Source organism: Cherax quadricarinatus, chromosome 13, assembly GCF_038502225.1.
Source record: "Cherax quadricarinatus isolate ZL_2023a chromosome 13, ASM3850222v1, whole genome shotgun sequence".
Taxonomy (NCBI): domain Eukaryota; kingdom Metazoa; phylum Arthropoda; class Malacostraca; order Decapoda; family Parastacidae; genus Cherax; species Cherax quadricarinatus.
The window spans coordinates 8,786,954-8,888,737 of NC_091304.1; the positions used below are offsets into that span (position 1 = coordinate 8,786,954).

A 101,784-nucleotide genomic window follows, 5' to 3' on the forward strand; every position below is an offset into this window, starting at 1 on the left:
GGTTTTTACAAAGCAGAAGTGTTATAAGAAGAGCAGAGTATATGGAGAGTAAAAGAAAGGTGAAGAGAGTGGTGAGAGTGCAAAAGGAGAGCAGATGAAAGAGTGGGAGAGGCACTGTCAAGAAATTTTAATGAAAATAAGAAAAAATTTTGGAGCAAGTTAAACAAGTTAAGAAAGCCTAGGGAAAGTATGGATTTGTCAGTTAAAAACAGAGTAGGGGAGTTAGTAGATGGGGAGAGGGAGGAAGAAAGGGAGGCGGTAATTTCATGCACTGGCCAGGGAGGTATACCATCTTTTAGGAGTGAAGAAGAACAGAATGTAAGTGTGGGGGAGGTACGTGAGGCATTACGTAGAATGAACGGGGGTAAAGCAGCTGGAACTGATGGGATCATGACAGAAATGTTAAAAGCAGGAGGGGATATAGTGTTGGAGTGGTTGGTACTTTTGTTTAATAAATGTATGAAAGAGGGGAAGGTACCTAGGGATTGGCGGAGAGCATGTATAGTCCCTTTATATAAAGGGAAAGGGGACAAAAGAGATTGTAAAAATTATAGAGGAATAAGTTTACTGAGTATACCAGGAAAAGTATACGGTAGGGTTATAATTGAAAGAATTAGAGGTAAGACAGAATGTAGGATTGTGGATGAGCAAGGAGGCTTCAGAGTGGGTAGGGGATGTGTAGATCAAGTGTTTACATTGAAGCATATATGTGAATAGTATTTAGATAAAGGTAGGGAAGTTTTTATTGCATTTATGGATTTAGAAAAGGCATATGATAGAGTGGATAGAGGAGCAATGTGGCAGATGTTGCAAGTATATGGAATAGGTGGTAAGTTACTAAATGCTGTAAAGAGTTTTTATGAGGATAGTGAGGCTCAGGTTAGGGTATGTAGAAGAGAGGGAGAATACTTCCCGGTAAAAGTAGGTCTTAGACAGGGATGTGTAATGTCACCATGGTTGTTTAATATATTTATAAATGGGGTTGTAAAAGAAGTAAATGCTAGGGTGTTCGGGAGAGGGGTGGGATTAAATTATGGGGAATCAAATTCAAAATGGGAACTGACACAGTTACTTTTTGCTGATGATACTGTGCTTATGGGAGATTCTAAAGAAAAATTGCAAAGGTTAGTGGATGAGTTTGAGAATGTGTGTAAAGGTAGAAAGTTGAAAGTGAACATAGAAAAGAGTAAGGTGATGAGGGTATCAAATGATTTAGATAAAGAAAAAATTGGATATCAAATTGGGGAGGAGGAGTATGGAAGAAGTGAATGTTTTCAGATACTTGGGAGTTGACGTGTTAGCAGATGGGTTTATGAAGGATGAGGTTAATCATAGAATTGATGAGGGAAAAAAGGTGAGTGGTGCGTTGAGGTATATGTGGAATCAAAAAACGTTATCTATGGAGGCAAAGAAGGGAATGTATGAAAGTATAGTAGTACCAACACTCTTATATGGATGTGAAGCTTGGGTGGTAAATGCAGCAGCGAGGAGATGGTTGGAGGCAGTGGAGATGTCCTGTCTAAGGGCAATGTGTGGTGTAAATATTATGCAGAAAATTCGGAGTGTGGAAATTAGGAGAAGGTGTGGAGTTAATAAAAGCATTAATCAGAGGGCAGAAGAGGGGTTGTTGAGGTGGTTTGGTCATTTAGAGAGAATGGATCAAAGTAGAATGACATGGAAAGCATATAAATCTATAGGGAAAGGAAGGAGGGGTAGGGGTCATCCTTGAAAGGGTTGGAAAGGGGGGGTAAAGGAGGTTTTGTGGGCAAGGGGCTTGGACTTCCAGCAAGCTTGCATGAGCGTGTTAGATAGGAGTGAATGGAGACGAATGATACTTGGGACCTGACGATCTGTTGGAGTGTGAGCAGGGTAATATTTAGTGAAGGGATTCAGGGAAACCGGTTATTTTCATATAGTCGGACTTGAGTCCTGGAAATGGGAAGTACAGTGCCTGCACTTTAAAGGAGGGGTTTGGGATATTGGCAGTTTGGAGGGATATGTTGTGTATCTTTATACATATATGCTTCTAAACTGTTGTATTCTGAGCACCTCTGCAAAAACAGTGATAATGTGTGAGTGTGGTGAAAGTGTTGAATGATGATGAAAGTATTTTCTTTTTTGGGGATTTTCTTTCTTTTTTGGGTCACCCTGCCTCGGTGGGAGACGGCCTACTTGTTGAAAAAAAAAAAACTGAAGGGAAGACAAGAGTGAATGTAGGCGAAGAGAAAAGGGACGGAGCAAACAGGGGCGGCGAACGAATAAAGAATGTCTACTAATATCGGTGACCATTCTATAAATGGAAGGATTGTGGAGATCGTGAGAGCGTACATAGTAGCGAAGGCAATGGGCATCACGGCGATCAGACAAGGATGGAACATTCACTTCTGCATAGAGGCTCTCAACAGGGGAAGAGCGAAAAGCACCAAGGCACAAACGTAATCCTTGGTGATGGATAGAGTTACAGCTAGAGAGAGTAGCAGGAGAGGCCGTGGAATAAATCTGGTCACCATAATCGAGTTTCGATAAAACGAGGGCTGAATGTAGGCGAAGCAGAGTTCGACGATCAGCTCCCCAGGAAAGATGAGCAAGGGTTTTAAGAAGGCTTAGCCGGCTGTGACAAGTTGCCTTCAGAGAGGTAATGCGAGGTTTCCAGGATAACCTACGGTCAAAGAGAAGGCCTAGAAACCTGACTGTATCACGTTCGGGGATACGGGAGCCATAGAGATACAAAGGATGATCGGAGATGACAGAGCGTCTAGTGAAAGTAATTTGGTGAGTTTTGGTACTTGAAAATTTAAACCCATGCGTGGTGGCCCAAGTGGAAACGGTCGACCGCATGCTGGAGAGAAACTGCAATGAGATGACAGTCAGCGCCAGCACAAGCAATAGCGAAGTCATCAATATAGAGTGATGACCAAATATTGGGTGGAAGAACAGAGGCTAAATCATTTATAGCAAGGAGAAAAAGTGTTGTGCTTAGAACACATCCCTGAGGGACACCTTCAGCTTAAACGAAATCCGGGGAAAGAACATTATTGACTCGAACACGGAAATGTCTGTCAGTTAATATGTACTCCAAATGCCATCCACTTTAAAGGTTCCTACCAGGATAATGTGACTTGAGGTGAACATAGGAATGAATTTCTTTAATGTGACTCCATAGTGGTCATACACCTTAAATCTATTATTATTATAATCAAAAAGAAGCACTAAGCCACAAGGGCTATACAGCACCTTAAATCTAGAGCCCTTCACTAGCAGTAAGGCATCCTCCTTTGAAGGGAGCAAGTTATAGAACAGTACAAATAGTGTTGAGACTGAAGACTAACCCACTGTCTTAGTACTGTGTAGCATTTATTCACAATTTAAAATCTTGCCTGTAACCTTTACGTGCTTGCTAGGGTAGTCGTGGCTCCTGGCCTTGCCTCTAAATCTGCTGCTTACTAGATTCTCTCCCTTCTAGCCCTATGCCTCCACTTCTCATTGAGGTCATTCCACCTCGAGACTCAAGAAATACTTCCTGACGTACCTAACTTCATCTGTGCCTGAATACCATTTCCTGCCTTTCAAATAGCTTATCTCTACTTTATGAATTCCTCAAGCATTTTGTAAAATGTTACATCTTCCTTGAACATCAGTGCTAATAAAAACCTTAAGAAACGGTTAACTATTTTGAGGTTATATACAATAAATGCAGATTTTCTCCATGTCTAAGGGTGTGCAGTGCTGTATGACCCTTATGGATTTAGCACTTTATTTGATAATGATTTATATAGTCAATCAGAAGTACAATTTTTTTTTTCACAGAGAATGATATATTTGTAGAAGTCATACAATCTGGGCAATCTGTTATTACACAATTCAATTACTGTTTGCAATGACCATTCATTACCAATTATAGTTTTGTGAAACAAGTAATGAACAAATATTAATGGGGTTAGTAATAAACCTGTAGGGGCCATTAACCCTTGTGGTTTAGTGCTGAACGATGGAGTGAATGATGGTGAAAGTTTTTCTTTTTTGGGCCACCCTGCCTTGGTGGGAATTGGCTAGTGTGATAATAAAATAATAAAAATTTAGGGGTCATTACAGAACATGGAAGCGAGAGGAAATCTGGTTCAATCCAAGGAGAGGAAGAATAGACGAAATTCCTTGCCAGCATCAAGGCACTTCCCTTGAGTGGGTAAAACAGATATATATTATACATATAATTAATGTTTTGCAATATATACAGTATAATAGCATATAACTACCAAAAACAACTATCAATTATAATTCCTTTATAATTTTAAAACTACGTCTATAAGCGCTTCTTTAGCTTTAATTAATAAACTACGTCTATGAAGTCTTCATAGTCAAGCTTGGTGCTCTTCTAGCTCGTCTACAACCCTGATCACTATTGTAGAGATAAAGCAAGGTTGCATCCATGAGATATAACACCAAGGCCACATTAGTGGGATAGCAATAAGTTTGGCCTGTACAACATATTGCATTATCTCTCCTATTAGGTAAAATGTGGGGAGGGGAGTCTTAAATTATAGAAAATTTAACTGAAATCAAACACATTTTATAGTAAATATTTGTGCTTCTGTGTCAAAATGGTAAAAAAAAAGAAAAAGAAATGCTGCTAAGTTATTTAACCCAAAATAATAATAGCAGCAAGATTAGGGTCACCAGTATTGCTTTCCTATAAAATATACACAAGTATATTATGTTAGTGCTATCCCATCCAATGTTATTTATTCTAGTAGGATGAGCAATGACAGTATGGAGGGTAGGGGCAAAGTTCTATGCTTTCCTATACAGACAGGATCATAGCTTTTCCAGGATATGAAGTTTTAGTCCTTTTCAAATAAATACCTTCAGTACACCCTGTAAACTCAAACAAGCAATCTCATGAACACACACACACACACACACACAGCTACATACGTACACAGTTTTCCATTAAAAATCTTATGTAAGGTTTTAGCATGTGCATGCAAAACTAAACAGACACAAGCACAACATTATATCTACATGAATGTAAACAACATACTGTATATGAACACACTAGATTTAATTTTTTACTTCCATACATACACAGATGCACACCATTCTCAAAACTAGATGAACAAGTCACTGCAATAATACTTTTTTTTTAATTTTTTTATTAAAGTTTCAAATATCTATGGGGAGCATTAAACCCATATTTAGTTACAGAGCACCTGGGAAGATAGGAAACAATGAAGTCTGATCCAAAGAAGGTGGTATGTTCAATTCCTTAGATCAAAAGTCTCTTACTGGCATCAAGGAGCCTCTCTTCAGAGGTAAAAAAAAATTAATACTATATATTTGAATCATGTTACAAAAGAGATAAGATATGGTCTATACTGACATTACATTTTTAATAAGAGAATCTTGGAAAGCAAATAGTGATGAATGAGTTATATAGTAGTAAAGGATATTTTATCACATCTGTTTACAAACCATGTGAATCTTTCGTCGACATGCTGGACACCGTGATCCCCTTTCCAGAAGATGGTGGGCGCACTGATAACATGCAACTAAGTGAGCAACTCGGCCATGAATTATTAAGGCATTCTTTGGGCGCACATGACACACTGAGCATAAAACAGAAACCAAGTTTGTAGACTGGGATACTTCTGAAGCTGCTGAAGAATGCCTCAGTCTTCTCCTTATTACTTCCTTGACCTCTGGAGAGGCTAGAAAGCATCTCCCAGCTGCAGAATTAAGCCACTCCTTTCCAGCTTTTGATAACAAAAATTTAAAAAAATTATTTATTTCATTTTCCTGATCCTTAGATTCACCATCAAAAGCTTGTGGTGCAGCACTGCTCTCTCTTGTTACCATAAAACAAGCTGACTTCTTGTTTAATATCTCATGTATGTCTTGATGTGATACTGATCCTAAATTTTCAGGCAGGAAATCTGTCAAATTATTGCCGAGATTTGAGCTTTGGGAATCTTCACGTTTTAGTTTCTGACTAAAATCAGTCAAATTGTCCTGAGAGAGGAAAATACCTGAATCTTGTGATCTACAACAATCCATGGAAAAACTTGTTGAAGGTATGGTGTTCTCCTTTAACAAATCAGAATATGCTGAGGGATCTAATGGACTCTGAATCGGATAATTTTCCCATTTTGGTATAGCATTTGTTTGATGTTTCTTGTGCTTGTTCTTAGGTCTTGGTTTTCTCCTCTTCCGCCTCTTAGGTCGTTCTGGTAGCCAGTTTTTCCTTAGCTGTAAATGGGAAAAATCCTTTTAAATGATGGCAAAATGAATGATTAGTTGATAATTATTCCTTAGGTAACTCAATAAATAAGAATTGCAGGCAATGAATCTATAACAGTTTGGAGGGATATGTTGTGTATCTTTATACGTATATGCTTCTAAACTGTTATATTCTGAGCATCTCTGCAAAAACAGTGATAATGTGTGAGTGTGGTGAAAGTGTTGAATGATGATGAAAGTATTTTCTTTTTGGGGATTTTCTTTCTTTTTTTTGGGTCACCCTGCCTCGGTGGGAGACTGCCGACTTGTTGAAGAAGAAGAAGAATCTATAACAAATATGACCATTTAAAGGGCAACAATTACAATATATTAAAGTGAAGATTATTTCAAGTTTTAGAGAATTTTAAAGAGAAGAAATGTAAGAAGAAAACTGGGAAATATTGAAAACTCACTTTTGTTTTATGGCATTTCTAAGTTTCACAAATATGACCTTATGCCAGAGCTGGTCATAATGTAAGGTACAATGTTCTTGCCTCTAACTTCCTCTGATGCTTTCATTATAACTTCAGGATGCCTTATCCAATCAGCTTCAAGCCTGGTGAACTATAACTAGAGAAAGGTTTGTGGAACAACTGCTAAGTGCAAGTGGCCTCTGCTCAATTTTAGAGGGATCATTCCAGATACATGTATTGGTTTCAGTGTGTTAACTATAGAAAACATCTGATTGGCTTCAAAATTTGAACACTTGTGTATTATAATTAGAAAGTGGAGTGTGTAGGTGCCATTATGCACTTTAATCTTGAAATGGTATAGTATTATTTTGAATTAAATAAGTGGAGTATGCCTTCTCAACTGAAGAGGGGAGCTGGACTAATTCTCTCCTTCCTGGGAACAAACCTGAATGCCACCCATTCCCCAGGCACTTTGACCCCTATGAGTTTAGTGCATCCCCATGATTAAAATAAGTATGAAATGGGTGACATGTTTTGGGTTTAGACTATGTAGGGAAAATTTTGTTGGATTTTGAGGAATACCTGTAATGGTGAGTGAAAGGACATAAGTTGCTCTTTTGAACAGCAGTGGTGTGAAGCATGGGTTGTGAATGTTGTGGTAAGGAGGCTGGAGGCAGTGGAAATGTAATGTGTGAGGGCAATATGTGGTGTGATTATGCAGAAAATCCGTAGCTTGGAGATTAAAAGGAGGTGCAAGGTTATTAAAAGTATTAATCAGAGGCTGAGGAGGGATTGTTGAGATGGTTTGGACATTTAGAGAGGGTGGAACAAAATTGATGACTTGGAGGGGATGTAAATCTGTAGTGGAGGGAGGATAGGGTAGTCATCCTAGGAAAGGTTGGAGGGAGGAGGTCAAGGAAGATTTGTGTGCAAGGAGCTTGGATATCCAGCAAGTATGTGTGAGCATGTTAGATAGGAGTCACTGGAGGCAAGTGGTTTTATGACTTGACATGCTGTTGGAGTGTGAGCAAAGTAACATTTATGAAGACATTCAGGGAAACCAGTTAGCCAGACTTAAGTCATGGAGGTGGAAAGTATAGTGCCTGCACTCTGAAAGAGGGGTGGAGATATGCTGCAGTTTTTGAACTGTAATACATATTGGCACGCCTCTAGCAAAACGGTGATGGAGTGAGTGATGATGACAGTGTTTCTTCTTTTTTGGGTCACCCTGCCTTGGTGGGAGATAGCTGATGTGTTAAAAAAGAATCTGAGTATCGCATCCGACTGGTTTCAACCATTCAATAAAAATAACTTTACAATGCAATTTCTGAGTGGCATCAAGGTTAATGAGTGGTGTGTGTATTTTAGGATACTGATCTCTCAGAGATAACCAAGAAAATACTTCCTCAAGTTAGCTGTAAACTTTCAAAGTTGGTGATTTACTTAGTGGAAGGTTTGGGCTGTGTATATTCTAATTTGCCATTTTTATTGAAGAAATTGGGAGATTATTTTCAAGGTGATAACTCGTGAATGGTCCTTCTGATTCACTAAATCTTTAACTGAATTTGTAACTTATACTGCACTTTTCATTATTCCTACTGTGTACACTGAGGTACTGCATAGGAGGCTGGGGTTACGCAAGATGGGGATATCTTTCTCGAATTTCACAGTGGTTAAAATACATCTAGTTATTATATTCATGGCGGAAGTGAAGTGCTAAACTCATAGGGGTCACACAGCTCCTGGGGAAGTGGGAGGCAATAAGGTGTGATCCAAAGAAAGGATGTTTAATTTTTTTGGATCAAGACCCTCTCTCAAAATTATAGTTTCCAAATTACATCTTTCTTGGCACTTTCCAGTCTCCCACATCTATTTTCTTATTTCTTAATCTCATATTCATGTTCCTTGGCACAATGACCCATTTCCTTCATGAAAAATTCCAGCACATTCACTGAATGTATCCGACATAACACCACCAATTTAAAGACCACTGAGGACACAATGAATACTGCACTGTATACCTTGGGATCCTAAAATCAGCCAATGATACCTTAATGCCAACATGGTAGAAGTACAACTCACCTGCCAGCATTTATTGCAGTATCCTACAAAGTACAACTCACCTGCCAGCATTTACTGCAGTATCTTACAAAGGGTTTGTTTTTCTCATCACAGGTGAGACACTTCCAGTGGTCAGCCACTAACTCTGGGTCTTCATCGGTTGATTCATCGGTGTCATTATCATCAGGCCAGAATTCTCTCTCAGAACCACAGAGGGCATGTAAAGCTAAAACTGCAGCCCCAACATTCTGAAATATTTTTTTTATAAATGTACCACTTAAAGGTAGTAGGTTGGTAGACAGCAACCACCCAGGGAGGTACTACCGTCCTGCCAAGTGAGTGTAAAACGAAAGCCTGTAATTATTTTACATGGTAGGATTGCTGGTGTCTTTTGTCTGTCTCATAAATATGCAAGATTACAGGTACGTCTTGCTACTTCTACTTACACTTAGGTCACACTACACATACGTGTACAAGCATATATATATATATACACACCCCTCTGGGTTTTTTGCTATTTTCTTTCTAGTTCTTGTTCTTGTTTATTTCCTCTTATCTCCATGGGAAAGTGGAACAGAATTCTTCCTCCATAAGCCATGCGTGTTGTAAGAGGCGACTAAAATGCCAGGAGCAAGGGGCTTGTAACCAAATCTCCTGTATATATTACTAAATGTACAAGGAGAAACTTTCATTTCTCCTTTTGGGCCACCCCGCCTCGGTGGGATACGGCCGGTGTGTTGAAAGAAAGAAAAATGTACCACTATTTATGTAGTCTTAATTGTGTTTAAAAAGGGATTTCTATGAAAATCATATCTGCCACTCCTAACATTAAAGGCAAGTCACACCAGAACTGTCTTCAGTGTTGATGTTTTAGAAGAATTGTGTTAAAATATAATAATGAACATTAAACAGATGCAGTATCAAATGCTTGTGATGTGGTGAATGATGGTGAAAGTATTGAATGATGATGAAAGTTTTTTTTTTCTTTCTTTTTGGGTCACCTTGCCTTGGTGAAAAATGGCCGTGTTAAAAAAATCTCAATCTCTCTCTCTCTCGGGTTCCACACTCTTTACGATTGTGGCAGCTGTTGTTCACTCAAAAATACTCTAAAAATTTTGTCAAAAATAATTGTGCAATCAACCTCTGACCATAATTAAATTGAATTCTAGACATGCATTAACACCAAAACTGAAGAGCCTGACACACACCATTAAATGGACAACTAGATTTCTACAATAAACATAAACTAGGAATATCAAGATCTCCCTGAAACATACTGGTAAGATTATATAGCATAAATATAAGCCAATGCCTTGAAAGGAGTGTATTGGTCATAGAAACATGCTCTGAATTCATACCATTGAAAATGAGAGTACAATATGCATAAGAAATGACACTTCCTCTACAGATGGAGATAAAAATAGATGGAAGTTATAAGAGGAACCAGACTCTCAAGATAAGACATATATTACTGATTCTAATAACAGAAAATATTGCGGTTAAAACTGAAGGCATCTTACAATGCCCAGAAAAGAGAGAAAAATACTAAAGTAAAATTAAATGGAAAACAAAATTTTTTTCATGCAAAATCAATCTTCATTATTAGGCCCTTTGCTGACAACAAAGACATGAGCAAAATATTGAGGATACGATATGACTCAGTGTTTGGTGAGCCATTAATCTGCCTAAAGAATGGCAGAACAGAGAAATGTGAACTAATAGTGAATGTCATATATCTTTTATTGCACTTTTTAAACATGACAACTATGTAAATAACAATAAAGATCACAACACAGTCTATGTTTTTATGCATATTGCAGAAAGTGTGCATAACAGGAACTGTATGTAAAATGCTAACTTTCTTTTAGTAATCACAACTTACAAACCTCCATCACTGAGGAAGCATCATCATCTAAATGCTTTAGGTCCTTTCCTGACTCTGAAGCATCTTCAATATCCTCCCCACATTCTTCTTCATTCTCCACATACTCACTGTTGAGACACAATGCTGCCAAGGAAAATTACATTAGAAGTACTGTACATTAATAATAAAATTACAATATTTTCAATGACACACTTTTCTCTGAATGGGTGAAAGAGAAAAGGGAACATTGCATTAATTTCTTCCAGTACAGAAAAGCTACACAGCATGAGTAATAATAAGCAATCTCTCCTAGAATTCCAAGTTTGAAAGTGTGCCCAACCTGTTAGTATAAAAGGAACAAATATCCAGAAAAATGAAATGTGAAAAAAGCTGCCAAAGACCTGGGCAGAACAAGCTGTTGAGGATCTAGACAAACAACTTTATTTCTTTCTGCAGTATACAAAATGTAGTTTACTTGTAATAAAATACTGTTAAGCACAAAAGAAAGCCACTAACATGCAGTGCATTCCGGGAACACTAAGTACCTTTAACTTGCAATGAAGTTTTTCTTGGTCAAGCTTTTGTGTATGTAGCTCTAGAGGTCACCAAACATCTCCCCTTCTAGTGAAAAAGCCATTGTGTAATTAAGATTCACAAAGCGATAAACCCATACAAGTCCTCCATTACACTGCTACTGTATGACATTATTTAGCCTAGCAGCAATTCCAGAATTCTTATGCAAAGCACTTTGTCACTGTAAATTTTGGCAACTGCTCTTTTCTGCCACTTATGGCCTTCTAGAATTCACATTGGCTGGGATAGAACATAGAGAGTGATGAAGCAAGGACAAGAGAATCAGTTGTACTGTATCACAAAAACCAATAACAAGAACTGCAATTATGGACCTGTACACATATATGGATGAAAGGTTGAGTCTTAGCTCCTAACTTCAACTTTCTACTTGTCAGAATCATTCTCTTTCCTGCCATGATCACTTCCTCATCAAGATCATTCCACTTCCCAGCTACTCTGAGACTAAAGACATACTTTTTTTTTTACATCCCTTTGGTTCATCTGTGTCCTTCAATTCCAGCTCTGCCCCTGAGTACCCATTTCCCACCTCCATCTACCCTATCAATTCCTTTGAGTATTTCCTATATTGTTACCATTTCTCTCCTGGTTATTCCATCCATCAGTGTTGTTAGACTCAATACCGATAGTTTTTCCACAGTGCTCATACCCCTTAGTTCTGGAACTAGTTTTGTCGCATATCTCTTCACTTTCTCTTACTTTCTTAACACAGTTTTTCAGGTGCGGGTTCCATGCCAGAGCTGCATACTCCACGATGGGTCTGACACAGATAGTAAAAAGAGCCCAGCATGACTCTGTTGAGATTTCTAAGGCTGTCGAAAGGCCCAATCCTGAAGTCTCCTGGTGTTGTAAAATATTCGAAAAAAAAAACAAAAAAAAATTTCTTATGAAAATGTTAAGATTATTTTTCTGATTGTTTTAGTAAAAAAAAAAGAAAAATCCCCATCAGTACTTACCGAGATACAGAGGCGTGAAGTTTGCAGAAAATGAGCCACGTATGGCAACAGCGGAGACTGCCGCTCACCTGGTAAACTTTGGTTTACTTTTATTCGACGGTTTCTTTTTTTTTCACTACTTTATTTTTTCACATAACTTTTGTGGGCTGTGAGACCAAAGTATGGTGCAATGTTCATATATACACTCGTTGAATGTAACACAATTATAGCAAAAACACTAGTATTATCATAATGTTTATAAAACGTTTACACAAACAATATAAAAAATTGTTTATTACGATTGTTTAATACAGTGGACCCCCACCTTACGAACGCATCACGTTACGTTAAATCCGCCATACGAAGCATGTGACTGCAAAAATTTTGCCTCGTCTCATGATAAAAAACTCGCCTTACGTGATTCGTCCGGGACGCGTCCCACGTGTGGCCTCAGCATCAGTGTTTACAAGCCAACCAGTGCGGTCGCATCTACGCATACATTTGGTACATTTCACATTATCCCAGTGTTTTTAGTGCTTGTAACTGCAAAATAAGTCACCATGGACCTCAAGAAAGCTTCTAGTGCCATCCCTGTTGTAAAAAGGGCGAGAATTAGTATGGAATTGAAAAAAAAAGATTAAGGAAATGTGTGCAAAGTGGGTTGAACTGCAAACCTTTATGGATGAAAATCACCCTGACACAGCTACTGCAAGCCATGTTGGCAACCTGTAGAATGACAATGTTATGGCCCATTTTAGGAAAGTCTTAAAGGAACGGGAGGTACATAGCTCTATGGACAGATTTGTGTGACAGAGGTCCAGTGATTCTCAAGCTGGTCCTAGTGGCATTAAAAGAAGAAGGGAACCCCGGAAACGGACTTGCTACCTCAAGTCCTAATGGAAGAGGATTCCCCTTCTAAACAATAACTTCCACACTCTCCCCTCCTCCCATCCCATCAATCATCACCAGATCTTCAATAAAGGTAAGTGTCAAGTATTCTATTCTTAGTAGAGTAGTAATGGTGCATGCCTTCTTCAGTTTGTGTGTACAGTGGACCCTCGCCTAATGATGGCATCGCATAACGTTAAATCCGCCTAGTGATACACTTTAACGCAAAAAATTTGCCTCGCCTAGCGCTAAAAAACTCGCTCAACACGATTCGTCCGAGACGCATCCACGTGCGGCCTGAGCCAGCCTCACTTGTTCCGTGGGTGGCAGTGTTTACATGCCAGCCTCCGCGGTCACATCCAAGCATACAATCGGAACATTTCATATTATCACAGCGTTTTTAGTGATTTCACCCGTAAAATAAGTAACCATGGGCCCCAAGAAAGCTTCTAGTGTCAACCCTGTGGTAAAAAGGGTGAGAAATACTATTGTACCACAGTCAGCTGCTGCTGCACCACTGTCAGCTGTTGCTGGACCAGTCAGCTGTTGCTGCACCACAGCTGCTGCTGCACCACAGTCAGCTGCTGCTGCACCTCGGTCAGCTGTTGCTGCACTACAGTCAGCTGCTGCTGCACCACAGCTGCTGCTGCACCACAGTCAGCTGCTGCTGCACCTCGGTCAGCTGTTGCTGCATTACAGTCAGCTGCTGCTGCACCACAGCTGCTGCTGCTGCACCACAGTTAGCTGCTGCTGCACCTCGGTCAGCTGCTGCTGCACCACAGTCAGCTGCTGCTGCTGCACCACAGTCAGCTGCTGCTGCACCTCGGTCAGCTGTTGCTGCACTACAGTCAGCTGCTGCTGCACCACAGTCAGCTGCTGCTGCACCTCGGTCAGCTGTTGCTGCACTACAGTCAGCTGCTGCTGCACCACAGCTGTTGCTGCACCACCATCAGCTGTATTACTCGAAGATGTGGAGAGTGTGTTGTTGGTATGGCTTAACACGAAACAATTACCGAGAAACGATTAACCCCAGAGGGTTAGCCACCCAGGATAACCCAAGAAAGTCAGTGCATCATCGAGGACTGTCTAACTTATTTCCACTGGGGTCCTTAATCTTGTCCCCCAGGATGCGACCCACAACAGTTGACTAACACCCAGGTGAACAGGAAAAAATGCCTGGAACTAGTGCTCATATTGGTCAGGTTAGTGGGGAGGATGTGGAAGAGTTGGTGGAGGAGGACAATGACGAACTAACCACTGATGAGCTGCTAGATCACCTTCAACAGCAAGAGGCCAGACCTGAGGAAACTGCTTCGGAGGAGGGGAGAGAGAAATTGAAGAAGTTGCCTACTTCAAAGATTAAGGAAATGTGTGCAATGTGGCTTGAAGTGCAAACCTTTTTTGATAAAAATCATCCTGACACAGCTATTGCAAGCCGTGCTGGTGACTATTACACTAACAATGTTGTGAACCACTTTAGGAAAGTCATAAAGGAACGAGAGGTACAGGCCTCTATGGACAGATATATTGTGCGACAGAGGTCCAGTGACTCTCAAGCTGGTCCTAGTGGCATTAAAAGAAGAAGGGAAGTAATCCCGGAAAAGAACTTGACACCTCAAGTCCTAATGAAAGGGGATTCCCCTTCTAAACACTAAGACCATCCACTCTCTCCCCTCCTCCCATCCCATCAGTCATCACCAGATCTTCAATAAAGGCAAGTGTCATGTATTGTACATCTCTTCTTCAGTTTGTGTGTATTAAAATTAATATTTCATGTGGTAAAAAAATTTTTTTTTCATACTTTGGGGTGTCTTGCACAGGTTAATTTGATTTCCATTATTTCTTATGGGGAAAATTAATTCGCCTAACGATAATTTCGCCTAACGTTGAGCTCTCAGGAATGGATTAATATTGTTAGGTGAGGGTCCACTGTATTAAAATTAATATTTCATGTGGTAAAATTTTTTTTTTTTTAGACTTTGGGGTGTCAGGAACGGATTAATTTGATTTCCATTATTTCTTATGGGGAAAATTAATTCGGCTAACGATAATTTCAACTTACGATGAGCTCTCAGGAACGGATTAATATCGTATGGCGGGGGGTCCACTGTATATATACATATGTACAATCACTGGACACTTTTCTAGAACTGCTGCAGCTTGTGGAATTCTTTGAAACATGGTGTTTTACACTCCTCACACATAAAACGACTGTCTCTGCATTTTCGTGGGCGTTTTCTGGTATGTCCACAGACAAAACACCTCTTCTGAGCATTTTTCTTGAGAGCAGTAGCAGATAGCGGTATGGGGTAGTGATCACCAGGCCTCGGACGAGAGGACATGTGTTGATAATTTCGTGGGTGCTGGTCTATTGCAAGTGTTGTTCCTTGGTACTTGAATATTATTTGTCTGATGACTGACACACAAAATTCACCATATTTGGGCTTGTTGTTGGTCTTCAACTTATACATATTATAAGCATTCAGCATGGAAATGTCAAGAAGATGGAAAAAGAGTTATATGTACCACTTATAACTCTTGCAAACACAATCAGCAAACCCAATCTGCATGTCACATTCGTCCACTAAGCACATATTGAGGTTGTAATCCATCACAGCTGAAGGTTTTACAATGGGTTCATTGGTCTCTCTATTCTGCTTGCCACTATCATTTCGTGTTGGTGAACTGATGTCAACAGTGTGACATCACGTTTGTCATGCCACCAAAATGCCATGATGTCATTGGCAGCAAACACCTGCACCTCACCTCTATGACTGCCAGCGTCGAACCTAGGCATATGCTTAAGATTTCCATGCACTGTGCCACACACATCTGTCATGTTCACTCGCAAGAAATCACTTGAGTAAAGGGCTTGTGTACCACCTGTCAGTATATAAAATATGCCCCTTACCAAGATATGGTTCTATCATTGTTCTAACCACATCACCAGAGATACCCAGTAACTTCCTGGTATCTTGCAATGTTTTACTGCCAGTGTATTCAATTATATCCAAAACCAGACTAGTTTTGCAATCACACAGTACAAATAACTTTATAACAAAGCATTTCCTCTTGCTTGGTATATACTGCTTGAATTAGTCTTCCTTTGAACAAAATCAAAGACTCATCAATAACAAGCTTCCTGAAGGGATAAAAATACATACAGCACTTTTGTTTCAAGTACATAAACACATTTCTGATCTTATATAACCTGTCGCTTCTGTCAGGCCTTGTTTTGTCTGAAAAGTGTAGCATACGTAACAGCAGCACAAATCTATTCACTGGTGTATAATGTCACTGAAAGCTGGGGTTGAAATCAGGCAGTCTGTTGACCAGTATGTGTTGACAGTGTGTTTATACACATGTGGCATAAGCATTATTGTGGCAAAGAACAGATACATCTCTGCCACAGTTGTGTCCACAGGCGTGATCTTGGTGAAAGAATTGTGTTTGCCAAAGTATGTATTGCTTTCCCTGACAATAATATCCATCAGGGGTTCATCGAAGAACAACTGAAAGCATTCCAGTTCAGTGGCATTGTTCGCAAGTGTACATGATGGCCGTATTCCACTTTGTGTTTCATCAAAGTCATGGGGACTGGGAACAAACTCGTCACCTTGCTGCCAATCCCAGATGCGGTCAGCTGGTGGGTTCTGGATATTGAAACGTGGTTGTGGTTGTGCAGGTTGTGGGAGTGTGGGGTTGGGTGAGGCTGGCTGTAGTTGTGCAGAGTCAGCAGTGTCGGTAGTAGCGTGGCCCGCTGCTGGTGCCACATGACTCATGCCACCATCACTATCACCACCACCGCCTGCTGCCTCACTCACATCATTCATACCCATCATAACAATATCGTCATCTTCACTATCAGGTCGTGGTGTAGGGCCACAGGATGTGCTCCGAGATTTACTCCTTCCCCTTGGAACAGCATATGGCACACTACCAGACCGCAAGCGACGTTGTATATACTGCTGCTTCACTGGGGAATATTCACCCTCACTGTCGCAACTAGAATTGCTTTCAATAGCTTTGAAATCACTATCACTATCACTTTCACTGCTCACATCTGAGTCTTGTACATGGGCAAATAGTTTCCTCTTTCGTCCTGGTACAGGTGAACATGAACGAGCCGACCCAGCACCAGAGGTGGAAGGTTGTGGGTCATCTGGGTTTTCATCACTAATTATGTTATCCTGTGCACTGTTTTCGGTCACACCCGCTTGAAAACCAAGGAATTCACTTTCACTGACACTTTCATCGCTGTTAGAGCTATCACTTGGGAACAAAAGACCTCCAATCTGCTGAGGAGTGAGGTACTTCTTACCGCAAGGCATGGTGAAAATGGACTATGAAGATGGTGTTCCCACAATGCACCGCTGAGTCCCAGACTTTTTTCACAGGGTGCACACCCACCACTCAGACCCATTCTCTCTCATGTAGGTCTACCAGCCCTCTCCTGCTTGATTTGAAGCCTCTAGAATTTATGCGTATAGATACGTCAAACACGGTATCTCATAAGACATATATATACGATCGAAACAGCCAAGGGGTTAATCTACCATACTCTTAACTTCCAGTTTTTGTGGCATTTACTACATATGCTTGTTGCCGATTCCCCTATTCTACCATTCTGTGAAGAAGAATCTTTTTTTCTTAGCATTCTACTAACATCTTTTCTTCTTTGGTTAACCTTTTCAGGGTCCAAGGCCAAAATCTGAAGGGGTGCCCCAGTGTCCAAGAAATTTTGAGAGAAAAAAAAAAAAAAAAAAAAAAAAAAATCTTACAGATTTAAAGAATATATTTGTGTGAAGGTAATAAAACAAGAAAAAAATTTTCTGATCAGTACTTACCAAGATACAGAAGTGAGAAGTTGACCCAAAATGACCGGGTGGCGGCAACATCGGCGATTTCCACAAACTCGCATTCCTTTATTTTATGTTTTTTATACTTTTTTCTTTTCTTTTCTAATTTTTTTCTTTTCCTAGTAACATTTGTGGCCTGTGAGATCAATACTGTATATAATGTATATATATATATGTAGGTAGTAGGTTGGTAGACAGCAACCACCCAGGGAGGTACTACCGTCCTGCCAAGTGAGTGTAAAACGAAAGCCTGTAATTGTTTTACATGATGGTAGGATTGCTGGTGTCTTTTGTCTGTCTCATAAATATGCAAGATTACAGGTACGTCTTGCTACTTCTACTTCTACTTACACTTAGGTCACACTACACATACATGTACATGTTTATTTATACACACTCATCTGAGTTTTCTTTGATTTTATCTTAATAGTTCTTGGTCTTATTACTTTTCCTTTTATATCCATGGGGAAGTGGAATAAGAATCTTTCCTCCGTAAGCCATGCGTGTTGTAAAAGTCAACTAAAATGCCGGGAACAATGGGCTAGTAACCCCTTTTCCTGTAAAGATTACTAAAAAGAATAAGAAGAAGAAAATTGTCAAAGTGGGAAGTCTGAATGTGCGTGGATGTTGTGCAAATGATAAGAAAGAGATGATTGTGGATGTTATGAATGAGAAGAAACTGGATGTCCTGGCTTTAAGTGAAACAAAGCTGAAGGGGGTGGGAGAGTTTCAATGGAGAGGAATAAATGGGATTAGGTCAGGGGTTTCAAATAGAGTTAGAGCTAAAGAAGGAGTAGCAATAATGTTGAAAGATAAGCTATGGCAGGAAAAGAGGGACTACAAATGCATAAATTCAAGGATTATGTGGAGTAAAATAAAGATTGGATGTGAAAAGTGGGTTATAGTAAGCGTATATGCACCTGGAGAAGAGAGAAGTGTAGAGGAGAGAGAGAGATTCTGGGAAATGTTGAGTGAATGCGTGGGGAGTGTTGAATCAAGTGTGAGAGTAATGGTGGTTGGGGATTTCAATGCTAAAGTGGGTAAAAATGTTATGGAGGGAGTAGTAGGTAAATTTGGGGTGCCAGGGGTAAATGTAAATGGGGAGCCTTTAATTGAGCTATGTGTAGAAAGAAATTTGGTAATAAGTAATACATATTTTATGAAAAAGAGGATAAATAAATATACAAGGTATGATGTAGCACGTAATGAAAGTAGTTTGTTAGATTATGTATTGGTGGATAAAAGGTTGATGGGTAGGCTCCAGGATGTACATGTTTATAGAGGGGCAACTGATATATCAGATCATTATTTAGTTGTAGCTACAGTTAGAGTAAGAGGTAGATGGGAAAAGAGGAAGGTGGCAACAACAAGTAAGAGGGAGGTGAAAGTGTATAATCTAAGGGAGGAGGAAGTTCGGGCGAGATATAAGCGACTATTGGCAGAAAGGTGGGCTAGTGCAAAGATGAGTAGTGGGGGGGTTGAAGAGGGTTGGAATAGTTTTAAAAATGCAGTATTAGAATGTGGGGCAGAAGTTTGTGGTTATAGGAGGGTGGGGGCAGGAGGAAAGAGGAGTGATTGGTGGAATGATGAAGTAAAGGGTGTGATAAAAGAGAAAAAGGTAGCTTACGAGAGGTTTTTACAAAGCAGAAGTGTTATAAGAAGAGCAGAGTATATGGAGAGTAAAAGAAAGGTGAAGAGAGTGGTGAGAGAGTGCAAAAGGAGAGCAGATGAAAGAGTGGGAGAGGCACTGTCAAGAAATTTTAATGAAAATAAGAAAAAAATTTGGAGTGAGTTAAACAAGTTAAGAAAGCCTAGGGAAAGTATGGATTTTGTCAGTTAAAACCAGAGTAGGGGAGTTAGTAGATGGGGAGAGGGAGGTATTAGGTAGATGGCGAGAATATTTTGAGGAACTTTTAAATGTTGAGGAAGAAAGGGAGGCGGTAATTTCATGCACTGGCCAGGGAGGTATACCATCATTTAGGAGTGAAGAAGAGCAGAATGTAAGTGTGGTGGAGGTACGTGAGGCATTACGTAGAATGAAACGGGGTAAAGCAGCTGGAACTGATGGGATCATGACAGAAATGTTAAAAGCAGGGGGGGATATAGTGTTGGAGTGGTTGGTACATTTGTTTAATAAATGTATGAAAGAGGGGAAGGTACCTAGGGATTGGCGGAGAGCATGTATAGTCCCTTTATATAAAGGGAAAGGGGACAAAAGAGATTGTAAAAATTATAGAGGAATAAGTTTACTGAGTATACCAGGAAAAGTATACGGTAGAGTTATAATTGAAAGAATTAGAGGTAAGACAGAATGTAGAATTGCGGATGAGCAAGGAGGCTTCAGAGTGGGTAGGGGATGTGTAGATCAAGTGTTTACATTGAAGCATATATGTGAACAGTATTTAGATAAAGGTAGGGAAGTTTTTATTGCATTTATGGATTTAGAAAAGTCATATGATAGAGTGGATAGAGGAGCAATGTGGCAGATGTTGCAAGTTTATGGAATAGGTGGTAAGTTACTAAATGCTGTAAAGAGCTTTTATGAGGATAGTGAGGCTCAGGTTAGGGTGTGTAGAAGAGAGGGAGAATACTTCCCGGTAAAAGTAGGTCTTAGACAGGGATGTGTAATGTCACCATGGTTGTTTAATATATTTATAGATGGGGTTGTAAAAGAAGTAAATGCTAGGGTGTTCGGGAGAGGGGTGGGATTAAATTATGGGGAATCAAATTCAAAATGGGAATTGACACAGTTACTTTTTGCTGATGATACTGTGCTTATGGGAGATTCTAAAGAAAAATTGCAAAGGTTAGTGGATGAGTTTGAGAATGTGTGTAAAGGTAGAAAGTTGAAAGTGAACATAGAAAAGAGTAAGGTGATGAGGGTATCAAATGATTTAGATAAAGAAAAATTGGATATCAAATTGGGGAGGAGGAGTATGGAAGAAGTGAATGTTTTCAGATACTTGGGAGTTGACGTGTCGGCGGATGGATTTATGAAGGATGAGGTTAATCATAGAATTGATGAGGGAAAAAAGGTGAGTGGTGCGTTGAGGTATATGTGGAGTCAAAAAACGTTATCTATGGAGGCAAAGAAGGGAATGTATGAAAGTATAGTAGTACCAACACTCTTATATGGATGTGAAGCTTGGGTGGTAAATGCAGCAGCGAGGAGACGGTTGGAGGCAGTGGAGATGTCCTGTCTAAGGGCAATGTGTGGTGTAAATATTATGCAGAAAATTCGGAGTGTGGAAATTAGGAGAAGGTGTGGAGTTAATAAAAGCATTAGTCAGAGGGCAGAAGAGGGGTTGTTAAGGTGGTTTGGTCATTTAGAGAGAATGGATCAAAGTAGAATGACATGGAAAGCATATAAATCTATAGGGGAAGGAAAGAGGGGTAGGGGTCGTCCTCGAAAGGGTTGGAAAGAGGGGGTAAAGGAGGTTTTGTGGGCGAGGGGCTTGGACTTCCAGCAAGCGTGCATGAGCGTGTTAGATAGGAGTGAATGGAGACGAATGATACTTGGGACCTGACGATCTGTTGGAGTGTGAGCAGGGTAATATTTAGTGAAGGGATTCAGGGAAACCGGTTATTTTCTTATAGTCGGACTTGAGTCCTGGAAATGGGAAGTACAATGCCTGCACTTTAAAGGAGGGGTTTGGGATATTGGCAGTTTGGAGGGATATGTTGTGTATCTTTATACGTATATGCTTCTAAACTGTTGTATTCTGAGCACCTCTGCAAAAGCAGTGATAATGTGTGAGTGTGGTGAAAGTGTTGAATGATGATGAAAGTATTTTCTTTTTGGGGATTTTCTTTCTTTTTTGGGTCACCCTGCCTCGGTGGGAGACGACCAACTTGTTGAAAAAAAAAAAAAAAAAAATATATGCTCACTGTATTGAACACAATAACTGCACTAAAGTTATTATAATATTACAATAAACATGCACAAATCTTGTATAATACTAAAGTTCTATCATATATTTACATATGTACAATCACTGGACATGTTTTCAGAACTGCTGCAGCCTGTGAAACTCCTTGTAACAAGGCACCGTGCACAGAGGTACCTTACATTCCTCACACATAAACCGAGTGTCTTTGCATCTTTGTTGCCGTCGTTTTGTTTGTGCACAGACAACACATCTCTTCTGAGCAAATTTCTTCTTCGTTGCAGAAAGCTGTATTATGAAGTAATCACCTTCCCTCCTCAAACGCTTGGGTATATTCTGAGGAGTTCAAGGACAGTTTTATATAGCAGGTGTTGTTACCTGGTACTTCATTATGAGTTGTCTGACAACAGACAAACAAAATTCACCATATGGTGGTCTGTTGCCAGTCTTCACTTGGTACATATTATATGCATTGAACATTGAAATGTCCACGAGATGGAAGAAAAGTTTCATGTACCACTTGTAACTCTTACGAACACAATCAACAAAGCCAATCTGCATGTCACATTTGTCAACCAAACGCACGTTTTGTGTATAATCAAGCACTGTCACTGGTTTTCGAATATGTTCATTAGTCACTATCAACTTTGCCACTGTCTTGCATTTTGTTAGGATGAATGGTTGTCAACAATGTGACATCTCGTTTGTCATGCCACCATAATGCCATGTTGTCAGTGGCAGTAAACACCTGCTCCCCATCACCACGAGTGCCTGTGTTGAACCTGGGCATATGTTTACGATTAGAACGCACTGTGCCACACACATTTGTCATGTTTACTCGCAAGAAATCACTGAGTAAAGGGCTTGTGTACCAGTTATCAGTATATAATGTATGCCCCTTACCAAGATAAGGTGCCATCATGCTTCTCACTACGTCACCTGAGATACCCAATAACATCCTGGTATCTTTCAATGTTTTACTTCCCGTGTATACAACAATATCCAATACCAGGCCACTGTCACAGTCACAGAGCGTTTCCTCTTGCTAGGTATACGTATAATGTTTGAACGACAGTCTACCTTTGAACAAAATCAAAGACTCGTCAAGTACAAGATTCTTGAATGGATAAAAGTACATGTTGAACTTTTGTTTCAGATACATAAACCCATTTCTAATCTTGTATAACCTGTCACTTTTGTCAGGCCTGGTTTTCTCAGAAAAGTGAAGCATACGTACCAGTAAGATAAACCTGTTCAATGGGATGATTTCACTGAAGGCCGAGGTAGAAATTAGCGGATCTGTGGACCAGTATGATTTTATATTATGCTTATAGACATGACGCATAAGCATTATTATTGCAAAAACCAAATACATTTCTGCAACAGTTGTCTCTTTCCACCGGTGTAGTCTTGACTGTGGTGATATCATCGTATTTGCCATGGTGTACTCAAAATACTTGTTACTTTCCCTGATAATAGTTTCCATGAAGGGCTGGTCAAAGAATAGTTCAAAGAATTCCAGTTCATTTGCAGTGTTTCTAAGGGGACAAGTAGGTAGAATTCCACTTTGAGAGTCATCAAACTGGTGGGGCTTGGGAACAAAATTGGGATTTTGCTGCCAATCCCACATACGGTTTGCTGTTGGATACTGGACATCATAAGCTGGCTGTGCTGGTAGTTGTGGTTGTGGTGGGCTGGTGGCTGATGCTCCGTTTTGTCCTTGAACTGTGGAGTCAGCAGTGCGGGTCCCAGCCTGGGCTGGTGAGTCAAGCATTGCCATGGCACTACCATTACCACTATCACCACCTACTGATGCCTGTGGTCTATCCATGCCAAGTGCAGCCACATCATCCTCACTTTCACTGTCTATTCCTGGTGTAGGGCCACGGGATGTACTCCGTCCCCTGCATAGAGAACACTACCCGAGCACATGCGGTGGCGTATATACCGACGCTTCACTGGTGAATATGTTTCCTCACTATCACTACTTGAATGATCGTCAAGAGCAATAAAATCACAATCCACATCACTAACATCATCATTACTGAAGTCAGAGGCCTGGCCATGCAAAAATAATAGTTTTCTCTTGCGATGAGGTACAACTGAACATGACTGAGGCGTGCCCACACCAGAGGTAGAAGGTTGAGGATCGTCAGGGTTTTCTGCACTATTATCGATAACCTGGTCAGTCCTTTCGGTCACTAACTGATCAGTCATAGAATTCATCTTCATTTCCACTTCCATCAGTCAGAACTATCAGATAGGAAGAGGAGAGTCCCAATTTTCCTTGGAGTGAGAGCTGCCTTGCAACGAGGCATGGTGAACAAAGGTAACTGAGCCGGAGTTCCCACAATGCTATGCGGGCGCCTAGAATTTTTTTTACGGCGCACACACACCACGCAGACCCCTTCTCTCACAAGAATTTTGGCATAGATCTACGGTTTGGACCCTGAATGTAAAGTCGTAGATCTACGGCATGGACCCTGAAAGAGTTAATAGTTATAGCATATTCTTGCTAATGATAATGTATGTAAATCTTCCTTGTCAATTGTTTTATTGTATCCTTTTAGATGTGGTAATCACATTTTCCTTTTCTTCCTGTTAGCCAGTATTAAATGCTTTCATCATTACTTCATAACTTTTTTTTTTTTAATACTGGGAGCACATTTTTCTCAAAGCTACGCATGTGCATGACCACACAAACAGCCAATTAAGTAACGTGAACTAAATATTCCGTCCACACATACTTAGTGAATGATTTTAGTTGTCAATGACTTGCTTATTCAATATTTTAGTAATGACTTAGAAAAGCTTGTAAACCAAGCAAAATATTGCCATTTTTAAAGTGATTCACAGTGCATTAAAGGGTCCTATTTTTTACTTATATTCTAGTGCAGTAGCTTAATTTTTTGTTGCAAATGTATTCTACCTCTTACATAGCTGTAAGCTATAGTAAATTTAAAAACTACATTAATACTACTGTATGTAGATTATTTCCCTGCAGCACACATTCTCTCACTACTTTCACACTTAATGAATATAAAGCTAATTTAAATCTAAATCCAAGAAAAAAAAAACTGGTACAGCTATATGCTGTTTATCTTTGAACTTTTTTCTAGTTTGTTCATATTTCTTTTAGTTACACAAATAACCCGCACATAAAAGAGAGAAGCTTACGACGACGTTTCGGTCCGACTTGGACCATTGACAAAGTCACACTAACAGAGGTGGAGCAGGACGGCTATATATAGGCAGGAAGAGGTGGAGGTAGTAGTAGTAGTAGTAGTACAAGAATTGTATATAATACCGACAGGATGAAATTAAGACACATGCACAACACCCGGGCATCCCCATCGTAGACGTTTTGCCATCCAGCCAGCCACTGGATGGCGAAACGTCCACAACAAAGACAACCAGACGCCGCACATGTGTCTCAATTTCATCAGTAGTTGTAGTAGAAGAAGAAGAGGTAGTAGTAGTGGTAGTGGTAGAAGTGGGAAATAAGGATGACGGCCAGTCAAATACAAAGGAAGGGGAGCACTGCAAGAGAGCTAGATACCCACAGAGGGAGAGCAAGCGCACAGAGGAGACACATGTGCGGCGTCTGGTTGTCTTTGTTGTGGACGTTTCGCCATCCAGTGGCTGGCTGGATGGCGAAACGTCTACGATGGGGATGCCCGGGTGTTGTGCATGTGTCTTAATTTCATCCTGTCGGTATTATATACAATTCTTGTACTACTACTACTACTACTACTACTACCTCCACCTCTTCCTGCCTATATATAGCCGTCCTGCTCCACCTCTGTTAGTGTGACTTTGTCAATGGTCCAAGTCGGACCGAAACGTCGTCGTAAGCTTCTCTCTTTTATGTGCGGGTTATTTGTGTATCGTTTCAGTCACGGTATTGTGCCTTTTTGTTAATTATTCTTTTAGTTGTGGACACCATACTACCAATGCTAAAATAAAATGGTATTTTACAAATCCTAATCTTTTTTTTTTTTTTTTAGCATTTTTCCTTTCATATGACTAAAGGCTATTTTAACCCCTTGACTGTCGCAACCCCAAACCCTGAGGTGTCTCCTGGTGTTGCAAAATTTCTGAAAAAAAAATTTCTTATGAAATGATAGAGAATCTTTTCCCGATTGTAATGACACCAAAAGAACAAAATTTGATGGAAAACTGATGGAATTACACTCTTGCAAAGTTAGCGACCTTGGTGATATTTACAAATTGGCGATTTTGCCCACATTGAGCCCTATTTTCGGCTGATTCCATTGTTCCAGTCGACCAAACTCATACCTATTTCTTTAGAACTCCATTTTTTCTATCGATTGAGTACAAGAAACTGCCCATTTACCGATTTCAACTACCCAATAACGTGGTCAGAATTTTGCAATTTAGCCAATTTCACAAAAATTAAAAAATATGACAATTTCAAAATAGGGTCCAGAACAAACAATGCAGACATTCCTGGCTCTAAAATAACATTTTCTTTGTTCATCAGTCATGTCTCCAGGCCCCTCTGATATTACTCTTGCTTTTTATTTTGAATTTTTATTCAAACAAAAAATAGAAGATTTACTGTTATGCAGACTACTGCAATATTGTAATAATTGTATAAATAATGTCAACCAATTCATGACTGCATATCAGAATGGCTACTTGGACACTTATTGGAAAAAGACATCATTTGTTTACTTTTGAACATCGGCAAAAATCAAACATTACCCCTATTTTAACCCTTTCAGGGTCCAAGGCCAAAATCTGAAGTCACGCACCAGTGTCCACGAAATTTTGAAAAAAAAAAAATTATTTTTTCTTACAGAATTAAAGAGCATATTTTTGTGAAGGTAATAAAACAAAAAAAAATAGAATCTGATCATTACTTACCGAGATACAGTGCCAAGAAGTTTATAGAAAATGATGTGGTGGCGGCAACATCGACGAATTCCACATACGCGTATTATATTATTTTGTTGTTTTAGTTGTTTTTTCTTTTCTTTTCCAATTTTTTTCTATTCCTACTAACATTTGGGGCCTGAGAGACCAATACTGTATATAATTGATATATATATACTCACTGTATTGAACACAATAACCGCACTAAAGTTATTATCATATTATTGTTTACCACTGTTGTTCATTACAATAAACATGCACAAATATTGTATAATACTAATGTTCTATCATATATTTACATATTTACAATCACTGGACATGGTATTAGAACTGCTGGAGCTTGTGGAACTCCTTGAAACAAGGCACCATGCACAGAGGCACCTTACATTCCTCACACATAAACCGAGTGTCTTTGCGTCTTTGTTGCCGTCGTTTTGTTTGTGCACAGACAATGCATCTCTTCTGAGCAAATTTCTTTTGAGTTGAAGGAAGCTGTATTATGAAATGATCACCTTCTCTCCTCAAACGCTTGGGTATATTGTGATGAATTCGAGGACCATGTTGTATTGCAGGTGTTGTTACCTGGTACTTCATTATGAGTTGTCTGACAACAGACAAACAAAATTCACAATACGGTGGTCTGTTACCAGTCTTTATTTGGTACATATTATATGCATTCAGCATTGAAATGTCCATGAGATGGAAGAAAAGTTTCATGTACCACTTGTAACTCTTACGAACACAGTCAACAAAACCAATCTGCATGTCACACTTGTCAACCAAGCGCATGTTTTGTGTATAATCAATCACTGACACTGGTTTTCGAATACGTTCATTAGTCACTCGATCAACTTTGCCACTGTCTTGCATTTCATTACGGTGAATGGTTGTCAACAATGTGACATCTCGTTTGTCATGCCACCGTAATGCCATGATGTCATTGGCAGTAAACACCTGCACGTCATCACCACGAACACCTGCGTTGAGCCTGGGCATATGTTTACGATTAGAACACACTGTGCCACACACATCTGTCTTGTTCACTCGCATGAAATCACTGAGTAATGGGCTTGTGTACCAGTTATCGGTATATAATGTATGGCCCTTACCAAGATAAGGTGCCATCATGTTTCTCACTACGTCACCTGAGATACCCAATAACATCTTGGTATCTTTCAATGTTTTACTACCTGTGTATACAACAATATCCAACACCAGGCCACTGTCACAATCACAGAGTACAAACAATTTTATACCAAAGCGGTTCCTCTTGCTCGGTATATACTGCTTGAATGACAGTCTACCTTTGAACAAAATCAAAGACTCGTCAATTACAAGATTCTTGAATGGATAAAAGTATATCCTGAACTTTTGTTTGAGATACATGAAAACATTTCTAATCTTGTATAACCTGTCACTTCTGTCAGGCCTGGTTTTGTCAGAGAAGTGCAACATACGTAACAGTAAGATAAACCTGTTCACTGGTATTATTTCACTGAAGGATGGGGTACAAATTAGCCGATCTGTGGACCAGTATGCTTTTATATTATGCTTATAGACGTGAGGCATAAGCATTATTGTTGCAAAAAGCAAATACATTTCTGCAACAGTCGTCTCTTTCCACCTGTGTAGTCTTGACTGTGGTGATAAGATCGTATTTGCCATGGTGTACTGAAAATTCTTATTACTTTCCCTGGCAATAATTTCCATCAATGGCTGGTCAAAGAATAATTCAAAGAATTCCAGTTCATTGGCCGTGGTTCCAAGGGGACAGGTAGGTAGAATTCCACTTTGAGAGTCATCAAAGTGGTGAGGGCTGGGAACAAAATTGGGATTTTGCTGCCAATCCCAGATACGGTTTGCTGGTGGATACTGGACATCATAGGCTGGTTGTACAGGTGGTTGTGGTTGTGGCGGGCTGGTGGGTGACGCTCCGCTTTGTCCTTGAACTGACGAGTCAGCAGCGTGGGTCCCCGCGTGGCACAGTGAGTCACGCATGGCGGTGCCACTACCACCACCAGCACCACTAACACCATCCACTGATGCCTGTGGCCCATCCATGCCAAGTGTAGCCACATCATCCTCACTATCACTACCTAAAACGGGTGTAGGGCCACGGGATGTACTCCGAGATGTACTCCGGGATGTACTCCGGGATGTACTCCGTCCCCTGGGCACAGCATAGGGTACACTACCCGAGCGCATGCGGCGGCGAACATACCGACGCTTCACTGGTGAATGTTTCCTCACTATCACTACTCGAATGATCGTCGAGCGCAATAAAATCACAATCCACGTCAGAATCATCGTCATTACTGAAGTCAGAGGCCTGGCCACGGGAAAATATTAGTTTTCTCTTACGTTTAGGAACACCCGACCGTGAGTCACGAGTGCCCACACCAGAGGTAGAAGGTCGAGGATCGTCGGGGTTTTCTGCACTATTATCGATATCCTGGTCATTATTTTTGGTCACTAACTTATCAAAGCCGTAGAATTCGTCTTCATTTCCACTTCCATCAGTGTCAGAACTATCAGACAGGAAGAGGAGAGTCCCAATTTTCCGGGGAGTGAGAGATGACTTGTGACGAGGCATGGTGAACAAGGGTGAATGAGCCGGCGTTCCCACAATGCTATGCAGGCGCCTAGATTTTTTGTTTATGGCGCACACCCACGGCGCAGACCCATTCTCTCACATGTAGGCCTATGAGCGCTTTTGCTCTAAATTTGACGGCACTAGAATTTTGGCATAGATCTACGGTTTGGACACTCACCGAAAAGCCGTAGATCTACGGGACGGACCCTGAAAGGGTTAAGCTCCATTTCAAGGTTCTTTTTATAGTAAAACCAATCAAAATCACCTCTATTTCTATAATATGTTTTCCATTCTATCAAATGAGACCAAGAAAACAAAAATACAACCATAATTCCTATATGAAAATAGACCACAAAGTCGGCATTTTAATTAACCCTTTGAGGGTTTCGGCCATACTAGTACAGCTTACGACCCAGGGTTTTTGACGTACTAATACGCCTAAATTCTAGCGCCCTCAAATCTAGTGGGAGAAAGCTGGTAGGCCTACATATGAAAGAATGGGTCTATGTGGTCAGTGTGCACAGTATAAAAAAAAATCCTGCAGCACACAGTGCATAATGAGAAAAAAAAAGCTTTTACCGTTTTTTTGGAATAAAACAGCGACTTTGCACTGTATTTTCGTATGGTATTTATTGTTGTATTCTAGTTTTCTTGGTCTCATTTTATAGAATGGATGACATATTACAGAAATTGAGATGATTTTGACTGGTTTTACAATGAAAAGTACCTTGAAATTGAGCTCCGAGTATCAGAAATGTTCGATTTTTACCAAAGTTTAAAAGTAAACAAATCATGCCAAACGTCCAATACACATCAACTGGTGAGTGTAATATTCTTTCGCAAGTGCGCCAATATTATTTATACCATTTTTTACACTAATGCAGTAGTCTGCATAACAGTAAATCTTCTATTTTTTGTGAGAATAAAAATTCAAAGTGGAAAGCAAAAGAATATAAGAGGGGCCTTGAGACGTGACTTATGAACAGAGGAAATGTCATTATAGTGCCAGGAATGTCTTTCTTGTTTATTCTGGACCCTATTCGGAAATTGGCATCTTTTGAAATTTGTGTGAAATTGGCAAAATTGCTAAATTCTGACCACTGTACTGGATAGTTGAAATTGATAAATGGGTCGTTTCTTGCACTCATTCGATGGAAAAAATGGAGTTCTAGTGAAATATTCATGTTTTCTGTCGACTAGTACAGTGGAATTGGCCGAAAATGGGGCTCAAAGTGGGCAAAATCGCCGATGTGTAAACATCGCCGAGACCGCTAACTTCGCGAGAGCATAATCCCGTAAGTTTTCCATCAAATTTCAAACTTTTGGTGTCATTATGATCGGGAAAAGATTCTCTATCTTTTCATAAGAGAAAGTTATTTTTTTTTTAACCCTTTCAGGGTTCAAGGCCAAAATCTGAAGTGGTGCCCCAGTGTCCAAAAATTTAAAAAAAAAAAATTGTTATTTTTTCTTATGAAATGGTAGAGAATCTTTTTGTGAATGTAATAAAACAAAAAGTATGAAATTTGATGGAAAATTGACGAAATTATGCTCTCGTGAATTTTGATGTGTCAGCGATATTTACGAATCGGCGATTTTGCTGACTTTGACTCCCATTTTAGGCCAATTACGTTATTCCAGTCGACCAAATTCTCAGCTATTTCACTAGTATTACTTCTATTCTATCGATTGAGCACAAGAAATCACCAAGTCAACTGTTTCAACTACAAAATAAAGTGACCGGAAATTGGTAATTTGGCCAATTTAACACAAAGTTCAAAATATTCCAATTTCAAAATAGGGTCCAGAATAAACAATGTAGGTATTCCTGGCACTAAACTAACATTTCCTCTGTTCATTAGTTATGTTTTGAGGCTTTACAAATAAATTCCATCTTGATTTTTTATTCACATAATGAATTTTTATTCACACCAAAAAATAGAAGATTTACTGTTATGCAATATTGTAATAATTGTATAAATATCATCACCACATTTGTGAATGTATATTAGACCCACCAGCTGGCGTGTATTAGACGTGTGAGGTCGTTTGTTTACTCTTGAACATCGGCAAAAATTTAACATTTCCGCCACTTTGAGCTCAATTTCAAGCCATTTCCAGTGCTAACACCAATCAAAATTATCTCTATTTCTGTAATATGTCTTCCATTCTATCAAATGAGACCAAGAAATCACAAATACAACTATAAAAAACATACGAAAAAACACTGCAAAGTCGTTGTTTTAATCGAAAATCATGGTCTCAGTTTTTTTTCTCTCATTATACACAGTGTGGTGCAGGATTTGTTTTATGTGGTGCACACATACCACATAGATGTATTCTCTCATATCTAGGCCCAAATTTACCACTCACAGTTTATCAGAGTGAGCTGAGCTCATGACGTAGATCTACGGTTTGGACCCTGAACGTAAAGCCGTAGATCTACGGGACGGACCCTGAAAGGGTTAAATTTGGCCGACCCTGAGAACGAGTCTCGGAGAGGGCCGGTCGACCCTCAAAGGGTTAAAAAAAAAAGGTCGGAGTGTTTTTTCTCATGCACTGCGTGCTGCAGGATTTTTTTTATATGGTGCACACTGACCACACAGACCCATTCTCTCACATGTGGGCCTACCAGCTTTCTCCTGCTTGATTTGAAGCCGCTAGAATTTATGAGTACAGTGGTCCCTCAATAATCGTCTGTAATCCGTTCCTGGAAGTGGGACTATTATCGAAATGGACGATTTACGAATCAATTTTCCCCATAAGAAATAATGTAAATTCAATTAATCCGTTCCTGACACCCAGAAGTATTAAAACAAAAAATTTTGTTACATGAAATATAGATGTAGTACATAAACAATACAGTGGCACATGATGAATTAAACACTTACCTTTATTGGCGATTCTTCTTTGTGTATGGAAGACTGGAGAAGGAGACTGATTGGATGAATTACTGTTTGGAAGGGGAATCCCCTTCCATCAACACCTTGGGTACCAATTGCTTTTCTGGGGTTACTTCTCTTCTCTGTTTCTTAATGCCACTAGGACCACCTTGAGAGTCACTGGAGTCCTGTCTCGCAAAAAAACTGTCCAGAGAGCTCTGTTTCTGGCGTCTCTTTAAAACTTCCCTAAAATGGGCCAAGACTCTGTCACTGTACAAGTTGCCGATATGGCTTGCAACATCCTTCTCTGGGTGATGTTTCTCCATAAATCTTTCCATCCTACCCCACATTTCAAAAATCTCCTTAATTTCTGAAGAAGGCACTTTCTTCCATCTCTCTTCCTCCTCCTCTGCAGCAAGATTCAGAGCTGCCATCTGTTGCTGTTCCTGCTGAAACTCTTGCAGCTCCTCAGTGGTTAGCTCTTTGTTGTGGTCCTCCACCAACTCTTCCACATCCTCCAAACTCACATCCAACCCCATGGAAGCCCCCAGTGCCACAATGGATTTAACAACTGACATAGGCTCATCAGGGTCAACCCCAAACCCTTCAAAATCCCTCTTGTGGACACAATCTGGCCACAATTTTCTCCAAGCAGAGTTCAAAGTCCTGGTAGTCACTCCCTCCCAAGCCTTACCTATAAGGCTTACACAATGGAGAATACTGAAATGTTCTTTCCAAAAATCTCGTAGGGTCAAGTGAGTATCTGAGGTCACATTCAAGCACCTTTCAAACACTGCTTTGGTGTAGAATTTTTTAAAGTTTGCAATGACCTGCTGGTCCATGGGTTGGAGGAGAGGAGTGGTATTCGGGGGCAAGAACTTTACTGTGATGAACCCAAACTCCTTCAGAATTAGGTCATCCAAGTTTGGAGGATGAGCAGGTGCATTGTCCATTACTAGGAGGCACTTGAGATCCAATTTCTTTTCCAGGAGGTAATTCTTCACACTAGGGCCAAACACTTCGTTGAACCACTCTACAAAAATTTCCCTCGTGACCCATGCCTTACTATTAGATTTCCAAAACACACACAATTTACTCTTCATAACATTGTTTTTCCTGAACACACTGGGATTTTCAGAATGGTACACTAGTAACGGCTTCACTTTGAAATCCCCACTAGCATTAGCACAGAACATTAGCGTCAGCCTGTCTTTCATAGGCTTGTGTCCTGGCATTGCCTTTTCCTCTTGTGTAATGAAGGTCCTCTTTGGCATTTTCTTCCAAAAGAGGCCTGTTTCGTCACAATTGAACACTTGTTCAGGTTTCAGTCCTTCACTGTTTATGTACTCCTGGAATTCATGCACATATTTTTCAGCCGCCTTGTGGTCCGAACTGGCAGCCTCACCATGCCTTACCACACTGTGTATGCCAGTACGCTTCTTAAATCTCTCAAACCAGCCTTTGCTAGCCTTAAATTCACTCACATCATCACTAGTTGCAGGCAATTTCTTTACCAAATCGTCATGCAACTGCCTAGCCTTTTCACAAATAAGCGACGTCATAAGACTGTCTCCTGCTAATTGTTTCTCATTTATCCACACCAATAATAACTTCTCAACATCTTCGAGTACTGGTGATCTCATTTTTGTCAGCATATTTACCCCCTTTGCAACAACAGCGTCCTTGATTTCCTTTTTCTTGGCTATGATGGAAGATATGGTTGTACGGGATTTGTTATACGTACATCCTGGCCAGTTCGCCCACACGTACGCCACTATCATATTGTTCAATGATGTTTTTCTTAAATTCAATCGTATTTCTCACCTTCTTTACCAAAGGCTTGGCATTAGGAGCTTTCTTTGGAGCCATGGTAGCTTATTTAGCACTTAAATAACTTGCAAGCACTAAAATAAATGAAATATTATGAAATATTTCACTGGAGCACATGAGGGGACCGTCGCTCACTGGTAAACAATGGCACACTGGCTGGGAAGGAAAGGCCGAGGCGGCTCGAGGCCGCTCAGACCGTGCATACGCGTCCGGAACGAAGGACTATTAGTGAGTTACCGGACCATTTCCGAGCCAATATTTTGACGAAAAAACAGGACTATTTCCGAAATGGATGACTTTCAGGCCGGACGATTATTGAGGGACCACTGTATATATAAGTCAAACATGGTGGCTCGTAAGACGTATATATATGACCGAAACAGTCAAAGGGTTAAAAATGGCTACGGATACATAGGAGTTTCTCACAATTTCATTACTAAGACTTTCTAGTGACTAATAAACTTGGCCTGAATACTGATAAAACCTATTTCATTCAGTTTGGAAACAAAACTGCAAATGATCCACCTAACATAACACTAAACGGATCATCAGTCACAAGACTTGCAGAGGGAGAGGGAAAATTCCTAGGTATCCACCTTGACAGCAGCTGTAAGTTCCAGACACATATACAACAAATCACCAAGAAAATTTCTAAGACTGTAGGCATACTATCAAAGATAAGGTACTACGTTCCACAATCAGCTCTCCTGGCACTGTACCATTCACTCATATACCCTTGTCTCACATATGGTATTTGTGCATGGGGATCAACAACATTAAATCACCTAAGACCTCTAATAACCCAGCAAAAGGCAGCAGTCAGAATGATAACAAATTCCCACTCCCACCAGCATACTCCACCAATTTTCAAAAGTCTAAATCTGCTCACCATTAAGAACATCCATACTTATTCAAGTGCCTACTATACACACAGAACAATACACACAAATATAAACCATCCACTCAAACTTCTCCTCACCAACCTTAACAGGACACATGACCATAACACAAGACACAGATCTCTTTTTGATGTACCTCGTGTCCATATCACACTGTGTAAAAACTCTATGCACATAAAGGGCCCCAAAATATGGAATTCATTACCAGAAGATACTAAAGTAACCCGGTCTGAAAATCAATTTAAGACTCTTCTCAGAAGCCACTTAATCACCCTAGACTAAATGCTAAATACTCAGTACTCACATACTCAATTCTGTATTCCCATATCATAATTTCAACAATTACTTTTGAACCTTTTATCCATTGTTGACAGGAATATAATTGAATCATTGTTTTCACAAAAAGCATTTTTGAATACGTGACTATCTTTTGTCTTATATAAATTAGATTCACTTATAATTAATATTCTACTGTACAACTATGATATAATTCTTAGTGTTAAGTAGTCAGTAAGCCAATAATGTTAAGTTGGCCCATAATGCCTAGGCATAATAGAGGCTCTCTTTGCATTGCAACCCATTATTGTAAATACATAATCTAAATGTACTATTTGCAAAGACATAAATAAATAAATAAATAAAAATTTTAACATTTTATTTCTCTGTATTCTTTCTCTTCCAATTATAATGCATGGCATGTGTCCACAGTTTTTTTTTCAACCATGTATCATTTTACTTTCTCAATGCATGCAGGTTTATTTAGATAGTTGTATTGTTGAACACATGCTGTTGAGCCTCTGGATGACAATCTAACAACCTAAGTGGTATTTCATACTGTCTCAGGCAGGAATGTATTTTTTTTTTCAAGCATTACAATATTTTAAAAAAGTGTCAGTGACAAACACATAAAATACTCTACAGATCTAAAAAAAACTCAAAGGTACAAATCCACCATTAAGCTCACTGATAAAATACCAAAAAGCAGATTTATGATTACTGTAAGAGATGGAAATATTGTACTACAACAGGTTACTGTATTATGTAGGATAAAAATATCTTTCATACTTTAAAAAAAAAGGAGGTTAAATAATGACTTAAGTCTTCATACCTGTTTCATATCCTTGACAACTGTAGACAGACTCTGACTCAGATCCAGTGCTAGGATGAGACGGAAGCAGGACCCTGGAGAAAGAGATAGGAGGAACTACTTGTTCATGATTCTTCCTACAAGGCAACGATTCTTCAGGCTTCTGTCTAGATGATCCAGGACCTGGGGAGGTGGTTAAACATCCCTGGACATGTTCAGAATTCAAAGTTGTAGAAGCACTTCCTAATTCTGATGGTTTACTATTTGTAGCTAAGCAGTCATCAGCTGGAAGTGCTGTTTTGCCATTAGTTTCACTTATGTTATTTACACTTATTTATTGTCAGTCTTCACAGCAGTAGACTGACTATTTGGATAATTTACTGAATCTGGATCAATTATTCTCTCTTGTCTGCTTGATACACTTACAAAAAGAGGCAGTGATTTCATATAAGTTACTTCATGTGCTGGTATGATGTTTCTTGACACCAATAGCCTGAAATATTTACAAGTGTTATGGGAACCAGGTAGTTGGATTTATATTATGAATTATAAAAATGCTTGATTTTTTTTAACTAAAAAAAGTGCAAATTTTGTTAACACATCTATGACCCAAATAAGAAGGCACATGTACCATTATCTGGACATTACAAAAGACCCTCCACACCACCTGATGGGAGATGATCAATGTAAAAAAAAAAGTAACACCCAAAATATATACACAGTGGTACCTCGAGTTTCGGCCATAATTCGTTCCAGAAGGCTGCTCAAGTGCCATTACCGAACAAATCTGTTCCCACAAGGAATAATGTAAATTAGATTAGTCCATTTCAAACCCCCAAAAATACACTTACAAAATTGTTCAAGTTGAGAGCTGTTCAAAACTCAAGGTACCACTGTACATTTAGCTAGATAAAGAAACACGCAAGTCTTTCTAAATCAGTTCTTGCAATGGACAATCACAGAACTGCAAATAATTATAACATTAATCACACCTACACAGGATGAATTCCTAATAAGTTGCCAATCTATTAATCTTGAGCAACAATAATCTTCTTTCAACAAACCAGCTGTATCCCATCAAGGCAGGGTGGCCCAAAAGGAAAAATGAAAGCTTCTCCTTTTAACCCTTTGACTGTCGCGGCCGTATATATATGTCTTACGAGGTACCGTGTTTGATGTATATTATTTTATTATTATTATCACACTGGCCGATTCCCACCAAGGCAGGGTGGCCCGAAAAAGAAAAACTTTCACCATCCGGCCTGCCGGTTTCCCTGAACCCCTTCATAAATGTTACTTTGCTCACACTCCAACAGCACGTCAAGTATTAAAAACCATTTGTCTCCATTCACTCATATCAAACACGCTCACGCATGCCTGCTGGAAGTCCAAGCCCCTCGCACACAAAACCTCCTTTACCCCCTCCCTCCAACCTTTCCTAGGGTGACCCCTACCCCGCCTTCCTTCCACTACAGACTGATACACTGTTGAAGTAACTTTGACGTATATATACTCATAAATTCTAGCGGCTTCAAATCAAGCAGGAGAAAGCTGGTAGGCCCACATGTGAGAGAATGGGTCTGTGTGGTCAGTGTGCACCATATAAAAAAAATCCTGGAGCACACAGTGCATAATGAGAAAAAAAAAACTCTGACCGTATTTATGGTTGTATTCTCATTTTCTTGGTCTCATTTGATAGAATGGAAAACATATTATAGAAATAGAGGTGATTTTGATTGATTTTACTATAAAAAGAATCTAGAAATGGAGCTCAAAGTAGGGGAAATGTTTGATTTTTGCCAATGTTCAAAAGTAAACAAATGATGCCATTGTCGAATAAATGTCCAACTAGCCATTCTAATATGCAGTCATGAATGGGTTGATGTTATTTATACAATTATTACAGTATTGCAGTAGTCTGCATAATAGTAAGTCTTCTATTTTTTGTTTGAATAAAAATTCAAAATAGAAAGCAAGAGTAATATCAGAGGGGCCTGGAGACATGACTGATGAGCAAAGAAAATGTTATTTTAGAGCCAGGAATGTCTGCATTGTTCATTCTGGACCTTATTTTGAAATTGTCATATTTTTTAGTTTTTGTGAAATTGGCCAAATTGCAAATTTCTGACCACATTATTAGGTAGTTGAAATCGGTAAATGGGCAGTTTCTTGTACTCAATCGATAGAAAAAATGGAGTTCTAAAGAAATAGCTATGAGTTTGGTCGACTGCAACAATGGAATTAGCCAAAAATAGGGCTCAAAGTGGGCGAAATCGCCGATTTGTAAACAGCACCGAGGTCGCTAACTTCGCGAGAGCATAATTCCGTCAGTTTTCCATCAAATTTCGTTTTTTTGGTGTCATTACAATCGGGAAAAGATTCTCTATCATTTCATGAGAAAATTTTTTTTTTTTTTTAAATTTTGCGACACCAGGAGACACCTCAGGATTGGGGGTTGCGACAGTCAAAGGGTTAAATTTAGTAATACACCTACCATCTGACTTATGACCATGTTTTTTATGCCAAATTTCTGGGAAATAAACAACTATTTGTGTTGTACACAGTGTTATCCTAAACCTTACTGTATAAAATACAGTACTAACAACATAAAAAGTAAAGTAAAACATGAAATACCAAAATAAAACAATAAAATAAAGTCATTACAAAAATGTTTTGTTGATATTCAGTAGTAAAGTTCGACTTACGACCATTTCAACTTTCGACCAGTTTCTCGGAACCGAACTCGGTCGTAAATCGAATGGTAGGTGTATTTACAGTAAGGCCCCACTTATACAGCGGGTTAGGTTCCAGGCTACTGCCGGAGAGCGGACATTACCGGAAAGGAGAATGCCATTTTTTTTACTTATAAATACATATAAATGCCAGATAACAAGTTTACTCTAACAGATATTAAGTTAGCAATAGAACTAGGAATTAAAAACAATAAAAAGTAAAATTCACACACAGTACACTCATTACTTACCTTAAAATATTTGTAGTCTTAATGTAAGGTGAGAGACAAGTAGCATTTATTTTTAGGAAGTCAGGTGTGGGAGGTATGGTAGCCAGCCAGGCCACCCAACCCACACGTAATAGTATATTACGACATTTAAAGCACCCTAGAGTGATAAAATGCATATACAGTACACTCATTACTTACCTTAAAATATTTATAGTCTTAATGTGAGGTGAGAGGTGAGTAAACGAGGTAAAACGAAAAAATGAGAGAGAGAACAAGTAAATAAGAGAAGAGAGAGACACAGAGTATGTAAACAAGCAGACAATTGCATCTGGTTTTGTTCATACACGTTCATCTACACCTAACATCTCATATTTATGTTAATCTATTCAACTGTGGGGTGTATTTAACATGTTTATATGTTACATAGCATGTTTATTATATAATTTCGAAAAAAAGTCATGGATTAATGAAAATGTTCATTTTTTTTTTTTCAACAAGTCGGCCGTCTCCCACGGAGGCAGGGTGACCCAAAAAAGAAAGAAAATCCCTAAAAAGAAAATACTTTCATCATCATTCAACACTTTCACCACACGCATCATCACTGCTTTTGCAGAGGTGCTCAGAATACAACAGTTTAGAACCATATACGTATAAAGATACACAACATATCCCTCCAAACTGCCAATATCCCAAACCCCTCCTTTAAAGGTCAAGGTTAATATTGGAATTTAAGGTCCTGTAGATGTAGACTGCACAGTAGTAAGTGTGGATGCACTGAACAGGGAGTAAGTTTAGATCTATGAAGAGGGGGGGGGGGGTGTTGCCAGGGATGGGATTTAGTGATTATTCTTACTGCGGCTTTTTGTTGGGTTATTATTGGCTTTAGGTGTGTTGCTGCAGTTGAACCCCAAGCACAGATAGCATAGGTGAGGTAGGGATATATAAGTGAATGGTATAGTGTGAGAAGGGCAGTTTGCGGCACGTAGTATCGTATCTTGGAGAGGATCCCAACCGTTTTGGATACTTTTTTGGTTATGTGTTGGATATGGGTGCTGAAGTTCAGGTTGTTGTCAAGGTATAGGCCTAGGAATTTGCCCTCATTATGCCTGGCAATTAGAGTGTTGTCGATCTTAATGTTAATTTGCGCATCTCCTGCTCTGCTACCAAACATAATGTAGTAGGTTTTGTCAGTGTTAAGCGTAAGTTTATTGGCTGTCATCCAAGTCGATATTTTGATCAGCTCCTCATTAACAAGGGTGTTGAGGGTGGCAAGATTAGGGTGAGAGATGACATAAGTCGTGTCGTCAGCAAAGAGAATGGGGTTCAGGTGTTGAGATACATTTGGAAGATCATTGATGTATATGAGGAAGAGCAGGGGACCAAGGACACTTCCCTGCAGAACTCCAGCATCAAGTGGCTGTGTTGTTGATGCTGTGTCTTTAATGGTGACATACTGATACCTATTAGTAAGGTAAGATTTGAAATATGCAAGCGCATGGCCTCTTATACCATAATGGTCAAGTTTTTTTTTTTTTTTTTGTGCATGTGTGTGTGTGTCAGCGTGCCTCGTTGTGCTCCGGGTTTTCTCGTGTTTTCACGGTCGCTCTTACGTGCTAGAACTTTAATTTGTGTCATCAATCCTATACGATACATCCCTCTAGCGCCTGGAACCAATCTTGGGCGGAAAACATTATATACTGAGTCAAAAAAGGAGAATTAGTGTGCACTACCTAGCAGAGTTTACTACCAGAGGGGAATCATAGGCCTGGGTGCCGTGTGAAAAAATAATAATAATTGAACTTTTCTTGTCAGAGGAAAGAAAGTCTCCCTGATAGCATTGTGTATACATAGTGTTATAGTGTATACTACAGTGGCTCCCTAGTATATAGATGATAAAGGCTAAAGTATCATTTGAAAACAGGTGAATTTGTAAATGAAGTGATAAGCCTATAGAGGCAGGTGCCAGAAGTCGCCAGAAACTTACCACAGGTCAGCTGTTTTTAATAATCTTCCTGGCCTGCTAGTGTACTCGCATATAATCTAGTGATACCAGTGAGTAGCAGAATACAGTGTTGTAGTAGCAACTAACCAGTATTATAATGGTACTTAGTGGAGAGGAGTGACTTTCATTAGTTTCTTTTTTCTTGAAATACCAGACGTTACTGTGAATTTCATATAACCTGTAGTTACCAGCGGTCGCAATATACACAACGAGAAGCAATTATTACTACAGAAAAAGCGTCCCTCCTCCAAAATTTCCACCAGTCAACTATAGTGATAATTTTTTTATTATTTTTTTTATTATCACACCGGCCGATTCCCACCAAGGCAGGGTGGCCCGAAAAAGAAAAACTTTCACCATCATTCACTCCATCACTGTCTTGCCAGAAGGGTGCTTTACACTACAGTTTTTAAACTGCAACATTAACACCCCTCCTTCAGAGTGCAGGCACTGTACTTCCCATCTCCAGGACTCAAGTCCGGCCTGCCGGTTTCCCTGAATCCCTTCATAAATGTTACTTTGCTCACACTCCAACAGCACGTCAAGTATTAAAAACCATTTGTCTCCATTCACTCCTATCAAACACGCTCAAGCATGCCTGCTGGAAGTCCAAGCCCCTCGCACACAAAACCTCCTTTACCCCCTCCCTCCAACCCTTCCTAGGCCGACCCCTACCCCGCCTTCCTTCCACTACAGACTGATACACTCTTGAAGTCATTCTGTTTCGCTCCATTCTCTCTACATGTCCGAACCACCTCAACAACCCTTCCTCAGCCCTCTGGACAACAGTTTTGGTAATCCCGCACCTCCTCCTAACTTCCAAACTACGAATTCTCTGCATTATATTCACACCACACATTGCCCTCAGACATGACATCTCCACTGCCTCCAGCCTTCTCCTCGCTGCAACATTCATCACCCACGCTTCACACCCATATAAGAGCGTTGGTAAAACTATACTCTCATACATTCCCCTCTTTGCCTCCAAGGACAAAGTTCTTTGTCTCCACAGACTCCTAAGTGCACCACTCACTCTTTTTCCCTCATCAATTCTATGATTCACCTCATCTTTCATAGACCCATCCGCTGACACGTCCACTCCCAAATATCTGAATACGTTCACCTCCTCCATACTCTCTCCCTCCAATCTGATATTCAATCTTTCATCACCTAATCTTTTTGTTATCCTCATAACCTTACTCTTTCCTGTATTCACCTTTAATTTTCTTCTTTTGCACACCCTACCAAATTCATCCACCAATCTCTGCAACTTCTCTTCAGAATCTCCCAAGAGCACAGTGTCATCAGCAAAGAGCAGCTGTGACAACTCCCACTTTGTGTGTGATTCTTTATCTTTTAACTCCACGCCTCTTGCCAAGACCCTCGCATTTACTTCTCTTACAACCCCATCTATAAATATATTAAACAACCACGGTGACATCACACATCCTTGTCTAAGTCCTACTTTTACTGGGAAAAAATTTCCCTCTTTCCTACATACTCTAACTTGAGCCTCACTATCCTCGTAAAAACTCTTCACTGCTTTCAGTAACCTACCTCCTACACCATACACTTGCAACATCTGCCACATTGCCCCCCTATCCACCCTGTCATACGCCTTTTCCAAATCCATAAATGCCACAAAGACCTCTTTAGCCTTATCTAAATACTGTTCACTTATATGTTTCACTGTAAACACCTGGTCCACACACCCCCTACCTAAGCATTTATTGTGGTGGAGGCCAAAAAGAAAAACTAGAAAAGCTAGATACAGCGATTGATAAACAAGGGTTGAGGCTCGACCGTTCGTCACTGTAGGAGTTGCCAGCAGTCACCGGTTTCTTCAACACGCAAGTTATACTTTTGTATCAATCAAATAACATATTACTCGGGTAGAATTTTCCAGTAGATCCTTCATGTGTTAGCCCAAATCACCGACCAGTATGTTTTAAATAAGTGACCCACTGATCAGATCAGACTGGCTCCGAACCCTCGACTGGACCGAACCCTCGACTGGTCCGAACCCTTGGCCGGTTTCAAACGGATTCGTTGGACAATAAAGCAGACTGTAAACAGATGGGGTTGTAGGCACCCTTATAAACACAAACAATAAATATAAAAGTTAAGACACATGTGCAACATCTGGATATCTTTATTGTAGTAGACGTTTCGCCATCCAGTGGCTTTATCAATACAGATTCTAGGACATAATAGGAAGACAGTAGAACTATATACAAAAGATGAGGTAATCAGTCCCTCGGCCTTGGAGTTATGTCCTAGGATCTGTATTGATAAAGCCACTGGATGGCGAAACGTCTACAATAAAGATATCCAGATGTTGCACATGTGTCTTAACTTTCATATTGTCGGTATTTTATACCTTTCTTGCACAATAAATATAAAACAAACTCCAGGAGCATACTCAGGTAAGCTGTCCTGATATAAAAGTAGTTAAAAATAGAAATACAGATAGCTAGAGCTTTACTTAAGGAGGTTATTAATAGAGTATTCAAGAGGTTGCTAGTAGAATTACAGTAAATCAACCATTCAAATCATTATGAAGCTGTGTGTAGTCTGCAATAAATCAAACAAACGGGCTTCCACATGGATAAATTGTCATTTTTGTGGAAATTGGTGTCACGCCCCTTGTGCAGATATCCAAGAACTAGCTACAAGCAGTATTAAAACAGGGAAGTGTTTTTGGGTATGCCCAGAGGAGATAAATCTGTGGACTAAAATCACAAGGGTATTAAAAGAGGATAACATCAAAGCTGCTTTCATAGACAACCTGGAAGCTTTCTACAACAGATGGGGACATAAAAAGTCTGGGCTGAATGGTACTGCCCTTGATACTGGCCATGTAGTCAGAAACTGTAAGGCTGGAGGTGATGTCCTGGTAGTCAGTAAATGTGGGGCTGATAGTGCTGTCCTGGGAGACAGTAACAGTGAAGCTGGAGGTGCTGTCCTGGGAGACAGAAATGGTGAAGCTGGAGATGCTGTCCTGGGAGACAGTAATGGTGAAGTTGGAGATGCTGTCCTGGGAGACAGTAATGGTGAAGCTGGAGGTGCTGTCCTGGGAGACAGTAATGGTGAAGCTGGAGATTTTGTCCAGGTAGTCGGGAATTATACGCAGGAAGGAATGCATATAAATGACCTCATAGGGGACAGGAGCCGTAGTGGGGAAACAAGTGTAGTCAAAGATAAGATAAAACCAATATTGCAAACAAGAAATACAACAGGAAATAGCAAACAAGAGGACTCCACTAGCAATAGTGAGGATATATTACCAAAAACAACTGGTGGGAGCTCCATTGTTGGTGCTAGGGAAGATAGGAATAAGACAGGTAAACATGCACCAACAGGGAATACAGTCACAGAAACCCAAGGCAAACGAAAACCAAGCCTGTGCACATACTATGCACTTGGTATCTGCAGACATGGGAAATCTGGAAAAACAGATGGGACGTGCAACTATGACCACCCTAGAAAATGCCGTTCCCATATGACAACAGGAAAATGCAAACTCCCTTCCTGTAAGCTTTTTCACCCTGAAATGTGTACCTCTTCAGTACAGGAAAGACTGTGCTATAACTTAAATTGCCAGGCACACCATCTAAAGGGGACAAAAAGATACAAAACATCCAGGCCATGGGAAAACCTGGGTAGCCACAGCCACTCAAGAGGGAGAGGTTTTTTAGTGCCAGGAAGGAAAAAAAACTGGCAGGAATTGGCAGAAATTGTACACCAAATCCAGTCATTCCTGGAGTGGAACCACAGTCGATGGCCTCCACTCCAAACCAACAGATACAGATACTAATGCCGGAAAAAAAATCCCCCCCAGTACCAACGATACCACCAGTCCGATGACATTCTTCTTTGCAAATATACAGGGTCTAAAGCCAGCAACAAACAACAAAATACCTTTCATCCGTGGACTGCTTGCAGAGGCAAAGGCAATGTTCGCGGCTTTCACTGAGACCCACATAAAGGATTACTTCGACAATGAAATATGGATCCCAGGTTACAACCTATACAGATGTGACAGAGTGAACAGGCAAAAAGGGGGGGGGGGTTGGCCTGTACATTGCAGAGTCACTTGTTTGCACAGAACTGCTTAATGCCTCAAATGATGTAGTGGAAGTTTTAGCAGTAAAGGTCGAGAACCAAAACCTAGTCATTGTTGTAGTCTACAAGCCTCTGGATGCAACATCCCAGCAATTCCAGGAACAGCTGTTAAAAATTGACCACTGTCTGGAAAATCTTCCAGCTCCTGCACCCAACATATTGCTCCTGGGGGATTTCAACTTAAGGCACCTAAAATGGAGGAATATAGCAAATAATATTGTTGCAGTAATAACACCAGGAGGCAGCTCTGATGAAAACTCACACTCACACGAGCTTTCAAATCTCTGCACAAAATTCAATTTAAACCAGCAAATAATAGAGCCTACTAGAATGGAGAATACACTAGACCTCATCTTCACTAACAATGATGATCTGATAAGAAATGTCACCATATCAAAAACAATATACTCAGATCACAACATAATTGAGGTTCAGACATGTATGCGCGGAGCCCCAGACCGACAAAATGAGATTAGTCACGAGGGAGCATTCACCAAATTCAACTTCAATAACAGAAACATAAAGTGGGACTAAGTACACCAAGTCCTAACCGATATAAGCTGGGAAGATATACTAAGCAACACAGACCCCAACTTATGCCTAGAACAGATTAACTTGGTGGCACTCGATGTATGCACAAGACTTATTCCTCTAAGAAAAAGGAGGAGTAGATGTAAAATAGAAAGAGACAGGCGCTCTCTTTACAGGCGACGGAAAAGAATAACAGAGCGGCTAAAAGAGGTCAATCTATCTGAAATGCGTAGGGAGACACTGGTCAGAGAAATAGCAAACGTCGAACTTAAGCTAAAGGAATCTTATAGGAGTCAGGAATCGCGGGAAGAACTAAAAGCCATAAATGAAATCGAAAGAAACCCAAAGTATTTCTTCTCCTATGCCAAATCAAAGTCGAGAACAACGTCCAGTATTGGGCCCTTACTTAAACAAGATGGGTCCTACACAGATGACAGCAAGGAAATGAGTGAGCTACTCAAGTCCCAATATGACTCAGTTTTTAGCAAGCCACTAACCAGACTGAGAGTCGAAGATCAAAATGAATTTTTTATGAGAGAGCCACAGAATTTGGTTAACACAAGCCTATCTGATGTTATCCTGACGCCAAATGACTTCGAACAGGCGATAAATGACATGCCCATGCACTCTGCCCCAGGGCCAGACTCATGGAACTCCGTGTTCATCAAGAACTGCAAGAAGCCCCTATCACGAGCCTTTACCATCCTATGGAGAGGGAGCATGGACACGGGGGTCGTCCCACAGTTACTAAAAACAACAGACATAGCCCCACTCCACAAAGGGGGCAGTAAAGCAACAGCAAAGAACTACAGACCGATAGCACTAACATCCCATATCACAAAAATCTTTGAAAGAGTCCTAAGAAGCAAGATCACCACCCATCTAGAAACCCATCAGTTACACAACCCAGGGCAACATGGGTTTAGAACAGGTCGCTCCTGTCTGTCTCAACTATTGGATCACTACGACAAGGTCCTAGATGCACTAGAAGACAAAAAGAATGCAGATGAAATATATACAGACTTTGCAAAAGCCTTCGACAAGTGTGACCATGACGTAATAGTGCACAAAATGCATGCTAAAGGAATAACAGGAAAAGTCGGTCGATGGATCTATAATTTCCTCACTAACAGAACACAGAGAGTAGTAGTCAACAGAGTAAAGTCCGAGGCAGGCACGGTGAAAAGCTCTGTTCCACAAGGCACAGTACTCGCTCCCATCTTGTTCCTCATCCTCATATCTGACATAGACAAGGATGTCAGCCACAGCACCGTGTCTTCCTTTGCAGATGACACCCGAATCTGCATGACAGTGTCTTCCATTGCAGACACTGCAAGGCTCAAGGCGGACATCAACCAAATCTTTCAGTGGGCTGCAGAAAACAATATGAAGTTCAACGATGAGAAATTTCAATTACTCAGATATGGTAAACACGAGGAAATTAAATCTTCATCAGAGTACAAAACAAATTCTGGCTACAAAATAGAGCGAAACACCAACGTCAAAGACCTGGGAGTGATCATGTCAGAGGATCTCACCTTCAAGGACTATAACATTGTATCAATCGCATCTGCTAGAAAAATGACAGGATGGATAATGAGAACCTTCAAAACGAGGGATGCCAAGCCCATGATGACACTCTTCAGGTCACTTGTTCTATCTAGGCTGGAATATTGCTGCACACTAACAGCACCTTTCAAGGCAGGTGAAATTGCTGACCTAGAAAATGTACAGAGAACCTTCACGGCACGCATAACGGAGATAAAACACCTCAATTACTGGGAGCGCTTGAGGTTCCTGAACCTGTATTTCCTGGAACGCAGGCGGGAGAGATACATGATTATATACACCTGGAAAATCCTAGAGGGACTAGTACCGAACTTGCACACGAAAATCACTCACTACGAAAGCAAAAGACTTGGCAGACGATGCAACATCCCCCCAATGAAAAGCAGGGGTGTCACTAGCACATAAAGAGACCATACAATAAGTGTCAGGGGTCCGAGACTGTTCAACTGCCTCCCAGCATACATAAGGGGGATTACCAACAGACCCCTGGCAGTCTTTCAGCTGGCACTGGACAAGCACCTAAAGTCGGTTCCTGATCGCTGTGGCTCGTACGTTGGTTTGCGTGCAGCCAGCAGTAACAGCCTGGTTGATCAGGCTCTGATCCACCAGGAGGCCTGGTCACAGACTGGGCCGTGGGGGCGTTGACCCCCGGAACTCTCTCCAGGTAAACTCCAGGTCTACTGTGTCAAAAGCTTTTCTTAGGTCAATAAAAATTCCTAGTGGATATTCCTTATTTTCCAATGCTGTGTAAAGCAGATCTAGCATTTTTATGATTGCATCATTAGTGCTTTTATTTTTCCTGAATCCAAATTGGCAGGGGTTGAGTATGTTTTGTGCCGTTATAAATGAATATAGTCTCCTGTGCACGAGTTTCTCAAAGATTTTGGATAGCAATGGTAAGTTTGATATTGGCCTATACTGTAGTTGTTTAAATCTGTAGGGTCACCACCTTTATGTATTGGTGTAACCCTTGCCGTCTTGAGTAGTTTCGGGAAGGTGCTAGTTTCTAGTGACTTGTTAAAAAGTAATGAGATAGCATGCGAGAGGACATGGGCCGCTCTCTTGTACAATAATGGTGGGACATGAGACAGATTCCCTGAGTTATTTTTAAGTGACTTTATAATCTTGTCATGATAGTTTCCTTGGAGTTTTGTATTGTAGATTTGACGATGTCTCCTGTGTTTCCCTCTCGTTAACACTGGTACAGGTGATATGATGGTGGTACAGGTGATATGATGCTACTGTCAATACAGATGAACATCAGTATAGATGAGAATTTCACTTTGCTAGTTGTACATCTGGCAGTAGCTGGTGTTTGGATGCTAGTCAGCCATGTTTAAATGATCAATTCTTTGCCTCATTTGGCACTGAGGAAAAAAAGTCCTACAGACCTGTCATTTCCTTGGAGTTTTGTTGTTAGGTTTTCTGCCATGTTGTCTTCCCATTGAACACTGGTGCAGTTGATATGGAGGTCAGTTATTTCAATGTAGTGGAAAAGTCTCATGTCTGGTTCACATCTGGCAGCAGGTCTGGTACTTGAATGCCGGTCCCTCTTTTGTCATATTTAGTCCATTTCGTTGTCATCATTAAGAGTCTCTCTACTCATGACGCCATAGTAATATGTACTTATGTAATAATAATCTCTCTTGGGCACATTAAATTTCTTATTTTACGTTAATATAGACATTTTCATTAATCCATCTATGATATTTTCTTCAAAATTATATAAGAAACACGTTACATTGCATATAAACATTATACATACACAAAGAGAACAAAAATTGACATAAATGAGATTTGTTTACAAAGAGGCTTTGTAGGTGTGTCAGAAGAATTACGTTTTCTCTAGTCAAACACTGGGGATAACTGTAGATAAATATTCCTTTCGTATGCCTTCACTTTATATATAGCAATTCACGACCCTTGTGGGTTTAGTGCTTCTTTTTTATGATTATAATAACAACTTGTAATAATAATAACTTATAATAAACCATACCCCGGCCGGGATTGAACCCGCGGTCAGAGAGTCTCAAAACTCCAGCCCGTCGCGTTAGCCACTAGATCAGCTAGCCACAATAAGATTCGTCCAACTAGGCATATTTCTACACCATAGGAAGGTTACCACAGGCACCACTGTGACCACAAATGCACAGTGGTGCCTGTGCTAACCTTCCTATGGTGTAGAAATATACCTAGTTGGACGAATCTTATTGTGGCTAGCTGGTCTAGTGGCTAACGCGACGGGCTGGAGTTTTGAGACACTCTGACCGTGGGTTCAATCCCGGCCGGGGTATGGTTTGTTTGCAATCGTGTCATTACGATTTTGTGAGTCATAACTTATAATAATTTGTAATAATAATAATAATAATAATATTAACTTGTCAGAGCATCATTCCTTCTAAAAATTACATGAGAATGGAAGTGTTAGTCTTTATTTATTCTACTGTACCACTGTGGACACAACTTGTACACAATGTAAGGTGTCTGTATGAATGCTATGAACCATAACCAGATGCATCATCTGTTTATTTGCATAGTGGGTGGGGTGGCCAGGCTGGCTTCCCTACACTACCCTACCTACCACCCCACTTTCTACAAATAAATACTTTCCACCTTTCACCCTACATTAAGACTACAAATATTTTAAGATAAGTAATGAGTATACTGTATGTGTATTTTATCACTCTATGGAGCTTTAAGCATCATCGTAGTATATTATATGTGGGTGGGGTGGCCAGGAGGGCTACCACACCTAACTTCTTAGGGTAAGTACTACTCACCTTTTGCCCTACATTAAGACTACGAATATTTTGAGGTAAATAATGAGTGTACTGTGTGTGTATCTTACTTGTTAATTGTTTTAATGCCTAATTCTATTGCTAACTTAATATTTGTTAGTATAAACTTGCTATCTGGCATTTATACGCATTTGTAAGTGGAAAAAATGGCGTTCTGCTTTCCGGCGATGTCTGCTTTCCGACAGTAGCCTGGAACCTAACCTGCCGTATAAGTGGGGCCCTACTGTATATATAAAAACGTGAAATAACTTTAAAATACAGCCTCTCCTCACTTAACGACAGAGTTCTGTTCCCGAGACCATGTCGTTAAATGAATTCTTCGCTCAGTGAGGAGCATACTATGATGGTAGTGAGTTTGTGTCAACCATCTCTGATGTTGTTTTAATGTCACCTTTGCACCATTTATAACATTTCTGGTATATTTTTAAATGTTTATACAGTAGTGTACTGTATGTATACTGAAATAAACAGAATAGAGGAAATCAGCTCTAATATATATTATTTAGGTACGAATACTTGTCAGTGAGCCTGTCGTAAGTCCGAGGCGTCAGTAAACGAGTATGTTGCTAAGTGAGGAGAAGCTGTATTTGAAATTCTGGAAAATTTCCAAACATAATGGAGAGACATGGTGATCACAGAGCTCACGGAGAATATAAACAAATCAGGTGGGGCACGGTGACTGTATTAGAAAGTCGGGAGGGGATGGGGGGAGCTGTAGAGCGAGTTTTGGTCATAATTTGAATTATCCGTATTAGCGGAACGCTGTAAAGAGGGGCTCTACGGTACAGGAAAAGAGGTTAGTAGCCCCTTGCTCCTGGCATTTTAATTGCCTCTTATGAAACACATGGCTTATGGAGGAAGAATTCTATTCCACTTCCCCATGGAGGTAAGAGGAAATAAACAAGAACAAGAACTAGCAAGAAAATAGAAGAAAACCCAGAGGGGTGTGTATATATATGCTTGTACATGAAAGTGTTAAGTGACCTAAGTGTAAGTAGAAGTAGCAAGACATACCTGAAATCTTGCATGTTTATGAGACAGAAAAAAGACACCAGAAATCCTACCATCCATTTTACACTCACTTGGCAGTATGGTAGTACCTCCTTGGGCAGCTGCTGTCTACCAACCTACTACCTAAAACAATAATCTTATGATATACAAATATACACTTCAAACCTGGGTGAAGCTGGTACAGTAAAACTGACAAACTGAAGATAAAAGATATGAATGCCCTGATCAAGACATTTATAAGTGTCTTGACCAGTACATGTATGTCTTACTTGATTCGTACTTACTTAACATCTTTAAAATGGAAACGTTCAACCCCTAAGGCTTGGCCAAGAGAATCGTCCCCACAGTTTACGTAGAGGACATTGTTGGGATCACACAGACTTGGTTTACTCAGTAAATATTTCTTCAGCAATTGCAATATCTGAAATTTATTTACAAATTAAATTTTTACACTAATAAATATTATCTATTGACTTTAAATAATGTATATAAATCATCTTTCAAAGATAAAATAATGGACAAGTGTTCACTAGAAACTATTGAACCTCCCCTCTGCTGTATGTACTCTGGCACTTTTCAACTATATTTGCTTCCAAATAAGGGATTACAAACAAAAACAAAACTGTGCAGAACATTTTAGTCAGAGTAAAACTACGACTTAAAACTACTTAACATTACACAAGTTGCACGGTACAGTTGATGTGAAATTACTTGAACGATAAATTTAATAAAATTAACTTATCTGAAGATTACATTATTAAATGTAATGATAATTTTAAATAACAAAACTCTATATATTAAAACAGCAATGTCAGTATGAAGAAACAGTATTACAAAACTGTACTGCCAATTTTAGCTATAGCAATCACTGGAGGGTAGGTGTGGGGTCACCGCAAGTATTATAGAGGGCAGAAGGGGGGTTGTAGAGGTGCTTTGTATATTTAGAGAGGAAAGAGCAAAATAGGATGACTAGGAATGCATATACATTCAGCTTGGAGGAAGGGGGTGGTAAAGGTCATCTCAGGAAGGATTGGAGGGAGGAGGGGGGGTAAAGGTCATCTTAGGAAGGGTTGGAAAGGAGTGGTTAAGGTCATCTCAGGAAGGGTTGAAAGGGGGGGGTAAAGGTTATCTCAGGAAGAGTTGGGGAAAGGAGTGGTATAGGTCATCTCAGGAAGGGTTGGAGGGAGGGGGGTTAAGGAGGGTTTTGAGTGCTAGATGCTTTGAGCAAGTCAGACTGGAGTGAGCAGAGGCAAGCGAATTTTGTAACTTGACAAGCTCTTGGAGTGTGAGAAAGGTAAGATTTATAAAGATTCAGGGAAACCAGTTAGCCAGACTTAGGTCCTGTAGGTGGGAAGTACAGGAGGGCCCCATTTTACAACACCTTTATGGTGTTTCATTATACAGTGGTTTTCAATTATATCCATTCTTCATTTACTCAGATCTTATCCATAAGATAAGGACAAAAATATTTTAAGGTGAGTAATGTGTGTACTGTATATGCATTTTTTTTTAGGTCTAACTCTATTACTCATTTAATATATGATAATGTAAACATGTTATCAGACTTTAATTTGTATTTGAAAGTGAAAAAAGGCTAAACTTCACTTTACAGCAATTTCTGTTTTACAGCAGCAGCCCAGAACCTAACCTGTTGTACAAGTTTCTGTTCAGGTTGAGTCAAACATGTGGAATACTAAAGATACTGTATTAGTATCTTGTACTGTATGCATGCATTCTGCTGAAGACCTGAGAGGAGAGTGTTAGCAATGGGTAAATATTTGCAATGAGTGTCCTGTATAGAGTAGTAAATGTAGATATTTTGTGTTGAGCAAATTTTAGCTTTTGAATATGGGCAATGTTGCTGAAAACCCTGATTGAGTGAGGAGTCTAATAGATTCCTGCTTTGGGAAATTTACTGTTGTAGATTCCTGTGTATGTATACCAAATGTGAGGTAAGGGTAGATTAAAGAGCAGTACAGAGTGAGTTCTATGACAAGGACTTCAAACTGACTACATGTCCATGTACTATCGAATACTTTTGACATTTTTTTACTGATGATTATTAATAACTATGATATCTACTATTATCCTGCATTGTAAATATTAACCCTTTCACCATTCGTCATGTAGAACCATGTCATTAAGGCCAAGGTCCCTGACGTAGTTCTACGTCATGAGCTCAGCTCACTCATGTAAGCTGTGAGAGGTAAATTTTGGCCTAGATATGAGAGAATAAGTCTGTGCAGTGAGTGTGCACCACATATAAAAAATCTTGTCCTGCAGGGTGCATGATGGGAAAACAAAACTATGACCAGGTGTATGGTTTTTTAAAATAGCGACTTTGAGGCATTTTCTGACTTAGTTTTTAAGGTTTTATTGGCTGTTTCTTGGCATCAATTGATAGAATGATTTTGATTGGTTTCAACTGGAAGTAACTTAGAACTGAACTAAAAGTAGCAGAACTATTAAATTTTTGCTGATATTCCAAAGGACGGGTAAGGGCTCCCTAAAACCCCCAGTCTGTTTTATGGGTTTTTAATAGGTCTGATTCAATTATTAAGATGCTGTAAACCATGACCAATCTTTCCTGGCTATATTTTATTATACAAGAAGTGGAGTAAATTTTCTGTTTATGTGCATACCTAGAGTATACCTGGTTTGTTGACTTTGTATTGGTGGATGAAATGTTGATGGGAAGACTTCTGGGTGTGCATGTTTTTAGAAGGGCAACTGATATATCAGATCACTAATCAATTGTAGCTACAGTAAAAGTAAGATGTAAATGGGGTACAAGGAGAATAGCATTAGTGAGTAAATTTATAAATTAAAGGAGGAAGTAGCTTGGGTAAGATATAAACAACTGTTGGGAGAAAGATGAGATAGTGAGAGTATAGGTAATGAGGTTGAAGAGGTGGGAGGTAGATTTACACATGTAGTGTCAGAAAGTGCAGCAGAAGTTTACTGATATAGGAGGGTGGGCATGAAAAGGAAGAAGAGCAACTGGTGGAACGAAAAGGTAAAGAGGGTGGTAAGAGAGAAAAAATTTGCACATGAGAGGATGTATGAAGCATAAGTGATAGAAAGAGGGTGGAGGATATGCAGATGAAGAGAGAGGTTAAGAGAGTGGTGAGTGAGTGTAAAAGGAGAGCAAATGAGAGAATGGGTGAGGTTCTGTCAAAAATTTTTGCTGAGAACAAGAAAAAGTTTTGAAGTGAGACCAATAAGCTGAGAAAGCCTAGAGAACAAAGGGATTTAATTTTAAAAACAGAAGAGGGGAATTGGAGTATTGGGAAGATTGAGGGAATATTTTCAGGAGCTGTTACTGCTGATGAAGAGAGGGAGGCAGTGATTTCATGTACTGGCATGGGAGGTACATTTTAGGAGTGAGGAAGAGCCTGATGTGAGTGTGGGGGAGGTGTGTAAGGCTGAGTAAAATGAAAGGAGGTAAAGCAACTGGGATTGATGGGATCAAGACAGAAATGTTAAAAGCAGGTAGGGATACAGTTTTGGAGTGGTTGATGCTTTTGTTCAATAAATTATGAAATTCCAGAAGGTACCTAGGGACTGGCAGTGTGCATAGTTTCTTTGTATACAAGAAAAGGGAACAAGAGAGAGTGCACTAATTATAGGGGAATAAGCCTGTTGAAAGTACCAGGTATAGTGCATTGTAGAGTTATTAAAAGAATTAAGGGAAAGAAGGAAAGCAGGGGGGGTAGGGGGTGTGTAGATCAAGTGTTTAAATAACAAAAAAAGGCACAATACCATGACTGGAACGATACACAAATAACTCGCACATAAAAGAGAGAAGCTTACGATGACGTTTCGGTCTGACTTGGACCATTTACAAAGTCACACTTTGTAAATGGTCCAAGTCGGTCCAAAACGTTGTCATAAGCTTCTCTCTTTTATGTGCGGGTTATTTGTGTATCAAGTGTTTACATTGAAGCATTGAAGTGAACAACATTTAGCATTTTTATAGATGTAGTTGCTAATGAAGTGAATGCTAGGGGTGTTGGATTAAAAGATATAGGTCTAATACAAAGTAGGAGTAGTCACAGATGCTTTTTGCTAATGACACTGTGCCTGTATGACTCGGCCACTCATTTCCCGGAATCGAGTGCCCACACAAAGCATCCCCTGCGTTCATGATTTTGAAGGGTTTGAGGCTGACCCTAATGACCCTACACCTGTTGTGGAATCTACTGTGTCTTTGGGGAAGTCCAAGGAGTTGGATGTGAGTGGCCAGGATGTGGAAGAGTTGGTGGACGACCACAGGGAAGAGCTAACCACTGAAGAGCTGCAAGACCTTCAAATGGAACAGCAACAGACTGCAGCTGAGGAAATTGCTTCAGAGGAGGAAGAGAGAGGGGAGAATGTGCCTTCTTCAGTGATTAAGGACATGTGTGCAAAGTGGAATGAGTTGCAAAGTTTTGTGGAGAAATATCACCCTAACAAAGCTATTGCAAGCCATGTCTGCAACATGTTCAATGACAATGCCTTTTCCCATTTTAGGCAGATCTTAAAGAGATGCCAGAAATAGACCTCTCTGGACAGATTTTTTGTGCGACAGAGGTCCAGTGACTCTCAAGCTGGACCTAGTGCCAGTAAAAGACAAAGAAGGGAAGTAACCCTGGATAGGGCCTTGATACCTGAATTCCTTATGGTCAGGGATTTCCCTTCCAAACAATAACCTCTCCTCCTCTTCCCTCTCCCCTCCTAGCAGTCTCCCATATGCCAACAAGAGTCGTCAATAATGGTAAAAGTGATGTTAAATGTTGATTTATCCATTTCATTAGTTATTTATATTTATTCTCTATAAAATGTATTTTTTGTTAATAGTCTTGTGTATCTGGAACAGATTAATTGGATTTACATTATTTCTTATGGGAATATTACTTTAGTTTTCATACGATTCGGTTTTCATCAGACTTTTTTGAACAGATTAATTACGAAAACCAAGGTGTGATGGAATAAACAGAAACATAAGTAAGTTTACTGATGACACCAAAAACAAGCCATCAAATAATTTATGATGAGGATACTAGAGTTATAAGATGGAATAGATAGTCTGATGTGGTTGGAGAAGTGGCAGATACAGTTTAATGTGGACAAATTTCAAGTTCTAATCTTGGTTGAAGAAAATAACCACGGGGGACTTATAAACTAAATAATAAAGATTATAAATAAAACTGAATGCAAAAAAGACTTGGGAGTTCCAGTTAACAGAAATCGGGAGCAATAAAAACCAATAAAATTTTTAGTTTCAAATAAAAAATATAAATAAGAAAATCCTAAGGTTTCATTTCAGCTATGTGCAGTAGGTCCCATTCTATTGTGCCTCCAACTACTACATGCCCAACTGATCAATTGAGTTTTTGCTACCTCTTCCCACCTTTTTCACTGAGGTGGCCAGCTACTGTGTCAGCACAAGCAAGATAGCTGGCCAGGACAGAACACACATTGGTCCTCCTTAGTTTTATGGTGGATTCATACCATATGATTAATTCATACCATATGATTAATCTCTCCCATGTCATTTTATTTCTGATCTTTTCATTGCTCCGTGTTGTGTCTGGATACTAATAATGGCATTAAAGGATATCTAGTGTTGGTACAGGTACTGTATCAAGAATTTTCAGCGTGGAAAATAAAGGCAACGAATACAGTAGGGCCCCACTTATACAGCAGGTTAGGTTCCAGGCTACCGCCGTAAAGCGGAAATCGCTGTAAAGTGGAACACCCTTTTTTTCCCCCTTATAAATGCATATAAATACTAGATAACAAGTTTACACTAAAATATATTAAGTTAGCAATAGAACTAGGCATCAATAAACAATAAAAAAGTACAATGCACACATAGTGCACTCATTACTTACCTTAAAATATTTAGTGTTAATCTAGGGTGAGACAAGTACGTACTGTAGTACTGTATTTATTGTAAGAAATCAAGTGTGGTATGTATGGTAGTCAGCCGGGCTACCATACCAGGCCACCCCACCTACACATAATATTCTATCACATTTAAGCATCCCAGAGCGATAAAATGTATATACAGTTTACTCATTACTTACCTTAAAATATTTGTAGTCTTAATCTAGGGTGAGATAAGTAGTATTTATTGTAAGAAATCAAGTGTGGTATGTATGGTAGTCAGCTGGGCTACCATACCAAGCCACCCCACCTACACATAATAGTCTATGATATTTAAGCAGAGCGATAAAATGCATATACAGTTCACTCATTACTTACCTTAAAATATTTGTAGTCTTAATGCAGGGTCAGGAGTGAGTAAACGAGATAAAACGAATAAATGAGAGAGAGAGAATGAGTACATGAGGGAAGACAGGCGCAGAGTTATATAAACAAGCCAGGCGAACGTAAGTTTTGTAAACAAACGAAGTGTACATGTCTGGTTTGTGTCCAAGTTACACTGTGTACAAGTTGTCTCTACATTGATACGGTAGAATAAATAAAGAAGAACACTCCCATTCTCATGTAACACCATTTTTAGAAGAAATGACGCTCTGAGTGAAGGCAATGGCAATAAGTCACTCTGTCTGACTTTTTTGGGTTATCCCAGGTTCTCTACACATATGCTGTTATGTATGATAATCTATGTAAATGTATTTGTGTATACCTGAATAAACTTACTTACATACATACGAAAGGAATAATTTTCTACAGTTACCCCCAGTAACACATTTTCTCTTATGATCATTAGAGAAAATGTTATTCTTGCCGTCACTTGTACAAGTTATCTGGCTACCACATCTCATATTTATGTTTATTTATTCTATTGTGGGGTGTATTTATCATCTTTATACGTTATGTATCGTGTTTATTATATAATTTTGAAAAAAAAAATCATGGATGGATTAATGAAAATGTGTATATTAACGTAATATACGACATTTAATGAGACTCGGTGACTATTATTATTATTATTTCTAATATGGTGTCACTTGTGCAAGTCGTCTGCTACCACATCTCATATTTATGTTTATTCTACTGTGATTCTTTATCTTTTAACTCCACGTCTCTTGCCAAGACCCTCGCATTTACTTCTCTTACAACCCCATCTATAAATATATTAAACAACCACGGTGACATCACACATCCTTGTCTAAGGCCTACTTTTACTGGGAAATAATTTCCCTCTTTCCTACATACTCTAACTTGAACCTCACTATCCTCGTAAAAACTCTTCACTGCTTTCAGTAACCTACCTCCTACACCATACACCTGCAACATCTGCCACATTGCCCCCCTATCCACCCTGTCATACGCCTTTTCCAAATCCATAAATGTCACAAAGCCCTCTTTAGCCTTATCTAAATACTGTTGTCACAGCTGCTCTTTGCTGATGACACTGCTCTTGGGAGATTCTGAAGAGAAGTTGCAGAGATTGGTGGATGAATTTGGTAGGGTGTGCAAAAGAAGAAAATTAAAGGTGAATACAGGAAAGAGTAAGGTTATGAGGATAACAAAAAGATTAGGTGATGAAAGATTGAATATCAGATTGGAGGGAGAGAGTATGGAGGAGGTGAATGTATTCAGATATTTGGGAGTGGACGTGTCAGCGGATGGGTCTATGAAAGATGAGGTGAATCATAGAATTGATGAGGGAAAAAGAGTGAGTGGTGCACTTAGGAGTCTGTGGAGACAAAGAACTTTGTCCTTGGAGGCAAAGAGGGGAATGTATGAGAGTATAGTTTTACCAATGCTCTTATATGGGTGTGAAGCATGGGTGATGAATGTTGCAGCAAGGAGAAGGCTGGAGGCAGTGGAGATGTCAAGTCTGAGGGCAATGTGTGGTGTGAATATAATGCAGAGAATTCATAGTTTGGAAGTTAGGAGGAGGTGCGGGATTACCAAAACTGTTGTCCAGAGGGCTGAGGAAGGGTTGTTGAGGTGGTTCGGACATGTAGAGAGAATGGAGCGAAACAGAATGACTTCAAGTGTGTATCAGTCTGTAGTGGAAGGAAGGTGGGGTAGGGGTCGGCCTAGGAAAGGTTGGAGAGAGGGGGTAAAGGAGGTTTTGTGTGCGAGGGGCTTGGACTTCCAGCAGGTATGCGTGAGCGTGTTTGATAGGAGTGAATGGAGACAAATGGTTTTTAATACTTGACGTGCTGTTGGAGTGTGAGCAAAGTAACATTTATGAAGGGGTTCAGGGAAACTGGCAGGCTGGACTTGAGTCCTGGAGATGGGAAGTACAGTGCCTGCACTCTGAAGGAGGGGTGTTAATGTTGCAGTTTAAAAACTGTAGTGTAAAGCACCCTTCTGGCAAGACAGTGATGGAGTGAATGATGGTGAAAGTTTTTTTTTTTCGGGCCACCCTGCCTTTGTGGGAATCGGCCAGTGTGATAATAAAATAAAATAAAATAAAATTATTCTACTGTGGGGTGTATTTATCATATTTATACATTATGCATCGTGTTTATTATATAATTTTGAAAAAATATCATAGATGGATTAATGAAAATGTGTATATTAACGTAATATACGACATTTAAATGAAACTCGGTGATCATTATTATCATTACTAATATGACATCTCGAGACATAAGACACTCTTACTGATTTTAATGTGTACCTGCATGCAAGCACAGTATGTAAATGTATTTAGGTACAGGTATACATTTATTTATTTATTTTATTTATTTATTATAAATTTGAGCACACATACAGAGGTACAAAAAAAAAATACAGATAAGAGCAGCATGCCAAAGCCACTTATACTATGCATAGTATTACGGGCTGGCTTAAAATTAACTTAAGATTAACTAAGCAATGATGAAGTCAGTGATAAAACATTAATGTAAACAGATTACTATAAAGCACAAGTGAGTATTACAAAGACAGGTCATATGGTTGCATTCAGTCATATGAAGGATTCTGTTAGGTAGTGTATTTAAAAAATAATAAAGTTAGATTCGGTTTTAGGTTTAACATTTATGTGATATAATTGTGAGAAACATTTAAGATATACAATTTATAAGGTTCAGTTATTCAGTATTTATTTGGTTTTGGGTGAGTAAGTGATCTTTGAGTAGAGACTTGAATTTATAAACAGGTAGTGTTTCTTTTATATTTACAGGTAATGAATTCCAGATTTTAGGGCCTTTTATGTGCATTGAGTTTTTGCATAGTGTGAGATGAACACGAGGAACATCAAAGAGTGATCTGTGCCTTGTGTTATGGTCATGTGTTCTGTTGAGGTTGGCAAGGAGATGTTTGAGGGGAGGGTTAATATCAGAGTTAAGTGTTCTATGTATGTAATAGGTGCAGTAATAAGTATGGATGTTTTGTATGGTGAGTAGGTTTAGTGTATTGAATATTGGTGGAGTGTGCTGCCTGTAGTGAGAATTTGTTATCATTCTAACTGCAGCCTTTTGTTGGGTAATTAGTGGTCTGAGATGGTTAATTGTTGTTGAGCCCCATGCACAAATTCCATAGGTGAGATAGGGGTAAATAAGAGAGTGATATAGGGCCAGGAGGGCTGACTGTGGAACATAGTACCGTATCTTCGATAGTATGCCTACAGTCTTGGAAATTTTCTTAGAAATTTGTTGTATATGTGTATGAAATTTGAGTCTATTATCAAGGTGGATTCCTAAGAATTTTCCCTCTGTTAGCTTTGTGATAGGTGATCCGTTTATCATTATGTTAAGAGGGACATCTGTAGCTCTGTTACCAAACTGAATGAAGTAGGTTTTGTCAATGTTTAGTGTAAGTTTGTTAGTCCTCATCCAGGTAGATATTTTCTGTAATTCGGTATTTACAGTATTGGCTAGTGTGACTGGGCTTGGGTGAGAGAAGACGTATGTAGTGTCATCTGCAAATAGTGTGGGTTTGAGTAATTGCGAAGCATTTGGAAGGTCATTTATGTATAGGAGAAAGAGAAGAGGGCCAAGGACACTTCCCTGTGGGACACCAACTGTAATTGGTTGCGCAGAAGAGTTTGCCCCATTTGCGTACACATATTGGCTTCTGTTGCTGAGGTATGACTTGAGGTAGTTGAGGGAGTGCCCTCTTATACCATAGTGTGACAATTTTACGTGGAGCAAGTCATGGTCAACTGTATCAAAAGCTTTACGTAAGTCAATGAAGATCCCCAGTGGGACTTCTTTTTTCTCTACTGCAGTGTATATATGTTCTAGCATGTGTATAATAGCATCATTAGTATTTTTATTAGGCCTGAATCCAAATTGGCAGGGGTTGAGTATGTTTTGGGAGATAAGGTAGGAGTAGATTCGTTTATGAATTAATTTTTCAAAGATTTTTGAGAGAGGGTGTAAGTTGGATATTAGCCTATAGTTATTCAACTCTGTTTGGTCTCCTCCTTTGTGGATCGGGGTGACCCTTGCTATTTTGAGTACTGTAGGGAAGGTGGAGGATTCAATGGATTTGTTAAAGAGTGTTGCAATGATTGGAGATAGCACTTGTGACACTTTTTTGTATATAAAGGGTGGTAAGGTACTTAAATCTCCTGCCTTGTTTTTTAGTGCATTGATAATAAGCGAGACTTCGTATGGGTTAGTCGGAGCTAGGAACAGTGTGTTCGGGTAGTTGCCGGTGAGGTAGTCATTTGGTGGGGTATCTGAGCTTGGGATTTTATTGGCAAGGTTTTGTCCTATAGTGGAGAAGAAATCATTGAGTCTGTTTGCTGTTTCTGTTGGTGGGAGTTGGGGTTCATCTGATTTTGCTAATTTTATTTCGCTATTTCGTGATATCTTTTTTGTTCCCAGAATTTCTGATAGGGTTTTCCAGGTCTTTTTTATATCACCTCGTAAGTTGGATAATCTGTTCTCATAATACAATTTTTTTGCCCTTCTTATCAGGCTGGTTAGGATTGACGAGTAACGTTTTGTTTGGTCTCTGGTTATGTGACCCATTCTGTACTGTTTTTCATATTGGTGTTTTGTATTTATGGATTTGAGAATGCTGGGTGTTAGCCAGGGACTGTTCAGTCTCTTTGCTGTCATCTGTTTAGTTTTTTTAGGGCAGTGCTTGTTATAGAGGTATTGGGTCTTTTTTAGAAAATTATTAATACATTCGTCAATATCTGTATAGATTTCTAGCTCAGTGTGCCAATCAATGTTTGCTAATGCTGTTGTGAAGTTATTAATGGCTGCCTCATTGTGAAGTCTGAAGGTGACTTTAGTAGTGTCTTGGGGTAGTTTACCAAGAGTTGTTATGAGGAAAGTAGGGTAGTGGTCTGTGGTATTATCTGTAATTATGCCTGATTTTAAAGGGGATATGGTGTTGGTCCAGATGTGGTCAAGTAGGGAAACACTAGTCTCTGTAACTCTTGTAGGTTTTGTTACTGTTGGTAGTAACATACAGTTACTCATTGTGTTTGTGAATTCAGTAACATGGGGGTCCTGGTCTTGCAGGAGATTTATATTGAAGTCACCTGAGAGTAGTAAGTGATCTTTGTTCATGCGTGCATCAGTTATCATACTTCCTAGATTTTGACTAAATTGGCTGTTTGACTGTGGAACTCTGTAGATGTTTATCAATGTGAGAGGTTTTTGTAGGTATTTGGATTTGAATTTAGCTATTATATATTCCCCATGTTCATCCCTTGTGCAAGTATTAGTGATACATTCTAGTTGGTCTGAGTAGTATATGGCTGTGCCACCCCCTTGTTGGTCTGGCCTACAGTTGTGTATGGCTGTGTAACCAGGAATGGCATAGACATCTGTACTATCAGGCTTTAGCCAGGTTTCAGTTAGTGTAATGATAGACATATTGGCATGTAAGGAATTTAGTAATGCTATGAGGTCATCGTAATGCTTGCTTAAAGATCTGATATTGTAGTTAAAGATAGTTATGTTGTTGTTGGCACTGAGAAGTGCCTTTGATTGTTCTGCAGTGTAGTAATTACAGTAACTGTTTGATTCATTTAAGTCATTAAATAAGAGGTTGGTATCAGGATCAATGCTTGTAATCATAAGATTTGTAGTGAATCTATAGTTAGAATTAAGTATAAAACAAAGTAAATAGTCTTAAGCTAAAAAAGAGCACCTGAATTATTTAACAAATGTAAAATAATGAGCTAAGGGACTAATACAAATAAAGTGATGATCATATAATAGAGCTTGGGAATATGATAGTAGGTAGTACTATAAAGGTAATTTTTTAAAGTTAGAATTATAGTTTAAAATTATAATAAAAAGGGACTAATATAGGTTGTGGTGAACAAGTATAATTATCAGAGTATATATAAAATATGAAATAATTTTTAAAAACACTTGAAATTTTGGAGTTTCCAGACATAATGGAGAGACTTAGTGCTTACGGATCTCATGGAGAATGTAAACAAACCGAGTGGGGCACAGTGACCGTATTAGAAAGTCAGGTGGGGGGAGCCGTATAGCGAGTTTTGGTCATAATTTGAAATGACCATATTAGTGGAACGCCGAAAGCAAAATGCCATAAAGCGGGGCCCTGCTGTATACTCAAAGGTGGTGCACATATGATGGATGCAGCCTGAGCCTATTGTGTGAGAAAATCATCAATACGTTTTATCTGAGACGTAAGGAGAAGAGCTTGTGTGAAGAATAACAAACTGTGACCTGTTGAAAAAATGGGAAAAGCAGTCAATACAGCTAAATAAAACTAATAAAATGCTAAATAACAGGATTAAGCAGAAAACATGAAAAATGCCACTTAATTATCTTATTATTCATGAGAAAGCCTTATCGTACTATCAAACAGCGTGGGAGCACAACAGAAAGTCATGGATGGTTCAGTAATTCTAAAGAGCACAGTAGGCTTTATAACAAAGATTAGTGGTAAGAGTACATCTGCTGACCCATACAGCTGTAGGGACTCTTCCTTCCAAGATACAGGAAATTATTTTTAAGGGTGGCTATGCCCCAAATCAAGTGTTTAATGCTAATAAGCTATGATTATTTTGGAAGATGCCTAGAACTTCCATCGGCATGCAAAAGAAAAATTGCACCTGAACTCAAGACAGGGTCATTTTTAGCTTGCTGCTGTGCACCAATCCATCAGGTGAATTTAAAGTGCAGACCCATGCTTATGTATTGCCCTAAGAATCCCTGTCCTTTGAAGTGGAAAGATAAAAATGCTTTGATTTTCATTTGGTTGTCTAACTAGTCACCATGGGTGACTGAAGCCTTGTTATTGACGGGTTCAAGCATCAATATTTCTGAAGTCTGGTAATATATGCACAGCTTATATGCATTCTTGATAATTCCTGTACTCATCTTGAATTCTTGCGAGTTGTACAGAAACTAACTTACTGACTGGACTGACTTACTGGACTGATTTGACTGACCTGACTTACTGACTTGACTCATTAAACTTACCGACTTGGCTGACACCTTACTGACTAAACTGACTTGACTTTCTGAATGACTTGTCTGATTGACTTGAATTACTGACAAAGTTAGACTCTTTCATTGAAGAGGACCCTGACAAATCTAGAAGCAATGCTCTGAAACAGGGTCTAGAGCAGCTGACGTCTTATTGTCAGGTGTATAATGTACTGCTGGGTAAAAGAGCCCAGAGATCCATTACAGAATTTATGCACACTCCAGTATAACTATCAACTTTAGTACCAGAACCTTTACCATCCACCTTAGCCCAGTAGGGCCATAGCATAACTCTCCATTCTCTTCACAATCATCAACAAACACCAGCACCCACAATTTAAGGTGAGAAATACTATTATTTCTGTTGTATTTGTAGCCTTAAGCACTAGAAAAGACATAATACACCACGACAATGAACAACAATTACGTAATCATTTCTAGTTTATAAGATCTGAAGACCTAAAAAAGTTGTTTGTCATTTTTGGGGGGTCCTAGGAACATAACCTTATTTTTCCCCAAATTCTAAAGTTTATCAAGCATGACGTTTCTGGAACATAACTACCACGTAAAATCACTCACTCACACTCACTCACTCACTCACACTCACACTCACACTCACACACACACACACACACACACACACACACACACACACACACACACACACACACACACACACTGAGCAGACAGAGTACAGTCTAGGGGGCCAGAGACTACAAACCTCACTCAAGGAAAAAGATCTTGGGGTGAGTATAACACCAGGCACATCTCCTGAAGTGCACATCAACCAAATAACTGCTGCAGCATATAGGCGCCTAGCAAACCTCAGAACAGCATTCCGACATCTTAATAAGGAATTGTTCAGGACCCTGTACACCGTGTACGTTAGGCCCATATCGGAGTATGCGGCACCAGTTTGGAACCCACATCTAGCCAAGCACGTAAAGAAACTAGAGAAAGTGCAAAGGTTTGCAACAAGACTAGTCCCAGAGCTAAGAGGTATGTCCTACGAGGAGAGGTTAAGGGAAATCAACCTGACGACACTGGAGGACAGGAAAGGTAGGGGGACATGATAACGACATACAAAATACTGAGAGGAATTGACAAGGTGAACAAAGACAGGATGTTCCAGAGATGGGACACAGCAACAAGGGGACACAGTTGGAAGCTGAAGACACAGATGAATCACAGGAATGTTAGGAAGTATTTCTTCAGCCACAGAGTAGTCAGGAAGTGGAATAGTTTGGGAAGCGATGTAGTGGGGGCAGGATCGATACATAGCTTTAAGCAGAGGTATGATAAAGCTCACGGTTCAGGGAGAGTGACCTAGTGGCGACCAGTGAAGAGGCAGGGCCAGGAGCTTGGATTCGACCCCTGCAACCTCAACTAGGTCAGTACAACGAGGTGAGTAGACACACACACACAATGAATCGACCCCTGCAACCACAAATAGGTGAGTAGACACACACACACACACACACACACACACACACACACACACACACACACACACACAGACACACACACACACACCCACACACACACCCACACACCCACACACACACCCACACACACACCCACACACACCCACACACACACCCACTCACCCACCCACTCACCCACCCACTCACCCACCCACCCACCCACTCACCCACCCACCCACATACCCACCCACCCACATACCCACCCACCCACATACCCACCCACCCACATACCCACCCACCCACATACCCACCCTCTCCTCACTTAACGACAGAGTTCCGTTCCTAAGACAACATTGGTAAATGAATTCGTCACCAAGTGAGGAGCATACTGTAATGGTAATGGGTTTGTGTCAACCATCTTTAATATTATTTTAATGCCACCTTTGCATCATTTATAGCATTTCTGGTGTAATTTTAAATGTTTATACAGAAATGTACTGTATAGTGTAATAAACAGAATAGAGGAAATCAACTCTAATGTACATTAACCCTTTCAGGGTCCAAGGCCCAAATCTGGAGTCACGCACCAGTGTCCAAGAATTTAAAAAAAAAAAATTTGTTATTTTTTCTTATGAAATCGTAGAGAATCTTTTTGTGAAGGTAATAAAACAAAAAGTACGAAATTTGGTGGAAAATTGACGAAATTATGCTCTCGCGAATTTTGATGTGTCAGTGATATTTACGAATCGGCGATTTTGCCGACTTTGACTCCCATTTTAGGCCAATTACATTATTCCAATCAACCAAATTCTTAGCTATTTCACTAGTATTACTTCTATTCTATCGATTGAGCACAAGAAATTGCCAAGTCAACTATTTCAACTACAAAATAAAGTGATCGGAAATTGTTAATTTGGCCAATTTAATACAAAGTTCAAAATATTCCAATTTCAAAATAGGGTCCAGAATGAACAATGTAGGCATTCCTGGCACTAAACTAACATTTCCTCTGTTCATTAGTTATGTTTTGAGGCTTTACAAATAAATTCCATTTTGATTTTTTATTCACATAATGAATTTTTATTCACACCAAAAAATAGAAGATTTACTGTTATGCAATACTGTAATAATTGTATAAATATCATCACCATATTTGTGAATGTATATTAGACCCACCAGCTGGCGTGTATTAGACGTGTGAGGTCGTTTGTTTACTCTTGAATATCGGCAAAAATTTAACATTTCTACTACTTTGAGCTCAGTTTCAAGCCATTTCCAGTGCTAAAACCAATCAAAATCATCTCTATTTCTGTAATATGTCTTCCATTCTATCAAATGAGACCAAGAAATCGCAAATACAACTATAAAAAACATACGAAAAAACACTGCAAAGTTGCTGTTTTAATCGAAAAATCATGATTTCATTTTTTTCTCTCATTATACACAGTGTGCTGCAGGATCTGTTTTATGTGGTGCACACATACCACATAGATGTATTCTCTCATATCTAGGCCCAAATGTACCACTCACAGTTTATCAGAGTGAGCTGAGCTCATGGCATAGATCTACGGTTTGGACCCTGAACGTAAAGCCGTAGATCTACGGGACGGACCCTGAAAGGGTTAAGTATGCTTACTGGTCACAGAGCCCGTTTTAACTCCAAGTCATTGGTAAACAAGTATATCGCTAAGTGAAGAGAGGCTGTATGTATAAAATGAGATTGCTCAGGTGTGAGAAGCATGTGTGTGCCTGCAGGATGCTGGTATGAACAGGTTGGTTGACCAGGTAGTCAAGAGGAAAACCTGGCCCAGGGCCAGGATGCAATACCCAGTAACTGGTAGCATATATGTTACTACTCAAAAGATTTTTATAAAGCTTATAGTGTTATAATGTATATGTAGTTATTATCTTGACCGTATATATCACAAGTAGATAATACAGTAAATGATGAATAGCCAGAGAATAGATTATAGAGAGTATACAGTAATTATTACCTCATTAAATGTATAAGCCTTGCTTGTACCTCCTAAGGCAGCAAATGTCTCTATCAGAGATGGACTGAGGTAAAACAAGCTTGAAAAACGAGCCACTGATGCTTCATCTTTATTGCCGTCTCCATCCTCTTTACGTCCCCTCATATGACTACGAAGCTCTGCAGACCTTTCAAAATTAACGGTACACTGAGATGAGGAATCACTGGAGGCATTTTCCTCATGGTCATTATGTTGCACATTTGCTGACTGTGTTCTTGTTAAGATGCTAGTTGAGCTCTCATTCTTCTGCATCCTTACCTGTTGAAACATATCACATCACTTCATTATTAAGCTGTTCATTAATGCCAATTTTTTATAAATGATGTACTGTCAAAGTCTTACTAAGTAGTACACAGTGGTGTACTTACAAAACTTTTGGACATGGCTCTGCATGTTGTAATCAAGATTACATAAATTATACTCAGATAATCTAGTCTCTCTGCAAAAGAAAAAACTGCAATAGGGGTGAATAAAACAACTACTGTTTAATGAACAAACAAACAAACTTTATTTCCATAAGGTGGAATACAGTATACAGGCATACCTCACTAATACGGCAGGTTAGGTTCCAGACCACCACTGTAAAGTGAATATCACTTTAAAGCAAATCACAGCCTTTTTTCAATTGCCAGTGCATATAAAAGCCTAAAAACATACATTATAATTAAGTGTGCAATAGCACACTATCATTAACCCTTTCAGGGTCCACAGGCCCTCTCAGAGACTTGTTCTCAGGGTCCCCCAAATTTAAAAAAAAAAAAAAATATTATTTTTTCTTATGAAAAGATAAAGTTTTTTTTCTAAACATTATAGGCTAAACAAAAATTTTTTACCATCAATACTTACCTTGATATGGAGGCATGAAGTTGACAGAAAATGCCCGGTATATGGTAACATCGCTGACTGCCGTCACCCGGTATTATTTTTTTTTGTTTTTTTAGGTACTATTTTCTATTATTTTTTAATTTTTTTTCCAAGTAACTTTTATGGCCTGTGAGACCAATATTAGCACTATTTTGTAAGTTTTTTCTCTTTATTTACTACACAATAACTCCACAAACACTGTTGTCCTTATATTGTTTATAATTGTTTTCACACACAAATGATATAAAATGTTGTTTATTACTATTTTTCTATATTTTATATACACATATACAGTCAAAGGGAATGTTTCTAGAAGTTCTGCAGCCTGTAGAAGTCTCTGAAACATGGTGTCATGCACAGTAGTGTTTTACACTCCTCACACATAAAGCGAGTGTCTCTGCATTGTTATGGGCGCTTTTTTGTATGTGCACAGACATAACACCTCTTCTGAGCCTTTTTCTTGAAAGCAGTAGCAGGCAGTTTTACTAGGAGGTGATCACCATGCTTCAGATGAGAAGGTAGTTGTTGATAATTTAGTGGACAGTCTATTGCAGGTGTTGTTCCTTGGTACTTGAATACTATTTGTCTGATGACAGACAAACAGAATTCGCCATATGATGGTTTGTTTCTGGTCCTCATCTTATTTTTATTTTTTTATTATCACACTGGCCGATTCCCACCAAGGCAGGGTGGCCCGAAAAAGAAAAACTTTCACCATCATTCACTCCATCACTGTCTTGCCAGAAGGGTGCTTTACACTACAGTTTTTAAACTGCAACATTAACACCCCTCCTTCAGAGTGCAGGCACTGTACTTCCCATCTCCAGGACTCAAGTCCGGCCTGCCGGTTTCCCTGAACCCCTTCATAAATGTTACTTTGCTCACACTCCAACAGCACGTCAAGTATTAAAAACAATTTGTCTCCATTCACTCCTATCAAACACGCTCATGCATACCTGCTGGAAGTCCAAGCCCCTCGCACACAAAACCTCCTTTACCCCCTCTCTCCAACCTTTCCTAGGCCGACCCCTACCCCGCCTTCCTTCCACTACAGACTGATACACTCTTGAAGTCATTCTGTTTCGCTCCATTCTCTCTACATGTCCGAACCACCTCAACAACCCTTCCTCAGCCCTCTGGACAACAGTTTTGGTAATCCCGCACCTCCTCCTAACTTCCAAACTACGAATTCTCTGCATTATATTCACACCACACATTGCCCTCAGACATGACATCTCCACTGCCTCCAGCCTTCTCCTCGCTGCAACATTCATCACCCATGCTTCACACCCATATAAGAGCGTTGGTAAAACTATACTCTCATACATTCCCCTCTTTGCCTCCAAGGACAAAGTTCTTTGTCTCCACAGACTCCTAAGTGCACCACTCACTCTTTTTCCCTCATCAATTCTATGATTCACCTCATCTTTCATAGACCCATCCGCTGACACGTCCACTCCCAAATATCTGAATACATTCACCTCCTCCATACTCTCTCCCTCCAATCTGATATTCAATCTTTCATCACCTAATCTTTTTGTTAACCTCATAACCTTACTCTTTCCTGTATTCACCTTTAATTTTCTTCTTTTGCACACCCTACCAAATTCATCCACCAATCTCTGCAACTTCTCTTCAGAATCTCCCAAGAGCACAGTGTCATCAGCAAAGAGCAGCTGTGACAACTCCCACTTTGTGTGTGATTCTTTATCTTTTATTATATTATAAGCATTGAGCATGGAAATGTCCAGAAGATGGAAAAAGAGTTTTATGTGCCACTTATAGCTCTTGCAAACACAATCAGCAAACCCAATCTGCATGTCATATTTGTCCACTGAGCTAGAAATGCTAAAAATGCTAGATCTGCTTTACACAGCATTGGAAAATAAGGAATATCCACTAGGAATTTTTATTGACCTAAGAAAAGCTTTTGACACAGTAGACCACGGCATCCTACTCCACAAACTTGACCATTATGGTATAAGAGGCCATGCGCTTGCATATTTCAAATCTTACCTTACTAATAGGTATCAGTATGTCACCATTAAAGACACAGCATCAACAACACAGCCACTTGATACTGGAGTTCCGCAGGGAAGTGTCCTTGGTCCCCTGCTCTTCCTCATATACATCAATGATCTTCCAAACGTATCTCGACACCTGAACCCCATTCTCTTTGCTGACGACACGACTTATGTCATCTCTCACCCTAATCTTGCAACCCTCAACACCATTGTTAATGAGGAACTGATCAAAATATCGACTTGGATGACAGCCAATAAACTTACGCTTAACGTTGACAAAACCTACTACATTATGTTTGGTAGCAGAGCAGGAGATGCGCAAATTAACATTAAGATTGACAACACTCTAATTGCCAGGCATAATGAGGGCAAATTCCTAGGCCTATACCTTGACAACAACCTGAACTTCAGCACCCATATCCAACACATAACCAAAAAAGTATCCAAAACGGTTGGGATCCTCTCCAAGATACGATACTACGTGCCGCAAACTGCCCTTCTCACACTATACCATTCACTTATATATCCATACCTCACCTATGCTATCTGTGCTTGGGGTTCAACTGCAGCAACACACCTAAAGCCAATAATAACCCAACAAAAGCCGCAGTAAGAATAATCACTAAATCCCATCCCTGGCAACACACCCCCCCACTCTTCATAGATCTAAACTTACTCCCTGTTCAGTACATCCACACTTACTACTGTGCAATCTACATATACAGGACCTTAAATTCCAATATTAACCTTGACCTAAAATGCTTTCTTGATAGTTGTGACAGAACCCACAGGCACAACACCAGACACAAACATCTCTATGACATTCCCCGTGTCCGACTAAACCTTTACAAAAATTCAATGTATGTCAAAGGCCCTAAAATCTGGAACACCCTACCTGAAAATTCCAAAACTGCAGACACAGTCATCAACTTCAAAACTACCATCAGAAAACATCTTATCTCCCTGATACACCCTGTCAACTAATAATACGAATACCACCTGGTGGTTCACACTTGCACTCACTCACCCATTTGTCCATAAACAGAAATATCAATCTCAATCTCAAAATAATGAATCTTAACTAGTCATAAGTTGGCCTGTGATACTCCAATACTGAAACTATGTATAGTGCCAAAACAAAAGCATTCACATTGCTAAACTCACAACTAGTATTTAGTCACTTAGCCATAATACCAACTTACCTCATAATTTTGTAACATTTTAAACCTAAGATTTAATATAAGTCTGCCCAAAATGCCTAGCCATGCTAGGCATTCTAGTGGTACACTCTGTAATTATTATTTTACTACATGTAAACCACACAATAACCAAATTCCGTATACTCAGCATTGTAATACTTATAGAGAATAAACTTTGAATTTGAATATTGAGGGTGTAATCAATCACAGCTGCAGGTTTTAAAATGGGTTCATTGTTCTCTCTATGCTGCCTGCCAGCGTTTGTCATTTCGTTAGGGTGAACTGATGACAACAGTGACATCTTGTTTGTCATGCCACCGAAAGGCCATGATGTCACTGGCAGCAAACGCCTGAACCTCACCTTTACAAGTGCCAGCGTCAAACCTGGGCATATATTTACGATTTGCACGCACTGTGCCACACACATCTGTCATGTTCACTAGCAAAAAATCACTGATTGAGGGGCTTGTGTACCAGTTATCAGTATATAATATATGCCCCTTACCAAGGTATGGTTCTATCATTGTTCTAACCACATCACCAGAGATGCCCAATAACTTCCTGGTATTTTGCAAAGTATTACTTCCAGTGTATACAATAATATCTAATACCAGACCACTGTAACAATCACAAAGCACAAACAACTTTATACCAAAGCATTTCCTCTTGCCTGGTATGTACTGCTTGAAAGAGTCTTCCTTTGAACAGAATCAAAGACTCGTCAATTACAAGCTTCCTGAAGGGATAAAAATACATATTGAATTTCTCTTTCAGATACACAAACACATTCCTAATCTTATATAACCTGTCGTTTCTGTCAGGCCTGGTTTTGTCTGAGAAGTGAAGCATACGTAATAGTAGCACAAATCGATTCACTCCCATTATATCACTGAAACCTGGGGTTGCAATCAGGCGGTCTGTTGACCAGTATGATTTCACACTGTACAGTGGACCCCCGCATAACGATGGCATCACATAGCGATTTTTCCACATACCGATTACTTTTATCGCAAAATTTTTGCCGCGCATACCGATTAAAAACCCGCTTACCGATTTTCGTCCGAGACGCGTCCAATGTGCCCTCAGCCAGCCTCACATGTGCCGGCCGTCCCATTGTTTACCAGCCAGCCTCCGCGGTAACATCCAAGCATACACTCGGAATATTTCGTATTATTACAGTGTTTTCGGTGCTGTTTCTGGAAAATAAGTGACCATGGGCCCCAAGAAAGCTTCTAGTGCCAACCCTGTGGTAAAAAGGGTGAGAATTAGTATGGAAATTAAGAAAGATTTTGAAGGGTTTGGGGCTAACCCTGAGAAGCCTATGCCAGTTGTGGAATCCATTGTGCCTACTTCAAAGATTAAGGAAATGTGTGCACAGTGGGTTGAACTGCAAACCTTTATAGATGAAAATCACCCTGACACAGCTGTTGCAAGCCATGCTGGTGACTATTTCAATGACAATGTTGTGGCCCATTTTAGACAAATCGTAAAGGAACGGGAGGTACAGAGCTCTATGGACAGATTTGTTGTGCGACAGAGGTCCAGTGACTCTCAAGCTGGTCCTAGTGGCATTAAAAGAAGAAGGGAAGTAACCCCGGAAAAGGACTTGCTACCTCAAGTCGTAATGGAAGGGGATTCCCCTTCTAAACAGTAAGAAGATAATGCTCTCCCCTCCTCCCATCCCATCAATCATCACCAGATCTTCAATAAAAGTAAGTGTCATGTAATTGTGCATGCCTTTTTCAGTTTGTGTGTATTAAAATTAACATTTCATGTGGTAAAAAAAAATTTTTTTCATACTTTTGGGCGTCTTGCACGGATTAATTTTATTTCCATTATTTCTTATGGGGAAAATTCATTCGCATAACGATTATTTCGCATAACAATTATCCCTCTTGCACGGATTAAAATCGTTAACCGGGGGTCCACTGTACTTATACACATGTGGCATAAGCATTATTGTGGCAAAGAAAAGATACATCTCAGCCACAGTTGTCTCCTTCCACCTGTGTAGCCGTGAGCTTGGTGAAAGCATTGTGTTTGCCATGGTGTACTCGTAGTATCTGTTACTTTCCCCTGACAATAATTTCCATCAGGGGTTCGTCAAAGAATAACTCGAAACATTCCAGTTCAGCGGCATTGTTCCCCAGTGTACAACATGGCCGTATTCCATTGGCTTTCATCAAACTGGTGGGGATTTGGAACAAAATTGATAGCTTCCTGACAATCCCAGGTGTGGTCTGCTGGTGGGTATTGGACAATGACAGGTGGTTGTGGAGGCTGGTGTGGTGGGTGGGTGGGGGATGGTGGCCTTTGTTGTAGATCAGCTGAGGCAGCGGTGTGGGTGGCAGCATGGCCCACTGCTGGTGCCTCACCACCGGCACCACCACTACCACCACCATGCACATTTTCCATCCCAAATGCAACACTATCATCGTCATTGTCACTGTCTGTTCCTGTTGTACAGCCACGGGATGTACTCCAAGATGTACTCCTTCCCCTTGGAATAGCATATGGCACACTACCAGAGTACATATATCGTCGTATATACCGACGCTTCACTGGAGAATAATGGACTTCACTATCACTACTGGAACTGGTTTCAAGAGCTTGTAGTTCATATTCGCTATCACTATCATCTCCAATGCTCACATCTTAGTCCGGGATTTGGGAAAATAGGAGTTTCCACTTTGATTCTGGTACGACTGAACGTGAACAAGACAGCCCAGCAGCAGAGGAGGAAGGCTGAGGGTCGTCTGGGTTTTCCTCACTATTACCGATATTATGGTCATTAGTTTCGGTCAAAACCTCACCAAAACCTTGAAACTCATCTTCACTGGTACTTCCATCTGTTCCAGTGTCCCAATTCGCCGAGGAGTGAGGAGCTTCTTACTGCGAGGCATGGCGAACAAAGTCTACTAAAATGGCGTTCCCACAATGCGCCACTGGGTCACAGATTTTTTTTCTACCGCGCACACTGACCACACACACCCATTCTCTCACATCTAGGCCTACCAGCCTTTTCCCGCAAGATTTGAAGGTGCTAGAATTTATGCGTACTAGTACGTCAAGGACCCGGTGCGTAAACCATACTAGTACGGCTGAAACCCTGAAAGGGTTAAGTGTGCAATAGCACACTGAATGACAGTTATTGAATGGTAGGGCTAGTTGCTGCTGAAGGATGGGGTGGCTGTGTCACTTTCTAATACGAAACAACAAAGAAGTTCGCCTCATGACTGAAGCTTCATTTTGTAGCGTACTATACTGTTTGATAGTATTTTATCCACTACAGAACTTCTTTCAAAATTGAGGTCAATCCTCTTTAATTAAGCCTCCCACTACTATTAAGTAAGCCAACGTAGTGTTCCAAATCCTTCATTGTCATTTCTGCAATGTTCATTGGATCTTTGTCACAAGTGCACAAATGCTCTAAACAGACTGAGCTCAGGTAACAAAACGGCACTGGTCAGCTGATGTGCGCATCACAGCCCAAAATAATAAACATGAATATAAATGAAAAGCGCTGTTTTAGCGAAGTACTGCATTAGTGAGGCATGTCTGTTTTATACAAATAGGGTGACTGACATATATAAACTATTTTATAGAAAGCTTATTATGCAAGGCATTTTGGGCAGCCTTAAAGCTAAATTATGATTACTAGTACAGTGGAACCTCTACTTACGAGTACTACTCACCTAATTGTGGCTGCAGGGGTCAAGACTAAGCTCCTGGCCCCACCTCTTCACTGATCGCTACTAGGTCCTCTCTCTCTCTCTGCTTCCTGAGCTTTGTCATACCTCGTCTTAAAGCTATGTGCGAGTTTTTCGAGATACGAGCAGTCACTCGGTCGATTTTTTGCTTCCAGACGCGAGAGAAATTTCCAGATATGAGCGGGCCTCAAGGGAGGTTCCTTGATGCTGGTGAGGGGCTCTTGCTCTAGGGAATTTGATCCCAGTTGTTTGTTGGGCTATCTTATTGAAACCTGGGCAATGTACGTTGGAAAAATGCTTCTTAACGTACACCAATAATGAAAGAATTTGGATCATAAATAATGGATTTTACTTCTCAGCCATTAGCCTCCCCTTAGTGGTATATTTTCATATGGTTATGTTTGTATTCTCGTTTTCTTGGCCTCATTTCATAGAATGGAAAATATACTAAAGAAACAGATATGATTTTGATTGGTTTCATGACGAAAAATACCTTGAAATTGAGATCAAAGCAGCAGAAATGTTTGATTCTTCGGTGATGTTCAAGAGCAAACAAATGACGTCACCTTCCAATACCCGTCCGACTGGCACTGCCCCTCAACCTTCACATACTGGAAATCTCTTCAACACGCTAGGAAAAGTGGGAGCAGATATTTTGAGGTAGCAGTGGCAGACCTTGTACCTTGAAAACAACCTTGTACCCTGGTAACAACAACAATGGCCACTGTCACCACCACTAGCCACAGAATAATTAAAATGGTTATAACTGACCATAATTTTTAACCCTTAAACGGTCCAAATAGTTTTTTACACATTTTCAGCTGTAAAAAAAAAAAGATGATGTACATTTTTTTACATACTTTCAAATGTTGAAAAAACGTATATGTAAGTTTGGACTGTTTAAGGGTTAAAGGGGTGGACCGGTAAGCCAGCGAAAGGCCTTGGTCAGATGACCAAAAATCCCAAAGGCGGGTCATCATCTCCACAAAAGTCATTATATTAGACCTTAGTCACTAAGGTCTAATATAATTGCACTAAGGCTTAGTGCAATTACAAGTGAGAGTCTTGTTCTATTTTAAATTTGTATTTTTATATTACTAGTTTATACCTAGTTGTACTTTAGTTCATTCCAGCACAACACATAGACAACATCAACTTCATTATGTGTAGTAGTGACTATACTCTATATGACCAAAATACTCTAGCTATATACTTATCCAAGCTTCCCACCACTACAGATATCAGTACTAGAACTCAACACATAACTCAGGATATAAATAACCATAATTTAAACCTAGAAGATGATTGATCACGTTGACCCTGATCTAAACCTCCATAATCTGACACACAATCAAAACCTATTGGAAAGTAACTGCCTTTATTACACAGCATCACAAGCCAGCACTATCCTAAACAATGCTAAAAGTCTATCAGTACTTAACTACAACATCAGATCCTTAAGCAAACACTATGATGACCTCCTGGCACTCCTTGAATCACTAAAGACACCCTTCTCCTGCATTATTCTTACTGAGACCTGGCTTAAGCAGGACACAATAGATATCTACCCTCTACCAGGATACACAGCAATTCACAACTGCAGACCAAACCAAGTTGGGGGTGGTATTGCAATCTATTACTCTAACCAACTATCTTGTACTAGCACCACTTGCTTTAGTGATGAATAAGGGGAATACATTTTTGCTAATTTTACTGTAAAAAACCTTAAGACACCTATAACAATCGGTGCCATTTACCAGATACCTCACACAAACATCCCAAATTTCAGTGAGAAATTAAAGTCACTAATAACAAACAGACAAATGAATAAGCACCACCTTCTCTTAGCTGGAGACTTCAACATCAACCTTGGCTTACTAGATGATCAGCCTGTAACTGATTTCATCAACAATATGAACAACACACTTCTCATACCATTACCTGTAAATATAAAAGAAACACTACCTGTTTATAAATTCAAGTCTCTTCTCAAAGATCACTTACTCACCCAAAACCAAATAAATACTGAATAACTGAACCTTATAAATTGTATATCTTAAATGTTTCTCACAATTATATCACATAAATGTTAAACCTAAAACCCAATCTAACTTTATTATTTTTTAAATACACTACCTAACAGAATACTCCATTCTACTGAATTTACAACAATGCATGCAACCATATGACCTGTCTTTGTAATACTCACTTGAGCTTTATAGTAATCAGTTTACATTAATGTTTTTTACTGATTTCATCATTGCTTAGTTAATCTTAAGTTAATTTTAAGCCAGCCCGTAATGCTATGCATAGTATAAGTGGCTTTGGCATGCTGCTCTTCTGTATTTTTTTGTACCTCTGTAAGTGTGCTCAAATTATAAATAAATAAATAAATAACTAAACCAACCAGGGTCACTGAGACAAGTGCAACCATAATAGACCACATATGGACCAATATACTAGCCCCCCTTAAATCAGGGATAATCACAGATAGCACTACAGACCACTACCCTACCTTCCTCCTGACAAACATTAATAAACCACCACTTGAATACAACAAAGTCTCATTTAGACTCCATGACGAGGCCTCAATAAGGAAGTTCACAACTGACCTCGAGATTGTTGACTGGCCTACAGAATTCTCCAAGGCCAATGGTATTGATGAATGGACAGACATTTTTCTTAACAAATTACTTAGACTATACAACAAACATTGTCCTATAAAAACGAAACAGATCACAAACAAACGGCTTGGTTGCCCATGGCTAACCAGCACCATTCTGAAATCCACTGACAAGAAACACCAATATGAAAAGCAATATAGACAGGGCTTAATACACAAAGATATTCTTAAACACTATTCATCAGCTCTCACCAAAGTAATAAAGAAAGCCAAACAACTATACTACTCCAGTAGATTCACAGACACTAGAGGAGATATAAAAAAGACCTGGAGAACACTCTCTCATTTTCTAGGGACCCACAAACTGAATAAAACCAAGAATATTGTCCTAACTAAACCTAATGAAACACCACTACATCCCACTGACACAGCTAACAAGATAAACGACTTCTTCTCAACCATAGGATCTAATCTCGCCAATAAAATCCCACATACTAATGCCCATGCCAGGGACTACCTAGATGGGAATTTCCCAAATTCCTTCTATCTTGCACCAACTGAGCCCTCGGAAGTCACCGAGATTATAAAGTCACTTAAAAACAACTCAGGGAATCTGTCTAATGTCCCACCATTACTGTACAAGCGAGCGGCCCATATCCTTTCACATGCTATTTCATTACTTTTTAACAAGTCACTAGAAACTAGCACCTTCCCAAAACTACTCAAGATGGCAAGGGTTACACCAATACACAAAGGTGGTGACCCTACAGACTTAAACAACTATAGGCCAATATCAAACTTACCATTGCTATCCAAAATCTTTGAGAAACTCGTGCACAGGAGACTATATTCATCTATAACAGCACAAAACATACTCAACCCCTGCCAATTTGGATTTAGGAAAAATAAAAGCACTAATGATGCAATCATAAAAATGCTAGATCTGCTTTACACAGCATTGGAAAATAAGGAATATCCACTAGGAATTTTTGACCTAAGAAAAGCTTTTGACACAGTAGACCACGACATCCTACTCCACAAACTTGACCATTACGGTATAAGAGGCCATGCGCTTGCTTATTTTAAATCTTACCTTACTAATAGATATCAGTATGTTACCGTTAAAGACACAGCATCAACAACACGGCCACTTGATACTGGAGTTCCACAGGGAAGTGTCCTTGGTCCTCTGCTCTTCCTCATATACATCAATGATCTTCCAAACGTATCCCAACACCTGAAACCCATTCTCTTTGCTGACAACACGACTTATGTCATCTCTCACCCTAATCTTGCCACCCTCAACACCATTGTTAATGAGGAGCTGATCAAAATATCGACTTGGATGACAGCCAATAAACTTACGCTTAACACTGACAAAACCTACTATATTATGTTTGGTAGCAGAGCAGGAGATGCACAAATTAACATTAAGATCGACATAACGAGGGCAAATTCCTAGGCCTATACCTTGACAACAACCTGAATTTCAGCACCCATATCCAATACATAACCAAAAAAGTATCCAAAACAGTTGGGATCCTCTCCAAGATACGATACTACGTGCCGCAAAATGCCCTTCTCACACTATACCACTCACTTATTTATCCATACCTCACCTATGCTATTTGTGCTTGGGGATCAACTGCAGCAACACACCTAAAGCCAATAATAACCCAACAAAAAGCTGCAGTATGAATAATCACTAAATCCCATCCCTAGCAACACCCCCCCCCCACTCTTCATAGATCTAAACTTACTCCCTGTTCAGTACATCCACACTTACTACTGTGCAATCTACATCTACAGGACCTTAAACTCCAATATCAACCTTGACCTAAAACGCTTTCTTGATAGTTGTGACAGAACCCACAGGCATAACACCAGACACAAACATCTCTACGACATTCCCCATGTCCGACTAAACCTTTACAAAAATTCAATGTATGTCAAAGGCCCCAAAATCTGGAACACCCTACCTGAGAACTCTAGAACTGCAGACACATTCATCACCTTCAAAACTACCATTAGAAAACATCTTATCTCCCTGATAAACCCCATCAACTAACTACACGAATACCGCCTGGTGGTTCACACTTACACTCACTCACCCATTTGACCATAAACAGAAATATTAATCTCAATCTTAAAATAATGAATCCTATGATACTCCAATACTGAAACTATGTACTGTGCCAAAACAAAAGCATTCACATTGCTAAACTTACAAACTAGTATTTAGTCACTTAGCCATAATACCAACTTACCTCATAATTTGTAATATTTTAAAATAATTAAACTAAGTCCATGCCCATATGACAACAGAAAAATGCAAACTCCCTTCCTGTAAGTTTTTTCACCCTGAACTGTGTACCTCTTCAGTACAGGAAAGACTGTGCTATAACTTAAATTGCCAGGCATACCATCTAAAGGGGACAAAAAGATACAAAACATCCAGGCCATGGGAAAACCTTGGTAGCCACAGCCACTCAAGAGGGAGAGGTTTTTTAGTGCCAGGAAGGAAAAAAAACTGGCAGGAAATGGCAGAAATCGTACACCAAATCCAGTCATTCCTGGAGTGGAACCACAGTCGATGGCCTCGACTCCAAACCAACAGATACAGATACTAATGCCGGAAAAAAATCCCCCCCCAGTACCAACAATACCACCAGTCCGATAACATTCTTCTTTGCAAATATACAGGGTCTAAAGCCAGCAACAAACAACAAAATACCTTTCATCCGTGGACTGCTTGCAGAGGCAAAGGCAATGTTCGCGGCTTTCACTGAGACCCACATAAAGGATCACTTGGACAACGAAATATGGATCCCAGGTTACAACCTATACAGATGTGACAGAGTGAACAGGCAAAGGGGGGGGGGGGTTGGCCTGTACATTGCAGAGTCATTTGTTTGCACAGAACTGCTTAATGCCTCAAATGATGTAGTGGAAGTTTTAGCAGTAAAGGTCGAGAACCAAAACCTAGTCATTGTGGTAGTCTACAAGCCTCCGGATGCAACATCCCAGCAATTCCAGGAACAGCTGTTAAAAATTGACCACTGTCTGGAAAATCTTCCAGCTCCTGCACCCAACATCTTGCTCCTGGGGGATTTCAACTTAAGGCACCTAAAATGGAGGAATGTAGCATATAATATTGTTGCAGAAATAACACCAGGAGGCAGCTCTGATGAAAACTCACACTCACACGAACTTTTAAATCTCTGCACAAAATTCAATTTAAACCAGAAAATAATAGAGCCTACTAGACTGGAGAATACACTAGACCTCATCTTCACTAACAATGATGATCTAATAAGAAATGTCACCATATCAAAAACAATATACAGTGGACCCCCGCATAACGATCACCTCCAAATGCGACCAATTATGTAAGTGTATTTGTGTAAGTGCGTTTGTACGTGTATGTTTGGGGGTCTGAAATGGACTAATCTACTTCACAATATTCCTTATGGGAACAAATTCGGTCAGTACTGGCACCTGAACATACTTCTGGAGTGAAAAAATATCGTTAACCGGGGGTCCACTGTACTCAGATAACAACATAATCGAGGTTCAGACATGTATGCGTGGAGCCCCAGACCGACATAATGAGACTAGTCACGAGGGAGCATTCACCAAATTCAACTTCAATAACAAAAACATAAAGTGCGACCAAGTAAACCAAGTCCTAACCGATATAACTGGGAAGAAATATTAAGCAACACAGACCCCAACTTATGCATAGAACAGATTAACTCGGTGGCACTCGATGTATGCACAAGGCTTATTCCTCTAAGAAAAAGGAGGAGCAGATGTAAAATAGAAAGAGACAGGCGCTCCCTTTACAGGCGACAGAAAAGAATAACAGAGCAGCTAAAAGAGGTCAATATATCTGAAATGCTTAGGGAGACACTGGTCAGAGAAATAGCAAGCATCGAACTTAAGCTAAAAGAATCCTTTAGGAGCCAGGAATCGCGGGAAGAACTAAAAGCCATAAATGAAATCAAAAGAAACCCAAAGTATTTCTTCTCCTACGCCAAATCAAAATCGAGAACAACGTCCAGTATTGGGCCCCTACTTAAACAAGATGGGTCCTACACAGATGACAGCAAGGAAATGAGTGAACTACTCAAGTCCCAATATGACTCAGTTTTTAGCAAGCCGCTAACCAGACTGAGAGTCGAAGATCAAAATGAATTTTTTATGAGAGAGCCATAAAATTTGATTAACACAAGCCTATCCGATGTTATCCTGACGCCAAATGACTTCGAACAGGCGATAAATGACATGCCCATGCACTCTGCCCCAGGGCCAGACTCATGGAACTCTGTGTTCATCAAGAACTGCAAGAAACCCCTATCACGAGCCTTTTCCATCCTATGGAGAGGGAGCATGGACACGGGGGTCATCCCACAGTTACTAAAAACAACAGACATAGCCCCACTCCACAAAGGGGGCAGTAAAGCAACAGCAAAGAAGTACAGACCAATAGCACTAACATCCCATATCATAAAAATCTTTGAAAGGGTCCTAAGAAGCAAGATCACCACCCATCTAGAAACCCATCAGTTACACAACCCAGGGCAACATGGGTTTAGGACAGGTCGCTCCTGTCTGTCTCAACTATTGGATCACTATGACAAGGTCCTAAATGCACTAGAAGACAAAAAGAATGCAGATGTAATATATACAGACTTTGCAAAAGCCTTCGACAAGTGTGACCATGGCGTAATAGCGCACAAAATGCGTGCTAAAGGAATAACAGGAAAAGTCGGTCGATGGATCTATAATTTCCTCACTAACAGAACACAGAGAGTAGTAGTCAACAGAGTAAAGTCCGAGGCAGCTACGGTGAAAAGCTCTGTTCCACAAGGCACAGTACTCGCTCCCATCTTGTTCCTCATCCTCATATCCGACATAGACAAGGATGTCAGCCACAGCACCGTGTCTTCCTTTGCAGATGACACCCGAATCTGCATGACAGTGTCTTCCATTGCAGACACTGCAAGGCTCCAGGCGGACATCAACCAAATCTTTCAGTGGGCTGCAGAAAACAATATGAAGTTCAACGATGAGAAATTTAAATTACTCAGATGTGGTAAACATGAGGAAATTAAATCTTCATCAGAGTACAAAACAAATTCTGACCACAAAATAGAGCGAAACACCAACATCAAAGACCTGGGAGTGATCATGTCGGAGGATCTCACCTTCAAGGACCATAACATTGTATCAATCGCATCTGCTAGAAAAATGACAGGATGGATAATGAGAACCTTCAAAACTAGGGAGGCCAAGCCCATGATGACACTCTTCAGGTCACTTCTTCTATCTAGGCTGGAATACTGGTGCACACTAACAGCACCTTTCAAGGCAGGTGAAATTGCCGACCTAGAAAATGTACAGAGAACTTTCACGGCGCGCATAACGGAGATAAAACACCTCAAATACTGGGAGCGCTTGAGGTTCCTAAACCTGTATTCCCTGGAACGCAGGAGGGAGAGATACATGATTATATACACCTGGAAAATCCTAGAGGGACTAGTACCGAACTTGCACACGAAAATCACTCACTACGAAAGCAAAAGACTTGGCAGACGATGCACCATCCCCCCAATGAAAAGCAGGGGTGTCACTAGCACGTTAAGAGACCATACAATAAGTGTCAGGGGCCCGAGACTGTTCAACTGCCTCCCAGCACACATAAGGAGGATTACCAACAGACCCCTGGCAGTCTTCAAGCTGGCACTGGACAAGCACCTAAAGTCAGTTCCTGATCAGCCGGGCTGTGGCTCGTACGTTGGTTTGCGTGCAGCCAGCAGCAACAGCCTGGTTGATCAGGCTCTGATCCACCAGGAGGCCTGGTCACAGACCGGGCCGCGGGGGCGTTGACCCCCGGAACTCTCTCCAGGTAAACTCCAGGTAAGTCAGCCCGAAGTGCCTAGCCACGCTAGGCGTTTTAGTGGTACACTCTGTAATCATTATTTAACTACATGTAAACCACACAACAACCAAATTCTGTAAATTCAACATTGTAATCTTTATAGAGAATAAACTTTGAATTTGAATTTGAATTTGAATCATCTGACCAAGACCCGTGTCAGGAAACACTTGTCCTGTTTCCTGACAAACCTTATCTAACCTAACCACTAGCCACAAACGTAATGACACGTACTTTATTCATTCTAGTGTATATATCATGTTTCTATGCTATTAATATTGTTTATTATGTCACATTAGATGAATTCTGATAGATAAATAAGCTATAGAGTTGATAGGGAAATTATTGAAGTATTTTGTCATGCCTGGAATTCCACTGGAATGAATTAATTCCATTTCAATTAATTTCAATGAGGAAAATTGACTGCAAATGAGTAAATCCAGATGCGAGCAAGGTCATGGAACGAATTAAACTCATAGGTAGAGGTTCCACTGTATATGAGAATAAGAAGGCAAAGTTTTTAATATATTGAGGTATTTAGTAATTCAGTAAAAAAATTATAATTAGTGATATATTAAGAATGAAGCTAGGTACACGAGTTGAAGTAATGATAGACAAGGAGAGGAACAATACATGACGTTTATTATGGAACTTGTAAAGGCTAAAAACATCAATATTAAGTCATCTGACCTTTTGATTTTTTTAGCCTTTACTTGAATTACAATGCAAAATATGATGAGACAGTATATGCCTATCTAATAACATACAGGAGTTGAAGGAAAGCTGGAAGAACACGGACAAAACTGGATGAAAACAACAGGTTTCAGGATTTGTTTGATATAGCATATTACAGTCAAGATCACATTAAGGTAAAGATGTGTTTTTAACAGTAGCTTTGAGGCATTTCATAGATATGGAACCTTTGGAGTCTTCAGGCAGAGTTTCAGATTTTGGGGCCTTTCATAGTCCTAGAATATCTGATACACGAAGGGAGGCGCTGACCAGAGAAGTGGAAACTATCGAACTTAAGCTAAATGACTCTTACAGGAACCAGGAGAGGCAGGAGGAGCTTAAAGCTATTAGTGAAATTGAAAGAAATTCAAAATATTTCTTTTCATATGCCAAAAACAAGGCAAATACCACATCTAGTATCGGGCCCTTACTCAGACAGGATGGGACTTACACAGACGACAACAAGGAAATGAGTGAAATATTGAAATCCCAGTACGACTCTGTGTTTAGTGAACCACTAATCGGTCTGAGGATCGACGACCCAAATGATTTCTTCATGAATGAGCCTCAAAACTCCATAAATGTATGCCAGATTTCCGACATTACCCTAACTCCGATAGATTTCGAAAAAGCCATTGACAACATGCCTATGCACTCAGCCCCGGGCCCAGACTCGTGGAACTCTGTTTTCATTAAGAACTGCAAGAAACCCCTCTCGCGTGCCCTAAGTACACTATGGAGGAGGAGCTTGGACATGGGTGAAATTCCACAGTCACTTAAAACAACGGATATAGCCCCACTCCATAAAGGTGGCAGCAAAGCATTAGCTAAGAACTATAGACCAATAGCTCTGACATCCCACATCATAAAAATCTTTGAAAGAGTGCTAAGAAGCAGGATTGCAAATCACCTGGATTCCCAAAATCTGCACAATCCAGGGCAACATGGGTTCAGGGCAGGTCGCTCCTGCCTCTCACAACTACTGGATCACTATGACATGGCCTTGGATGCACTGGAAGAAAATCAGAATGCAGATGTAATATACACAGACTTTGCAAAAGCATTTGACAAATGCGATCATGGCGTAATAGCCCATAAAATACGTGCTAAAGGAATAACTGGGAAAGTGGGGAGATGGATCTTCAACTTCCTAACAAATCGAACACAAAGAGTAGTGGTCAACAGAGTTAAATCGGAGGCTGCCATAGTGAAGAGCTCTGTTCCACATGGCACAGTACTCGCCCCCATCTTATTCCTTATCCTCATATCAGACATAAACAGAGATATACACCACAGCACCGTATCATCCTTTGCGGATGATACTAGGATCTGCATGAGGCTGTCATCTGCTGAGGACGCGGTTAACCTCCAAGAAGATATAAACAAAGTTTTCCAGTGGGCAACGATAAACAATATGATGTTCAATGAGGACAAATTCCAACTACTCCGTTATGGAAAACTGGAGGAGATAATAACTAGAACAGAGTATACTACTGACTCCGGCCATACAATAGAGCGGAAAAATAATGTAAGGGACCTGGGAGTAGTAATGTCTGAGGATCTCACTTTCAAGGATCACAACAGTGCCACGATCGCACGTGCAAAGAAAATGATAGGATGGATAATGAGAACTTTCAAAACGAGAGATGCCAAGCCCATGATGATCCTTTTCAAATCACTTGTTCTCTCTAGGCTGGAATACTGCTGTACATTAACATCTCCATACAAAGCAGGTGAAATCGCAGATCTAGGGAGTGTACAGAGATCCTTTACTGCACGTATAAGTTCTGTCAAGCACCTTAACTACTGGGAACGCTTGGAAGCACTTGACTTGTACTCGTTGGAACGCAGGAGGGAGAGATGTATCATAATCTACACTTGGAAAATCTTGGAAGGAATGGTCCCAAATCTGCACACAGAAATCACTCCCTACGAAAGTAAAAGACTGGGCAGGCGATGCAAAATGCCCCCAATAAAAAGTAGGGGCGCCATTGGTACACTAAGAGAAAACACCGTAAGTGTCCGGGGCCCAAAACTGTTCAACAGCCTCCCATCAAGCATTAGGGGAATTGCCAATAAACCCCTGGCTGCCTTCAAGAGAGAGCTGGACAGATACCTAAAGTCGGTGCCGGATCAGCCGGGCTGTGGCTCGTACGTCGGACTGCGTGCGGCCAGCAGTAAAAGCCTAGTTGATCAGGCCCTGATCCATCGGGAGGCCTGGTCGTGGACCGGGCCGCGGGGGTGTTGATCCCCGGAATAACCTCCAGGTAACCTCCAGGTAACCCTAATATAACCTAAACATAAGTTTGAGGTTATATTTGGTTAGCATTTTAGAATATAAATACGTATATCTTTGTATTATACAAATTTTGATTCATTTATAATTAATATTCTACTGTACAACTATGAAATAATTACTTTCCTACTGTACAACTATGATATACTACTCCTTAGTATTAAGTAGAATGTAAGCAAATAATGTTAGGTTGGCCCATAATGTCTAGGCATAATAGAGGCTCTCTTTGCATTGCAACCCACTATTGATGTACACAATCTCAATGTACTGTTTGCAAAGACATTAAATAAATAAATAAATAAATAAATAAACATTACTTGTGGATGTTGGAGATTTGAAAAGTCAGTCAGTTAGTTTAAAAAAATTATCTTACAGCACTTGGGCAATTAATATTGTTATGTACTAATTCACTGTGTACTTTTATACCTCACAATTTAAGATTCCTCATTTATACTTTATAGAAATTTATAATTAATAGCTCAAATTCTATCCTAGTTTTCATATGTATATTATCTTTGTCAATCTACAACCCTAGTTATCTTTATATTTTTTGTACTTTGCAGTTTACTGATAAACTTTTGTACTTCACATCTGAAAGTTCCCTTTATATTTTCTAGAAGTTATGTATCACATAATACAAGTAACAATCTACCTCATAATTATTGTATACATCCTTAATCATTTTAAGCTAAATTATCATAATTTTATACTTCTCTGCATTCTCTCTATTTTCTGAATTGGTTTTGTTATACCAGTTAATTACTTTATACTATTTCTCACTCATTTTCTCATATTACTAGTGCTCAATTGCTGATACTACCTCATCCTTCCTTTTGCTTATCCTCTTTCAAAGTTCATGAATGCAGATACTGACCCCAACTTTAATCTCCTGTCTTATTGCAATGATAATCAATATTCTTCTGAATTATTATTACAATCCCAGGGGTTATACAGCATATTCTTCTGAAAATAACTGTTTATTGCATAGCAAATCAAGCAAAAACTGTTCTCAGCAACATCAGGAATATGCAACATTCAGTTATAATGTTAAATCCCTGAGCAACCACTATGACCTCATAGCACCCCTAAATTCTTGAAATGCTAACATAACCTTTATTATTCTTACTGAAAGTTGGCTTCAACATGAAATGAGAGATACATCTTGATGGGTACATAGTCATAACTGCAGCCCTTATCAAATTGGGGAGGTGCTGCAATCTATTATCCTAATGAAATAATATGTAGTAACTCTACATGACACTGAGTAAATTTGAGAAGTGTCTAGTCAAGTCTAAGGATAGTTCACGATGCTATGCATTCTTTGGTCCTTCAGTTTATTGTATATCCTGGGCATTAACACTGAAATTAATATTTGCTTCTGTATCTGACCAACATTTGGAACAACTGCTAAAAACAAATTATTTTACCAAAACAGTCACCATGGTTTTGCACAAAATTCCATTAATGGTTAGAAGTAGTTAATTTCATTATTATTATAAGACTGCCAGAAAGGCTCTGCATAACCAGGAGATAAATTAATAATAATATCTCTATTTCTAAAAGTATATTTACAAAGTATACAGGCCTAGCTGACATTAATGACATACTACTAGTACTATAGAAAGCCCCTTGTCATGCACAGCAAATCAGCAAATTAGGTCAATTTTGTCCCCAGGATGCGACCCACACCAGTCGACTAACACACAGGTACTTATTTTACTGGTCGGTGAACATAGACAGCAGGTGTCTTAGGAAACACGTCCTATTGTTTTCCAGCCGTAGCAGGGTTCGACCCCCAGACCTCAGTTTGTGTGCCGAGTCGGCTAGCAATTGAGCTATGGGACACCTACAATTATGTCAACAATCGCACAGATTCTTCAACAAATTGTAAATAATACTTTACGGAAATAAAAACACACAGCACAGGTTTCTGTACTGTGTATTTCATGTAAAAAATACAAGATATATATGAAAATCTTATTTGCATTGTTACAATGAAAACTAAGTGCTAAACCCACAAGGGTCATAGAGCGCAAGAAGGAACTTGTCTTCTGGTTTATAATGTCAGGATTATTTCCACGGAGTAAAAATGCACACCTTAACATCTCTAACAACGTTGACACCATCAACTCCCTCTTCTTCTTTGTTGAGTTTATCAGAGCCACTGACAGCATAAACCGTAGCTCTCCCACAGTCTTCACAGTACAAAAGTCTTGAGATAGTTATCTCTTATTTTATGAGTGTATCAGATCAATACTTAACTATTCAGTGTTGTAATTAATACATGAAGTGTAGAGATGATGAATAGTAGTACAGTGTCTCAGGAGAGTGAAGCAACTACAACCTCCATTGAAGACTGTGTCCACTGACTGACTGAGTGATGCTGTCATTACTCCCCTGCCACTACACTCCTGCCACTACACTCCTGCCACTACACTCCTGCCACTACACTCCTGCCACTACACTCCTGCCACTACTCCCCTGCCACTACACTCCTGCCACTACTCCCCTGCCACTACACTCCTGCCACTACTCACCTGCCATTACACTCCTGCCACTACTCTCCTGCCACTACACTCCTGCCACTACACTCCTGCCACTACTCTCCTGCCATTACTCACCTGCCACTACACTCCTGCCACTACTCTCCTGCCACTACTCCCCTGGCACTACTCACTTGCCACTACTCACCTGCCACTACTCCCGTGCCACTACTCATCTGCCACTACTCATCTGCCACTAAATATAAGTGCCACTACACTCCTGCCACTACTCTCCTGCCATTACTCACCTGCCACTACACTCCTGCCACTACTCTCCTGCCACTACTCCCCTGGCACTACCGAACAAAATCTTATCTTATCTTATCTTATCTCACTTGCCACTACTCACCTGCCACTACTCCCGTGCCACTACTCACCTGCCACTACTCATCTGCCACTACTCATCTGCCACTACTCCCCTGCCACTACTCACCGGCCACTACTCACCTGCCACTACTCCCCTGCCACTACTCACTGGCCACTACTCCCCTGCCACTACTCATCTGCCACTACTCATCTGCCACTACTCACCAGCCACTACTCACCTGCCGCTACTCAAATGCCACTACTCCCTTGCCACTACTCATTTGCCACTGCTCCCCTGCCACTGCTCCCCTGCCACTACTCCCCTGCCACTGCTCACTGCCACTGCTCCCCTGCCACCACTCATCTGCCACTGCTCACCTGCCACTCCTCCACTGCCACTATTCTGTCACCCTGACAATACTGCTTCACACTCCCGGTACCTTCCGTGCTTCCTAGTATGAACTTCAGCACCCGCTTTGTTGGAGTGCCTTACCCTAAATATAAGTGACACATTCTCTCAGGACAATTGTCCTCATCAGACAACCCGTGGGCACCCTAGATTAGCTTTTCTCTGCTCCTCGGATTTATACGCCTTGAGCGAAGCCAATCCATTCAGTACACTGCGGGCGTCTGGCTCTGCTGGTGTTTAGGCATGAGTTCCACCTCATCTAATTATACTGTTGTTTGTCCCTCTTTCTAAAATCGAAGGAAACTCACTGCCATCTTATTAGTGTTTAAGGACCCCAATGGAAATAAGTTACTCTGACGTTTTTGGGGTTATCCGAGGGACTGTACTACAGAATCAGACACCAACTTTCCCCCTACCTCTATGAGTTCATGAAAGGGAAAAGTGTACAGAACTGTATTTCCACCTTTCTCACTGCACACACCTCAGTCCACTGGTGCAGCTGGAAGTGCTGCTGTTGTCACACAGAGTGATGGCTCTCATAAAGAAATTGGAGCACGCATCAATAACTGGGCCTCTACCCTTCAAACAGAACTGTTTGCCATACTCCTTGCACTCAAATGTGTCCATGTATCTAAGGTTGACACTTTAATTGTAACTGATTCTCTGTCACCCATAAATGCTCTCAACTCATTAAGTATAAATTGTGGCATGCTTGTGTCAGAAGCCAGACACAGGTATGGTAAGATTGTGGACAGTGGAGTCAGAGTGCACATGCTGTGGATTCCATCTCACATTGGTCTTCAGATGCATGATAGAACTGATAAATTGGCTAAGCTGTATGCTTTCAAAGAGGGGGTAGATTACAATCTTGGGTTGTCAGTTAGCAGTTTGAGAACAATAATACGAAAAGAACTTCAAATGAACTTTATTGACTTAAGACTTAAGATTGACACAAGTCACTCTCACTCTCCCTGAACCATGAGCTTTATCGTACCTCTGCTGAAAGCTATGTATGGATCCTGCCTCCACTACATCGCTTCCCAAACTATTCCACTTCCTGACTACTCTGTGGCTGAAAAAATACTTCCTAACATCCCTTTGATTCATCTGTGTTTTCAGCTTCCAACTGTGTCCCCGTGTTGCTGTGTCTAGTCTCTGGAACATCCTGTCTTTGTCCACCTTGTCAATTCCTCTCAGTATTTTGTAAGTCGTTATCATGTCCCCCCTATCTCTCCTGTCCTCCAGTGTCATCAGGTTGATTTCCCTTAACCTCTCCTCATAGGACATACCTCTTAACTCTGGGACTAGTCTTGTTGCAAACCTTTGCACTTTCTCTAGTTTCTTTACATGCTTGGCTAGGTGTGGGTTCCAAACTGGTGCCGCATACTCCAATATGGGCCTAACGTACAAGGTGTACAGGGTCCTGAACGATTCCTTATTAAGATGTCGGAATGCTGTTCTGAGGTTTGCCAGGCGCCCATATGCTGCGGCAGTTATTTGGTTGATGTGTGCTTCAGGAGATGTGCCTGGTGTTATACTCACCCCAAGATCTTTTTCCTTGAGTGATGTTTGTAGTCTCTGGCCCCTAGACTGTACTCCGTCTGCGGTCTTCTTTGCCCTTCCCCAATCCTCATGACTTTGCACTTGGTGGGATTGAACTCCAGGAGCCAGTTGCTGGACCAGGTCTGCAGCCTGTCCAGATCCCTTTGTATTTCTGCCTGGTCTTCGATCGAATGAACTCTTCTCATCAACTTCACGTCATCTGCAACCAGGGACACCTCGGAGTTTATTCCTTCCGTCATGTCGTTCACAAATACCAGAAACAGCACTGGTCCTAGGACTGACCCCTGTGGGACCCTGCTGGTCACAGGTGCCCACTCTGACACCTCACCACGTACCATTACTCGCTGCTGTCTTCCTGACAAGTATTCCCTGATCCATTGCCGTGGCTTCCCTGTTATCCCTGCTTGGTCCTCCAGATTTTGCACTAATCTCTTGTGTGGTACTGTGTCAAAAGCCTTCTTGCAGTCCAAGAAAATGCAATCCACCCACCCCTCTCTCTCTTGTCTTACTGCTGTCACCATGTCATAGAACTCCAGTAGGCTTGAGGTTTCTAAACCTGCATTCCCTGGAACGCAGGAGGGAGAGATACATGATTATATACACCTGGAAAATCCTAGAAGGACTAGTACCGAACTTGCACACGAAAATCACTCACTACGAAAGCAAAAGACTTGGCAGACGATGCACCATCCCCCCAATGAAAAGCAGAGGTGTCACTAGCACGTTAAGAGACCATACAATAAGTGTCAGGGGCCCGAGACTGTTCAACTGCCTCCCAGCACACATAAGGGGGATTACCAACAGACCCCTGGCAGTCTTCAAGCTGGCACTGGACAAGCACCTAAAGTCAGTTCCTGATCAGCCGGGCTGTGGCTCGTATGTTGGTTTGCGTGCAGCCAGCAGCAACAGCCTGGTTGATCAGGCGCTGATCCACCAGGAGGCCTGGTCACAGACCGGGCCGCGGGGGCATTGACCCCCGAAACTCTATCCAGGTAAACTCCAGGTTTGTGACACAGGATTTCCCATCTCTGAAACCATGTTGGCTGCTGGTGATGAGATCATTCCTTTCTAGAACTTTGGAGTCCAGTCCCTGGACCAATTATGTACCAATTATGTACCGCCCACAGGATGGGTATGGGGTGCATAATAAACATATTAAACTAACTGCACACACCTCTACAAGTTTTATCACTTTTCTTGATCTAAAATCTGCTGTGGAAAATACTGTATATATTTTCCAGAAATACGGTAATTTATAGGTAAATAGATGCCCTATATTGTATTTTTAAAAGAAGTATGTTATCGAAAATGGGAGACCGGCGGCTGGGGAGGTCAGTCGCCATTTTGGTTTTTTGAATTGGATACAACGTTAGTGTAATGGGAAGAATTTTTCATGCTCTAGAGGTTAAAATTGGACTGACACCTCTCAAATAGGAGATGAAATTGTTGGATGTGCATTCCTGCATAACTTGAGATATCAGGCGACAGGACAGGACAACTCCAGGAACCTCAGATCAGCTGTCTAATTTATTTTTAATTTCTGGCCAGTAAAATTTTCATAAATGTAGGCAAAAGGAAGGGGGGAGGGTCCTGTACATGACACATTAATCTCCAGTCAAATTGGTGAGTGATATTAAGATATATTTTCCTTCTGTTATGTAATTGTGTATATTACCTGGAGTTTACCTGGAGAGAGTTCCGGGGGTCAACGCCCCCGCGGCCCGGTCTGTGACCAGGCCTCCTGGTGGATCAGAGCCTGATCAACCAGGCTGTTGCTGCTGGCTGCACGCAAACCAACGTACGAGCCACAGCCCGGCTGATCCGGAACTGACTTTAGGTGCTTGTCCAGTGCCAGCTTGAAGACTGCCAGGGGTCTGTTGGTAATCCCCCTTATGTGTGCTGGGAGGCAGTTGAACAGTCTTGGGCCCCTGACACTTATTGTATGGTCTCTTAACGTGCTAGCGACACCCCTGCTTTTCATTGGGGGGATGGTGCATCGTCTGCCAAGTCTTTTGCTTTCGTAGTGAGTGATTCTCGTGTGCAAGTTCGGTACTAGTCCCTCTAGGATTTTCCAGGTGTATATAATCATGTATCTCTCCCTCCTGCGTTCCAGGGAATACAGGTTTAGGAACCTCAAGCGCTCCCAGTAATTGAGGTGTTTTATCTCCGTTATGCGCGCCGTGAAAGTTCTCTGTACATTTTCTAGGTCGGCAATTTCACCTGCCTTGAAAGGTGCTGTTAGTGTGCAGCAATATTCCAGCCTAGATAGAACAAGTGACCTGAAGAGTGTCATCATGGGCTTGGCCTCCCTAGTTTTGAAGGTTCTCATTATCCATCCTGTCATTTTTCTAGCAGATGCGATTGATACAATGTTATGGTCCTTGAAGGTGAGATCCTCCGACATGATCACTCCCAGGTCTTTGACGTTGGTGTTTCGCTCTATTTTGTGGCCAGAATTTGTTTTGTACTCTGATGAAGATTTAATTTCCTCATGTTTACCATATCTGAGTAATTGAAATTTCTCATCGTTGAACTTCATATTGTTTTCTGCAGCCCACTGAAAGATTTGGTTGATGTCCGCCTGGAGCTTTGCAGTGTCTGCAATGGAAGACACTGTCATGCAGATTCGGGTGTCATCTGCAAAGGAAGACACGGTGCTGTGGCTGACATCCTTGTCTATGTCGGATATGAGGATGAGGAACAAGATGGGAGCGAGTACTGTGCCTTGTGGAACAGAGCTTTTCACCGTAGCTGCCTCGGACTTTACTCTGTTGACGACTACTCTCTGTGTTCTGTTAGTGAGGAAATTATAGATCCATCGACCGACTTTTCCTGTTATTCCTTTAGCACGCATTTTGTGCGCTATTACGCCATGGTCACACTTGTCGAAGGCTTTTGCAAAGTCTGTATATATTACATCTGCATTCTTTTTGTCTTCTAGTGCATTTAGGACCTTGTCGTAGTGATCCAATAGTTGAGACAGACAAGAGCGACCTGTTCTAAACCCATGTTGCCCTGGGTTGTGTAACTGATGGGTTTCTAGATGGGTGGTGATCTTGCTTCTTAGGACCCTTTCAAAGATTTTTATGATATGGGATGTTAGTGCTATTTTTCTGTAGTTCTTTGCTGTTGCTTTACTGCCCCCTTTGTGGAGTGGGGCTATGTCTGTTGTTTTTAGTAACTGTAGGACGACCATTTATTATTTTTAATATACAGTCCACAAATTTATATATTTACCAGCATTCCTGGTGTATGTATATTTCATTTAATTAATAGGTCCAGAGCAACTTGTGGATATGACAGTGGTAGGTATCGAAGGGGGACATTTTTTGCGACTTTAGTGTCCCAAATTTCTACTTGTCTAACTGATAAATAATAGTTATCATTGTTCATTTACTGTTGTGTATATAATTGTACATTAAGATAAATGCAATTTTCCACATTTAATTTGCCCGTTGGTCCTTCTTGAACCGGAGGTAATTAGTAAAGTCATTAAGTGGTTAATTACTTAATAATTATATGTGAAATGACAGGAGGTGGATGTTAAGTTCACAAATTTGCTTAATGTGTAGTGGATTATAATAATTACAATATTAATTTTGATAAGCTAAGCTCAAGGGTGGCTAAAGATTATATTAATGTGTATAATATTAATTTTGTAAAGCCAAAGTGGCTAGGATTTATATTAATGTATTATTACAATATTAATTTGATAGACAATTCTGGCCAAGAATGTGTATGTGTAATTGATAAGACAAGTGTGGCTAAAGATTATATTGTGTATAATATTAATTTTGCTATGCAAAATTCTGGCAAGGATTATATTAATTTGTGTAATATTAATTTTGAAAAGCCAAGTTTGGCTAAAGGTTTGTATTAATGCACATTTAAAATTATATTATAATTTCTTGCATGTGTAATTGCTAAGCTTATTAAGTAGCTGGGATTTATTCAAAGGTAGGTTGTGTCAGGTAGTTGTAATCAGTGTTATTAAGTTGAATTTAATAAATTGCATCATGGCTGAAAATGAGGAAATTAATATAGAAGACAAACATATGGAATATAGAGCAAAGAAAGCGTCATTGCAAGCTAGAAAGGGTCATGTAACCAAGGCATACCTGGAGTTTACCTGGAGAGAGTTCCGGGGGTCAACACCCCCGCGGCCCGGTCTGTGACCAGGCCTCCTGTCAGTGACAATTTTTTTTTTTTTTTTTTTTTTTTTTTTTTTTGAGGATCTATTGTACTGGTTCAGATGTGGTCTAGTAGCAGCTGACTCAATAATTATAATTTTGATTTCTGAAAACTGGCATCTTGTGAGTTTTTGAATGGATGAGATTAGTGTTAAATTATCCAGCAATTATTTAGTCTCCTGTTTGTAACTAGTATGTGACTAGATCTTATCACATATGTGCCCAAAACTAGCTATGTGATCCTCAGTGACCCAAGAAGATAAGGCTGCAGAGCTGTCAGCATCCCAGCTACCAGTATTAACATCAGCTTCAGGTTTTGGAACACTGTGCCATGGCTACGAGCCATGATACCATTGCAGCAATCACTCTTACAGCAAGCTGTGCAATTCCAGTCTTTCCATGGAGGTGTGGGACATGTTTCCATGTCACTGACGCTTCCACTACATTCTTCTTCTGTAGCACAGTGCATATGTTCAGAAAGTTGCCGTGGTGGACCAACTGACGAAGATGTGCTTTTCCATTTTTTTTCCCGAAGACAGTAAACTTCATCAGTACCACAAGATTCAACAGTGGCATCACATTTTCCTGTGGTCCCAGTTTGATCTTTACATACATATAATAAATGTTTGGAATTAATGAATCAAGAAACTGAATACTGATGATTTAAAATTATATTTAGATGCTTTAGGTAATAGATATGATTCATACAAATTATATTACAACAAATATGAAGGAGATTTGTTAGTAAACTGTGTAGATGAGACTGAAGTAGATCTCATGATTAATCAGTATTATGAATTAGAGGAAAAGATTCTTTCTTGTAAAAGTCAGGCCTTGAATAAATTAAAATGTGTAAACCAGGCAGTTAATCAGTCTGCTCCAACAAATAATATGTCTTTGCCAAAACTCCCAGAATTGTGTTTGCCTGTGTTTAATCCTGGAGAAAATTGGGAGGAATTTTGGTCAATTTTTAAAGCAGGTGTGCATGACAGGAGTGACCTAGCCTGTGTAACTAAATTATTTTACCTCAAAGGACAGGTAAGAGGAGATGCTCACATACTCATACAAGCCTTTCCCAATGTAGATGACTCTTACAAGGAAGCAGTTGACTTGTTGAAAGTCACTTATGGTAATACAGAACAAAGTAGGTTGGATCTAGTGAATATCATTGTTAATTTAAAATCTCCAGATCACACTTACAAAGGTTTACAGCAGTTTAGAGTTAAACTGGAGAGCACTCTCAAAACTTTAAGTAATAAATATAATCTGAAGGAATCAGACTGGTTATTGAGTGCCATGGTACAGAATAAATTAAGTTATAAAACACTTGAATGGTTCTCTAACAAATATCACAAGGGTTATTTTGGTCTGGAGGAAATAAGACTAGGTCTACAAGAATTAATTGTGCAGTTGCAGACCAGCCAACTAACTCATTTTAAAGATGCAACACATAATAACTCTGAGGTATCTGTCAAGTTTCACAAAGGGAAAAATTATCCCAATGTTAATAATCAAATTTCATTTCCTAAAAAGAGTTGCATAGGTGCATATCAAGTAGCAGGAATCAGAAATAATGATTCTCCACAAGGTAAGAAGAATAAGTACCCTCCTAAGAGTAGCTCAGTTAATAAGAAACCAGTCAAAGAAAGGAGAGATTGTCTCTTCTGCAAGGGTACTCATTTTTCTAAGAATTGCATTGCATACAATTCATGGAATGATAAAGTTGAAAGATTGGAGGAACTTGACAGATGTATCAGGTGTTTAGGTAATCACAATGTAAAGGGCTGTTATGCCAAATTAAACTTCTGTTATCAATGCCACAAAGGAAGACACCATATAGTCATGTGTAAGCGTCTATATGATAATGTTGATAATAATGATAATGTTGACAATCCTGACACAACAGTAGCTAATGTAAAAATTGCTGCTAATGTTAATAATGATGGTTTTGCTGAAGTAGCTTTACCTGTGTTACAGGTAAAAATTGATGATAAAAGGCATAAATCAAAAAATGTAAATGCATTATTGGACCAGGGATCCCAGCGTACGTTCATAAAACGTAAATGTTTTGATGGTATGAAAGTACAGATGGGAGATCCCACAACTTTAAAATTATCTGGTTTTCTCTCGGATAAAAGGTCTCAATTGTATGACACTGTTTATGGAACTATCAGGTTGGGCAATGGGAAAAAACGTGTTAATGCAGTAATTATAGATAGACTTCCAGAGAAAATAACTACAGTAGGACTTAGTAAAGCTATAGAAAGACTTTCACATAATGTAAATTTAGCACCTTCAGGTGTAAGTGATGATTCTGTAGGCCCAATAAATATTTTGATAGGTAGTGACTATTATGCCTCCTTTGTAAAGGGTATGGTAAAGAAATGTGGTGTCACCCTTTTGAAGACTGCAGGAGGCCATGTAATGTATGGTAGGATTCCTCGTAATAATAATTCATGACTAGAGGAAACTACAAGTACCATAACTGTGTGTCTTACTCATGAAATCGTACCCCAGTATAATTCTTCCATAGAGGATTGTGTTGAGCCAGTGCATAAATTGTGGGAATTAGACAGCATTGGAATAAATGTAAATGAAGAAAGTCCAGATGATTCTTTTACTCAGGAACAATACCTGAGAGATGTAAAATTTGAATCTGGACAATACTGGGTACGACTTCCGTGGAGACTGAACCATCCAGAATTGCCCACTAATTGCAGAATGGCATATGGACAGTTAAAGGCTCAGCTCTGCGAACTGAGTAAGACACCAGAATTGTTAACTGCCTATAATGATATAATTGCTGAGCAGTTAATTAATAAATTTATAGAAGAGGTACCTCCTGAACAAGCCAAAATTTATGGTCACTATTTGCCACATCACGGAGTGAAGAAGGATTCTAAGAACACTCCTCTGAGAATTGTGTTTAATTGTAGTGCCAGGAGTAACAAAAATGTACCTAGTTTAAATGACTGTTTGATGACAGGTCCGTTGTTGACGGAAAAATTAGGAGATATCTTATTAAATTTCAGGATGAAAAAGTATGCCTTTACGGCTGACATAAGTAAAGCTTTCCTAAGAGTGGGTTTATAAGAGGCTGACCGGGATTGTACCCGCTTCTTATGGCCTGAGAATCCTAGTGACCCACTTAGCCCTCTGAAAACCTTTCAAATTCAAATTCAAAGTTTATTCTCAATAAGGATTACAATGTTGATTTTACAGAAATTTGGTTATTGTGTGGTTTACATGTTGTAAAATAGTGATTACAGAGTGTACCACTAGAACGCTTAGCATGGCTAGGCATTTCGGGCAGACTTAGTTTTATTCTTAATTGTAAAATATTACAAATTATGAGGTAAGTTGGTATTATGGCTAAGTGACTAAATACTAGTTTGTGAGTTTAGCAATGTGAATGCTTTTGTTTTGGCACAGTACATAGTTTCAGTATTGGAGTATCACAGGATTCATTATTTTAAGATTGAGATTAATATTTCTGTTTATGGTCAAATGAGTGAGTGAGTGTAAGTGTGAACCACCAGGTGGTATTCGTGTAGTTAGTTGACGGGGTGTATCAGGGAGATAAGATGTTTTCTAATGGTAGTTTTGAAGGTGATGAATGTGTCTGCAGTTCTAGAGTTCTCAGGTAGGGTATTCCAGATTTTCGCTTTAGAAGCGTATTATTTGGTACTACATCCAGTCCGTTCCTACTTCAAGCGACGATAAATGCACACCTTAAACATACGGGAAGTCCATTGAGTAAAGTAATGAGCAAACAAATTTTTTTTTTTTATCACACTGGCCGATTCCCACCAAGGCAGGGTGGCCCGAAAAAGAAAAACTTTCACCATCATTCACTCCATCACTGTCTTGCCAGAAGGGTGCTTTACACTACAGTTTTTAAACTGCAACATTAACACCCCTCCTTCAGAGTGCAGGCACTGTACTTCCCATCTCCAGGACTCAAGTCCGGCCTGCCGGTTTCCCTGAACCCCTTCATAAATGTTACTTTGCTCACACTCCAACAGCACGTCAAGTATTAAAAACCATTTGTCTCCATTCACTCCTATCAAACACGCTCACGCATACCTGCTGGAAGTCCAAGCCCCTCGCACACAAAACCTCCTTTACCCCCTCTCTCCAACCTTTCCTAGGCCGACCCCTACCCCACCTTCCTTCCACTACAGACTGATACACACTTGAAGTCATTCTGTTTCGCTCCATTCTCTCTACATGTCCGAACCACCTCAACAACCCTTCCTCAGCCCTCTGGACAACAGTTTTGGTAATCCCACACCTCCTCCTAACTTCCAAACTACGAATTCTCTGCATTATATTCACACCACACATTGCTCTCAGACATGACATCTCCACTGCCTCCAGCCTTCTCCTCGCTGCAACATTCATCACCCATGCTTCACACCCATATAAGAGTGTTGGTAAAACTATACTCTCATACATTCCTCTCTTTGCCTCCAAGGACAAAGTTCTTTGTCTCCACAGACTCCTAAGTGCACCACTCACCTTTTTCCCCTCATCAATTCTATGATTCACCTCATCTTTCATAGACCCATCCACTGACACGTCCACTCCCAAATATCTGAATACATTCACCTCCTCCATACTCTCTCCCTCCAATCTGATATCCAATCTTTCATCACCTAATCTTTTTGTTATCCTCATAACCTTACTCTTTCCTGTATTCACTTTCAATTTTCTTCTTTTGCATACCCTACCAAATTCATCCACCAACCTTTGCAACTTCTCTTCAGAATCTCCCTAGAGCACAATGTCATCAGCAAAGAGCAACTGTGACAACTCCCACTTTATGTGCGATTCTTTATCTTTTAACTCCACGCCTCTTGCCAAGACCCTCGCATTTACTTCTCTTACAACCCCATCTATAAATGTATTAAACAACCATGGTGACATCACACATCCTTGTCTAAGGCCTACTTTTACTGGGAAATAATTTCCCTCTTTCCTACATACTCTAACTTGAGCCTCACTATCCTCGTAAAAAATCTTCACTGCTTTCAGTAACCTACCTCCTACACCATACACCTGCAACATCTGCCACATTGCCCCCCTATCCACCCTGTCATACGCTTTTTACAAATCCATAAATGCCACAAAGACCTCTTTAGCCTTATCTAAATACTGTTCACTTATATGTTTCACTGTAAACACCTGGTCCACACACCCCCTACCTTTCCTAAAGCCTCCTTGTTCATCTGCTATCCTATTCTCCGTCTTACTCTTAATTCTTTCAATAATAACTCTACCATACACTTTGCCAGGTATACTCAACAGACTTATCCCCCTATAATTTTTGCACTCTCTTTTATCCCCTTTCCCTTTATACAAAGGAACTATGCATGCTCTCTGCCAATCCCTAGGTACCTTACCCTCTTCCATACATTTATTAAATAATTGCACCAACCACTCCAAAACTACATCCCCACCTACTTTAACATTTCTATCTTTATCCCATCAATCCCGGCTGCCTTACCCCCTTTCATTTTACCTACTGCCTCACGAACTTCCCCCCACACTCACAACTGGCTCTTCCTAACTCCTACAAGATGTTGTTCCTCCTTGCCCTATACACGAAATCACAGCTTCCCT

At 40.0% G+C, this 101,784-nt stretch overlaps 1 protein-coding gene across 3 annotated transcripts; it reads right to left on the reverse strand.

The window, feature by feature from the left end:
• Positions 1–5,324: 5,324 nt before the first annotated feature.
• LOC128688736 (E3 ubiquitin-protein ligase Mdm2) lies at positions 5,325–89,650 on the reverse strand. 3 transcript variants are annotated; one of them, XM_070084455.1, is made up of 7 exons: positions 89,411–89,650; positions 67,721–68,017; positions 51,241–51,377; positions 35,980–36,053; positions 10,634–10,755; positions 8,810–8,995; positions 5,325–6,243 (listed from the first exon to the last, which is right to left on the reverse strand). In XM_070084455.1, the coding sequence occupies exons 2-7, from the start codon at positions 68,009–68,011 to the stop codon at positions 5,452–5,454; spliced, it is 1,602 nt and encodes a 533-aa protein (XP_069940556.1). In that variant the 5' UTR covers positions 68,012–68,017; positions 89,411–89,650; the 3' UTR covers positions 5,325–5,451. The 3 variants fall into 3 exon arrangements, with proteins under 3 accessions (XP_069940556.1, XP_069940557.1, XP_069940558.1); XM_070084456.1 differs by lacking the exon at positions 89,411–89,650 and adding an exon at positions 89,246–89,392; XM_070084457.1 differs by lacking the exon at positions 89,411–89,650 and adding an exon at positions 75,542–76,230.
• Positions 89,651–101,784: the final 12,134 nt, after the last annotated feature.

What these genes read in the sequence shown, in the direction of transcription:
- LOC128688736 (XM_070084455.1), bottom strand. Translation starts at nt 68,011, where the DNA reads ATGCAGAAGAATGAGAGCTCAACTAGCATCTTAACAAGAACACAGTCA. An exon ending in ATGCTTCCTCAGTGATGGAG is followed by an intron (nt 8,996 to 10,633) that starts GTTTGTAAGTTG and finishes AAAATATTTCAG; the next exon opens with AATGTTGGGGCTGCAGTTTT. An exon ending in ACTGCAGTAAATGCTGGCAG is followed by an intron (nt 6,244 to 8,809) that starts GTGAGTTGTACT and finishes TCCCATTTACAG; the next exon opens with CTAAGGAAAAACTGGCTACC.